Source organism: Salminus brasiliensis, chromosome 22 (assembly GCF_030463535.1).
Source record: "Salminus brasiliensis chromosome 22, fSalBra1.hap2, whole genome shotgun sequence".
Taxonomy (NCBI): domain Eukaryota; kingdom Metazoa; phylum Chordata; class Actinopteri; order Characiformes; family Bryconidae; genus Salminus; species Salminus brasiliensis.
In genome coordinates, this window is record NC_132899.1 from 17373967 (window position 1) to 17498144 (window position 124178).

The window sequence follows — 124178 nt, forward strand, 5'->3', positions numbered from 1 at the left end:
CATGCATACCAAGCCTTAATTAATTAGTGAATTAGCTGCTTGAAAGGAAAAGATGTCTCAAAATGTCTGCATAATTCAGTTGCTAAGATGGAAACCGAGCCATTCGGGGCAGTTTGTTGAGAAATGATATAATGAGCTGAGGTTTAGAGTGCTGGTAATAGTCCTACCCACCCAGAGAGAGCGAGGCTAATTATGCTCTCTTGGACCCCCGACCACAGATGGCTATGGCATCTCTGGGGATTGAATTTGAGTTAAATTATTTAGCTTGCTGTTCCTCACTCAGTGGACACAGAGAGAAGGGGGGTGCATTTGATCACCAGCAATGACAATATTTGCACTAGTAGAAGAATTATTATTATATTATGTTTTATAGAAAATAATAAATAGTAAACTATTTACAATATATTGATATAGTACAACATTCAGAAGTTGGATGCTATGATGGTAACAGGCACAGCAGCTGGGCTCAGCAGAGTTGGAGCAGAATAGATACAGTGTTAACAGCCAGGCCCTGCAGGGTTGGCGCTGGTTAGCCGTGATGTTAACAGGCACAGCAGCCGGGATCAGCAGGGTTGGAGCAGGTTAGTTGCGATGCTAACAGCTGGGCTCAGCAGTTGGAGCAGGCTAGTCGTGATGTTAACAGCCAGGCTCTGCAGAGTTGATGCTAACAGGCACAGGAGCAGGGTTTAGCAGGGTTGGAGTAAGATGAAGGGAAGGGCGTGGCTGAATATGAAGCATTTGTTTTGGTCTAAGATGCTGATGCTTTAGTAAGACATCTAGTGGCAGAAAGTATCATATAGTGCCTTGGTAAGTCTTCAGGAGATGTGAGGTTTTGTTAACAGTGACGATTATTTATAATCTGTGTTCTTTGTTCCCTGGCTTACTGTCCTGTCTTGGACTCTTATTATACAGACATAATAGAGATACACCCAGTGTCATATTAGATTGTATAGCTTGAATTGAAGAATAGACAAGAATCTGAAACTCCTTTATGCTGGGTTCCCTTTAGTGTTTCCGGTTCCTCGGTCATATTTCAATGAATGCACAGCACACTTGGTACAAGCTGGGCCTCAGCCAGCACTCAATAATGCTCAGTTCGATTTCTATGCTAATCCAGTGTTTTAGTTCATGGTTTCTGCTCTCAAAAAAAAAAGAAAAAAAAAATCACATGGAAACATGACAAAATGATTATGTGTATTTATGTTTCTATGTTCCAACAAATATTCCCTTGGAAACTGCATCCCGAAAGCCTAATTAAAATGCCATGTCTGTGCCCCTTTTGGAGGCCATATGTTTTCTCCAAAAGGAAGCTGGAGAGATGAGATTTTCATGCTATGAATTATGCATTTAGTGCCACAGAGACACCAAGTATATTCTAAATATATTGGGTCAATCGTGCTGCTTTTAGTAAAATCACGTCCTTCAAAATCGTTTCCATGCTCCATGAATGCATACCATTCTCCACATGTCAAAAAGTCTGATTTATTAAGAACTCAAAACACTAATAATAATGCTGTATCTATGCAGGTTTCTGCTTTGCCAGTTTTTCAATCATATTTAAGATTTGCAATAAAGTTATATAATTTCTGGAATTCTCTTCTTTGAATCTGTGAGCCAAAAGCTTGACAGAAATTAACAGGATATTCCAGCTATAATTGCACAGAATCTCAAGATCAGTCAGACTTCAAAGTGACACCACCCATTCAGACTAAAATGGTCTGCAAACTCTAGCCAGAATCTACAGCTGTGATAAGGGGGGGATTCCATAGTCTGCAGTAAAACCCTCCTCTTCCTTTTTCTTGAGTGTTACAGAGAGTGAAAGTGCATTCTGTCTCTTCTTGTGTTTCCCTGTTTTATTCTGTACATGGTTTCCTCAGTTTTACATAGGAACTGAAAATGCTGATGAACTGGAACTTTCAGTCTCTCCTTCTCTCTCGCTCCCTTGTTCTCCCTTGTTGGCTCCATCGGTTTGTGGGTCAAACGTTTAAGCAAATTGCATTCTGGATGGATAGACCAGTAGAAATGCTACTTGGAATAAACTCATAAACTTATTTTACATTGGTTTCTGTTTAAAAGTAAGAACAGACGTTTTGCTGTTTCCTTTAAAATTGCCATGTTTTTCATTGGGCAGCAATGAAATACTGTTTTTCGACAGTCTGTCTCAATGGTGCAAAAGACAGTTCACTGAGTACAGGTCTATGTTGTTTGAACCAAAGGTGCTTTTCAACCTAAACATGTAGAAATCTGCATAAATGAATGGAAAGCTGATGTTTTTTAAAAAATCAGTCAATATAAATTTTACTGCTTTAACACCATGTTAACACAAACCCCACCAAGTGGATGCTGTACATTAACCTGTATAACTCTTACTGTGAAGCATTTTTACTACATTTTACAATTCACATGTGGTTCAATGTGCCCAGATTCTCAATTCTCAGGTTTTGATAAAAGGGTATTTTTACAAATTTCAGTTTTAGCCTGCAAAAATAACTATTAATACACTGCACTTTATTTCAAGACTGTTCGGTATAAAAGAGCTTTCAGCATGTAGTCATCTTTAGCTGATTTAGCTATTTGTCGACATGAGGATCACAGTTGTGACAAATGCAAGCCTGTCTAAACTGCAGGTTGACCATAATCAACTGTATGGTGAGCTTAGTAACCATAAGTTACTTATAGATCAATGAAGACCTCCTCAGCTGATTACAGAAGAGTTTTCACCGTGATTAATAAAAATCCCCCTGTGGCTAAGCTTATGACATGGGGCAAATGTATCAGTAATATATTTTAAAATGACAGTGTGGGCTTTAGTAAACACACTTGTTAGACTAATTCTAAAGAGGAACTTGGCAAATGGCTTCTTTACGAACACTTAAGTTCCTGGTAAAGCATGAATAGACTGATTAATCTGTGTGATGGTCAGTTCTTTATCTCAGTAGTGCACATGTTTAAAAGAGTTTTTTTTGGTTGTGAGGGACTCCTGTGTGTTTTTCTACATTTAGGAGGCTTGGACCTCAAAATACATGAGTGTATAGCTTTAAGTGCATTTACCAAAATGTATTCCACGGTGGCTGAGTCAATACTGCTTGACAGATAATGGAAGCAGCCATCAGGTGACCTGAGGAATGTAACGTTGAGAATGTCAGCTGATGAGAAAATCTGGTATTAAATATTGTTACAGAGGTTTTAGCAACTAAAGATGTATTAGTAACAGTGAGTCCCATATGCCCTTCCACGACATAATATTCGATACTGCTTTTTATGTCAGCATTCTGCTAAGCTATAGAACCTGCTGTATTGTATCAAATCAAATTTGTGAGTTGGTTTACACCCAGAGTTCATGTGTAAAAGTTGCAAAATAACCAGAAAGTGATGATGTTCAATATCTAGTTTGCACCTGTTCCTTAGATTTAGTAAACCCATACTAAATCTGTCTTTCAGGCCTGTATGCGATCAGCACTATGCCAGAAAACAGGTGGAACAGAGCAATGAAAAAACACGAAAAGGAAATCCTTTTTACAACAGTATTAAATAACCTAACATTTAATGTTTAATACATGACTTGTAATATACGACTAGAGAAGAGGGGTGAAAGGCAGTTGTCACCACTGGAAAAAAAAAAACAAGCATGCTTTTGTGTTGGATAAAAGCTTGGCCGGAAGTCAGTCCCTTTAGGATGGGAACAGTGGCAGCACAATAGCAGCTAGTGTGAGACTGTGTGGATTATGAATTGAAGCTGGAGGGTACCTACATGTGTGTTGAACACACTCTCTGTCTCATGCTGTCTATTTCACTCTCTCTTTCTCTCTCTGTTGTTTTTCCAGTACACCCACACACATCATCCTAAGCTTGTTTTTGTTTTGTTTGTTAGTTTTATACAATTTGAAAATGGCAGTTTTGTTTATCTGACAATGAATATGACCAACTAAAATGTTCCTGCGGATTAAATCAAGGATGTTTATCCTGCTCTTATAGGCCTATAGTCCGAAATACAAGCTTTGGGAACAACCACAACTGTATGCATTAGAAATACAGAAACATGAGCAATGAGACAGAGGGATAGTGAGTAAGGATGTGTGTGTGTGTGTGTTTGTGTGTGTGTGTGTGAGAGAGAGAGAGAGAGAGAGAGAGAGAGAGAGAGAGAGACAGCGAGACAGAGAGAGAGAGAGAGAGAGAGAAGGGGAAGGGGAAGGGGAAAAAGCTGGCGGCCGCCCACTCTTAAGCCCCTCTCACCCCCACCACTGCTTTATAAAGGACTTCAAGAATGGGAAAGACCTGCTGGCTGGGAAATACAAGCCAACCAGCAAGAACACCAAACAGAGGGAGACCCAGAAAGAGAGCCTGAAAGAGTGACAGAGAGGTGGCGAGAACAAGAAAGGATTAACAAAGGCTGCACAAATGGATGATCAGCCAGGTAGGTCATGCTTTTTTTCTTGTGTATGTGCATGCCGACAATTTACCAGAAGACAAGCTATGAGCTTCTGAATGGCGGGAAAGGAGGCTGCATACAAAGCAGGAGGCTGAGATTGTGCGGAGTCGAGTTACTCAGGTCCAGATGGTTTACAGATGATTTGCACAGGAACAACTGATGTGGAGAGTAGAGCGGTTATATACAGCCAGTCATTTCATAACTCCATTTGTCTAATTTATGTTTGAGTGTGCGGTTTTCTTGATTTCTGCCTTGACTTCCTGCTTTGACTGAATGATTTACTTGTTTGACAGTGTGATAAATATATGGAATTCAGGAACATGTGTTTTTGCTGCACTTGTAAATTGCATGAGTGAACCCAGCCCTTAAATATTTGCACAATTTGCACAATCCCTTAAAAGAGCCTAAACCAAAATGATTAGTAAAATGAGTGGAAATGGGTGGAAGTTCTTTTTAAAGTATGCTCTGCCGAGCCAAAAAATCAGGGCTGGCTGTCAAACAAGCCTTAATCACCATGCCATTTTTCAGGGAGACCTGACATGGTTTAATAATGACTATCTTAGTCACGTTCTGTGGAAAAGTGGCTGGGATGACTTGCACCTGGCTTCAGGATGTTTAGGAAGATGAAAAGAGAGCTAAAAGCCACTTCACAGCATGTCTGATGTAATATTGAATTTCCATTATGGTCAGAAGCTCAACTAATGGAGGTTACTGGATCCTCTGTGAAGAAAGACATGATGTGCTGACTGGCACACTTATATGTCCATACTTGGATCTTGGTGCCTGTCCAAGTGATCGCTGCTGATGTGGGTCGTCTGTGGGGCAGGGGAGGGGGGGTTTGCCGTTGTGTTTGGAGTGTGAAGGCACATTTTGAAGGAGAATGCAAGGAAAGACCATTACATAACCCTGAGGATTGCTCTAAGAGTGGCCATCTGGAAACAAAGAAAGCCAACATTCCCAAACAATGTAGCCATAAAAGTGCAGACAGTTTTTAAAGACAGTTTTACAACTAACTCTAGATGCCCAGCTAAGTAAAAGTCATTCTAAAACAAAGAGGGTCTTGGGTTTGGGAGGGTTTTTTCAGCAGACGATTCCGAAGGCTCTTATTCTTATGCGGCAGGACGGATCTAGTCACTCACTAAGTGCCATCCACCACCCCACTCCCCATGAACAAGCCCCCTTTTTTTACCGCGCTGGGGGAAACCAAACTTCCTGTCACTGACACAACAAGGTCGGTGTGGACGTTCCTTATTATTCCAGTCATGTGTCATTTGAGGAAGTCCCTTCGAAAGACTGAAATGGGGCCTTGGTGATTCCCTTTTTTAAAGGGCTACTTGCCACAAGCAAGGCCCCTCTGCAAGGAAGGAAACACAAACAGATGTGCAAGTTTAAGACTGAACAAAATGATTACATAACTATTCACCGTCTGCAGCAATATCTGCATTAGTAGTTCATCATAACATCTGGTCTTGGATAAAAGAATGATTAGGGACTGTCAAATAAAGAGCCTGTGTCATAACATCCTTGAATTCTGCCTAAAAACCTTAAAAGCACAGCTGAATAAACAATGTCTCTAACTGACAGAGTCAGTAAGTAGTGGAGGTGTAATGTGAGTGAAAACTGCTCTAATGTGAAACAGCAAAGCACTTGCCAACTGTAGATTTGTGGGTAGGAGAAATTACATTGTGATACATTGTGAGTCTTATTCTGATTAGACTTGCTGAACAGCTATACGGCTGTATAGGACTTTTAAATGGTTACAAACACCTTTTTTGGATTGTAGATAGTTAACCGACACTGGAAGTTCTCAGGTTCAACCCCCTAAACTTGCAGGAAGTGGGGGCAGGGGAGTGACGGTATAGCACTCATTATTCACAACTGAGGTTTCCTTAAGCACTTAAACCCCAATTGCACCCCCAGGGCGCTGGGGTGGCTGTCTACTGCTCTGGGTGTGTGTTGTAAGTGCCCTATTCACCAGTGTGTGTATGTCTTCACATTCACAAATTTGTAACTTACATTCAACTGCATAGGCTATTTATTTAATTTACTATAATTATAACCTAAGCCCTAAACTTCACACAAACTCTGACCCTAACCTTAACCTTCAAAACCTAAACCCATCCCCTACCTTGGTCCTGTATCGAGACTGGGTCCTAATCCTCCTTTGTAAGAAGCAACCACATAAAATCACCCATGCATCAAAAACAGTGTCACATGCACCCTGACTGCAGTCAACGCAGAAATGACAAGTTTGGTTAAAGTGTTGCTAAAACAACATCTCAGTCATTTCCTGCAAAAGCTGACAGTGTGACAATAACACTGTATGCTCACAAAACTCCAGCTCTGCCTTATTAAACAATGACCAAAGCCTAATCATTCTACCAGATGACCCTGTACCAGTAGAGCATCTGGCAGTAATAGATAGGCTTTTGTCTGCTTGAAAGACTAACAGCAGTTAATCATAACCCACTTCTGATTTGAATTACAAACAGAGCACCATGGGGTTCGGTTTGAAACCATATCAACATGAAAAATCTCATGATCAGATATTGCACATTCAGGAATAGCTTTGTATTTACACTGTTAACCATCCTGAGCTGGTCACTTTACATCAGTAGTCCTGGAGTACACCCTGCCCTGCACATTTTACTGTTTTCCCCTCCTACCATTATACTAGAGCCAGCTATTTGGCTAATTAACCCACACGAGCCCATGGTGGCATATGTGCCGCAGCACTTTGTCTTTCACTTTAACTCATGAAGTCCCTAAGTAACGTATACTGAACATCCTGAATGCATCACAGGACAGTTTGTAAACATGTGTACATGTGACCTCATTTACATAATGCCGGTGTGCTTGGGTAGTGCTTTAGACAAAACCAGCTAATTTTATTATTTTTTGCTGTTCCAACACATTTGGCTATTCTAATGCTTTAATAAAATGTGATATATTACATACAACCAATTTCTAGACCAAAAAGATTAAATACAGGTTAAGAAATTATTGTTGTGACGTATGTGTTACATCTGAATTTTAAAATATTTGCAGAAGTCATGTGACCTCTATCTCAATAAGAACAAATGCTAATGAAATTCTTCTCAATTCATTTCCCTGATTGAATTGTTTAGAACTATAGTCAAAACTAGGCCTGGTCTCTTATGGGTTAAGCCGCTCTTCCTGAGTTAAAAAAAAAAAAACACTACAATGAGCAGGTCAGGGGGTCCTCTAAAACCAGAGTACCTGTTTTTCTCATGTTGTACATTAAGGTGTGTGGGCTCTGTAGATTCTGCTGTTTGTTAAAGTGCATACAGTAGCATGTGGATGGGTCAACGCATGAAGTCAGCCAAACGAAACAGGAAATACTGCAAGATACTATTCTTTCAGGACTAAAATTTCAGGAAACCAAAGATGATTGCAATCACAACCATCCTTCCTATTATCATTATCGTCATTCTTCCTATTTCCAAAATACAAATATTTTCAGTGAAAATATGAAATATTTAAAATAAAAGCTGAATATTAAAGCAATGGCTGGTTATGACAAACATGATTCACATGGACTCCCCAGAGGACATTTTTAGGGACGTGAGCAATGTCTGAAGTCTGTTGGTTTTGCAAACAGCCTTTGATTATTGAATGTTTTGGGCATTATTACATGGAGGAGTCACTGATTCCTGATCTTGCTCATTCTGCGCAACCAGAATATTAGAACTGACTTTAAAAACCCCTAGTAAAAAAGCTTCTGCATAATGGGTCACTAAAATAATTAAAACCCAAATGTATCTTTAATGCTAATTAAGCTGTAAAACAGTCCATTTTGAATTTGTTACGGTTTAAGTCAAAACCGTAAACTGCTTTATGTATGACTGCCCATTCAGCCTAAATCAGTTTAGCCACTCTCCTTAAAACGAAGGTGCTACCAAGGGTTCTTTAAGTAATGCCATCAATCAAGTGAACCTTTAGATCAAGTGAAGGTTCTTTAAACCCTTAAAAGGTCCTGCACACTGATACATCTCTTTGTAAAAACATGGAACTTTAGGGAACCAAAAGTAGTACTTCTATGGCATCGCTCAAAGGATCCTTTGTTGTGTCTTTATGGTTAAAATTGTACTCACTGATGTTCACAGGGAGTTCCACTTACCAACAGACTGTCTGTCTTGCTATTGCAAAACAGTTGCAATAGATTACAGTCCAAATACAGACATTCCATTGTGTTTAGTATTTCAACCTATACTGCTCTTCGAATGAAGAACATTAAAATATATTCAGATTTTTTATTTAATCAGGCTATTTAAGTGCATGCGTTTCCCACAGTGCAGACCCACATTTTATTTGACTGCAACGAAAATAACTTCTATTGCAATAAAAAAGTGGACTGAATCATTAGCTATAGAAGCTCTGATCCCTTGAGTAAAGTGACTTGTTCGAAGTGAATGTAACATGTGTTACTTGCTGTTTAGACAAAGCCATTTCATGACATCATGGAAAAGGAAGAAAGGTGTTGCATGTCTAGCTCTGTCTGCATTAGTCATTTCACAAGTTAACACTACAAAAGCACAGACATGCTGACTTCCTCTGACCTCAAAGGTCCCCTTAGCAGCATTCTAACCCACCAAAAATAGGGCCATGTTCTCTCTCTCCCTCTGCTGTCTATTTCACAAACACTGTTCCACTAGCTGAGATGAGATTCAGCTAAAGGTAAGATTTAGCAGTTTAATTAGAGAACACTGATTAGAATATCAGAGGCCGTTAGGGTCAGCTGTCAGCTGTCTTTCAATTTACTTTACCTCTATAAACAAATATCATTACCAATCCCCAGAAAGCGAACACTTCCTGTAATTATAGACGAAATAATTACATTGTTCTCATTTTAATTGTGTTCAGATGTAGATCTTACAGAGATCAGGCCCTTTGTTTGAAAGTTAACGGAAAAAGCTTATGTCATAAGTGTGACCATATGCATGGCCAAATGTTCCTTGCTTGCTGGGAAACCTATCAGAAATGCGGGTCTGTACCGACTTGTCTGCATTCACCGGGAAAACCAAAAGAACATGCACTTAAAAACCAGAATGATCACAGCATTTTGCCCCTAGATCTGTTATACATTTGAACAGCAAGCACATCTCTTGCCTGTGTCGGCCAGTAACATTCCTTTCACTGTATGTAATTCAAAGCCATTAGAAAAACCACCCTTAATCTTGTAAGGCTTTCCTTTATATTCCTACACAAGTTCAGTCTGGCATTGTCCTGTCAGTGATCTCAGTTTCTGTAAGCTGATACTGCCTGTTTGTGGGGCTTTTTTGACACTAAATCTGCTTCTATTCTTCTCCTGCTGAATACAGTGAATACAATATTGTGCATTTTCCATCCTTTTTAAAAGGAACCCTAGAATGTATTTCCCTTGTGTCTTCATTGAAAAAAATACCCCATGGTCAAAACCTCAAAGTTGTTTGTGTGGGTCACTGGTCTAATGTGCTACCACTAGGGCTTAGGGGTCTTGAGCAACTTGCCATCAGCAATCAGAGTCAGGGAGAGCACAATAGGCCAAGCCCTCTTCGGGTCAATAGATGGCGTTCTCTACCCTTATCAATCTTAAGTGATGTTGGTCAGCACAGGCGTCTGTGAGCTGGTGTGCCAGAGCTGAGGACCCGACATTTACCTCAGATCATCCCGGCTGCCTGGCATCAGTAGCAGTTTGAAAAGAGGTAGTGGCTGGCTTTGCATGTATCGGCACAGGAGGACCTAGGGGGAGTTATGAACGGGTGGGATTTTATTTATGCCCCTGAAATCTACATACACCCAGCCTATTAGAAGAGGTTTTTCTGTGCTAAAGCTGCGATGCGGTCAAACACAACACCTATTTGGGGAAAATATGATGTTGTTGATATTTGTAACACTTGAGAGCAGCTCCAATCACTACCATACTGTGGTAGAAAATGGTGTTTCTATGCAAACCAGGTCTCATTACCAGCTTTGCTTGTGCAAGTGTCCATAAAAGGGGAGCTCAAAAGCAGTGTGCAATGACATGAAAGCCAGGGAAATTCCAGGCTAAATTCCTAGTCGACTGACTTTTATCATCTCTTTATCCAGACCCTTGAAAACAAACTAGAGTACCTCAGAGCAGAGCTGACTACACACCAGATGGAAAAGTGCAGCACTGTGTGAAAAAGCCAAACCCAGGGAATCGAGTGGGGGCTGAGCGGGTGCTAGGCTAAAACACTTGACGCACATTTGACACAGCACTCAGGCACAACTCTCTTGTGATGATACATGGCTTTGTCAGCCTGACATCTGGATTACTGTAATGAGCTCACTGTAGGCTGCACACAAAGCTGAATGTACATAACCCATCATTTAGGCTGTCATCAAGATAATTCCTACCCTACAATCATTAAAAAATGGTTCTGAGACTCTGATACTTTGAAATGTACAGTGTTGTCTCACATAGCCACAAGCTGTGCATCTCCTCCAGGGCATGATGGGATTCTTTAGCTAGAAGCTCTATGTTCTACACAGCATGTCACTGTTCAAGTCCTGTTCATGTCAGTCAACTATTTTCTGTTTCTGCTCTCTGAAGTCGCACTCTAAATCTGAGGAGATTTGCAAGTTCGGCTGTTCCAACAAACTATTGAATCATGTCAAGTGAAGTTATTTGTAATTTAAAAAAACATAAGCGTCCAATGTGTTAATCTTTTCAGAATCATAAAGTTACTGTTATTACTCATTACTCATCCTAATGCATATGCACAGTGTAAAAACTGCTTATATTTAATATGTTACTTTTTTATATATGCTATTTATTCACATTTGATCCATGTAAAAATACACATTCTATTTTAAAGGTGCTGGTCTGGGGGGATGCACTAGCATCAGTAGGCAACAGCCTACATACAGCAATCTATACAGAGAATTAGGTAAACAAGAATGACCATGTTTTTATGAAATATAATGTTTTATATGTCAATAATAAAACACAAATTAAAGCAATATTATTCTTAGGAGTAATTAATGTATGATCTGTATGTATGTATGTATTATCTAAAACAGTCCTTACTGGTTATGTATAAAATTTTATATGTTTTTAAGGCCATTTTTTAATAGTTTTGCCAAATGCCAAAAATGTATTTATTTATTTATTCAATTTATAGATGCCTGTCAGTGTACGTATTTTTCTACATAGTATGTTAACTGCTAGTCATTTCTATCAATTCTGTTTTATTCAGAGAAGCAGGCCAGTGTAGCACTACTGTAAGCCTGGTGAACAGATTTAGCTTGCCTCTGTTTACACACACTGCTGGGAGAACGAGAGTTAGAGATGTTTATCATCTACCAAAAGTGAACAGTAAAACTCAAACATCGGTGTTAGAGAAGGGCTTTAAATTGTCTATGAGTGTGTGTAGAGATTCAGTGTGTATCTGTTCAATGTAGCAGGCAGCAGCAGAAGCCCTTTAGTTTGATGGGAGAATGAAACTGTAGCAGTTCAGTTTCCCTGAACTTTACCCTGCCCTCAGACTGTGTGGATTCTCCTGCTTCTTTCTCTATTGGACAGAAGGAACATGCCCTCATGCTTCCCCTGACAGCCTTTCACTGTTTGAAACTGTCCAAACACAAATAACACACGTAATACTGGAACAATGTTGGTGAATTTGGTAAAGCTACCCCTCTCTCACCATCATCCCAAAGATGGTGCCAATGGTGGCTGCCTAATTAATATCACTCCCTAAATAAAACAGAACTAACTGAAATGACTAAAAATTGTTTGCACGATATAAATGAACAAACAGAAAAAAACATTAAATATTAATTTTTAATGACTATGATGTAAGGAACTACAGAAGCAGAGTCGCATCTGACAGGTGCTAGCCAGACCTAGTCATCTATGAATCCGTAACTCTGGAAATAATTTTCCATACACTTTGGATGCAACCCTGGATCCCTTTGAGGTTTATTAATGTTGTCTGTGTGTTTTTGTATACCAAAAAATGGTCATTATCAAATTTCACAGGACCGTTTCCAACTTTTGTTTGATTGTGGCCATATGTTGTTAGGGGTTAGTCTGCTGTGACAGGTGGATATCTTAAAACCAGTGAATTCAAAATGGGCTGTTATTGCAGATTAGTGTCCAGATAAGCACTGTATGAACTGGTGAGTGAAGTTAGAAACTGTATCAATATTTACATACTTTTGGTTTACCTTACAGACACCAGTGTCTGCGGTCCTCCAGAACTATGCAAGGTTATACTGTATCTACTGCTATTTGCTTTTAGGCTGTTTACAAAAAGGCTTGGGTAAAACCAAAATCCCTTGGATTGCGCTACCTCAGGCAAATGAAGCAGGATCAGCACAGACAAGCCTACAGACGATGAATAATTTTTGCAGTGCCTGATTAAGTCCACAAAAAGCCACAGCGTCAGTCTAGTCTTTTCATTCTTTGAGAAGCAACGTGGTACAGCTTCTGAGCAACTGCCTTTAAGTGCCTTAAAGCTACACTTTGGCAGGACATTGCTTATTAGGGGAGAATGGATAAGTTAAGGAGAACTTCACAGGAAACATTGGGGGCATTACAGAACTGAAGCTTTATCTACCAGAGAGGGTGAGTGTATCCTGTCTTTTGTTACAGAGTCTGGTTTAAAACAAACATCAGTGTGTATTAGAGACACGTTTTGGGGGTTCCCTAAAACAGATTGCCTGGCTATTTACAGCAAAGCAGCCAGTCAGTTAATGTAGTGCAAGTTTATTTGTTTCCACTGTTGCTGTAGTAACGACTTCCATTTCCTGAATAGGCTTCAAGCAGGGGACTAACAATTAGGCAAGGCAAGAGATGATGTGTTTGATCTGGCAATGGGGTCTGCTCGAAAGCTGTGGGGACACAGAGTTCCTGAGCAAATGACTTTTCCTATAAAACACATTAAGTAATGTGATGGGTCAAGGAGAAGATTGCAGAGCTCAAGTACTCGGCTCTGAGAGGAGGAAGAGGAGAGGAGTTCTTGTTTAGGGCATTTACAAAGAAATGCTCAGCCTTGAGAGGAGAATGAGGAGAGCAGTTTTTGTTCAGGTCATTTACCAAGAATGTGACTTAACCACACTTCCTATTCTTGCTCAAAACAATCGTATACTCAGATGACATTGCAGTTTCTAGTTAATGGTAGATTGTTTTACTCTTCTTAGGAAAAGCAGTAAGCACTTTGTCATTGTTTGTCGGTCACAGATTACTGGCTTGTTTGATGCAGTTTTGTAAACATGGGAAGAGAAAGTAAGTCCTCATCATCATCATCTCAGGTCTGGGTAAAAACTTAGGGAATACCATCAGCCTCACCTTATTAATGTTAAACCATATTTACTGCTAAAATAAGGATGCAGCGAGAATCAGCAGGCGTTTTGAAATGGACCTCTGACGACCACACACAACTGAACACTTATTTTATCCGTGTTATTATATTGTGTAAAATAGTGGCAACATGCCAACCCAACCCTGGAACAAAAGGATATCATTTGGTTGGGGGGGAAAAAGCAGAGCAGAAGTCCTATTGAATTGTGAGCAGGGCAGTTTTGAGAGGGAAGTGAGGGAGGCAGTGATAAGTGTGTGCTGATACATGTTATTGTTAAATGCTTTACAGCATATCACAGTTTACACAATGTGAGTGGCTTTGCTACTTGTGTCTCTGATGCACTATAACACAAACATAACCTTTCTGGGAACCTAACGGAAAGGCCTAAAAAAAAGCACAAAAGAAGTGGTGCATTAGTCACCGCAGCACACAATATGTAGATGGAAGTATTTCATGATCTTGAACCAGTTTAGTACTTCACCATGGTCCAGGGCACCATAGGGGTTGGTGGGTGGGATGGGTTGTTGGTGTTGGACGATTCTGTATTTTTTTTTTTCTTCAATATTAAATTAACCTATCCTCATTAAGTCAATTCAGACAGCCATTGTATCCTTTGTGTGTGCATAAAACGGCTTAGCCTTTCATTCAAACCAGGCAGGAAAACAGAGGAAAGACAAAAGCAACAGTATGTTACCCAACATTTCACAAATGAAAGGTTGGTGTAGTCCACGAGGGGTGGAGTCCAAATTGAAACAGGCTACTTTTGGTCACCTACTTTGGTCACTTAATATCTCAATATCTTCACAAAACAGCTCTTCTTTTGGCCGACAGTTAATCAATACAGGCTAACATTTTAGCAAGCTATTCATACTCAGGCATTTGTCCCTGCCTCTGCCTGGAGCCAGGCCTGCAGATTCAGCTTTAGACTCAGCAGACCAATAAACCATCCCTGCTCCCAACTGAAGAAGGAGGTAAGCAGTACTGTGTTGAATGACTTATCAGTTAGCATATTTGCTGGGGAATCTTTGTACATTTCTTTTTTCTTTTTATTTTTTAATCCCAAAATTAAATTTCTATGGAAACTGTAAAAAAGGTCATTAGCACATTTTCTTCTAGATGGCATATGTCTTATATCAAATAACAAACTGCAGCGTAGGAACAGTGGCATGCATGTTTGCACAGTGGGGATGTCCCGATCAGGGTATTGTGTGTTTTATACAGTTACAGATATTATTACATTCCTACTGTACAGTGTTGTCATGGTCTGTGGTGGTGTGTAATCTTTTCATGGGGACCCAAAATCCCTGGTGGTGCCTCTGATAATATTAAAGTGCTGGTAAATATAAACTATTTTGCCGTACAACGCCATACATGTACCTCTCCGACATTATTGCAATACACTAATGCTGCCGCTGCTTTGCGTGAGCTCACATGCATTGGCCACCCACAAATACAACGCTTGCTGCAGAGCGGAACAGCTGGCTTTAGGTTATATCCAAAACCACACTGTTTGTAAGTTGCAGATCTTCTTAAGAAACTGTTTGTAGAACAACATGGCTAACCAGTATTGCATTAATAACAACCATGAATTGCACATTTTTTAACACTTTCACTTGCAAACATGGGCACCGAAATGAAAAGGAAGACGCAGTAGGCCTATGAGATGCCTGATGCAGGCATCCTTAAAGCTTCTCTACTGAAAACAAGGCCTCCTGCAACTGGCATAAATAAGAAAATCAGTTTGACAAATGGTCTCCAAGAAGTGTAAAAGAATGGTTCACTGAAAAAAAAAATTCCCCATAAAATAGTTAATTAGGGTGATCATACGTCCTCTTTTTCCCCAGATGTCCTCTTTTTGGGATGTGAAAAATGCGTCCGGAATTTCTAAATTGTGTAAAATATCCAGAATTTTGCATTCCACACATACTAGTCGCGTCCCAAAGCATAGTCTCCTGACAAGGTTGGCTGCATTTCTCGGCCTCCTATCATAGAAGGCTGTTCCACAGTGAATGACCCTTCTTATACAGCCCAGAAATGTAGCCTACAGTCGGAGCGATCTGGAGGTCGCAACTGATGCATCTTTCCCGGCTCTTATTTACTCACAGTTCTCTGTGCACATACAATGCGGGGGAACCTTTTTATTTTATTCATGTAATACATATTTCTTAATTGTCAGGAAAATGTACATGTTTTTTTTTTCTTTTTCATTCTTTAAGCTGAAATAAAAGGTTATTTTCAAGATTCAAGATTCAAGAGTTTTATTGTCATATGCACAGCCGAAACAGACAGTTACGCTGTACAATGAAATTCTTACTTTGCTGTCCCTCCATTCACCAATAGATAAAGATAACAAAAAAGAAATTAATAATAAAAAATATATACAAAATAAATAAAGTATAATAATATAAGTTGAAGTAAATAAAATTAAACTTTTTCCTTTTTTACAATTAAAAAAAATTTAAATAAAATAAAATAAAATAAAAGTTACATGTTTTTTTGCCAAATAGACGATTACAGCTATTTATCAGTTTGGATAAACGAGTAAATATTTATATATTAATGGTTGTTAACATGGTTGTATGGTTTTAGAGATATTTAACCCTCTCACATGCCATGGTCCTACAACTCCTTTGACCCCCAGCCTCCACATCCTAACCACTACGGATGCCCGTGTGTCCCCAGTCTCCTCTTAAGTTAATTGACGTTGAAGTTTTTTGGGTGATATCTAGGTTATGTCCAAAATCGACTACACTACCATAGTAAATAGTATGCCAGCAACAGTAGAAGTGCATGCATTAGTATGGAGTAAAAACATATGCTTTAGCTATTAGCCACATTAGCTTGAGTGTAACTAAAGAGGCACGCTCTGGGCACCAAACCCGTCTGTGACTGATTAACTGCATTTGAGGTCACAGAAATTGTGCAAATGTGATTTTTTTGGCGAACCGTTGGTGTAGATTAAATAGCTATTTAACAACAGTGCAGACATCGGTGTGTGTCCAGTCCGCGGTCAGCTGGGTTTCCGTGGCGACAGACCTGCAGAGTTTTACCCTCAGGGTGGAAGTGACCGCAGCGCTCCTACTTCCTCTGATGGACTCGCCTTCTTCATGCGCTCCTTCCGCCGGGAATGGCCAGCCTTTAGGTAAAAGCGCGATGTTACACACACCGCCTAGCTTCTCTCTGCGTCTTAGTCTCAGGGAGTGTGTGTGTGCGTGCGCGCGCGCGCGTGCGTGTGTCTGAACTTCAAAAGTCGTGTGTGCAGACGAAGGGATGTGCTGTAAGAAGCGCAGACTCAGGAATGCAGCTGTCCAGCCAGTGTAGTCTCAGTTAGTGGACTCCTTTAGGCCATTCTGTTCTTTTAGGCCCTTTATCTCTTTCCTCACTTCAGCTGTGGGAGCTGCTCTGTCTGCTCTGGCCACATGGTGACCCCGCCGCGTGCACACAACCACATCCTTTATATTATTATAGTATTCATTTTAATAGTGTGCTTCAGTGGTCTAGTCCAGTAGTCGAATACTTTCAGAAGCAGAGCAACAGCAGTATGGGCAGCAGACCAGCATTCATTTATTTACCCTGTTGCCTCACTGCCAGTGGGTTATGGAGTGGCTTGTTTAATGGCGTACTTGCATGAATTTATGCTGCTGTCGTCCTGGTGCCAGACACCACAGGACACCTTGTGAGGGGTTAGAGCTATTTTAGCACAAGGGGGCCTGCACTCTGTTTGGCAGGTGGTTTTAATGTTATGGCAAAGCCAACTCTGCCAGATCTGTTGACTTTCTTAGCAACAAAAAAGGTAACTTATTACTTATTATTATTAACTAACTAACTTATTATTAGTTAACTTAGAAGGTAATAAAACAATACATTTGAGATGATGAGAGATTCTGTTTGGGGTGAGCAGAATATCATATAAAAAGTAGTAAAATATCAGTTGATAATGACTGCTTCTTACACACGTCTTCATGCCACACTTGCACTCATACCTGATTAAAGGATAAAGGATAAGGATAAAGGTGCACGTATTCGTCACTGTACAGTGTGGACTGTACAGCGAAATGTGTCCTCCGCATTTAACCCATCTGGTAGTGAACACACACTCACACACACACATGTGTTAGGGGCAGTGAGTACACACACACCCAGAGCGGTGGGCAGCCAACTCCAGCGCCCGGGGAGCAGAGAGGGTAAAGGGCCTTGCTCAAGGGCCCAACAGTGGCAGCTTGCCGAGCCCGGGAATCGAACCCACAACCCTGTTATCGATATCCCGGCGCTCTAACCGCTGAGCCACCACTGCCCCAATACACCCCAATACACACATACATACACCTGCCAGCAAGGGCATCCCCAGGTATGTGAAAGGGTTCTGTGCATTTTACTGTAGATTTTACCCAGGATGTACTTTAGGGTTTGTAGCTTCTGATATTTTTTGGGCACTAGCTACCCACGGTCTTGTGCACGCACACACTAACACATACAGCCTTCCTGTGTTAAATCTGCATCTGACAGCTTTAACATCTCTTCAGTTATAGGCCGTGCTCACCATCCAACCCACACTTTTACCTTGTGTGAGAAGTGTGAGAAGTATCACTGTCAACATGCTATTTTCCGATGCCATACACTGTATCACAATATATGCTTCTCATCCATTGTTGTGCTGTGAGTTTTTTGGTCCTGACATATTAAATGTGATTGGATTGACCCACTGATTTCTGCATCCTGCACTCTAACAACGTATTTTGGGATTTGTGTTTAATGAGGAGCAGTGGAAATGACTATACTTTGGTCTTCAGCTTCATGTTATACTTTGTATGGTATGTATGGGCTTTATATTGCTCGTTTGTCCCTTATGGACCTTCAACCCAGTGGACATTTATATGGCATGTGGACCTGTATCTGACAGTATTGGGACACCTGCTCATTCATTGTTTCTTCTGAAGTCAAGGATATTCAAAAAGTATTGATCCTGCTTCTGTTGGACAAAAAGTATACTGTCCAGGGAAGGCTTTCTACTAGATTGTGAAGCATTGCTGTAGGGATTTAATTTCATTCAGTGTTAGTAAGTTCAGAATGTTGGAAGATCACCACCCCACCTCACATGCCCTGCTTTTATCTTCTGGCAGAGACCAAATCTAGGCTTATGGCAGATCAAACGCAGAGCATCCCCTTGTATAAACAGTGGAAAGCAGCTGTACCTGATAGAGAGGAGATTGGTAAACAGTGTGACTGCTCTTACCTTATTTGATTTTCCACAAAGCTCACAGTCGAGTGTTTCCTGTCTTTGTCTTTTCTCACGCTTTTTGTTTAAACTGTGAAATTCTGCAACATGACAAGTTTTTATCAATAATATTATTCATTATGGTGCCTGTCTGTTTAAATTCTGTGATAATCCGTCTGGCTGGTCTGGTGAGGTTTATGGTCTTTAAAAATAACTGTTAAACAACAAGCTCATCACTACAGAATGTCAGCATCTAAAACTGTTTAGTACATTTGTGCATTAACAGCTGAACTAAGTCTCTTTCTTCTTCTCACTGTTTATCTTAGAAATGAAAGCCAAGAATCCGTGGCACCGGCCGTGGATCATCTGCATCGCTGTCTTGTTTGCCCTTGGAGTCATCGCAATGGTGGTCGTTGGAGTAGTGCAGAACAAACCTCTTCACCAGAAGTACAAGGTATACGCTTCAGAAAATAGGTTCTTCAAGGCTTCTTGAATAAAATCATATTGCATAAAGAACCACAAAGAACCACATGACTGCTTAATTAGTTCCTTGGCATTAAAAATATATACATTTTAGGCTACAGTTGCCTTCACAAGGTTATTACAGACAACATGTTTTCTGTTGAATCAATTATTTATTCATTTTTTCTAAACAGCTTGAAAAAGCTATTGTTAAATACATTATTTTTACGTACTGTACTGTTTTACATATTGTATGTAGAACCCTTTTATGCTAAATGTGTTTGGGTATAATCAAAAAGGGCTAAAATGCCAATGCTTAGAGCAGCTAAATGAAGAAGCCCTTTAAATATCTTAAATATATATAACCCAAAATGCTGATACAAACATTATAAATTACTCATTTTTAAATATGTTTATGCTCATTAGCAGTAAGGTACAACCATCCACAACTGAAAACAGCATTAACTAATATTTAGTTAAAATAATTTTAAGGGCTACAGTTTTTTTTACAGCTTTTTTTAAAGTGCATATCCTCACTGTCTGACAAAACCTTGTATCTCCAAAATGGCAACTTCACATGATGTTAAAATGTCCAAAACAGCAAAAATGGAGATAGAAGGTTTTTGTCTGACAGTTACGATATGCTCTTCAAAACAACATAAACCACTCTTAAGCCAGTCAGAGCACACAGGGTAGCTGCTAATCATAATCATAATAAGTGCTTGTGATAAATGTGCAATTCCATATGAGCACGCCACCATGTATTGGATTTTTTATGACGTTCCATTGCTGACATAGCTTTGTAATCATATTCACTCATTGTCCCTTTTGTGGTTAAATGTCTTAACTTAATTAGCAGTAATTACTATGACAAGTTTAGACAGGTCTGGTGCATCATCCAGGTTTTGTCCTGCTCCGTACTGTCTTAGATGCTCTTTTTCAATGTCCCATGCCTGTTCTTTGCCCTGCAGTACGGGATAGTTCTGGATGCAGGCTCCTCCCATACATCTGTCTATATCTACCAGTGGCCAGCAGAGAAAGAGAACAACACTGGCAAGGTTCAACAGATTCATGACTGCAATGTTAAAGGTAACGTTAAAGGATTAAAATACCTTCAGATGCAGATTGTGATAGCATGCCTCATACAAGCTGAGATCAGAAAGCTGAAACAGTGTTGGACTACAACATGAACTCATTAGACTGTTTCATCTGTCTGTTACCCAGTGAAAGCATTCCTCTGATTTCGAGTTTTTCTAAACAACTCTGCTTTACCCCGACACTGTTTTAAAAGGTAAAGGCATCTCCAGTTACTCAGATGATCCAAAAAAGGCTGGTGATTCCCTGAAGGACTGCATGGATGAGGCCAAGAGGAAAATACCCACACACAGGCACCACGAGACACCTCTATACCTTGGTGCCACAGCAGGAATGAGACTACTTGAGTAAATAATGCTTAGTATCAATTGACTATTTTGAGAGAAGTGCAGAATGGTATTTTATTTATATTATATATGCTCCATGTAATTTTATGGACTGCTCCCACATCAGATTCCGGTACCTTTTATCTTCTGTAAAACGGGCAGTAAAATAACCTCAGGTCACATTAATCCCATGTAAATCAACATGTGAGTAAATTTTCCATCATAACCTGTGGAAAATGACTTTTTGCTGCTTTTCTCTTGTATGGGTGCGCTTGAGGAGGCATTTACTTTCATTGTGCATGGCACAGATACCTTGGGTCGTTCAAATTTGTGGCAAACCAGTCAAATTCTGAAGACAATCCAAAGGACTCCTTAGTTTTGTACTTGAAACACTGTGACAAATAACTGTAGATTACAGAGTTTTAACAAAGTTTTTTTTTTGTTTAGGATGAAAAATGAAGCTGCCTCAGAAAAGGTGCTGATATCTGTGGAAGATTTCCTGCGGACTTACCCGTTTTCCTATCAGGGAGCTCGAATTATCACTGGCCAGGAAGAGGGAGCCTTTGGCTGGATCACTGTCAACTACCTAAAGGAAAACTTAAGAAAGGTATTTATACTATATAATATATATAATATATACTAAGTGATCTTAGGTATAATTCCTTTTCATAAGGGTCCTTATATCATTCCTTATGCTATTTAAGAACGAATTTCTTTTATTCATTTGAACAAAGTAAGCAACTCATGTAGCTTTTGTACCCTTTTGGCCATTTCACTGGTGGAACTTTTTAAATAATTGAATCCAATACAATATTTTAGTTGTAACTGTTATCAGATTATTTAAGGTACTGTTGGTTCTCTGTGCATGAAATGTGATTCTGCGTTGAGCTGAAGGGGCAAAGGGGGAGGGGTGAGGATCTCTTGCGAGAAGGATTCTGCATTGGCCTTCTTCATGTCAGAACATCCTCTAGATCCTCTAGAAACACATATGGAGGATATATTTTCAAATCTTTGTGTTAAATATTGTCATTTGGTTTTTATGACTTATTATTTAAATGTAGTTACACATATAAAACATGTGTGTGTGTGTGTTTATGTGCAGGCCTCAGACACTCTAGGAGCTCTCGACCTGGGTGGAGCCTCCACTCAGATCACCTTTGTCTCTGGGCAGATGCTGGAGTCTCCAGGCAATTCTATTGATTTTAGGCTTTATGGCCATGATTACCATCTATACACTCACAGTTTCCTTTGCTACGGAAAGGACCAGGTCCTAAAGCTTTCCTTGGCAAATCAAATGCAAACAACACTTGAAATGGTGAGATATTTAAGAAGAATGTCCTTTGAGCTCATGCCCAGCCAATATATCTGATATTTCAATCTGTTTATCTTTTCTGTTCCAAGACAGAGAACATTATTGTGGAGGACCCTTGTTTCCATCCAGGCTACAATGTCAGAAAAGACTTTCAGAGTGTCTTTAACAGCCCCTGTGTAAAAGGTTTGAGTGTGCCTGAGAAAGAATTCAATCATGTGGGCCTTGGGAATGGAACAGCATGCCATGCAGCAGTCAGAGAAGTCTTCAATGCTAGTCGCTGTACTTATTCAACATGCTCCTTCAATGGTGTCTTCCAGCCCCCAGTGGAAGGGCAGTTTGGGGTAGGACATCACAATTTTGGGAAGAATAAAGCATACTTGCACTTTTGTATGGTATACACTGATCAGCTACAACATTAGTACCTTCTGGCTAATATTGAGTAGTCCCGTCTTGTGCCTCTAAAGGCACCCAGTGGTATCTGGCACCAAGCAGCAGATCCTTAAGTTGTTGCCAGTAAGTTTTAAGGTTGATTGCATCAATACGCCTTAGGTTCCCATGACGCTATTGCTGGTTTACTGGTTGTCCTTTAATGAAGCACTTTTGGTATGGTCATGACCACTGCATACCAGGAAAAAAAACCCCACAAGAGCTGCCTAATGTTTTGGAGTTGTTCTGACCCAGTTGTGTAGACATCACAATTTGGCCCTTGTCAGAGTGGCTCAGATTCAGATGCTTGCCCATTTGTCCTGCTTTTAACACATCACCTATCCCACCCTCTGACAGATGCCCCTGTAGATGATGATAATGGCTGAACATTGTATATGGAATGCATGAAGAAATGCCTTCACCATTGAAATACATGGCTGACATATGAATTATTTATCTCTAGGCATTTTCTGCTTTCTTCTTTGTGATGGACTTCTTGAACTTGACTACTTTAACCTTAGATGAGGCTAAGGAAGAGCTGGGAAATTACTGTGCCACTCCATGGGATACTGTAAGGATTTACGTCTTCTTTTTTCTATAACATAACCTAGAATTAATAAAGTAATTCATTTTGACCTGAAACCGAATTTCGAACTTGCAGATAAAGCAGAACCACCGCAATGTCAAGGAGAAGTATCTTTCAGAATACTGCTTCTCAGGAACCTACATTTTGACCTTGTTGGAAGATGGATATAACTTCACTTCTTCCAACTGGCAAGACATCAATTTCATCAAAAAGGTGTGCACAGCTACAAAAGACTTACAATTAAGATATTGAAGATACTTCATAACAGTTAGTTCCAATAACACAATCTGATTTGTTAAAAGAAAAGTATTCTACATGTTGTTATATATGATACCAGCATGCTGGTTTTATTAACCTTATCTGTATCTCTCCACTGATTTGAACTTTTCACTAGTTGCTTTTGTGCTAGAAGTTGATGTTCTATTGCTTTTGCAAATTCTGACAGTTAGCGTGTGACTTACAGTGTAACTCCCTGTGTCATTGCAGATTGGAAACAGTGATGCTGGCTGGACGCTGGGCTACATGCTCAACCTGACGAACATGATCCCTGCAGAAGCTCCAGACACACCACCCTTGCCTTACAGCGGTTATGTTACACTCATGGTCTTCTTCGCCTTCATGATTCTTGTTCTTGGTTTACTAGCCTGCAAAGTCTTCCGCCGACCAACTGGCTCAACCCAGAAAGAAATCATTTGAGATTTGAGCGGTGCTATTTCACTGCTTTCTAAACAGTGGAACTTTTGTTTCTGAAGAACGAAACCTACTGGACCGACAACCACTTTCAAACTGTGTTTTAATGAAAAAAAAAACAGTTTGGAGAAAGAGTTTTGCATTTCTGTAAACAGAGACTATATTACCTCATCTGAAGGAAACACAGGCTCAATATATTTGGAATATATCTGAGAACCTGCTTAATTGGAGGGACACTGGAGCACATAAAATATCCTCATGCAACTGGATTATAATGTATATTCATTTACTCTGGTTTTTGTTAGGATAGGATTTGAGGGCTGCCTCCAGAAATCTCAGGAGTAAAGATTGCAACTTAAACGGAGAGAAGATTGTAGATTTCTCCTAAAAGGGAAAGTGCACTAACATACTGTATACTGTGTGCCTTTGATCCTTTTGAAGAACCTGCGTTTATTATTTTGCATAGCAAAATATTTCCCAGCAATAGGACTGTCTGCCAGGTCAAAGCCAGTTAATGTAGCCCTACAACTGTGTTAAAACTGTATTTAAACTACCCAGTTTAAAGTAGTTATCTGTATTAAGTCATTACGTACATTTCGGCAGCACCCATTCACTTGTTTTGTGAATTATGAAGAGGCACAATGTTACATTTCTGACAGTGTTTTTCTTTCCAATAAAATGGACTGGTGTTTTGTAATACTGCACCACACTATGTTTAAACAGGCTGTTGCAGTTGTCTTGTGCGGTATTTCCATTTAAAATCCTGGTGTAACTGTCTGTGTTAATGAAGTAAGGCACATGTGAAACTATATCTCCATTTCTGTTTTGTATTTTTTGCTTCCATTGGAGGTTAAGGTTTTTTTCCATCTCCTGTAAACTTGCTACACTATATGTCCAAATGTTTGTGGGCACCCGTTTTTATATATATATAAATTTGTTTCCTTTGTGTGTGAAGTGCCAGTTAACCCACCCCTCTGTAACTCCTAACTGCTCCTGACACTAGGAGGGTAAGGACTTAACACGTCTCATGCTGGAGGAGGAAAGTGCCGGGTTCCCAGCTCCACCTTGAGAGAGCACAGTCAACAGTGCTCCTCGTACTCTGGCATGATGGCAAAGCGATGGCCTGAGCTGTGGAGCAGTGGAACTGTGTTCTCTGGAATGATGGTGCTCCATACAAGAGTTTCAGAATGAGTTGGGGATGAAGTGGGGTGGGGTGATCATCCAACATCCTGACCTTACTAACACTGTTGTCGCAGAATGCAATCAGATCTTCAACAAAGGCAGGATAAATCTCTTTAACACTCCTGATTTCTCTTGAAACAATGAATGAACCGGTGTCACAATACTTTGGTCCATGTATTTTGGAGATACAGGGTCTTATGTATAACCATGTATCTCCAAAACTCAGTAAATGGAGTCACTATTACGCAAAAAAACATTTTTCCCTTTTTGACATAATTTGATTAGGATGAATGGACCAATAGAAATTCTCCAAAAAACAGAAGAAGGTTTTTTCCTTCTCCTGTAAAGTTGCCATTGTGGAGAGGTTTTTTTTTACAGACAGTATATATATATATATATATATATATATATATATATATATATATATATACAGATATAGAAACAGCACGTGTTTGTAAGTTCTTTATTTTAGATATTTTCCCATGTCGAAGTAAAAAAAAAAGTCATTCCTTACAAAGGTTTACAATAAGCCACAATTCCACAGGAATATAGTAGGAATATATTGCCACTGTTATTAAGTATATCATCTCGAGTATTGATTTAATGAGTTCATGAGGGGAATGTTTTTTACAGGATTACAGCCCATAAAAATGACGCTATAGTGATTATATAGAATATTACAAGAGCAGGGTTGTGTAGGCTGTGGCAAAGTACGGAAATCTGAGATTAATATTCTGCAAATCGATGTAAGTATTCAGTACACAAAGTAGCATATATTCACCTGCATGAGGCATAATAACCCAATATAGAATAGAAATGCAGCAAGTGCAAAAGTAACTCACCTATGACTCCCACTTTCAAATATGAAAGATGCTTCATTATACAGCCTGGTACTTTGCAGACACATCGTCCAGGAATCTGCGCTCAAATTGAATTAGTTCAACATTCACCTCATTCTTCATGTTTTGGCTGAAATACTTGCTTAAAATTAGGATTGCATGATCCTTTCCTTCTTGGAATGCAGACTGCTACTGCATCTTCTACTCAGCAGGAGGAGAATACGTATGACTTTTTTTGTCCTTGTGGATACTGCTCTCATAATCCCATTGCTTAACAGAAAGCCACCTCTACTCAGAGGCAGATAAAGAATGGGTTGGGATGCAGTGTTTATCTTGTGAGATGAATGGAAGAGCAGCTTAGTGCGAGAGAGCTTGTTTGGAGTTGCAGTTCTTGGCCTCGCTGGCTCGGATGTGCAGCGTTTCTGTGTTTGTGTCTTTTGTGCCCTCTTGTGGCTTGCCTCTGTCGTTCAGCATGGCGTGAAACTGCAGCACACACTGGTCCCAGTCCTCTGGCAGCAGCAGCAGCAGAAAGCCCAGGCAGATGATGGACACTGCGATGACACGCACACTGTTGAACTGGATCTCGCACATGTAGCGGTCTATTACTGCAAAGAGGAGGGCACTTTTATTTGTTAGTCTGAGTGTATAAATTTCACTCAATAGCCCTTTTATCTGTCCACCTACTACACTGGTGCATTTTGTAGATTTATGGTTAATTACTGTAGTTAGTCTGTTGCTACACTGCTAGGGCACTGAAGGTCCGCCATCTACAAATGTCCAACAAACTGTTGACTAAATCTGACCAGTGAGTGAGTTGGTTACTAGAGAATGATTAACACACACTGTGAATGGAAAAGATGAGCCACAGTTACAAGATACAAGTTACAAGATGTATCAACAAATTAGGTGTGTGTAAATAATTAACTGGCCAATGAGTTTTCTTTAATAAACTGGTAACTCAGTGTAAACTAGTAGGCAGGTGTAAGAGCAACTCACCTGCATTCAAAGGTACACTCAGGACAACGCCCAAAGAAATCAGTGTGGGTAGTGTTATTAACATGCCAACGTTTAACAGGAAGCTGAACACTAGCAGGAAAAATGAAAGAAAATGAAGACAGTTATAATACAATTCAAAGATTTATGCATAAATAATGATAAAATAAGCAATAATTATACTGGCAGTCGAAGAGAACTGCTGTGAGAACAGATGTGAAAACATGTAAAGACAAGCCAACTTAAAATGATATTGTAACAGAGTCCACAGCATTTTTCAGTTAATTCAACTTGGCTTTAGTCAAAAGTCAATTTTGGTTTCTGAGGCTTTGTATCTCAGTTTAATCAACAATACAGCTCTGGAAAAAAATTAATGATCAGTTTCTCTGGTTTTACTATTTATAGACAATGTGTTCAGGGAAATTAACATGTTCATTGTATTTCATAAACCATGGACAACATTTCCCCTAAATTCCAAATAAAATATTGCTATTTAGAACATTTATTTGCTGAAAAAGCTCAAAAACAACTACTCAAAAAATGCAAAAAAATGATTCTAACAATTATAATGCAAATTCAAACAACACAGTACTAATATTTGAACTTCAAAAATCATTATGGTAACATAACCTTGACTGCCAATCACAGCTTTTTTTGTCTGGGCAGGTTCTCCACTAGTCTTTCACATTGCTGTTGGGTGACGTTATGCCATTCATAGTCTGCAAACTCAGTTTTGTTTGATGAAATGGCTGCCATACACATAGAGACGAAAATTTAATTTAATAAATTAAGTGTCTTAATTTTTTCCAGAGCTGTACATATTGAGTTGAACTGACTGAAAAACAATACATATTTTATTCGATTTTCAGTCTGTATTTCTTCCTCAATTTAACAGCGCTGAGCCCTTGCTGGAATTTAAACTAATGATCTCCTCACTCTTGATGAGCAGTTTATAATTTTGAATCTCATCAACATCAGAGCCCCCCATGGTCAGGAGTCTGAGAATAAACAGGCCTTCCCCATGTAATAGGAAGTCATAGCCTGCAGATGGAAATAAACAGTAAACATACTGGAGGGAGGAGAACACAGACTACAAGTCTTACAAAATATTTCAGCATTTCAAAATATTTACTAATGTTTCAGAGTCAGCTCCTCTCAGTACGGATTGTTGACCAAACTGAGATGCAGGACTGACCCATGTAAGATAGTATGTGCTTTTTTTCTTATCCACACATTTCCCAACTAGTTCTCAAATGTGTTTAAACCTGGATATTGTGTTGGTCATGAATTCACCTGAACTTCTGAACTTTACTCTTCCTTCCAACATATTGTCTTGTTGGCAGAGCAAGACATTTCTGTTGGAACTCACCCCAATATAAGCAGGAACAGATTGCATCAATCTCATTCAAAACAGTTGCAAAACATCAGTGTATGACAAATTTTTGCATCTGAGTCATTCATTTTGGCCGCCGGTGTAATTACACGGACAGATGTTTTGGATATCTTTTTTTTTTTTAAATTCAGGTTTCATCTATAAAAAAGGGTCACCGTACCCAGCAGAAGTGCAGCCACACCACACAGACTGAGCCAGGGGATGTCTCCAGGAGTGCCAAAATCCTCAGCCCCCGTGAGGAGAAGTATAAGTGGGACAACGCTGACAAAGAGCATGTTAGCGCCTCCAAGGACAGTCAGGTATAGGGCTGCCTCACCCAGCTTGGCACTACCCAAAACTAGCTTGAACAGTACCTGTGGGGACAGGGGCATGCTCATAAATCACTCTGTAGTTACAGTCTCAGCAGAAAACAATGCAGCTTTTTAGTGCCCAGGGCAAGTGCTAGATGATCTAATGTGGCATGCAGCTCGGGTCATATCTGCTCACCTTGTACATGGCTGCCGTGGATGCAGATCCAACAATCAGTGAGATGCCAATTACAGAGTGACTGTGGAAACCATCCGCATACGTTATCATTACTATGCCAGCAATTGCTAAAATGGCTGCAACAATCTGCAGAGAAGACACAGCAAGGGATTTTAAGCCACGCTGACTGGTGTAGAAATTCAGCTTTCATCTGTACCAAGTTCCACAAATAATAATTTCCCAGAGCAAAACTGAACACAACACTGAACTCATTGACTTGAAACAAGCTTAAAATAGAAGCCAATAGGAATATGCTTTATAATTGTGTTTATAACCAGACCTCAAGTTCAGCACCCAGCCCATTAACTTTTGTTATATATTTGTTTCAAGTCAGTGTTCTGTTCATTTGCTATGTATAAGGTTGTAAAATGCATCAAAGTCATTGTCCATGGTAACTGACTGTAAAAAAAACACAGTAATACACTATAAAAGACCACTTTGTTTAGTTTGGTGCCTCACCCTGATGCCCATGAAGCGGTCACGCAGTACAATCCAGGAGATGAGGAAAACGAAGGCACGGGTGCAGCAGAAAAGGGCGCAGGCGTCGGTGGGGGGGATTCTGCGCAGGCCCTGTAGGTACAGGTAGCTTGTGAGGATCCACAGCACTCCGAATGGAGCCACTCGTGACAGCAGCGTCCTCACCGACAACCCATCATCTCCCAAGAACTGACAGCACTCCCTGCATTTACACACAAATAAACACTGATAATCACTCAGCACCCAATTAGATAACTGCAGTGTCATCCACTGTGAGCACAGCGTCTAACCTCAACCCCCAATGCAGCAATGAGCATTCTGTTTAGTAACTCACTCTTAACCATATATACATCACAGATTAGATTCATAGTGGCTAATGAATAATAATCTTCAGAATTCCAGCATATCAAGCAAAATTTTAAAAATCCTAATTAACACATTATTTCCCTTATCCCAAATGTAGACCAGTATCCTGGTAATCCTAAAATGAACAAAAGTGCTGTGTGTTAAACGTCAATCGTAGCCATCTCAAAGCTCAAATCTTTGTCTGTACTTTTGTCCATTTGTCCATTTTGACAAAAGTGCCAGAAACCACATAAGCAAATAGTATTCAGTCATTTTTCTCTCAGTTTTACTAATTAAACTTTGAAATATGTGCAAATTGTTTTTTTTGTATGGCCATAAGGCCAAAAAAGCACACTGTGCTGTCAAAAAACTTCACAACAAAAAGCCCTAAACAAAACTGAACGTTGAAGGTATGGAGATAATTATTAAACACGGTGGATGCAGTTGGATTAGAATGAGTGATGTTACAGGTATGTAAACACAGGTATGTAAACACTGTGTTTTTCAAAAACGTATGTGCAATACTAGCTGCAGCTAACTCAGGTAGTGCTTGATAATGGGGACTCATGGGAGCTCATTACAAAGTAATATCGGACAGTGAATACACTTGACAGATACAAAGGAAAAAACAGTTCCAGTGTTCTGTCGTGTATCTGTCGAGTTGTGTAACCTTGTCAAAGCATGCTACCACAGTGTATATTCACAGATAAAGCTGCCTAAATGAACCATATTTAGATAGCATTAATGACTAAATCAGGATCAATATAAGGTTATTGAGGTGATAAGAAATCTTTTTCTTTTTTTTCACAGTTTTTACCCTCAAGCAAATATTATCAGTAATCTCAGATTGTATTAGGCACATGAGAAAAAGATAATTATCATGAAAAAATGCATGGAAGTGTACAAAACTGTGGGTCACTGCATGCGCAGAACTTCTAGACAGGACATATTGATGGGTAAACAACTCCACAGAACACTGCTGCTTCACCCCAAGTGTGTGAAGAAGCAGTATCGCAGGTCCTTCCTTCCTGCTGCCATCAGACTCCACAACCAGCACTGCTCCCAGTGGACCACATACACACACACTTAACAACACACACAACATTGAGTTCCCTTAATGTAAAAATACCCCCCCACACACACACACACATATGCAATTAAGAGTCATTTTCAAAAACCTGTAAATAACCTGTAAATAATATTATTGCTTTTTTACTTCTATTGTTTATTTTGTGTATATAGTGGTAATTTATCTATGTTTTTGTAACTGAGTGTCTTGCTATCCCTCTCTGCTGTGACACTGACAATTTCCCCACTGTGGGACTAATAAAGGATTATCTTATCTTATCTTAACACTGGTCTTGTTAAAGACGCCAACTTTGCATGTCAGGAATGTGTCAACTTTGGGGCAAGAGGGAACTGGAAATATGAATTTTCCCAACCATGCCTTAAATAGTGAAGAAACTGTCTACTTAATAAAAGAAAAAACTCTGCCTGCTTCTGTTAACTTCAAACCTCAGAAACCTTCCGATTTCTGCTGAGTTGACAAAACAACCCAAAGAACTGCAGGCTCATGGGAGCCAGTTAAGGAAATCAGGAAAAGGTCAAGCCACCTGCCTTTACAGCCCAGTTAATCAGAACTGCAGAATTGACTTCATCAGCCTTTCTGAAGGTCAGGTTGATTAAGCTGCTTCTTTAGAAAGGTCTCTCACCTGAACCGCTGCCGAGGGGTCTGCCGGTCCTTGCTGCAGCACAGGTGGCCTAGGTAGTAGAGGGGGAATATGACACAGTTCCAGGAGGTGCAGAACCAGGTGAGTGTGAACGGAATATTGAGCTGTCTAACTGTGAGCTTGGCCAGCTGGGTGGAGCCCGACCAGGAAGCACAGATGCAGAGCACGGTGATGACGCCCCAAAGCGCCCGCCGCAGATGGACTGCAGTCACACGCAGACAGCAGTGCACTCTCTGCCTCCTGCTCATGCCCTCTGACTTCACTCCGCCTTCTCCAACATGGCCGTCCACCTTCTCCCTGCTTGGCTGCTCCACAGCTGCAGTCATGGGCACAACATAGAGTTAAAAGCGTGTAAATAGGTATGCACTGAGTTGCTAGCTTAGTTGGTGGTCAACTACTCACATGACATCTGGTAGTGGTGGTCTAATAGTAGTTCCTTTGCATTGAAATATGGACTAGAGGGTGACTGACAAATATTATGGATGCAACAACAGCCATAAAATAACCATTGATTATCTTGTTATAGGGGCACCGGTAAAGAGGTGGGATACATATATCAGCAACTGAGTTCTTCCAGTTAATGTGTTGGAAGCAGGAAAAAAGGCAAGCCTACGGATTTGAGTGACTCTGACAAGGGCCAAACTGATTGATGTGGTTATGAAGTTTGGTGTGTGTAGGTATGAGATTGGGGTGCATTGCCATCTCCTTTTATAATGAGCTAAGACTGAGGAAGTACCCTTGGGTAATTTAACTTGAAGAGTGCACAGCTTACACTTGAAGTGAGGAGGTATAATATAGCTCCATCTGCACCATCTGCCTTAGCGCTTATTATTAATGCATTAAAGACATTTTTCTGCATTGCACCCAGTCACCTTTAAATGCAGTGCTAGCAGTTGAGGTATGTAAATCATTTAATGTGCTCAAACAAGGACTCAAGAATCTACAAACACTATAATTAAGCTTGATTAATTGAGTTAATGGGAAGATTAATGACTAGGTACTGTCTTCAGTCAATTTGCATAGACTTAAATACCCAACTTAAACAACTTGCCATAAACCATGAGTGTAAATTGAAGCCTACAGACTATGCTGTCTATCATGGTTATTCGTTTCCCACTAGACTTCTAACTCACACCTTTCTAGTAGGGCTGTGAGAGGAGGTTAAGCAGCCATTCCAGTGTGTGCCAGCAAAGGATTGAGCTGTCGGTGCAGAAGTCAGTAAGCTGGGAGGGCTGGGAGGCAGACAGACTGTCCCCAAGCAACAGAGCGAGACACTCATTATTCTATCAGAGTGAAGCCAGGGACCAGGCACTATGATAGCTAATGTGAGTTCCAGCGCTGACTACAACACAGCAGAAACACTAATGAATGATCATGGCGAACCAGGCTTTGGTTACACTATTATGCAATGCATGTTTGATCACACTATTATCCAATACTAAAACTATTTTTTATGCAGCATCAGTTAAACAAGCTTTACAGAATGTTGGCAAACATTTCGGTTCAGTCCAATGCACTCATTTACAAGTTTTCTCAAAATTCATAATTTTAAAGCAACGTTATGCAACAACTGTCTTGATCCTGTTTGGTTAAGTAACATGCAATCTGTGTCACAAAATAAAGGCTTACTACTTAGTGAGGTTTGTTGAAGGACCAGTGAGATCTTTGATGCCTGCCGTCTTCTCTTATGCCAAGAAACATTCTTTATAATGAAGACTAAGTGCCTCGTTTTCAGGCTCACATTAATTCCCCACTCTCATGATTCTTCTGTTTCTGCCCGCAAGGAAAAGCGCAGAGAGTTAAGTATTAATTTGCTATAAATTTTAAGAACTGTCAAGCTACAATATTGCCTTGGATGAATTAAAGGAAAAACCAAGAGCTTTTGACATAGTTCACAAGATATTTCCATTTCTCTGCAGCGCATTGTGCTCCTGTTTCCCAGCACAGTCCTCATGCTGCTAATCTCATGCAGTCTTATGTGTTTGGAAAATGGAAAGTAGTGCACTGTCTGTGCTGTGGCACAAAGCAGCACAAAGACACCAGTTGTTCTGTGCAGTGACCCGGGGGGCATCTTTGACAGGGAACCGTTTTAGCTACTGTTTTATTTGCTGTGTGAGAGACATACTGTAATTTTCCCTGTGACACTGTCTGACCACTAAGTCTCATCTGTCTGACCACTAAGTCACGTCTCGTCATCGATCGCCGATTTAATCTGAACAGGAGCCGTCACACCCCATATTTCACCCCACAGGTCTAACAGCACAGAGTCACTGCCAAAGTCATCTTGGCACAGTTCAATGACCCTCGTTCAGATCACTTCTGTTCCAGGAGTCTGGATGAACTCAAACGCACAGGTCGGAGCTCCGTGATGGGTAAATGTGATGACCACTTTAGTTTTCTGAGACAGTCTTTACCAAGTATGGACATCATCGCCAGACTGCTAGTTGTTGAGATCACATCTTTGCTTGTGCTAGTGTCTGCATAAGACCAGTACAAATTAGCAAGAGTCAGAAAGCTAAAGCTGTAGAAGCTAGAGGTGCTAGGCTAAAAGCTACGCACTGTTAGGTACATTCTCATCTGTAAAGTACTTGCTGACAGCCAAAAAAAAAAAACACTGTTCGGAGGAGCACAGCTGACAGAAGTGAAAAGGGGCTCCTCAGGAAAAGTCCTGCGTCCCAGGAAAAGTATCAGCTAAAATCTGAAGCCTGGCTGATGGGGTCTGTTCATCTCTAATCAAACCAAGAGGACAGCAACAGTATCTGGTAAGAATAGGGAATGATAAAAATAATTATGGTTATATGCTAGGCTAGGCAAGGCTAGGTTAGGCTAAGCCATGCTATGTGGCTGCTGTGGGCCGTCCCGTACACCAGCCAGTAATAGCAGTGTTATTTATTTCAGGAAGATACCATAAATGGAAAATCTGGATGTTTGGCTCGGAGGTAAAATAACAGGGTTGTAAACAGACTTGTAAAACCACATTTGAGCTTTTTTTTTTGCTCCAACCAAAGTCACATCCTTACTATTTATACATTAAAAAACTTGCATTTTATGGTTCCTTTAAGTTAACTGAAAGACATAATTATGCTGTTAAAACATATAGTTCATAAAACATTTATTATTATTATGTGAAAAATATGTACACATTTGCGAATGTTTATGAAAAGTAGATTTTTGCATGTGTGCTAAATACGATCCACACATGGAAACTACACTGCAAAAACTTATAATTCCCTGGTTTTGTGATGCCATAAAAAGTAGTGCAGTTATAATCACTGCAGTTATGAAGAGGGGTTCACCCTGAGCTGAATTTAAACAAGGCACAATGCATGGCAGCCAAGGACAGATGTTCTAAGAGAGATTGAAAAATGGTCATAAAAATGAACGGACATCTTATATAAGCCTTTTGATGTAATGTATTTTATTCATGCACAAAATTATGTACTCATTTGGATCAAGTTCACTTTTTCGGTGTTTGTCTGCAGTGTGTTCACTGGGTGTAAAGGAGAACTGGTGCAGTTAACTTTGCAGCAAGCCATACTGCCCCTGGCTCCACAGCGATACAGCAAAGATTAAAGTTTGCATTCTCTTCTCTGCACTGCACAGGGATAGTGGGGATGATGGAAGGGTACGTGAGAGTGCATACAAATCAGCCTCCATCCACACTATGCCACATCCTGCAAAAGAATGAGACTGAGTCTTCACTCAGCTCTGATGACTCAGCAGATGCAGCCTATGCTACTTTCTCATTTACAGTAGAATCACGCCAGAGGTACTGTAACAACATATTCAACTGCAGAATCCATCTTACTGTTGTTATTATTATTATTATTATCATCTTATCTAGCGTTATTAATGGCTTGTAATTCAAGGCAACATGTGACAGTGTGCACTAATACTAATATTATGCACACAGTACACTTTAGCATGCGTTGTCTGTAAGAAACCTTCATCCCTTACACGGTCTGCTTCAGTTACACAATTGATTGTGTTGTTTCTGCTGCTCTGGCTGCTTCATCAACATTCCCAAATACAGGCCTAAGCAGACAGCTGCTGAATTACAACTGCAGAGCTGCAGAGTGGCTTAAACTGATGCGGAGGTGTATTAGTAGTGGCAGTCTAAGATCAATGTGTTTACAGTCACCTGAAAGTGGTCAGTTCACCTGAAACATCCATCATTCACCACAATCTCAGTCTACCCACCAAGGGTCAGTAGGGCCTGTAAGAACAATTTCAAAACCTTCAGCTTGTTTAGATGTGCTTTATACTGAAATCTGTCATCAGGATACAGAGTTTTCTTTCAAGAACTTTTTTTTTTTATTTCTGCAGGGATCACTGCACTGACAGCTATCATTTCTAAATTATAATACAAAGGGATGAAGCATCTAACTAAAAACTGAACTGAATGTCCTGTAGCCTTCTGCCTGGTGAGCATCAAATACTTTAATTTTGGAATGCTCTTTTTCTTTTTTCCCTCTGGAAAAACAAATGTAATACAATAAATTAAAATCAAATTCTGAAACAAATGTTTCACCTTTAACTTTGTGCCTTTTAGAGATCATCTTCTCATCTACTCACTTTTGACCAAATGGGGCCAAGACTTCTGCATGCCACTGTATGCGAGTTACCCCTCTTTAACATAACAGATTAGCTTTTGGACCTTTTGCTTATTACGTTCTGAATGGTCTTTGGCAATCATTGGGATGATGATGTCCATTTTTCCTGAAAACAAGCTGAAATGTGGACTCATCTGTCCACAGAACAAGTTTCCACTGTCTGCCGGCCCGTCTAAGATTAGCTTGTGCCCAGAGAACTCAGCGGTGTCTGTGCATATTACTGATGAATGGTTTTCTCTTTGCATGATAGAGTTTCAGGTGGTATTTCTTGATGCAGCATTGATGCAGTATTCCCAAGCATATGTGGCTGTATTTATCGCAGTAGCATGAGGGTTTTATGTGCAATGTCATCTAAAAGCTCAAAGATCATTGATTATTTGGTATGACTTGAGTTTTCTACAAACTTTTCAGTTCCTACTTCACTGAGTGTGTTTCAGGCATCAAATTTAACAATTTAACATCATTTAACAACATCCAACAACCCGAAACATTGCATGCAAATTATTGTTTTTATAGCATTTTACTTTTCTACAAATATTATACATATTAGTTTCATTATATTTACCAAATAATTAGTAATTACTAAAAAATAAAATGAGTTATTCTTAATAAGTTAACTTATTATAACTTGTTATTCTATAATTAAAGTGTCTAATGCAAACACATTGACTTAGGTATAGAAATGTGTAATAAATGTTTGGACCTTACCGGTGGGTACTTTTGTATTATGCCTTTAAATTATGAATAAACTATGCCTTTAGCTAGATAGTTAATAGCTTTGTGTGCAACTCTCTTAAAAGGTGCCAGAAGGTATCCTTTTATTAAATACCATAGATTTTTTCAGTACATTTTCAGTACCCAAAAAACTTTCCACGGTTGTTTATTTTCCAAATATAAGGAACCATGTACTAAAAGGTTCTTTATGGTCTTTTTATGACTTTTTTCAAAATAATCTTTTACGTCCCATTTGGCTGCACCGTTTTTAAAGGGTTTAACTCATGATCAATAGTTACTCTACATGGACAAATGTATTGGGACACCTGCTCATTCTTTTAAAATCAACGGTATTAAAAAGAGTGTATCCTGCTTTTGTTGGAGTAACTGTCTCTAATGTCCAGAGAAAGCTTTCTACTAGATTTTTGGGGCATTGCTGTTTGCTGAGGATTTGATTGGATTCAGCGACAAGAGTGTTAGTGAGGATGTTGGGTGATCACCATCTAACGTCATCACAAAAGTATTGGATGGCGCACCAACATTCCAGAGAACACAGTTTTACAGCTCCACAGCTTAATGCTGGGGGGGTGGGGGTTTCTTTATACTCCTCTAGCCTATGCCTACCATTAGGCATGGTGCCAACAGACTCATGCTTATCTGCTCCAGAGAGTCATATTCTGTTGCCATTACTCCTCTACTGAGACTAGACAAGCTGTGTGCCTGCATTGGCACATCTGTGTCAGCAACGGGTGCGACTTGAAGTAACTGAATGCATTCATTAGAAGGGGTGTCCACAATATAGTGTATGTTCATGTATGAGTTATTTGATAGCAGATAACCATCTACAAAACCAGCTTTTCTATCATAGAGATGAACCAGCAAAAGATGTAGAATTAAATAAATAAATTTGACACATATTAAGATTTATGCTGAGCTGAGTTATGTTACGGTATGAGGAGGTAAATTAAAGTATGACAAGTTATGACAAGAGCCACCTGTGTCCCGTAGTCTTCAGGTGCTGCCTTACCTCTGTTAGCTGTGCTCCACGGCTGGTACCCATAGTAGCCGGTGATCCTGAGGATGCGCTCCTCGATGGACGCATTATTGATGTCCTCCACAGACCGGGAACACTTGACTTCTTCCTTAATTTCTTCGTCGACAACAAGAGACTTGAGCTGTCGGAGTTGGGGGCTGATATCTGACAGGCGGCGTGGACTCATGTGGGGAGATTTCTGCATTCCTCTGAAAGGAAAAGCAAAAAGGAGAGTGGGCAAAGCACAGGAAAACACACACCAGAGCTCTGCACTGAGCTGGAGAAGTCCCCCTCCCTCCCTTACTCCTGCACAACTCTAGCACACGACTCTCTCTCCTGCTGCTCTCCTACATTTGGCCACAGAAATGCACTCATCCGTCAAAGCGGGATGCGGAGCAAGAAATGAACAGGCCAGACTCACTCTGAGACCAATAAGGTACCTTTCATCTCACACATCAGTGAGCCACTTTAAGGAGGTGGTGAGTGAGGTGATTTATTTTGTGTGTGTGTGTGTGTGGATGTCAGTCTATGACTGATGTTATGACTAAAGTTTGACTGACCAGCTGTATCTTGCATCATGCCATGGAGGTAAATCTAACTGTACACAAACAGTGAATGACTGCAATTGACATTTGCATTTAAGGCAGTTGGTAGATGTTCTTATCCAGAGTTACTGCACACGAGGAGCATGAGGAGGAAACACTGGGGAGAATCAGAAAAACCCATCTTCATCTGGGCACCAAAAATGACAGGAGTTTACAGTAGCATTCACTCATGGTGCTGTGTCTGTGGCTGGCTTGTGGGCTAGGGTGGGCAATAGATTACAGAAATGCCTACAGCTCCTCTAAACCACAAATGCAGGCTTGTACACATTCCCACACCTGATCTGCCCTGCAGTAGCTCCTAACCAGGCAGAGACCACTTGTGAACTGTAGCTAGAAATCATTGGTCACACACAGCTAAATCCCCACTACTGAATTAACACCTACTCGGGTGAAGTGTTTGTTTCCAGTGGGATTAATACTGTATAAACACTGTAGGTGATAATTCTACGCTGGAGCTTTTGCTTTGTACTAAAGCGTCTGAGATAGCATGCTGTTATAGTTAGAATTCATACAGCATGAGCATGAATATCATTTCCTCACAGGAGATGATCTAAGCAATTTCAGATAATTTTGTGGATTAAAAGCGTGATGCCAGATGTTACACAAAAAAAGAAAGGCCAAATATCCAGGCAATATGCTCAAAATGAAACTCCGCTTTAGCTGCCCCACAGACAGCTAACCATTGAAAGATTATGCATGTAAATATCATCCTATCAAAGCCTTATTATATATATTATTATTATTTTATATATATTATATATATATATATTATATATATAATTTAATTTCTTATATACTCCACAAGACATAGTGGGACTGTGGGATCAGACCAGACAGGCTAGTCTTCACTCCCCACCCGCATCAATGAGCCTTGAGTGCCTATGACCCTGACCATGACCGACTGTCCTTTCTTGTACCATGTTTGGTAGGTACTGACCACTGCATACTGGGAAAATCCAAGACCTGTTGTTTTGATGCTCTGACCCAGTTTTGTAGCCATCACAATTTGGCACTTGTCTTGGATTGGATTTCCCCATTTTTCTGCTTTTAACAAATCCACTTTAAGGACTGACTGTTCTCTTGCTGCCTAGTATGTGGGATACCCCTTAAAAGGTGCCACTGTAACAAGAACCAATGGTTTTGACTTGCACATTTACATTTGCATCTCATCCACAGCAACTTGCAAGGTGTGCTTGCCCAGCCAGGTCTTATAACCCACTACCATACAACAACTGCTTCACTTCACGTTACTGGTGTTAATGTTATGGCTGATCAGTGTGTATCACAGTAAAGAAGGACAGGGATCATATGACTGCTTTAAAGTGCAAGTGCGTTTTCTTTGGCTAGTCTGGAATAGGACTTATACTGGGGAAAAAAGGCTTGTTAGTGCTAAAAGCAACTTAAAGAGAGCTAGAGCTGTGTCTTTGTGTTTCTCCAGTAGTACTGTATCAGGGCTTTGTGCTGGACAGGTAAACTGCAGTGTGTGCAGCAGCCAAGCATAGCCCATCTCTCTGGCTCAGTAGAGCTGCCTGGGAACAAAATAGGATTGGCCATGGGGAGACGAGGGAGGGGGGGATCGATAAGACAAGGTAGGGTTCTCTTCATCTAACCGCCCAATCTCATTTTGCCTCAGTTTGTCCTGTCTGAGCTCTGAGAATCTGAAAATAGATAGATAGTTTAGGATGGTTCAGGGGTGGTCTACAAAGTTGCAGAATCGGCACATTAGCAATGGTATGTCCTCCTATAGTTAAAGCGTGTTTTTAACCCTACACTTCTGGTCAGAACTGCATGTGATATTGACTACAGGAGTTACAGGAGTAATTAACCAATTAGGTGCCAAGGTGCTATTTTGGACAGCATGTAGGTAAGGGTAGGTACACTGAACAACAAGACACATCTGTTCAAAACTAATTAAATGTCATCAATGACCATCTATCTTATCATAAACCTATACGTGCTTACATGCAAAAGTAAGACTTGAGTGCTTATCCTGCTTAAATGCAGTAGTAAGCGCTTTTAACATGAAACATGGCTAATTTATGGAACCCAGTTTTAATCACAAGTAGTTGTAGGCGAAACCAGTTTGCTTTTGCATTGTTATTATTAAGCCAAATAAATTCCCATCAGATCTAGGAATCGTACAGACAGTCATCTTCAAAGCTGTCAGAAAACTTTTAAAGAGAGTAAAATCTTGGGTAAAAACAGTCCCTCAGTTAACCGGTATGTACTGGTAATGAACATTGGCATTAGAATTGAAAACCCTTTACCTGTCTGTGTGCGGCCGCAGCTGGACAGGAGATGCTGTAGTTTGATCCCCCCTCTGCATTGCGCCGGCTCATCATGCGTGGGGATCTTGTCCCTGCAGTGTGGCAGCATTGCTGTCCACAGCCAGGTTTTGAAAGATGGCCGGTGGTGGGGGTTGGGGGGGGGGGGGGGGTGTGGGATGGTGTGTGTGTGTATGTGTGTGTCTGTCTGGTATGAGGGATGGGGGGGTTGGACATAGAGGGTTGGCATCCATCGATCAGGAAGAACCTTCTCCACCTACTGCAAGCCTCACTAAAGAGACCTGTGCTTAGTCAGGCAAAACTCCTGCCAGGGCTCATCAATAAACAGCTGGACACTTTCAGATAGTGAATGCCATTGGGATAGACGATCAGCTGGGGTGAGCACCCATATGGCAAATAAGCATGGGTTTTAGCATTCAGCAAGGACAAACCAAAGTAAACAGAGTGGCAGGAGGGGGGTTTCTTACTCTCTTTTCACAGGTTCTTAATCCAGGTCAATTCCAGACCACAGGCGATGTCTCCCGCTATTGCTTTAGACAAATTTGCAACTTCCTTCTGATTGAGTAAAAGTTGATGTGAAAAATGAAATGCTTTGGTCTCCACTGTTCATGCTGTATAACCCCAGCTCACTTTCAACACAGCTATTGCAGAATCGCATCATATCCACTTCCTCCCAGCAGTGTAAACATCTCTGTTAACAGCACTCAGCAGGTACACTGACAGGCTGCCAACACTCTGCACAGCTGCACAGTGACAAGGCCTCAGTGACCCAGCCATCCACCCAGACACCAGCCCCACACAGCCTAGCAGTGAACTCACTCAGTAGCATGGAATGGCCACACCAGGGCAGCACAGGGCTGTGTTTGTGCAAGCCTGTCCTGAGTATGGGTAATTCAGTAATGAGTATGTACTGTTCTTATACACTTATGCACAGCAGTGTTGCAAATGTTAATTGGCAATTCAAATGAATGTTTAGCATGTTCAACCTCCTGAGCTTCAGGCTCATTATTCATCAGACTTACCACTTAGTAAGTACTATAAATAATTCAAATAAGTAAGTATTAAATACTTTATTATTATTTACCAACTACTGCAAACAATTCAGTAAGAACTACAGATTATTTGCTTACTACTACAAATTATTCAGCTATTATAAATTACTATACAATATATAAACTACTATATAGTATTTACTATAAATGATTCAGTAACTACTAATTATTTGTCTATTATAAATCATTTAGTAATGACAATACAATATTAAGTAACTAATACAAATTATTTATCAATTACTGTACATTATTCAGTAATGGCTAAATAATATTAAGTAACTACTACAAATTATTTGTCAACTATATAACTTGTTTAGTAACGACTACAATATTAATTACTTACTAATAATTAAATCAACTATTAACTTTTTTTAGTAACTAATAAATTATTCATTCAACTATTATACCTTTTTCAGTAACTATAATACACTATTAATCAACTATGATAAAGCATTCAGTAATTATTATACTACATTAAGTAACTACTACAAATTACTCAAGTATTATAACTTTTATCAGTAACTAATATAAATTATGTAGTAATTACTATACAGGCTTCAGTAAATGCTACAGATTATTCAGTAACTACTACTTTATTCAAAGGCTACTATATTTTTTTTATAGTACATAAATAATTCAGTAACTACTGAGGGGAACCAAAAGTGGATCTTCTATGGCATTGTACTCAATACTTTGCAGTAGCTACTGAATACTTTTGGTATACCTCAGTAGTTACTGAATTATTTATCTTTTTTATAAAAGAAATCTGTGTGAAGAACAGTCAAATTAGTAAAAAAAAAAACCTTACATTAAAGATCAGTTTAAATCAGTAAAGCTCTCTTACAAACAAGCTTCTGGAAAGTCGTTCCTCTACGACATTGCTCAAAAACGTTTAATGTTGGTTGAGTGTTATTATAATTTAAATGACTATTTATTTAACTATAAAAACATTATTAATAATTATTATCTACAAATACTACTGTACTATTGACTAATATGGAAGTTAATAATGAGAGTGATGAACTTAAGCATGGGGACACATGATAAGTTTAAGGGATTCATTCATGTTTACAGACACATAATCAAACAAGAAACCATCTAATTATTATATATTTATTATCAAGACAGTTTCTCAAAGCATATCACTTCAGTGACTGCAGGATGCATGTTAGTAGCTCCTGTAAATGAGCAGGAAATTGGAATAAATCCAATGTTTAAAATGTTGCATTGCTGTTTGTAATACAAGATAAACACTTTTGCCTTTGTAATAATCACAGGAGCTTTGGTGACAAATTTCACAATTTCACTCATGGCCTTCCTATGGAAATATCAGTGTTTCTATTATTTAGTGCAAAACAGCGCCCTACTGTGGACCACTATATTAACTGCAGCACAATGTCAAATCATTAATATACATCAGCCTAGATAAGGCAATCAAATAATAACTAATTCATTTAATAAATGCAGTCTCTGCAAGGCTGCATGATGTCATCTCTACTCCCTCAGAAAAATCACTATATACACATTAATTTAACTTAAAGACAAAAGTATATATATATATTTAAAGCTCCATTACATACATGTAAACATGGAATAGAGAGTTTGCAATATTTACAGAAATACAGGAAGAAGTAACTTTGACATTGCAGTCTCACATTCTTGGAATGATCAGTGACAGTCAATGACTTCTGATCAGTGACGATCAACAACACACTTTTTTATCCCTTTTAAGTCCATTTCACAATAAAATCCTGAAGATACTTTACAACCCCAGAACCATTACAGTGTCCCCAAAACATCTTTCGCCATTTTAACTGGTAGAGAGAGTGTACATTATGATGCTCGTGCAACCATTCAAGAATCATCTTTGTGCCAAGATGTTTTGGGACAATCAGCCCTGTCCCTATACTTTAATAATATGCAACAAAAAAAATAGAACTGTTCTGGAAAAAAAATCCAGCCCACCGAATAAATTAATTACAACTATGACACTTCTATCTAAACTAAAGCTACTACTATCACTCTTTTATATGTTTGGCATTATGTCCAGCCTCTGCTTGAAGCACAACTATCTAATTTATCAGTTTAGATGTTGCCATGATTGTTCAGACATTAAATTTAGGATACTGATTTAAATGGACATGTATGTCTACACCTATACTGATTGGAAGCACCTGGTTTCTTAAAGTCAAAATCTAAATCTACTTGTTGTTAAGGGATCTCATCTTATGACAGAGCCATCACTGGCTGCTATGGGGGAGCTATCATTGATTAAATCTGTCCTATAATCTCTGACTGATGCTGTCTGATCAGAGACAGAAGCGAAAGAGAACTGATCGTGATCCACAATATTAAGTTGGTCTTCAGTTCTCTCCTTCTTCAGGTAGAACATCTTCCTCAACTTCTTCAACTGCTGAAGCTCACAGAATGTCTCCAGAACCACCAGCATGGCAATCAGACCCAGTAGCAGGTAGACTGGAAGGAGAAAAAAGATACACAATGCTGAGTAACTTGCTTACTGATTTTCAACAAATCTTCCAAGAAGAAATCCTTAAGATTGGTTTGTAAGCATAGGGGTATAATAACTGTATAAGAACTGCAGAGGGAAAATAAATAAATAAATAAAAATGCCACCCAACTCAGAAAGGGTATAACAAATTACAAACTCAAACGTTTATTGCCAAAGATCTGTGTCTGCATTACTTTGTTAAGAACCAGTGCCTTTGTGCTGTGTTGAACACTTTGGAGCTCCGATGTATGGACATCCACTGTCACAAGATCTTGTCACATCTTATAAAACTGCACATTTTATCAGTCTCATGTGCTCCAAACAAGAGAAGTGAATGAAAGCCACACAGGTGCAAATATGGCTTAAATATGCTTTAGTTCTAGTTGCTGATAACTCCTGAGAACATTTCTACATGTGAAACGCTATGCCCACACACTAAATCTGGCCTCTCAGTGAGTGATTAAGTTTCCACTGTGTCAAAGCATTTTTCCACTGCAACTCATTACGGATCATTACAAATAATTAGCGTTAAAAGTACCAATTAGGCACACAGTAAGTACTTTTAGGGTAAATGGGACTGGTAACTGTGTCAGCCAATACTCACAGTTTTAGTATTGGCATTGGAAAAGAAAATATGTTCATGTGGAATCTCTTCTGAAAAGTGGCTTATCCAAGGGTTGGTCAGGACTACTGCCATTTTTAAAACTTGTACAAAAAAATGTACAATTTGACGACACTCTGAATTCTTTTCTAAAATATCAACAAATCAAATTGCTGCACATTCAGAGAGTTAAGATTACACTGGGTTTACACTCACCAGTAATCCCCACTTTATAGAGCTGCCTGAACCTCTGGTTGTAGCCCTCTCCTGGTACGTAGTCACCCAGGCCAATGGTACTAAGCGAGATGAAACAAAAGTAGAAGGACTCTAGGAAGTTCCAGTTCTCCTCCAGCACAGAGAACACTATGGCAGGGATGAGGAAGAAGCAGGAGACCATGATGACTGCCATCAAACCTGCGTGTACACCAGCCACCAGAGACTTGGACAGAGCCCAGCGGCGCTGCACGTACTCCACAGGCCGACGAGTACTAAACACCATGATTCTTTGCACCACTGCCATCAGGAACAGGAGGGTGAATGGGATTCCCACCACCGAGTACAAGATACAGAAGGCCTTGCCCTCATCTGACAGAGGCACTGTGTGGCCATAACCTAAAAACAGAGACAAGATCATTTTTTTTATGTACACAATTATATGCATGTTTCATTATCAAAATATACGTATGATGTTCAATATTTAAAAACAGAAATAAATGTGTGAATACATAAACACCAAAAGAGCAAAAAAAAATAATACACCAATTAGCTGCAACATTAAAAACAAATAAAACATTGAATATCTTCATCTACAGTGACATCTTCCAAAGGGGTGGATATATTAGGCAGCAAGTGAAAAATCAGTTCTTGACAGTGATGTGTTAAAGCAGCTGAGCCACACTGACAAAGGTTAGACTGTGATGGCTAGACGACTAGGTCAAAACATATCCAAAACAACAGGCATGTCTAGTGGGGATTTGCTGGTATGCAGAGGTCAATACCTACTAAAAGTAGACCAAGGAGAGAAAACCAGGGTCTTGGGCACCCACTTGATGAGATCCACGGAGGCCCCACCTTACAACTGACAGAGCTTTCTGCATTATTGGATCTGACTAGTGCTAGATACCACATGCCGCTTTCAGAGTTCTTGTGGAGTCCATGCCTTGAATGGTTAGATCTGTTGTGGCGGCACTATGGGGGCCCTACTTAGTATTAGGCAGGTAGCAATAATGTAATGGTTGATTGGCTAAACAACTGTAATTCGTTAATACAACATTTTGATTTAAAATACATAATTTAATTTTAAATGAATCCATGCTAATAAGGTGTTTTGACAGTACTGTAATTCCAACGAGTTATTGGCCAATGGTGGAATGTACTTCTCTCTGGTTAAGCATTAGCTGAGTCACTTTTGCTCCTTACTTCAGAAGCTATACTGTATCACATTACAGAAGTCACTAAACATGGAACTACAACAGTGCAATGCCAAGGGATAAACCATCAGCTAGGCTAAGCATTAGCAGTGCCCCAACTTAGTACAATTACACCAATAATGTTTATTAACCGTACACTAACACACAAATGTAATTATGTCTTGGAATATATATTTTTTAATTAATTATTGGAATATATCCTTTTGCTCAATTGGTTGGTGTTACAATCGGATTGTACTGCTCATCTCTATGGATAAAGTTAACAAAAAAAATGCATATACCTTTTTTGCACAACGACAATATAAATATTGTCTCATAGGTTACTGCCTATGATGCTTAAAATGTAAGCATCCCCAACTCCTGGGCCTAGGTTTAATTCAGAATATTAGGTTTAATTCATCTCTGTAGATCTGTGGTCCTCCAGGACCAATTTTCCAACCCTCCATATCTCTGGTATCCCCTCTCTCATTTTTCCTTAACCAAGAGGACTAGAAAGGGACTACAAGGACTACAAGGACAGGGTGGAGGACAAACCTTAATCTGTGTTGAGAAACCAGACTAATCTGGGTTGAGAAATCTGGGTAGGTATCTAGGTTGCTGCCAGGGCAGTGTGTTTATGGAGATCCTGCTCTGATCTCTCTGCTGGATTAAGTTACTTAAGCCCAGGATACGCTACGCCAGCCACATGCCTGTCCTACACTCAACCTTCAACACAACTACAGGGCTGTTCAATGCTAGCATTTAGCTGGCACTGGCTGCTAATGATTCTGTGCTAAAGTAAGAGACAATTCTTCTGCACATGTCCTCGCAGCGTATTGATTAGGGTGCCATGTGAGGGTTGACCTTGAATCGGGCAGAGCGGCCTGATTCACACATCATGCATGCTCCTACGTCACCTAGCTAAATGCAGAAAGATGGTGAGACATTAATATTTACTAGATCTTCACAGGCTAATGACAAGCTTTAACATGCCACTTAAAAACAGCACTGTCTGGACAAATGTGAACAGATCACTGAGGTCATGTGATGGGTGTGTTAAATAACTCATAACACATTCTGAAATCTAACTATGGTAAATCTGATGGTCAGACAGCATACTAAACATATCAGCACTGCGGACATAGTGACAACATTAAAAAAAATTAACAGGAATTCCACCCAAATTTCTGTTAAGCAAGGTAAGATGTAAAGCAACAGAAAACCCTACAGAACACCTTTGAGATTTATTATTTGACCATCATTAATGATACATATAACCCTCAAAAGACACATGTAGGATGAGAGGTCTTTTTTTCGAGAGAGACCATAAAAAATAGCCGTACCTGCGCTGTATGCATTGTGACCCCTGAAATCTGAGTCAGTTTCTCTGAATGTTTCTAGGCGATACAAACCAGTATCATATCAAACCGGTCTGAGTGACTTTGTTTACATCCTACAATTTCACTGGTGGATCCTGGTTCGCTGGTTTCAAGAAACACGAGGGTTAAGTATTTTTTTTTTTTCTTAAGGATTCATGTCCTTTCTTTCTACCTGACTTCAACCTTTAACGGAATAAAGCAGACCCATATCCCCATTACATTTGGTGTCCTGTTCACTTCTCTCTGTAGGCCAAGACAAATAGGTGAGGAGGGGGTCTAGGCCTGAGTGGCGGTGTCCTGTGTCCTGTACAGTGATGTAGGTAGGTTAGGTTCTACACCTTCGTGATTGTAAACACAGCTCTTAAAGAGTCCATAAAGTTGAGCAAATGTGTGATGGGAAAGCTTTGGGTTGACAACGGAGATGAGGAGGGGTTTGCTCACCTGTCGTGGAGAGGACTGTACTGGCGAAGAACAAGGCAGAGGTGAAATCCCAGTTATAGTTGGTCGAGGTGTTGTTTAACACCGACACTCCGTAGTTGCTCGCCTCCAGAGCTTTAGCCAGAAACTCCTCCAGCCTCCCCTCAGACAAACACTCATGGTCCTGGAGGAACTTTAGTTTCACAGCACCGAGATCCTGTCGCAGTAGGTCCTCATACGGCGATTCCACCAAGGAGAACACCACAGCCCCGAACACCAGGTACAAAACATAGACCAGCAGCAAGAGGACAAAATACCACGTCGACCTGTTCCCTTCTATCACTCGCATACACCAGGCTCCGGAAAGACACTGAAGCATTTTTCGGTGACCTGTCAGCGATAACAACGAGTGACAAACGAGTGGAGAAAAGAAGGCAGCCTCTCTGAGCGCTCTCTTACCGCCTCAGCGTCTTTCACACGTCGGGTCTTCGCTCGGAGAGCTGTTCACACACTTTCTGGCCGCTTTTACAAACTCGCGAGCTTTTCCTCTGCCTTTGCTTTCACCAGCGCTGAGGTGATGTGGAGTGACGTCACGCGCCTCACCTCTCCCAGGTTCAAGTATGTGTCAGTGCGGAGAGGACAGGACAGGACAGGGCAGGGCGTGCCCGCGCTCTGCTACAGCAGCTCCATTGTTTACTGTAAAGCTATAGTAGCATTAGCGCCAACACTTTTAGACAGACGAAAGTTGCCATGCCACCTCCATAACCGCCTCTGGCGATGGTCTAGATGGTATCAAAGCGCTACACGAATAGCTACAAGGGTGGCTCGACTGGTTTGGGGAGGTGCAATTCCACAGCTCTAGAAAAGTTTTAGCAATGGGAAGAACAGGCAAGGTTCGAGGGCAGCGGCTCCACTCCTCTTTAGCTACCTCTTCTGAAAGAGCTTCAGCATTCCTGCTTCCTGGTTTCACCTCATGGACGCCAACCGTCTCTTTCTCACTTCATAAATGCAGTTAGACCTTTTTTTGAGCTTTTTGAGTGCCTCCCCAGGGTATTTTCAAATGGTAGTTCATCTTTAAAAAAAAAAAAAAAAAAAAAAAAAAAAAAAAATATATATATATATATATATACATATATATATAATTTGTATATATAAAATATATGTATATTTTATATATAATATAAATCATTAAGTTTATTATTAGTTTGCAATAATAAATAATTCAGCTCAACATAACTAATATAACAAGCACTTTCTCCAAATTCAACACAAAATGCTACTTTAAATGACTGCTGCAGTCTCAGCCTCAACCCCTTCATGACAAGCATCTTTAAAGGTATCTTAGTGCATTCAGCATGGGCAGTGGCTTCCAGGTCTCCAATACTCCTCCAGTGGCCTCCAGTTCACCAAATAGTTTAACATGCTGCAACCACCTTCTTCAAATGCCACCAAAGACATTTTCATGGGGTTCAAGTCAGGTAAATGTGACGACCACTCCAGAATCTTCCAGGACTTCTTCTGAAACCAAACCTTGGTAGACTTGGAGGTATGCTTGAGCTTGTTGTCCTGTTGGGAGGTCCAATGTCCAACGCTTTCTCTCAGGATTTCCTGATACTTGATTGAATCCATCTTGCCCTCCACACGCTGCAGGTTTTCAGTGCCAGGGGAAGCAAAGCAGCTCCAGAGCATCACCGAGCCACCACCATGCTTTACTATAGGCTATTTGTTCTTTTTAGCGTATGCTTCATTCATCCTCCAGTGCTTGTGGGTATCTGGAGTACCTACCAACATGCAAACTGTGAAGTAAGATGACCCAGTGAGATTTTGTGGGCTGCCTATTTTTTTTAAAAACATGGAATTTAAGATTTGACTTGACCTTTCCTACCTCAGAGGGGACACATTGGAGTTCTACTGCCCCCTCTCTGAGTACTTGAAATGCACCTCAGCAGTAAAAGGAGCATGCAGTGGCTCATTACCACATACTTGAACACGTAGTTAAACTGGACATTCTGAACAGGGCTGTTTAGCCTGTTCAGAATATAGACATTTTATATACCCCCCCCCCCACACACACACACACATGCACACATATTTGGACCCCAAGGCCATCACCATAGTCCTTATATCAACAATACTTTTACATATCAAACATGTACTGTTAACAATTACACTTTGTTCAAAATGATATATTTTAATGCAATCGAACATGAAGAAGAAACAGAGACATGTATTTTATTATATCATCAATTCTAAAGAATGAATGAATAAATAAACTGAGTTGTTTGTTTGTTCTTTCTTTAAAATAATGGTAAACTAAACCATTATTGTTTCATCTACTTTAAGACCATACCTAAACTTGTCTGGTCTCTAATGATCTTGACTACAGGGTATTGACAACTATTGACTTGAATAGTTTACAAGTTCGAATTATAAATAGACTCTCAAAGTGTTCACATAAATTCATGTTTTAGAGGTAAAACACACACAATTTACAGTTGTTCGTGTCTGGGATCTGAGATCAGGATATGCTTATGTTTGGTTTGGCTCTGATCACAACTTTCTGTATCCTTAAAGCACTGCCCATCCTTAATTTATTCCCAAACACTAAAGAGTTTGGAATAAAGGGCCTTTCCTTGTGTGTGTGTGTGTGTGTGTGTGTGTGATTATCATGGTACACCAAGTGTTTTGCTTGTTTCACAATCAGCCATCGCTTGTAACTCATCAACGTTAACTTCCTTTCTGCAGTGACGCCACCCTTTTGGAGATCAGATATGAAAGATCTCAGAAAGCAGAAGGGCGTCTTACTTCAACAAACAAGAAAACACAGTTTTAAAGCATTGCCTGATTCATGATGGACAAAATTCATGATAATTCCTCTTAGTTGACAAAATGTAAGTTTGCTGAGTTAGCCATAAAATATATCAGTTCAGCTGGTAGGATTGTTGTGCCCTGTTCAACAAATACCTTACGTCAGCAACCTGAAGCCTGTATTGCTGTATCGGAGTGTCTCTGTTTTGTATGGTTGGAGATATCCTCCATAGGTGTTTCTTATCTTATTAAACTGACGCCCTTATTTACAGAGGCATGTGAAATGTGCAAGCAGTGAATGACACATCTACACATTGTGTACATTACCTCAAGACAACAGCTGTATCTTAATACAGTAAGAGCAGTAAGGGGTTCAAACGTCTGACGTTCAGTTTGCATCAACAGGCTGCATAAATACATCAGTCAAAGAAGAGAAATATTAGCTCATCCCAGGGGTATCAGAAGGGCCTCCATCAGTCCAGAGAACACAGTTTCACATCTCTACAACCCAATGCTGAAGGGCTTTATACCCTTCTAGCTGATTCTTGTTTTTATGAAATGTTACCTTAAGCTCTTCTGCAGCTGCTCCAGAGTTTCCCTTTCTCCTGGTAATGCTTTTCTATAGAGGTCATACCTCTGTATCTTTAGTGAAAGCACCTTAAAGTCTTTGAGGCCCTGTCCCACTACTCACACTCTGCCTGCTAGATGCCTGCTAGATGTGCAAGATAGAAGGGTGTCCCATTCCTTTAAATTTCCTCAACGAATGTACTAATGAGCACTCCTCTTGTAAGTGTGCATCAGATTACACTTTCATGAAGGAAATTACCCATGTTCCACTGCAATCCAGTGATGTTCCTCACATAAACCAACTGAAAAAGTGAGAAAAAGAAATTTATCTAGTTTGATTAACATTTTTATTATTCTTAAAATTGTTCTCATTTTAGCAGCAGCAACTGGTAAATCTAGTGTTGTGGCAACTGCGGAATTTGACATTTGAGCAGCAGTGTTGTATACGGGTGAAGGGCCATGAGGCGAAGTGTGTCCTATTCCTGCTCTAAACTCTCTAAACGCATTGAACGCTAACACCCCTTTTACCTGCCCTTCAAAAACTTAAAAAAGTGCACTTTCAGGAGAGACTTACGGCTTATGGTTACAATTAGGACAGAGCCTGAGTTGACTATTTAGAAGGGGTGTCTGGAAAGTCCATGTTAGCCTCTGTCCCCCCCTGCAGGCTGTAGTTTCTGTAGGAGTGCCAGGCCATGTTCAATGACTCACACATTTTTGAGCTTGTTTTTACTCTCTAAGGAGTGTAAGGATGCATCATTGCACTGAATGTTTGTACCAATTACTGTATTTATTTTAGAATATAAAACTGATTACAAAAATATATATTTATTATCAATCATTAGCGCAATCCAAAACATTCAAGCTTATTTTAGGATTCAGGATGTTTCCAAACAACAAAATCTGTCTATATTACACTACTGAAGTTAATTGATTCTTAAGTTAAATTTGTAAATCATATTTATCTTTTGTAAAATAATTCTGAAACAAAATAATAAACAAATCAGATCAAATCATGGTGAAATAGGGAATTTGATGATACACTGAATAGTTTCCTAAAGCAAGGTTCTAAAACAGTTACAACTAGTAATTAAGACTGATTTGTTTAGAGAAAAAGCAGTTTCACTATTTCCACAGCATTGGCAGTCATGTGGTCAGGCTCGTCCATTAGTCTGCCGGTCTGTCTGGTGCAGTGGTACAGCTTCCTGCCTGCACTGCAGTTTACACTGCACCACCTCATGAATACTGTCCCTTCATTTTGGCTCCTGGACAGCAGCCAGTTCAGGAGAGGTTACCTATAATAGATTATTCTGCTCCTTTCGGCTATTTCTAGACGGGAAGGGACACATGAGAGCTCTGGCCTTGCTGGAGTGAGACGAAGCCAAGCACCAAAGGTTAGGAAACTTTCTGCTGAATTCAGGTTACCAAATCCTAGACCTGTTAACATTTTGCAGAGGATAATCGTCACCAGTTTCGCTTGCTTAGTTATATGTGCTGTAGTAAAATTGTAATGAATTTATACCTTTTTTGTATTTGTTTTGTGAAAAAGACTTTTGCTCAATAAATTAAAAATGCTCAAGTGAAAACATTTTTCAGTTTTTTAAACACAAATGAATCTTTTCTAGAAAACATAAAAAAGCAGAAAGCTCAGTATTATGATACTAAGCTTAAGTAAAAGTTACAGTTAGATTTAGGTGTAGGTTACTGAAATTAGGTAGAGGGTAATGTTTAGTTGTAGATTACTGAAATTAGGGTTAAGTGTGAAGTTAATTTAAGAACAGGTTTAGGTGTAGTTTTGTGAGGTTAAGTTTAGGGTTAGGTTTAGGTTTAGGTGTGTGAGGTTAAGTTCAGGGTTAGGTTTAGGTTTAGGTGTGTGAGGTTAAGTTCAGGGTTAGGTTTAGGTGTAGGTTTGTGAGGATAAGTTTAGGGTTAGGTTTAGGTTTAGGTGTGTGAGGTTAAGTTCAGGGTTAGGTTTAGGTTTAGGTGTGTGAGGTTAAGTTCAGGGTTAGGTTTAGGTGTAGGTTTGTGAGGATAATTTAAGGATAGGTTCAGGTTTAGGTTTGTAAGGGTAATTTAAGGATAGGTTTAGGTTTAGGTTTGTAAGGGTAATTTAAGGATAGGTTTAGGTGTAGGTTTGTGAGGGTAATTTAAGAACAGGTTTAGGTGTAGGTTTGTGAGGGTAATTAAAGGATAGGTTTAAGTGTAGGTTTGTGAGGTTAAGTTCAGGGTTAGGTTTAGGTGTAGGTGTGTGAGGGTAATTTAAGGATAGGTTTAGGTGTAGGTTTGTGAGGTTAAGTTCAGGGTTAGGTTTAGGTGTAGGTTTGTAAGGGTAATTTAAGAATAGGTTTAAGTGTAGGTTTGTGAGATTAAGTTCAGGGTTAGGTTTAGGTGTAGGTTTGTGAGGGTAATTTAAGGATAGGTTTAGGTGTAGGTTTGTGAGATTAAGTTCAGGGTTAGGTTTAGTTGTAGGTTTGTGAGGGTAATTTAAGGATAGGTTTAGGTGTGGGTTTGTAAGGGTAATTTAAGGATAGGTTTAGGTGTAGGTTTGTGAGATTAAGTTCAGGGTTAGGTTTAGGTGTAGGTTTGTGAGGGTAATTTAAGGATAGGTTTAGGTGTAGGTTTGTGAGATTCATTTAAGGATAGGTTTAGGTGTAGGTTTGTAAGGGTAATTTAAGGATAGGTTTAGGTGTAGGTTTGTGAGATTAAGTTCAGGGTTAGGTTTAGGTGTAGGTTTGTGAGGGTAATTTAAGGATAGGTTTAGGTGTAGGTTTGTGAGATTAAGTTCAGGGTTAGGTTTAGTTGTAGGTTTGTGAGGGTAATTTAAGGATAGGTTTAGGTGTAGGTTTGTAAGGGTAATTTAAGGATAGGTTTAGGTGTAGGTTTGTGAGATTAAGTTCAGGGTTAGGTTTAGGTGTAGGTTTGTGAGGGTAATTTAAGGATAGGTTTAGGTGTAGGTTTGTGAGATTCATTTAAGGATAGGTTTAGGTGTAGGTTTGTAAGGGTAATTTAAGGATAGGTTTAGGTGTAGGTTTGTGAGATTAAGTTCAGGGTTAGGTTTAGGTGTAGGTTTGTGAGGGTAATTTAAGGATAGGTTTAGGTGTAGGTTTGTGAGATTAAGTTCAGGGTTAGGTTTTGGTGTAGGTTTGTGAGGGTAATTTAAGGATAGGTTTAGGTGTAGGTTTGTGAGATTAAGTTCAGGGTTAGGTTTAGGTGTAGGTTTGTGAGGGTAATTTAAGGATAGGTTTAGGTGTAGGTTTGTGAGATTCATTTAAGGATAGGTTTAGGTGTAGGTTTGTAAGGGTAATTTAAGGATAGGTTTAGGTGTAGGTTTGTGAGATTAAGTTCAGGGTTAGGTTTAGGTGTAGGTTTGTGAGGGTAATTTAAGGATAGGTTTAGGTGTAGGTTTGTGAGATTAAGTTCAGGGTTAGGTTTTGGTGTAGGTTTGTGAGGGTAATTTAAGGATAGGTTTAGGTGTAGGTTTGTAAGGGTAATTTAAGGATAGGTTTAGGTGTAGGTTTGTGAGATTAAGTTCAGGGTTAGGTTTAGGTGTAGGTTTGTAAGGGTAATTTAAGGATAGGTTTAGGTGTAGGTTTGTGAGGGTAATTTAGGAACATGTTTAGGTGTATGTTTGTAAGGTCACGTTTAGGGTTAGGTTTAGGTGTAAGTTCTAAGGGAAATTTAAGGATAGGCTTAGGTGTAGGTTTGTGAGATTAAGTTTAGGGTTAGGTTTAGGTGTGTGAGGTTAAGTTCAGGGTTAGGTTTAGGTGTAAGTGTGTGAGGGTAATTTAAGGATAGGTTTAGGTGTAGGTTTGTGAGGGTAATTTAAGGACAGGTTTGGGTTTGTAAGGTCATGTTTAGGGTTAGGCTTAGGTTTAGGTGTGTGAATGTTAAGTTCAGGATTAGCTTTAGGTGTGTGAGGTTAAGTTCAGGGTTAGGTTTAGGTGTAGGTTTGTGAGATTAAGTTCAGGGTTAGGTTTAGGTGTAGGTTTGTGAGATTCATTTAAGAATAGGTTTAGGTGTAGGTTTGTAAGGGTAATTTAAGGATAGGTTTAGGTGTAGGTTTGTGAGGGTAATTTAAGAACAGGTTTAGGTGTAGGTTTGTGAGGGTAATTTAAGAACAGGTTTAGGTTTAGGTTTGTAAGGGTAATTTAGGAACAGGTTTAGGTGTATGTTTGTAAGGTCACATTTAGGGTTAGGTTTAGGTGTAAGTTTTAAGGGTAATTTAAGGATAGGCTCAGGTGTAGGTTTGTGAGGTTAAGTGTAGGGTTAGGGTTAGGTGTAGGTTTGTGAGGTTAAGTGTAGGGTTAGGGTTAGGTGTAGGTTTGTGTGGTTAAGTTTAGGGTTAGGTTTAAGTGTAGGTTTGTGAGATTAAGTTCAGGGTTAGGTTTTGGTGTAGGTTACTGAGGTTAATTTAGGGATAATTTTAGGTGTAGGTTACTGAGGTTAATTTAGGGATAATTTTAGGTGTAGGTTACTGAGGTTAATTTAAGAATATGTTTAGGTGTGGGTTTGTAAGGTTCAGTTCAGGGTTAGGTGTAGGTTTGGAAGGTTAAGTTTAGGTGTAGGATACTATGGTTATGTTTAATTTTAGTTTTAGTTTATAGTTAAAATTTGGGATAGTAGAATTAAGGTTAGGGTTGGGTTTCATTAAAAACTGCAACATAAGTGAATGTAAAAAAATCGCAGGTAATTTGGAACATGTCTATGGGTCTATTCACATCTTAAAATGGTCAAAAAATGTTTTTTTTTTTGGATAATAGGCACAGTACTGCGATTAGGGAAACTCCAGACCTAGGACTGTAAAACACTTCATTAAAACACTTAATATAATTGCCACAAGGGGGGGCTATGAGTCCAAATTAGAAAGTGCTAGGGCTAGGACGGTGTATGATGTGTTGATGGAGCAGAAAAAAACATGAATTGTTGAGGTCAAAAATTGAGATTGTAAAATGATTTATCTCAACCAGATGCTTACATTACGTGCTCCAGATATGGAATGGTATGAAACACTAAAAAAATGTTTTTTTTTTTTTCCATAACTCATAAAACAATCCATGCTTTGACATGCTGCTATCTGTGGAGTTATGGCCTTGCATAGTGCGTCAAGATAACTTTACACATATTATCTTTACCTGGATGGAGCCTTTACCTTTTTTATCCTTTATCTCAATATGTGAAAGCAGAAAGTAGTCATTGCTCAGACAAAATGGGGGTGGGGGGTGTCCGTTTATCCATCCACCTTTTAATCCACTTCTTCCTGGACAGGGTCGTGGCGGGTCTGAAGCCTACCTGCAATCACTGGGTGCAAGGCAGGAATATGATCTAGACAAGGTGCCAATCCATTACAGGGTGCCACACACTTCCTTTTACTTTACATGTTCAAACCTAGGGGCAATTTATCATAGCCAAATTACATAACATATATTTTTGAGCGGTGAGAGGAAATCGGAATGCCTGGAGGAAACCCACATGAGCACAGGGAAAACACCAACACCAAACTCCTCATAGACAGACCCAGGGTGAAGATCAAACCCACAACCCCAGGCCCATGGCAGTGGCATGATGGCCCAAATGTGTGTGTTTTTTTTTTTTTAAAAGGCCAAAGAACTTATGCTAGCTTATCACTGCATAAAACTAGTACTAGTGCTATCTACTACCTCCCTGTAATGAGTTTACTGTCATGCCTATTCTGCTGCATGTAAAAGCTTCTTCAAGTAACATCCACCTGGCCCTGCCTTTGTTTCTTTATGATTGATTTTGATGATGGTTTAATTCTGCACTGATTTGACTTGACAAACCAATATATGTAACACCAGGGATCTCCCGAATGTCTTCTTTTCAGGGAACACTCGCTTTTCTTTCAGTTTCATTCAGCTCAGATCAGAGCATGCTTCCAGTCGTCCTGTCAGACTCTAGATTGGCCGGCCTCTTTGCATTGGCTGTAGTCATGGCACAGTTTGTCAGACAGGAAGCTAACAACGGTCAGCTCTTTTTGCCTTGTGCCAGAATCAACATTCAGGGGCCAGTCCAGTTGCTTTTGCTGTCAGCTGGCTGCTTTTGTTGGACATGCCGAGCGCTCGTGCAGTTCTCATACTGAACCGCACTGCTCGGCTAAGCCTTGTGACAGGGATCCCTCTTCCAGTCTGGCCTGATTTGTTTTCATGAATTGCATATGAAGATGTTACAATGGCACATGCTCCTCACACAGCTCCATCATTTGTCAGGGTGCAAGTTGTGCAAGAGGTGGCCTATAGTGTTTGTGTGTGTGTGTGTGTGTGTGTGTGTGTGTGTGTGTGTGTGTGTGTGTGTGTGTGTGTATGTGTGTGTGTGCGCACGCTTCCAGGGTGTTTTTTTTAATGCATGTCATGGATTTGGACCACATGCAGCACATACATGCAACCACATGTGTTTCAGGTTGAGATGAAGTGCAGTTTCTTGGCCTTACACAGCTTTCAAACACAACCATGCCAGTTCTTCTCACACTGTAGTCATGACCAGAGGGCGAGTTAGAGTTAGAGAGAGAGGGAGAGAAAGAGAGAGAGAAAATGAGCATGAGTGAAAATGAAACAGAGAGAAATAAGGAGAGTCAGGGAAAGACAGAGAGAGAGAGAGTGAGTAAAGTACAGAGAGACCGGGAAAGAGAGAAGAAGTGGAAGAGAAAAGGAGAAAGTGGGGGAGAGGAACAGAGAGAGAAAGAAAGTGGAAAAGAAAAGGATGAGAGTGCAAGAAAAGAGTGAGAGTGTGAAGTGAGAGTGAGAGAACAGTACAGAGAGACCAAGTAAAAGAGAAGCAGAGGGAGAGAAAGATGGGGAGGCAGAGAGGGAGGAAGGGAAATATAGAAAGAGAGAGAGAGAGAGAGAGAGAGAGAGAGAGAGAGAGAGAGAGAGAGAGAATGAGATAGAATAAGATAGAGAGTGTGAGAGAGAGTGGGGAGGAGAGAGGTGAGAAAATGAGAGAAAGAGAGAGAGAAAGAGAGGAAAGAGAGAAAGAGGGAAAGTAAAAAGACAAAAGGAATGATGGAAAGGGAGGGAAAGGGAGTGGGGAGGGAAAAAGCACGGATAGAGGAAGAAAGGTAAGGAGAGAGAGAGGAAGAGAGAAGGAAGGAATGAGGTGAAGTGAAGGACAGATAGAAGAAGAAGGGAAAGAGCAAGGAGAAAGAAGAAGAGTAAAGGAGAAAGAGACAGATAGAAGAAGAGAGGGAGAGAGGGAGACAGAAAGAGAAGCAGAGAGGGAGAGAAAATGAGAGAGATAGAAAGAGGTGAGGAAGAGTAAAGGAGAGAAAAATGAGAGAATTAGAGTAAAGGAGAGACAGAAAGCGAAGGAAATAGGCAGAGTGAAAGAGAGAGACGAAGAGTAAAAAAGGAGAGTAAAGAAGAAATTAAGACAGTATAAAAATGAGAGATGAAGAGTAAAGAAGAAAGACAGAAAGAGAATGAGAGAGGGAGAGTAAATGATACAATAGGAAAGAAAAAGAGATAGAGAGAAGGAATGTGAGACAGTGAAAGAGAGAGAAAGAAGAAAAGTGAAAGAAAGAGAAAGTAAAATAGGGAGAGAGAGATAAAGAATGATGAGAAAAGTAAGAAAGAGTGAAGTACAGACAGAAGGAGAGAAACAAAGGGTGAGAAGAAAAATAAGGGAGGCTGAGAAGGAATGAAGAAAAGTGAAGGTGAGAGAGGAGAACAGGAAAGTAGAGAGATAGAGAGAGAAGAGAGTAAGAGAGAGAGAAAGTGAGAGAGAGAGATCCCAGATGGCTTTGGCTTCACTGCTGTCTCTGTTAGATGGGAGCGTCTGGAAAAGTCATTCCTGCCGACAGGTCCACCTCACGGGGCACTTAAGCTGGGTCCAGGCTTTGCAGAGCCAGCAGGAGGACACTGCATGCTGTAAACCCCTCTGAGGAATAACCCACGCCTTACTTCAGCTGATTTATCTCCTCTTCCGCTCTGCCCTTTCCTCAGGACTGCTACATCACTGCCCGAGAAACACTTAACATACATGCATGCTCACACAGCAAAATCCCCAGCGCTGAAGTAACTCTCACTGTGTCCATCTGTGTCCAGCTGCACTTCAATGAGCATTGCAGTCCAACTCTGGGGATTTTGCTGTATTGACGAGATGCAATTTACACAGGGTGTAACTCTGAAAAGATGACAAAAGAAAAGAAGGAGCCCTGGGGCATCTCTTTGGGACATGCTCTTATACTTTAGTCAAAAAGAGCTGGGTTAGATCAGATGCACATATCTCATATTCTGATGTTCGGTTTTTCATAAAAAAAGATGTAGCAACATCTGGTTAAAAAGTACCTTTATTGCACCAGTAAAAAGTATTTGTTCAAACCCAAGAAGGAGGGGAACAGCCTTGAACACTATTAGTGGGTCAGTGGATTACATCCCTTGGGAAGAGCTTGTGTTCCCATTAAATTAATATGGTGGCACATATTTACCTCAGATTTGAACAAAGGTCCTTGGCTGCACAAAGTTTGAGAATGGCTGCTTCAAATACATTTGTGATGACGAAAACATTTCAGTATAACACTACTGATTTAGCTCACCCCAGTGTGCTTTACATTCAGTAGCAGACATGAATATTAAGCAATGTGGTGCTTTATCAAGAACAAAAGACAACAAATAAATACTGTAGAATATTTCCGTAAACTGAGTTCCATAACTACATTGAAAAGATAAATGTTTCGGGACACCTGCTCGTTCATTGTTTCTTCTGGGGGAAAAAAATGGAACATTGCTGTGAAGATTTCTTTGCATTTCGCGACAAGAGCATTAGAAAGGTCAGGATGTTGGATAATCACCACCCCACCTCAACCCCAACTCATCCCAAAAGTAGTGGATGGAGCTCAAGCATTCCAGAAAACACAGTTACACTGCTCCCCAGCCCAATTCTGGTGGGGTTTATAGTCAATGCCTGGCATTAGGCATGGTGCCATTTGTTATTGTCAGTTCCTAATGTTATCCAGCTCTAACAGAGCCAAGCAGGCCTAGCTACAACAGTGTAGCTAAAACAAGAAAGCCAGAGGGTAGCACAGACATGAGGGCTCTTAGAGATGGCAGTGCCCCTCTACTCCACCGTCAACAAATCTGAGTAAGCATGTGAAAGTAACAGGGTGCCATCTACAAGTGACGAGATTGTGGTCCAGAAGAACCCATCTGGAAGTGCGGAGAAGAAAAACTCAACTACTGTTAATGGTCTGTGGACTTCTGTGAAGGCTGTACAAAGCGCAGGTCATTTAAAGAAACTTGACAATCCAGTGTGATGTGGTCATCAAGGCCAGAGGAGGGCTTACAACATACTAATGACCAGTCTTAGTTGTCTGTTTACATTCATTTTTGGGTTATTTATAATGATTAAAAAAACAATGTTTGAGAAATTTCTTTGACTGCTAGTCAGCCTTTTCATACAGATCCCCAGATATAAAACACATTTCTGATCCTTAGAGATGCCTAATAAGAGTTTAAAGCATTCCGATTTCCCCATCCTCAAAGGGCTGATGCATTACGATAGTTCCATGAAGTTACAGGCATATGGAGCCAGATCATATACTGGCTCCTTAATTCTGTCTGCCGTTGCCCTTCAGCACTTTTCCTTGTGTTTTCAGAAGAGGATCAATCATCCATCACACTGTCAGTATAGGGACAGATGACTGGCATTGCTGCATAAACGTAATGGTGTGTATGAAATGTGCTAAACATTGGGCAAGTTTATTGAAAAGGTAATGTCATCCTGATGCATCCTCAAACATACATCATCAGCTTGTCAATTGTTTATTTCTAAATCGCTACTGAAAACCAATGTCCCAACTAATATGTAGCAAAGTTAATGCTTGGCCACTGTTCTAACTTAGAGCTTAGAGACCAGCACGTACAAGAGAACTGCACCAGACTTGTTGGCTGGTTTATGCAGAGGTCAGGTTTATGTCTTTGAATAAGTGGTTTGTGCTGACACCAAGCACATACAGCAGGAGCATGTCACCTTTTCAGATGATTTACACCTTTATTTGTAAATGGCTCAAATAAGCATGGTTTTTCCATGTGTTAAGCCAAGGTCCTAATTAGGTTTTTGGGACCAGAGTGCAGAACGCAGCTGCTTTAAATCACCAACAAACTACCTTATTTCCGAAAAAGTGAACTTTGCATACATATGCTACTTTTTTATGTGTTTTATGAGTTGTTTGGTCTGCTTAGCATTATGGTATGTGCAAAAAGGAGTCAAAACACTGTAAACAATTACAGTCAGAATAAATTAGGTAATTACACAGCACTTTTAAGTTAGCTCAACTTAGCTTAGTCAAAAGTTCTTCTGCATCTCATTTAGGTCAACAATTTTGCCTTATTTTCATTCACAATTCCCATATGAAGTGTACCGTTCTCCCCTTATCACAAGATCTCCACAGACTGTGGAACTCCTGGCCATAAAATCCTGAGGCACTGCTGGAATTTGAACAAATAATCTCCTGTCTGTTGATAATGTGCAGTTAGACAGTTCTTGGACACTAGAATGTACATGGTTTCACAGCTCCAGAGGGGCAAACTACCTGATCATCACACGATCATAAATTTGAACCCCGACAGGGCTGCAGTCCACCATGGTCAGAAGTCAGAGAGTAGGAGTCAGCCATTGGAACGATAGGGAGAATTCTATCCTACAGACAGAAACTAGCAATAAATAAGTTGAGACAGCAAGGGAACCTAAGTAGAAAACCAACAACATACTTGATTTACCAGCAGCACTTTTTTGTTCTCAAATATGCTAAACTTAACTTGTTGACCTTAGTGAGACGCATAAACTTTAAGATCAACATTGTTGTTGTTTTTTTAAGACTAAATTGAAGACTCTAGTTGGACAAAATTAGAATTTCCACAATTAAACAAAAACAAAAAAAGTATTTAGAGTTAAGTATATATATATATATATATATATATATATATATATATATATATATATATATATATATATATATATTGTATTCGAAAGTTTACAAAATAAACAATATGACTTATATAACAAAGATGACAATTTGGTGTTACCAAATTGAGCTCAATCAATCTAGCTGATTGTGCAAGGTAGTCCTCCTCTCTAAAGTAGCATAACTTTTTAGTCGCATTTCACAGTTTAGTTAACTTTACTAGCTGACTAAATTCTCCACACTGTAGTTTATTACTTTAATAAGCATGTTCTTCATATTTAACACATAACACCATATTTGTGTACAACATTGAGTCATTAAAACAGTAGTTACAATCGAATAATCTGCTAATGCTAACCATACACTAGAAGACTCACAGTGTTTAGTAACAGAACATGACTTTGCAAAGACTGCAACTAGATTCCTCTTGATATTATTTTCCATCATGCTTCTGGTTGAATTTACAAGAAAAGAAACTGTTAAACAATGAAGCAGAAACAGAGGCAGCTTTGGCTCTTGTGTGTACACTTGCTTGTTCAGAAAGAAATGCCCCCCAAAAAAGGAAGAAAAAAAAGACAGAGATGTTTCTGTTGCTGCTTAGCTTCTTCCTGTTTGATGGAGAGAGCTTACCTATAGGTTATTCTGTCATGTTGGATATATCATATTTACAAGCTGATTGCACATGAACGCTACCACAAACTCTTTCCAAGTTATAGCTGGTTATGTGTTACTTATTTAGCAGCAACAATGCAATATTTAGCACTGCAGTCTGGTTTTTAATGGTTTACTCTCATCCACATATTTGTTTGCAGTAATTGTAAATATACTTGCCTTCTGCTGGCAACAGAAAACCAAAAAAAAGGCAGAGGCCCCACCCCTCAAATTCATGCATGTGCATGTGCGGGCACCTGCCTCGCCCAACATCGCTACCGTGGCATTTGTGTGCCAGTCGCCAGCCTTCTTCAACAATGCAACATGCTTGTCGCCGACCTTATCCAACATTGCTACCACAGCCTTTACATGCCAGTTGCTGGCCTCTTACAACATCGCTACCGCGTCTTTAGCACGCCAGCCCATTGTGCTAGCAAAAATCTTTTTTAGGTCTTTGTGGCCAAATGTTGGCCATTTGTTGTACGATAAAATACCATAGTATAATGTTAGAGAGTGCATGGCAAAGAATTTTGCCTCAGCTAGGTGAGCATTAGCATTAGCATTAGCATTAACTGTTGCCACAATTGCTGGTGCTAAGCAAAGTTTGTAATTATCTATTACAATTATTCAAAAATGGGACAAACCGATACTGACCTTTTTCTGAAACAGCAAAAATGAGTTAATGTTGCCCACCTATTGACCAGGAATAGAGCAGCATCACTAATCTCTTTTCATTCCTCTCAGCTCTCTGAGGTCTCTCCACAGTCCACCTCGCGTACCCTTGCCTGATTTAATAACTTTCTGTTCAGCTTTTTTGCATCAGATCTTTTCCATTTTGGCTGTTTCTCAGCCATCTCACCTTGACAATGTGTGTAGTTCAGTACATAGCTAGTTAGCAATCGGCTGGGGTACTGTTTTGTGGCTCGACCAGAGCCACTGTGTTTGTTTCCTATTTACAAAGCCAGGGCTGAGTAGGAACACCAGACCTTTTTCCAGCATACAAACAGACCGGAAAGCTGGCGAACCATGAGGTAAACATTCACTGAATTTGACAAAAAGTGCATTTCATTGAAATATACAGCATCTTTAATTACCAGAGTTTGTACCAGCACTGCTCATTGTAATGTCTTCCTCTTCACTGAACCTCTTTGCATCCAAAATTAAACTACAGACAATGAGGCTCTGCATATTCTTCATGATTAGAGCATCAATAAACAAGGATTAGAACCAAAAACAAAAGCCAGAAATAAACAATAAATAAAGAAAGATCTTTGTGGGAAAGTAGGAAGAAGACAACATCCAGCTGTTACAAACAGATGGTTAGGATGGGTTCAAACTGTTGGTCAGCTGGTTTATCGTGCAGAATGGAGTGAGTACTAGTTGCTTCTCATTTCATGTGGTAGATGTTTGCAAAAAGGCACTGCACTATTGTTGGGTCTCCAATGAAAGGTAATGAACGCGATTCTACTCACTCATTCCAGAGACCTGATTCTCTCCTTTTTTCTCTCTCCACATCCTCAAATGCTCCCAGAGCTTAGTCCTGCTGTCTGTAGAAGTGTGATTAATGGTTGTAATTAAGTATGATTGCTCCTTATTTTTCTGCTTTTCGTAAATAGTTCAGAGCGCATGCATTTATATCTGCAGCTCAGCAAAAGTGTTTGACATTTCTGGGTCAGCAACTTGTCCAGCTGGCAGAGTGGTATGAGTACATTTGCGCAACCTGAACTGTGAAAATGCAGGAATGTCTCTTTAGGAGCACTTCACCATATCGTAAACATGCTGATGAGGGAGTAAATTCGAGAGTTTGATTAATCACTTAATGACTGGGGAGTGCCATCAGTTCCTCTTTCTCTACGGGTGCGTTCGAAGCAAGCTGTTCGTTTTGGCTGTGGCACGGCCATGGGTGCCATGATTACTGAGTCTCTTTTATCCAATATGAAGGGCCCGTTCTGTGGTCATGTGGTCACATAGCAGCATAAACATCTTTGCAGGAAAACAGAAGGCCTACGCAGGAAAACGTGCTGTTTGGAGGCCAATGACTGCCAAGCCTAACATGACCAATTAGCAAATGTTCATGGTTAGATCATCGTTGGCATACAGTCACTGGGCTGTGGGATCCCATTAAAGAAACATCTTGACTCCTCGCTGTGGGATATTTTTCGGCCACATAAAACCAGGACAAAAAATGCACGCATTGTGTGAGCTGCAGCCAGGTGATGAGGTCACTACATTGCAAAGGGACATCGAAATGTCACATGCAATTCGGTTGCTTACTTATGTAATAAAGGAGGAGGTTCTGCTGTGTTTAGGGTCTTAGCAGAGGAGCTGGTAGCACATAAACCTCAACCTTAGTTTTAATTTCAGGAAAAATCTTTTTTTATGACCACATGTCCCCATTGTGCCATAGCAGAGACGTTGAGCTGGTGTTACTGCAGAGCTCCGAGGAGACTCGTTGAAATGGAAAACATTTTCTTTTCCACTCAGCTCGGCCTCCGAAGGCTTGTCCCAACGCGGTCCAACAAATTGATTGAAAGAAATATATTAGTAGGTGACCTTTACTCACAGAAGGGGTTTACTGTTCGCTTTTTATTGGTCTTTGAAGAGATCAAACCATGGAGATTATCCTAGTCGTTAAGTTCTGAAGAAGCACTCGAAGTTTTTCTGACTCAGTCTCTTCAGCATGGGTCATTACTCTCATGATCTCTCCCCTCATTGGAACACAAATGGAATTTCAGCACAAAATATAAAAACACATGATGGGAGAATGGATAGCTCATTGCTCTTTGGATGCACCACTGATTTAGTTTAACATCAGAGTTTGAGACAACAGTAAATGGTGGTTCTGGATTGCACAAATCTGGGGCTGATTTCTGAGAGAAATGTCTCCGAAATGTCAACTGAAATGTCAACCTGAAATCCTAATGGATAAAGTTTTGTCCCAACCACAATTATATATAACCCCTTATCTCACTATGAATTACATCAGAAATTTTCAGTGTATGTAGCCTGTGTCATTGCTGGTTAGGCGAGACACCGAGGGATGAACACTCACAGAGATGGATCCAATGCAAGTACTTTAATAACACAAGGGGGAAGAAATACACAGTACAAACGAAAGCAAGCAAAGCCGCAATTAAAGGCCTCTAAACTTACAATTCTCATCTACGAGCTCTGTAGCCCAGCTCCTTAAGTACCCCCAGCCTCAGGTGAACCACATTAAGGGAAACAAAGCTTGATAAACTAGGAAAACTTGGAACACGTGTGAACACAAACAAACTGGACCAAACACGTGCGTATGAACAAAACACTGAACCGATACAGGGAATCAAACTTGAACGGAAACACAACAACAAAAGTCCTTGAGGGAGCCTGTGGGCCGCTCAAGCTGACACTTAGAGGAAATGAGCCCATGTGCAGCATGCTAAAGACGTTGTGCTAGCAGACATTGCCATGCATTAACTGAACTGATTGCATTTCTAATATAATATTTACATAGTTGGTGGTTGTCAGTGCAGTCCATCCCATAGGATAGTTTAATGGCTTTTAAAGATGAGCACTTTCATTAGAAGCTCAGCTCAGTTTGTATTTTACACAGACCTAAAGTTTCACATTTAGCTTCGCTAACTGTTCTGATTTAAAAGCATAAATTAAAAAGCTATTCTGTTCAGATCTGTTCCTGAAATAATCTGTTGAATGTAATGTATTGAATGCAAGAAATAAACAGTTTTTTATTTATTTCTTTTTTTAAAATCCTGTTAGGTTCCATTTTAAAATGTTGGTTGTAACCAATTGAAGTTTGAAAACCATGTTTTTAATTATGTGTAAAGTCTAAGTGTGAGAAACCACATTTTACTGTTGCAGCCCCATTCCCTTCTGTTGACACAGAAATGGACAGACTCAATGTAGTGCAAGTGTTTTTGGCTTCTGCCATGGTACACGGATGTGTTTGTAGAGAACGTTGCGTTCCGCAAGCTCACAGGCCTTCAGTTTGGTCATCTTGGGGCACAAATCAAGTGAAACTGACGAAACTTAAGCTCTGTTTTTGAAGATGTCCATTCCAGAAAAAAGGGATTAAATGTAATGGCTTGTTCTGTGCTTTCTCTTCCTCGTCCTCCTTTTCTTTCTGTGTCCCAGTTGCAGTGCTGCGATCCGCACGTTTGCTCTGAAGCAGAGCCCAGACTTGGAAGCAGGAACGTCTGAAATATCTGCCCTTCCTCTGGAGAGGCCCTGTTCAATTTCCTCCTAATGAAAACTGAGGTGGCTGAATTGTTTTCTATCTGCGTTAGGAGATGCCGCTCTGTGTCATTTATACACTGCACAGTCCATTTGCCTGAGGTTTCCCTCTGTGTAACACACTGTTTTGGCCAGGGACAGAAGTACTGTGTTGCAATTAAACTATACAAATGTTTTTTACTCATGCACACAGATACCATTTGTGTTCAATAATATACCCCAGTAGAATATGTCTGCCTTTGAACCTCCGTTTTAAAGATACAGTACTGACCACGGTCTTAAAATGAAGTTTAACATAAGGTTACAGATGACAGTTTTTTTTATCCTGATTATGTAATGCCATTACATGTACTCCATTACTATCCACCCCTGTGTACTACACATATTCTAAATATTAGTACTTATTTGTATTAATTTGAACATTTTAATGTAACTGACTTTATCAATCAGCTTTGAGGCATATTCATGTGGTGCCTGCTGGTGGGAACCTGCTGATAAAGCCAATGCAACTTGAAAGCAGCAATAGAGCAATGTTTAAGAAACTGAGATTGTAAATAGCTGGCCTCATGTTCTTGAACTACTTAACCTTGACTAACAAATCAGTGAAGGCATGATCACTTGACTAAGGCATAAAAGTTAATTAAGGTTAATTATATTCTGAGATATTACACTTGGAAGGTTCAAACAGGCCAGGAGTGCTTTTAAGAAGTACAAAAGCTTTATATGATCCAAAATTATTTATTTTTTAAAAGATTAAATAAAAAATGTTTTTACTTTATTTTAAAGAGTACAATGAAGTATTATGATTATTAATACAGTGCAGAAAGTATGTGATGAATCAATTGATCTGAGTAAACCACCACTGCAATGAAAGTACCCGTACCTTTTAAGAAAAGCTGATAGAAGATATGTAAATCCCAAAACACACTCCTAACAAAAGTTCCTAAAGGGTTATTAGCCATACAGTTATCTTATCGTATAATATAGAACCAATAGATGTAGGCTCTTTTTAAAGGTTTTTTACGCTTATTTGCCAAAAAACACACTGGTTCTTCATTTCCACCTAAACCCTTTTGACAGCCTTTTAGCACTTTCAAAAGTTCATAAAAATGTAAATGTTTGCATGTGTTAGAGGAGAATGAATGTGTATGGTGTGCATGTGTATTAAAACCTTTGTTTTTGTGTTGCCATGTGGCAGGGCTGTTAGATCTAACAAAGCACTTCCTCTTAATTAGCCCTTATTATACTGTTGTGCTAGCTGCATACACATACACACACACACACACATACATGCACACTCTGCTACCACATCAGCCTCTGAATTCCTCAAAGATCACATTGCCACATCTGAAAGCTGTGAAATTTGGGCATTCTTTCAGAGCAGGGAGATTTTTGGGGGGTTTCATAATCCCACCAAGTACTGTTTCCCCTTAAAGCTCCACACAGTGTCCAAGGCATCACTTAGTGACTGAAAAATGCTTCCAGAATCGGACACTCTCATCAGTCTTCACTCTTAACTTAACTGTTTTCATTTACTCAATTGCTGTGAATGAACACTTGCCACAGTTGGGCCTGGAACCATTCATTTACAGATGAGCAACACCATGAGGTCAAACATTCCCAGAGGGATTTCATTATAGCCATTTAGCCATATAGCCAAGTTTGATTTCTTCACCTCAGACAAAGGTCAATAAATGACTTTCTGGTATGTAATAGCTGTCATTAGCATATAAATTATAATCAGACACTCCAAAAGCAAGCTTTCCAGCCAGCCCCATCACACACTCTAGTGCTGTTAATACAGGTCTAGAAATGTGATAGCTTATCCTGTCAGAAACAAACCTTTTAATAAGCTCACCTTCCATGGTTGAGGTGACTGTAACTTCATGCCCTTGCATATGGCAGAGCGGTGGCACAGTGCAGTGAATGTCTCCATCAATGTGTGGAAAATGGGTCGCAAAGCAGACCCAAACATTTACTCATTATCCACAGTGATTGCGTTTGATTGCCAAAGGCCATAGTATGAAAGTAGTAGCTGGATTTGCAGCTGTATTGAATCATGGTCATACATGTCTACCAGCAGTGGCAGAAATCCTAGTCTACAAGAAATTCTCTTCATTCTTGAGCAGAAGTAAGCAAAGGCCTGTTGCGTGCCACTCTGGTCCATTTGTTCATGGTATGCAGTTTCCTGTGGAGTGTTCTTTCAGAAATGGATTGTAAAGGACCTGCATTGACTTCTAGAAGCAATTCTTACCTGGAAGTGATTTAATTCCTATCCATCAGTTTTGTCTTTTGGCCACAGTTCTGACAAGAGTTAGTAAATCGGGATTTCTGTCACTGCTGGTAGACTCTTATGACTGTGCGCTTCGAAACACCTGCAAATTAGGCTACTTCCTTCACACTATGGCCCAATTGCAATCACTCCTTTTTGCCAATCATTAACATCAGCTTTGCTTTACATTCACTGTACTGTACCATCTCTTTTAAATCTATTAATTCTATTACACCCTGTAGGGCTTTATAGCAGGCCTTTATAGAAGGCCTTTATAGCCCAAGCATCCTTGTGCAACACCATCTGAAGTTACTACCACCTTAAACACGCAAGGTGACTAAATGTGGCACATTTTTAAAGGGGACAAGAGAGAAAAAATACATTCTGTAAGAGATAATTAGTAAATATATTTTTTTATTAAAAAAAAAAGGTTTATCATGTATTTATTTCCAACATGTCTGAGGGAGCAAAAAGCAGAAAAACACCTCAATCAAAACTGAAAAATGATGTTAGTCTATGAAAACTTGATGTTAATATGCTACATAAAATGAGACAACAATTAGCAGCAAGCTATACAATGCAGATGAACCGACATGTCATGTATATGAAATAGCAGGTTTTGATTAAAGAAAAGACGCACTGACAATTTACCAGCTAAGATGTTCGTTCATTGATTAAGTGCAATGGTATATTAAACATCCCTTTATCTCTTTTTTTAATAGTAACTGACCCCAAAAAAACAGATGAGAACTGAAACGGATGAAATGAGATGAAATGGGCGCTGTAGCCATAGCTAATGTTCTGCAGTTAATTTGTGTTGGTTAGGCTCTAGAAAATATGTGCAACATTGATCAGGCTTCTTATGTCTTACAGTCATTGTCCATTATGGCCAGTATGAGTGATGATGTGATGTGAGATGAAAAGATGTGGGGTATGCTACATGTCACAAATTACAAACTGCATAGAATGTTCTTCTTAAGTAAGCTACATCGAATACTGCTAAGTGGGAACACTGGCGTGAAACGATGGACATTAATTTGTGCAGAAGCATCTTTCCAATTTCACAACTGGAGCAGTAAATTCACCCCCCCCCCCCTTTACCAAACGCCCAATGTGACATACCTTATGTATGTGTTCTCATTAACCTCCATTACAAACACATGACAGTCCTGCTCTTGCCTGACACTATGCTGTTCATTAGATCATCAAGATCTTCTTGACTAGAATTACTGAAATTCTCACCAGAATTAGTTTCACATCAAGTTGAATTTTATCTCTGCTCAAGAAAAAAAACAAATATGCAAGAGAATTTACTGGGACATTTTAAAGGACACCTAAAACTTTGGTATGGGTTGGACCATAACTCAATAAATCATTTTAATTTCTAGTAATTAATGCATTTTGAATGAAGATGTAAAACATCTTTTCTACACTTCAATTGTGAACGTTTGTCAGTGTACACAAATAAATAAGTATTTACAATCATTGGCAAAAGCAAAACAAACTGTTAATTCATAATCTTGCACAACAGACAAATAAGTTACAGTAGAAATAGTATTATTCTGAATATCATACATCTTCTCCACTCAACACTTGTAACCACTGTAAAACTACACTTAAAAATGACTAATATGACACATATAAAAAAGACTACATGACTACATAAAAAAGATAATATTTAAACCCTTGGGTTTATATTCAAGAAGGCAGGACTCAGTTTGGTTTGATTGTACTGAAGTGTATTTGTGAACCAAAGCTAAGAGGGTCATGTGAAGGAATGTGATGTTCTATAGCAACTTTATCTTCTTACTATGGCCATCCAAATTAGAGTCAGTTCTACTGTCAAAGGACATGAAGCCCATGAGTCTGTGCGTTCCACTAAAGTGAAAAAAGCTGGACAAGACCTTTCTGTACGTGCTTTAGTCTGCATTACATTTGTAAAGCATCGTACTGATCTAAAACTGTTGACATGAAGATGATGGTCGGAGATGCTTCAAAGTCAGATGTCTGCCGGAGAAAAAAACGCATGTTAATATTCAGTGCACTAGATATGGGTTCAGAATTGTGCAACGCGTATCAGTCATCTTATATTCTCACCTCTGCATTCATATTTGAGGTCTGAGAAGAAGACAAGCTCCTGAGAGAAAACGAATAACCCTAGTCTACCACCGGCAAATGTTTTGTCATAGATAGGCCCAGAGTCTGCCATGATCTGCTTCCCTTCATACACCACAACTCTGCAAGAAAATAAGACAGAACATATCAATAAGAAAAGAAAGGACATAAGGATGCAAATGTTACATTATAAAAATAACAAACACATAGTTTGGATTACAATAACCCAGGAACATTGGTGTTCCTTAAATTAGCATATTACTACTTTTATCACAAGTTTCTCTTTACATTGTGAATGTGTGAGCATTTCATGTAATATTTACAGCATTACATTCACTATAAGGACAAAAGTATTGGATTCAGGTGTTAAAATTCAGGTGTTGCCACAGGTGCAAAATCAAGCACCTAGCCATGCGGTTTTCCTTTACTCACTGAATTCCAGCATAGTATTAAATGTCTATGGATTTACAATGGGATGTCATAAAAGCTCTTGTAGATAGCTGTAGCTATCTATAACATGTTACAATGTTAATTAATGTTTCCAATGTATGTTTTGATGATACGTCCCTTCCCTGTTAAGGGATGGCAGCTGTTGAGTTGAGTGAGCTCTTACCTGATGAAGCCAGTCTTAGGCCTGTGAATCAGATGCCAGCGGTAAGCAGTGTAGTCTTTCCAGCCAATGTTCTTTGGATCGTGCCAAAGTGTTCGGACCTGAGTAATACACAAACAAAAGAAGCAAAACCTTTAATCACATCTGTTTTAAACCTTGTGGTTTCCCTTGACAGAGACATGGCAAGAACAACTCCCAGTCTACCACAGATCTGATCCTTATTGAATCACTGATGTAACTGCAGTGAGTTGCACTGGTTTGAAAAGTGATCAAAGTCCAGCTGTGGATACCATATTCCAATTATACGAGACCGATTACTCACACCCAGCAGCACATACACAGTCCTGAAACTCCTACACAGTGCTCAGTCTGCACTAATGAATGTTTTTCCTGCTATAACTCCACTGATTCGGTTTACTAGTTAATTATAAAGTCCTTTATCATGGTTAAATTGTGTGTGTTAGAGCAGGGACTAAACCTTGAGGACTGTTGAGTTCCATACTCGTGATGTAGGAGGTAAAGGCCCACCTGGTCTTTGGTGTTGCCTGTGTGCCAGAGGGCATTGCGCAGGTTCTCTCCTGTGCCCGTGCTGGAGTTAACTACTTTCAGCGATACTCCAGAGATGCCGAAGGCCTTCGATGGCTTGTCCTCCCAGTAAGTCTGTGTAATCTGTTTCCACATCACTACGTAGAAGCGCCGGCTAGACTGATAGCCAAACACAAAGCCTGCGTAGTCATCATCCCTGTCTGTATTCACGTAGAACGTTCCACTGAAATCCACTGAACTGAACTCATCAAAGCCTGTAATCGTAAACAGACCAAATGAAACCCAAATCAAAACAACTCTCTTTTCCTGTTTTGCTGATTGGGACAACGTGACCATGTGAGGACTGTGTCATGCATTTTTCTTACCAACTGCAATGCCAGGGTCAGAGTTGGCAGTCTGTACCAGCTCTTTGCCTTGATTTCGGACCACCCAGTTGGGGTCGATCTGAATGGTTCCCTTAGGATCCAGATGCACCATCTGAAACTTCCTAAAGTCTGTGACACTGATGGCATTGTTCTCTGGGCAGGCATCAAACAGGTCGGGAATGCTGTCATTGTCAAAGTCGTCCTTACAGGCATCACCACGACCATCGCCTGGAAGGAAATGAGAAGTAGTAATTCCCACTGACAGCCTGCTCTTCTTTCATCTTTTGACAGATTTCGTACAGAACTGGCAATGAACTAGCAACAATAGTGTATATATAACACATCAGCAATTTGTTGATTTTCCATAAAAGATGGAAAAAATGGAAAGAAAATTTGAAAACCATTGCTACTCTGTAGTTAATAGGTGATACTAACATCTGATCCTAATGTGACTGGACATGGTATATCAGCGTAGCCAACCAAGAAGCCCTTTTCTCTCAGTGTGATGGTAAAATTTATTTCCAAAGCCTTAAACTCAGCTCACACAGCCAACAGAATCTTTTTGGGCTGTGACACAAGCAACAAAAAGTGTGATGACAGCTGAAATGAGCACACACTTTTATGCCAAGGCTAATTTCATCCCACATTATAAATAAAGATACTTTATGTAAGAAAGCTAAATCCATTGTCACTTTACACCACTTTATACTAGCCTGTGGTTATTCCACTGTTGGACTATTATAATCCAGTGACATTTATTGAATCCCACATAGAACCCTTATATACGTATTTAAAATACCCCATAAAACAGGGCAACTCAATGCCAGACACCAAACACAAGCTCAAAGTGAACCTCTCCAGCATTCTTGGTGCCAGTAAAAATTTATGCCTCTCGTATCACCCCTCTTATCATACCTTCTCTCTTTGATTTTCATTTTTTATGAGATAGGTCCTTGGATAACCTTCATAGGAAAATATGAAGAAGGACCAAAATAATTCCGACTTGCTCCCTGCTCAACCGAAAGGCAGGAGTATGCACTGAGATAAGCAGGTGTGGGGAGCCCAGAGGAGCATTCCAGAAGAAATGTGTCTGATGTCTCCATAGCTGCCTGATGATCTGCAGAGCACACGCACATGAGCTTCGGCTCCTCAGCTCCACATATCACAAATCAGACGTGTTGCCCCGGGCGACCCCTACCTGTATCATAACCTCACAATAGCTCTCATTCTCTGACAGGCCATGCACTGGGCTCATTCCTGTCTGCTACAGTGAAAAGCAAAAGAGCTCACCCAGATGCCACTGATGCCATGGGTAAGCATACATGAACCTCACACTAAACTGTGGAATTACTCTAGTTAATCTTGAGCATTAGCATACTAGCACTGTTTCATTTCTAATCCCACCTTGTGGAATGGGAATTTGCCCAAGAGGGGTTTGAACCCAAGATCTGCTTTGTTGACTCCTCACTTTGCTGTGTTGTCTTTACCAAGTGGCCTAAAGCTAGCATTGCCTCATGAAGAGAGCACAGCCTCTACATGGGCAGATTGTAAGCAGTGTAGTAAAGGTAGGCCTAAAGTCGTGTTTTATCCTGTCCTCACCATCTAAGTCCAATTGATCTACGTTAGGCACCAGCCTGCAGTTGTCCCGGTCGTCAGGAATTCCATCGTTGTCATCATCATGGTCACAAGCATCGCCTTTGCCATCATTGTCATGATCTGCTTGGTTGGCATTGGCAATGTATGGACAGTTATCCATGTTATTCTGATGGCCATCCTCATCTATGTCCTGGTTGTTATCACACTGATCTCCAATCAGGTCATTATCCACATCAGTCTATAAAAAAAACACACAGCTTTCTTAGACATAATACATTGCAGTACTGGTCTTTTTTAGTGGATATAGTGGAACCCTGATAACTAATAAACATAACCCCCCATATCGCCTCATCCTGACCTGCTGTGGGTTGTGGACCAGGGGACAGTTATCACACTGGTCCCCAACACCATCCAAATCTGTGTCCTTCTGGTCAGTGTTGTAAATAAGGGGGCAGTTGTCTTTCTCATTCAGAATCTCTAAAAATTATAACAGTAAAAAGAAGTTAGTCATCATTCACACACAGTTACATCAGAAGCAAAATGGTAAGACATGTCAAGGGGCATATTTCACACCGTCTCCATCCATGTCAATAGAACAGGCATCTCCCTCCCCATTGTTGTCTGTGTCAGTCTGAGCAGGATTGTGCTCATACGGGCAGTTATCACATCGATCACCCACTGCATCCTTATCATAGTCGTACTGCCGAGGGTTGTACATTAAGGGACAGTTGTCCTGGAATGCAAGATAAAGCAAAGGTTTCTTAGTTTATATGGGCAGCACAATGATCAATGTTACAAATGCTCTTCCTCTAACCACTTTAACAAGTTCTAATCAGTGGTAAAGTAGAAAGCCACTTACCCTTTCGTCAACAATTTCATCATTATCATCATCTTTATCACATGCATCTCCTTGTCCATCGTTGTCAAAATCTTCTTGTCCAGAGTTGGGGAGGGTTGGGCAATTATCCTAAAAGGGCCAGGCATTTTGATTACTTTCCAAATAAGAACACTGTACCTTGATTTAATGATTTAAACTGCCTAAATACACATGAAATTGTTTCTGTTTAAAGTTGGTGGGATATTTCTGCTCTTGTTTTTACCACTGCTTCTCTTCTTTACTTCTTGTTTCTCAGGCACTCAAATCTGCTATGCCTTAACCTGCCTTATACATGACATCTTGCAGATTGTGGCCATGGTTTCTCTCTAGGGTGTGTCATTGCGTAATAAGACCATTACCATCAAAGCTAAGAATGATGTAATCACGACTTTTGTGAGTTCTCTCTATGTGCTCGCATTTGTCCTTGTTTAAAACTCCAGAGTGATGACATACAAGAGGCGTACTGCACATAAAATATACTATTTAAAACTGCACGTTAGTTTTTGCTTTTTAGTTGACTTGAAGTGGACTGTATATTGTCTCGGCTCTTGCTGCGTCCATATGGCTTCACAAAACTGGAAGTACATTCCAGTTCCCAGTACTTTTCTCACTTCACATGAAAGCAATATCAGAACTGTGATTAGATTGGTCAGGGCTACACTGTGAATAGGTCCTATGAACTTGTGGGCTACATTCACTTGATAAATATGTGTAATGTAGTACCTTTTTGCAGTGGTAAGTGGCATTGGCTCCACACACCAGATCCTGATTGGGCCACCCGTCCAGATCAAAGTCTTCTCCGCAGATGATGCCATCCCCAGCGTAACCAATACGGCACTCGCACTTGTACATGGGCTCAGTGACGTGGCTGAGGAAGATACACTCAGCGTTTTTGTGACAGCTGTGGGTGTTGTCCTTACATGGATTGTAGGGCTCACATACCTGCTCCACAAAAGGGGTTCAGAGAGATGTAAAGAATCATTAGCTTGAAATAAAGATTCAGAACACACTGCATAGTGTGCATGGTCGTACCTTCCTTTAAGCAGTTGCTTGGAGGCCTTGTGAGTGTGCAGGCTTTTATTGCTTGTGTCCAACACCTCATGAACTCTACTACGCTCTCAGCTCTGCTTCCAAAAAACTCAACAAAGCTGCATATGTATATATTTCTTTCTTTAGTTAATTTATATAAACAGTTATAATAATAATATATTCCAAACAAGTACATGTTTAGAATATATTATTATTATTATTTTCTGGTTAAAATTGATAAAGTATTCATTCCTTTTCATTGTTACATACAACACCTTAAGATTGGTGCAGGTGGAGCCCATCAAGTAGGCTGTCACTTGGGGCCCTCAAATGTTCAGAAATGGCCCTGCCAGGGTAGCTCTCCTGAGTGAATGAACATTTCAGGCATTTGAGCAGGGGGGCTCTGGGACTGACCTGTTTGTTGGTTTTAGCTGACTCCACTCCCATGCCGTAGGGCTGCGTGCCTTTGTAGCGTGGGGGGCAGGGCAGACAGTGGAATCCCGGATCTGTATTCACACATTGCTGCAGCCCACCCAGCCTATGACACACATCTGACACCATATCACACTGCACAGGACCCCACATTATAAGGAGATAAAGAGAAAGACAGAGTGAGAGGTGCCACAGAAATTAAAAGAGGTCTTGATTGTAACATATTGTACACATACAACGCAGGACCAGATCAGTCGGCTATTAAATTACCTCGTTCACGTCTTCACAGAAGGTTCCATTGCCACGGTAGCCTGATGGACAGGGCCCGCACTCCCAGGAGCCATCAGAGACAGTGCTACACTCCACTCCAGCAAAGCATGGGTTGGAGAGACAGCCATCTGGCAGAAGTGGAGCAATACAAGTTGACTGCTATTCTATTCAAAACCTACAATCTGCTCTGAAATGCCTTTAGAAAATATTCCAAATATTTCCAAATATTATTAAAACAACATTGAAATAGTAAACCAGTAAAAGAAAATGGATGGGTGATACAACAAAACTATAACATAATGATACTCAATTTATACAATAAATAAATAAATAAACTACAATGCTCTACAATGTAATTGCAATTGTTTTAAATAAAGGATTGGTGTCTAATCAACAATGCTATACTCCATAATGCTTCCACAACACACTATGTATTGTATACTAATGTATTTATCTAACTACAATATATATAAAAATACATAATACACTTTATAATATAGTATTTTATAATAGTAAAGTATAATATAATATTTCTGCAGAAGTAGCATTTATATTATTCTATCTATAGTACTATAATACTTTGTAGTACATCACAGTTTTATCTAAAATATTGTTTGTCTGAATTATGTTGATAGTAGAACCAAAATACCAAAAATACAAAAAAAGTATTATTTTCTGAAACTTTATGTTTACAATTCACAATTAATTATTTTACAGTTTATTATGCAGTAACTATTATGAATGAATAATAACTACACCAGTATATATGGTATATTATTATGAGAGTGAGGAACTTAAATAGGGATTTGCTAATAATGGTGGGCAAAATAGCAAAAATAGAATAATATATACCATTAAACCACAAAGACAATATTCATGATATGTGATATGTATGATAATATTTTGATCCACTAGAAAAAATACAATCAAAATAGCCAGCGTTCTTTAAGTACTTAAAATATCCAAGTAACATTCAGAAAAGCATGTTATTTATCACAATGTCAAAACGAAATGTATCACAATAACCATAAAATACCACCATATTGCCCACCTCTACCTCCCAGTGGTTAAAAGTGATCAAGATCATGTGCCAGAATTCTTCCAGACACTTACTGACAGGGCACTCTTGTTTGTTGCAGACTTCGTTGTCAACAGAATCTCCCATACACTTCCTTCCGCCGTGCTGTGGAGCAGGGCTATTACACTCTCTCTCACGACTCTTCAGACCACCACCACACGTTGCTGAACAGGCCGCCCAAGGTGACCACGGGCCCCAACCACCATCAACTGTATGAATACAAAGACAGTCCATGCATGAGTTCAATGCATGAGTTTCAAAAACGTGAGCCTCACAGTCCACAGCAGCAAATGGCACCAGGCCTCGTCTCGAGTTCGGGTTCAGGGAGTCTGTATTGGGACCTGCTGAAAGCTATGTTTGTGTGATGGAATAATATTGATTTGCTTCAGGCCTCTGGAGCGCATATTTCCTTTTCTGGACCATCTGTTTGTTATTTGGTTACATCTTGTTTTTGCCCTGTTTGCTATTTAGTTTTATGTTCTCTTTGTTCTATTTGGGTAATTGGAATGATTGGAGAAAAAAGTGCAAAATAAAGCCTATTAAACAAAAGAGACAGCAAAGTAATATTTCAGTGAGGCTTCAAAGAACTGAAGACAATCCTAGAAATTAAAATTGACGTCAAATTTCATCACTTTTCAGACATTTGAAATCTATCATTCAAGCTGGCTCTTCGTTTTCTGGACTGTATACTGCATTACATAAGTACTCTAATATGGTAATGCATCCTGAGTGCCTACACATGCTCCACTACTGTGGAAATAACATATAAATGGCCAAAGTCAGCAGACGAGTGTGTGCACAGCTCTGCCTCTTTCTGGCCTTCTTTCTAGCCGAAACTAAATCTCCATCAAGAGGTTAGCCAAATCTTAAGCCCACAGTGCCCCTGGCTGGAGAAACCCTGCTGTGTTTCCAACTGAGCACAGTTGCTTCTTGTGCCCCTCAGGACAATCTCATTTATTGGGCGTGTCATGAGAGTCTTACCCATAATCCCCTGTGGTGAAAGTTGCCAACCCTATAGTTGTGTATCCTCCCAGCTCTAATGATAATTTGAGCCCTGGAAAGAATGACATCACTCTTTCTCTCTCCTTCTTGGCTCAACTTTGGACAGCAGGGAGTGGATGAGATGGGTTTTAAAAGAGCATGTGTGGTTGAGTTTGTTAAAGTATGTCAACTTTGGGCCGCCATACTCACTCGGGCACGGCTTAGCCTGGCAACTCTGCGTCTCTCTTCCTTCCCCCTCGCAGTCTTTGCCTCCTCGCTGTGGAAGGGGGGAGTTGCAGTGGCGTATGCGAGTGATCACCCCATCTCCGCATGTCACAGAGCACGAGGACCATGGAGACCATAAACTCCAGCCACCATCCTGGCGCACTAAACACACACACACACACAGACTCAACATTCTCTCCTTGCACTTGCCATAAACAGATTTTACAGATTTTAAAAAACAAAGCTTTAAACAGGTTTAAATGTGGGTGTAAAAATCCTGTTGCATTGATGGTTTTTTACAACCCTAGAAAAAAACTGTTACATTGATTTAAGAATGTTAGAATAGATTAGATTAGATTAGATTTTATTAATATTTAATAAAGCATGCTCTCATTGTCTGGTCAAAATCAAATGGTTCTTTTTATAGTCTGTAGACCAGTACTGAGCAAATTTATCCTCATCCACAATCCATCATTGCGTACTTAGATCCTTTGTGCATTCACTGTTTTAAATCACATCATGGTGAAATTTAAGATGATACATTTATGATGTTTTGACTTGTTTCCTAGAATCCTAGTCATATTATTATGGGGTCAGAGATTTATAGAATTTTTGACAACCAGAAACAATGCATGTTGTATACCTCTCCGGTCGCATTTTCCCAGGCTGCACCTGCGAGTCTGGATGGAAGGGCCAGAGCATGTGTTGCTGGTGTCGTCACAGGATCGGCCTCTCTGCTGAGTTCCGCTGCCACAGGTGACTGTACACTGAGTCCAATCGGACCATGGAGACCAGCCATCGTCACTGTCCATAGCTGACCACAGAAATAAACAGTTAAAAACAATGCAAGGGCCCATAACAGAGACTCGTTTTCACACATTACTTAATATAGATCATATTGAATGTGCAAAAGAGATGTGATAAATACTTTTCACAACAGTATTTACAACCCTGTTATTTTGCCTCAAACACACTGATTTTCCTTTTACGGAGGGCTCGTGAAAAAAAGATAAACATTGCTTGCCTGGTTTATGGCACCAGCAACCAGAACCTGCATTTCATAGCATTTTAACACGTTCCTCTCATTATGCCCTTTCAATGTGATGAGCTATTAGCAAGCTAATAACTAGCTTCCCATGTTTGGCCTTCTTAAGGTCTTCCTGGTAAAAAATAAAACCAGTACTTTCCCTTGTGTGTGTGTTTAACTCCAATTTGATTAAAAGAACAGACGTTGGTAAGCACTAGAATTAGCTTTTAGCCTAACACAGATTCTCGTTTGCTCTCCCTGGCTTTCACTTCATCACGTGCCGAATTCGAGCTCCCTATCTGCGAACACTAGCAATGGAAAAGCCATGATCACCTGGTCTGGTTCGAGAAACCCATATTCTAATAACTAGCTGTCTTTACCAGATGAGTTTGCATAATATCATTAATTAGGGCTTTGATCGATCAATTCATACTGTAAAATGTACAGGTGTCAGTTTCCTGAATTTCACAGTAGATTAAACATTATGGGGCAGACATCAGTAGAACAACACAGGGCATGGCTATGTCCCATATTTGTTCTATTATGTTATAGTGAGGTCAGTCAAACAGAACTACTATTACTGAGGAAGCAGTCTGATCAGACAGAGGGTAATTTACTGTGGATTTATTTCTGTGAAATAACAGATTTCCCATATTCCCACTTGTAATCGCTTATAATTATAGTATCTTTGCTATAAGGTAATAGTGATGATGGGCTTTAACTTTCCAGAAACATGTTAAATGCTGAAGTTTGAGGGTCACTCACGAAGACAAACTGGGCAGCACTCCCCATCGATGAAGGATGGATTTGCACAAGCCACCGGAGGGCAGGTGATCTGCTGACACACCACTTTCCCCTCCTGGCATGTGCACTTGGTACAGCTGTCCACAATCCAGTCCTCCTTATTCTCAAACATCCGGCCGTCCTGCCAGCACATGCTCTGTTCTATGGGGTCCTGCATCTTATTGAGGGCTTCCCGCATCGCAGTGTTCTCCTCCGTCTGAAACCCAGCACCAAGCAGTCTGGATGAGCCAGCGGGACCCATGTTTCTCAACAAGACTTGCCCACCCCACACCCAAAAATATCCAGCCTACACTCACAGGAGGGTGCCGCCTTCAAATAGTCATAAATTTCCACACAACCGAGAAAGTGCATAAAACGCTGTGATTTACAGTGCAAACATTCCTTCCACAGGTATGCGGGTAGACACCAATTATGGTCCAATTACCCAGTTTAAGCAAACGGAAACAGTGAAAAATTGCCTCTGTGGGGTTCCCAACTTGTTCTGCTTCTAACTGAGGCTGTTCGCACACAACCAGTTTGACATGTCTGTTTGGACTCACATGCAAAACTATAAAAACAGAGTGCAGCAGACTCACCACTTTCTGCAAACCATCAATGAGGTTGCTAACAACGACACGCAGGCCCTTGAGTTCCTCAAAGAGATTGGCCAGCTCCTCACAGGACCGCTCGCACATCAGCTCGGAGGAACTGGTGGCTGGGGGTTCAGGGTTTTGCCCGATCAGGTTTGTGGCAATGGAGGAAGGAACGTCCACTTGCTCAGCACTCTCACTCACAGTATTCACATCCTCTGCCCACAGAGAACAGGACAAATGTGGAAATCGTTAAAGGAGTGAAGGTTAAAATGGTGCGTCAGTAAAAAACAAATGAACAAAATGTTTCACTTGCTCAAAATGTAGGCATGTTTAGTGGCCGATGTTTCTTTACTTATGTACTGGAGGCTAATGTAGCTTTGAAGTAATGTGGAATTCAGGCTTCAAGATGACTGATATTTCTTTTTTTTAGCTACTTTTGTCATGGTTGTACATCTGATATGTGTCAAAAACCACATAAGCAAATCTATATCAGATTCCTTGAATGTTTCTGAAGTTGGATGAGCGTCCCAGTGGAAGCCTCAGGGTTTTCATGGCCTTCTACAGGAGGTTGTCCAATCAGATTTATTTTTTTTCTCAGCGTTATCTAGGTAGATAGAACCGTCCCACTGGTTAGGCCTTTAGAAGTAGGCTTTGGTTATATGTTAGAAATGGAAAACAGATGCAGCAGCTCTGTGCCAGAGCTCTTTACTGAAAGAGTCTCTGTTAACCTGCTACTTACACAGTTATACATGTAAAAGTCCTACTATCTGAAAATAATGCAGGGATTGTCTTTAAAAGCTTCTGTCTTTAATGTAAAATGGCCAAAGAATTGCTCAAGCATGCCACCATTAGATTATTAAATTAACACACTACTATAAGTCTCATAAAGGGCTATCAAATATTAGCATTTTTGTAGCATTATCTCTCTGCATATTATTTCTTCTTTTTTTTTACATTCTTTTCTTGCATTCTTTTTCTTGCACTTCCTAACCATTATTTCACAATGCTCCCGGCCAAGGATCAAACCAGCAAAGACACGGCCAATGCTTAGACAGCTTCCAATTTTATTCCAATCTATTACTTATGAGCTACATTAGCCTCATATCTTCAGAGATGTCTTGGGATATTAATCATATTTAGAGTAGGAGGATACTTTTTTGATGAGCTATCGTTTTAATGTGTGAAATTACACTATAACTGACTTAAGTGTCTGGCTAACACGTCAGCAAAGTTTCAGAACTTGTGATAAAGTACAGACTGACCCGAAGTAAGAATTTGGTTACTCAAGCTAGCCACCTGGGACAGTGGAAGGGATAGAACTCAAGTGAATGGATATAAAAGTACATCTAGCACTATGTTCTACAGCCTGTATCATGTGTCTATGGTCGTTCAGTCGATTGGCTATCTGAATAGCATGGGGGGCTCCAGGCATAACATAATACATCAAATGTACACTTTAACACATGGCAATGGCAAAGAGGTTCTGGAAATGTAATGCACAAGTGTAGAGAACAGAACATTGGGGCCATGGGGGGCCATGAGAAGCCATGCTCAGTTCCTGTGCTGATGGCCCTAGGGATGGTATGGTAGTCAACCACAGGAAGAACATTTTCATGGCTGCTGACGAACAGGGAAACAGAATGGCAGAATGGAAAAACTTTTTGGGGAATAGAGGGGGTCCACAGCATGATGTCTATGCCTGCCTGTAATAAACCTTCATTATGCACAAGGCTTGAACACTTGAAGATTGTTCCAAGGAGTACAAAGCAATCCTGAGCCCTAGTTTCCACGGCCCCAGTGATGTCACGCACGTGAAACCACCAAGTTTCTGTGACAGCACATGGACTCTCCCTGAGTCTACCACTCACTCTCCTTTGAAAGGGACATTTAAAGTTATTTTAAGGGGCTATAAAAGCACAGGCACAGCAGTTTTTTAAGAAGCCCACCTACTGTACACCACTAAAAATATGTTCTCCAAATTACAACAAAGTATACAGTAAGAACAGGTCATTCGCATTCTTTGAGCTATTTATGATACTGCATAATTACAGGCATACAGCTGAAGATGACATGCTTTAAAGACCAGTAGACAGCTGTCCTTGCTATTCACTATAGTTGATCTTAGTGTCGCTGTCATGTTAAAGGGCCAATGTTATGAGGAACTGAATTTTGCTCAGTTTTTCAAATGCAAATGTACACTACATGTCCAAATGTTTGTGGACACCCCTTCTAATGAGTGCATTCAGCTACTTTAAGTGGCACCCATTGCTGACACACTGACACAAACAGAGGGGTATAAAGCTCCCAGGCATTGGGCTGTGGAGCAGTGGAACTGTGTTCTCTGGAATGATGGTGCTCCATCCAATATTTTTGGAATAATTTGGGGATTGGGTGGGATGGTGATCATCCAACATTATGACCTTACTGATGCTCTTGTCGCTGAAAAATCCTCACAGCAAAGGCTCCAAAATCTAGTTAAAAGCCTTCCCTGGACAGTAGAGACAGTTACTTCAACAAAAGCAAGGTAAACAATTTTTTTAATGAATGAGTAGGTGTCTCAAAACATTTGTCCATATAGTATAGTGATAGGTACAACACTGTTAAGGTTTCCCAATGTACCATTCACTCGCCAGTGCATTCAGTCTACAAAAACAGCTCATTTAAATTCATTACTTTTGTGTATAAGGTCTGAGTGATTTCTGAATGAGACACAATACAAAGGCAGTCAAGTTAAAAAGAAGTTGAAAAATGGCCATGCAGAATTGTTACACAAGTGGACAAGAGCATTTGGAAACCTTTGAATGGTGTTACACAGAATGTCGCAACATCTGCAACCGCACACTAATTTCAGCCTCAAGATCTGATTCTGCCCTGTCTGTGTCCTTCAGTTAGCAGGACACATTACATCCCATAGAATAGAGGTTTACAATATACATATGCACATTGGCTATATACAGACTACGGCACTAGTCTGTAGCCTTGAGCTCACACAAATACGCACTGGTCATACACTAGACACGCCAAAGGTCCCTAAATCAAGAGAGCATGTTGGCCTGGAGTGCCGTTTGTTGAGCCAGCATTTTTTTCCCTCTTCAATTCTGGGTCTGTTAAATGCATTTAAATCCCTAACGACTGTGTGCTAGGCAGCATGTGAGTGTGCATGTGTGCCTGTGTGTATTTAAGTTTGACCTCTTTTTTCAGCCATTGCTGCTTTCTATTACATGACCTCACAAGTGGCCTTTTGGCCTAAAACAGACATTGCCACTAAGCTAAGCCTTACTTCTACACTATGTCTGTCTGAGACACACAGAACTTCACACAATGGTTCCAGAAGCATACCAGCCTTGACCCTGAATCACTTTTGCCCTTAGGATAAAGAATGGCACGCACTGACAAACTCATACAAATCCCCCACCCCCCAACACACACACAGACACAAAGTATTCTGCTCCAAGCTAGCTTTCACTAATCATTTCTTGAGTCTGGCTGGCATATCTGTGTCTGGATGAGTGCATGTAGGCTTCCAAGAGTATGAGCTCCACTCAGGCTATTTATTTTTCGAAGCTAACTGCCAAGTGTTAAAACCATCCCATGATCATGAGGGACAGCCTGCTGAACACTTAGGAAATTTCATTTTTTCCGACATTTTTTCCATTTTAGTTCTTCCGTTCTAATCCTGGGGCTCCACAGTTTTATAGTTCGGTGCTTTCTCTACTGTTACACATCAGATTCAATCAGTTCAATCAAATCTATGATAAGAATCTGATGAGCTGAACATGATGCGTCAAACCAAAGAAACCACTTAAACCTTTAGAACTGGAGACTGGAACTATTCATTCCATTGAAGTGACATGTAGCTTAGGGACTGCCAGAGGGTGAAATGAATATACAGTGTCATGCAAACTTTTGGGTGGAATGGGCATGTTAAAAGATGACCTGATTTCCAAAAGGTATGAAGTCATAGATAATATATTTCTTTAATATTTGAGGCTAGATAATGTTTAACATATTAATGGCAGAAGGTCCCAACACAAAGGTTTGAGCACCCTACATGGCAAGTGCTTAATAACACCCCTTTGGCAAATATCACAGCTTGTAAATGTTTTTTTAGAGCCAGCCTTCAGGTCTTGTTTGGGGGATTTTTGCCTGTATTTTGCTAAAAGCTTCAAGTTCTGTAAGATTCCTGGGCTATCTTGCATGCACAGGTTTTTGAGGCCTACACAGACAACACACAGGTTAAGGGGGCTGTGTGGGCCACGGCAAAACCTTCAGCGTGTGCCTCTTGAGGTTGCCAATTGTGGCTGTATTGGGATGTATTTAGGATAATTAAGCTGTAGAATCCACTTTTTTCTGTACCAGTGAATTTTTTTCTGTGTCACTGGCTGCATAACAAGCCCAAAGCATCATCGATCCACACCTGTGCTTAACAGTTGGAGAGGTGTTATTCTGATGAAATTCTCCCCCCTTCTCTAAACATACCTTTGCTCACGACAATTCTCGTGTTATGGTGAGGACGTGGAAAGGTTTTCCTCTGAATACTCTTCCATACAGGTCATATTTGTGCAGGTGTCGCTGCACAGTGCATCACCAGTCCAGTCTGTTAAATATTCCATCACCAGTCCAGTCTGTTTTTGTGAAGCATTTACAAGCCTTTGACCTCACCTGGGTTTGCCAGCTCACAGCCCCGACTCTCCAACACGTCCTCAAGAGGGGTGTCGAAAATAAACTGCACATTCTGTAGCAAGCCCTGAGGGGAGCACAAAGATTTCAGAAACTTTAAGCTGGGCCTCACAATGCAAACATCAATATGGGAAGCTGGGGCGGATGATAATATCCAATATTTCTTACATACATATGCCAATGCCAAAATTGATTACATCAGTCAAGTGTGGACATTTGTCGAATGACAATTTTTTTTATCTGACATGATTCCAATTGTGCATCCCTTCATATTAGTATCAGAATTATATGGATTTTATAACTTATCGCATAAGCTTTGGTAAATCAATAAAGTGACATGGATCGTGATTATCCTGCATTATTGTGATCTAATTAATTCATTGTTTACTGAAGTGCATTAATACTGTGATTTATTAAGCTGTTTCTAGCCTACAGCCTAACCTAAAACTCAGGTTAATTATCCTGTTTTGCCTGAGTTGGCATTTCTATTTCACCAGTAGTAAAATGAGTACAATAAAAGCTCTTGCACGCTACCAGTGCGTCACCAGTGCACTTAGGTTAAGTAAAGACAGTCGTGAATCAGTCCACTCATTTTGCAAAAATGTAATCCAATTGTGTGCTCAAAGACTACCAGATGTTTCACGTTTCCCTCTATTCCTCCTCCCAGCACAGCCTAATCAGGTAGTCAGTTAATGATTGCTTGGTTCAGGTGTGCTGGGAGTTGAGCAAAATAAAACCATGGACCACCTGAGGACCTGCATGAACTGCATAAATGATGCAATATTCTCACCCTGAAGTGCACCTCGCGGCTGGATCCCTTGGCCACGAACATTCGTCCACCAGAGGCGCTTAGGTGCTCATAGAAAGGCTCGTCCAGAATGAAGCTGTCGATCAGTCCACAGTTCACGTACAGGGTGATCGTCTCGCCATGCACATGCAGCGTAACATTCTTCCACTGCGAGTCTGACAGGTCCACATCCTCAAAGGAGATCACATTGCGTGAGCCGTCCGCCCACCAGTACACCAGGTCCAGCGTGTTGGTGCGACCATCGGACACAACCTCCATCTGCCTGCGCCCGCCGGGGCCTTCCAGGGCCATGATGGTGCCACGGGATGTGCGGTCCTGGCGCAGTGATGCCGTCAGAATGAAACCCTCATTGTTCTGGATCTGCAGCAGAAGCTGCTCCAGGGCCTGTGGGTTCACGGAGGGAAGCAGGTCAAAGCGGATGAAGCGGTACGCCATGGTATCAGGCTGGACACCTCGGAAAAGTTTGACCCCAGGCGTCTTCCTTGTGATCCCACTGCGTTCGATTAGGTCGAACATGGTTTCATCCTCCACCTGTACATCTGCGGAAACACAAATAAAAAGCTAAAATTCTACTCAGAGGCAATAGCTGTAGAAGGGGTGGGTGATATAGTTTCTAATATATATAATATCATAATACTTTTCATGATATGTCACAATATGTATTTATTTGTATGTTGAAGTGGACAATAAATGCTGTAAAAAGTTTTATTCAACATTTTGCACACTGCATTGCATCACATCTAATTAACCAGAACTGATTAAGTTTTTATGCTCTTGCTATAATAAAACTTAAAGCTGGTCAGTGTTTTAGAAGTGCTAATGACATCCACAATATGCGTGTGGTACACACTCCCTCTCATGTTTAACATAAAAAAGCATAGCTTCACAACTAAGTCTGAGGTGATTACTGAACCTATTAAACTCACCTTAGAGCCATAGAACTGTCGAATGTGTTGACAGTTCAGTAAGCTCAGTCACAGACAGTATAAATTGGAGACCAGCGACTGGGTGAAATATGGATGGGAGTTCTCGTAACGCTCAACATGGCGCCTTTCAACAAAAAGAGCCAATCAGCTTTCTGGTTACGCTGCGAGCGGTGGACTGTCGACCTGCTAGTGGGATAACGCTAGGTTTTGGTCAGATTTTTTTAAATCAACGATTTAAAGTATGTTTTTTGAAACAGTAATTTAACCTTCAGTTTCGAGTCATTTAGTCTCTCCTCATTCATAGAGATGGGAGCATGGTCTAGTATGACTGGAAATAACATGGTGGCATTGCAAAGATGGCCACTTTGTGAACAGACTTTACTTTTGTGAAGTCCAAGCCATGCAGTTCACAAATATCAGCATGGTCAGAACGCATCTCAACCAATCAGATTGTGAGGTTGTAAATAATTAATAATGGAAAAACATAATGTTATTTATTGTAATAATGATAAATATCATCAGCCTGCATTGACTAGTGCAATGCATTAAGTGATGAGGGAAGAAAGAGGGCAATTCTTATGATGGATCAAACTTATGATTTCCCAACGATAGGGCCGACACCTAGACAGCTTTGCCAGTCTATATATTTATATGCATAATTATTTTTTTTCAGAACACAAAAATCTGATCTTTACAATCAGATTAGAATCACTTCGGTTCTATTAGATATATATATCAGACACACAGTCATTATGAGAACAGCCCAATATGAACTCATGGAAGGCTTTCTAAATCATTGTTAGGTTTCCATTAAGTCTGAGCTCGCACACAGGCTCAGATGGAGGTAGCTGAGGTCCAGCTCTACATATTTATCTGACAGATATTTAGTACGTAGAGTCAGACCAGTGGTCTGCTGCTTGTTACTGTTTCAGTTTTCAAACTGTTGTATATTCGCTCCCTGCCCACTTTATTAGAAACACATTGTCAATTCACATATCGCCTTTGACACCCTGCAGGCCAGTGGTGGGGAAATCCTGCCCTCCAGGGCTGCAGTCCTTCACAGTTTGGTAATCGTCCTGCTTAAATACATCTGATTCCGAAAATTCAGTTGGCAGGAAAATCATCTAACTGTACAGTTTCTTACATCTCATTTTACTGCGCATGCATATTTCAATCATCGCCATCATCAATATTACCCAACATAGGCAGCATACCAACAACAGCAAACCTCATGAAATGGATCCATGCAGGTCCTTTCCCTGCAGTCCGTTCACACTCACAACAGATTATGGGTCACTTACAAACACAAATGAACAGGATCAGATCTAAGTAACCAGGCCTGGCATGTGAACCTGAATCAGGAGTGAACGGAGGCTTACCTGGCTCCACGGCAGAGGCACACATGACCAAAAGGGCCAGAGCAAAGTGGCATCCTCGGAGAAGCATCATTCCTAACAACACATAAAACCTGTTCAAAACGGCTGCTTTTGACAGCTTACACTTTCTTAAATATCAACGCAAAACAGTCTTTAAAAGCACTCTGCATGACAGCCTTCGAGAAATATTTGACATTTTTGAGAAATACTGTTGAATTAGGAAACCACTTGGAGAGCTTGTGCAACTCGGTGCAACTTCTAGACTAGTTCAATAAACATGCCTTGTGGAAAACAGGCCTCCACCTTCTGTGAAAATAAGACCACCAAAGCCTTACCTCAACTGAAGACGCACTCCTTGGATTAAGGAAAAGAAAAGACAAATGCCAGATTCCTCACAGACGTTGGAAATGGGTGAATGCTCTTCACATGAATCACCTTCGTAGGGATAAAGTCCCCAAGGAAAGGCAGAAAGACCGTGCGTAAAAAGCGGGTCCAAATGATTCCAGGCGCAGTGGCGCATGCAGTGATAACAAGAGGAAAACGGAGAGATACCAAGAAAGGTAACAGGAGGATTAGGAGGGATAACGTCAATCACTTATTCCTGTTAAGCGATGTCGTCGTGTGCTGAGCTGCAGTAGCTGCTCAGTGTGAAACGCGGCGCACACAGAGCGGAGCCCAGCCGCTGCGCTCCTCCCTAAAGCTAGACACTCGGGTTCAGGTTTTATCGCCAAGTGCGCCTCCGTGCTCTCGAGGAGGAGTCATGAGGAGAGAGGAGGGAGCTATGCAGGTCGCTGAGGGGAATGAGTCTGTCATTTTTGACACTTACTGCTCGCTAATGCACTGGACTGGGCTTTGAGGCTAAAGTTGAGCTCACACAGGCTCAGATGGAGGTAGGCCCCTAGGTAGGCTAGCTAGGGTTAGTTTTAGATTTAGGACTGGAGTTATCTCTCCAGAGCTATGTGCTACATACTGATCTGACTGATATACAGTATGCCAAATAAAATTACCTTCTTGTTAGAAAACATATACATTGTACCATATAGGAGCACTTTGTAGTTCTGTAATTACAGACTGTAGTCCATTTGTTTCTCTGCATACTTTGTTAACCTCCTTTCACCCAGTTCCTCAATGGTCAGGACCTCACAGGACCACCACAGAGCAGCTATTATTTGGGTGGTGGGTCATTTTAGCACTGCAGTGACACCGACATGGTGGTGTCATGTTAGTGTGTGTTGTGCTGGTACCAGTAAGAGTGAATCTGACACAGCAGTGCTGCTGGAGTTTTTAAACACTGTCTCCACTCACTGTGCACTCTCATAGATACTCCTACCTAGCTGGTCCACCTTGAGACTGACTTTGCTGACTGACTAACTGATCCACATCCTCTAGTCCTTCATCAGTGGTCACAGGATGCTGCCCACAGGATGCTGTTGGCTGGGTTTTTCTGGTTGTCAGCCCAACAGTGACACTGAGGTGTTAAATAGCTCCAGCAGCACTGCTGTGTCTGATCCACTTGTACAAGAGGAACACCAGAAGGAAGCTCACCAAGCTGTGCAGGATTTGTTGGATACTAATCCTGCATAGCTTGGTGAACTTTCTTCTCAAACCCACCTGATTCAGTTCATCCATTTATTTTCAGATTTAATTGGCGTGTTAGAGAAGGGAAATCAGCAAACTGGGCAGGACCCTGCCCTCAGATCGCCACTACTGCTCCAGTCCTTCTTCAGTGGTAGGACTTGGACTATAGGACCATTCTTTGGGTACCAAGATCATTATAAACTAAGCAGTGGCACTGGAATGTTGAAAAAGAGGGTACATATAAGGAAGTAATGTTGTTTGTGCTGTTTTGAGTGAATGGGTCTCTCTCTAACCCTACCTAGTGTATCCAAGTAACAACTCCAAAGTCCAGAGCTAAGCCGTAACAGGGGATAGGAACGGCATAATCATTTGATCAAAAACACCTCGTGTCTGCATCATTGACATTGACAAATTGTTTTACGCCTTTCCTTGTTTTGTCCACCAGGTATGAATTATGCTTATCAAAGCAATTCCAGTGCTGCAGGAGATGTCAAACAGTTCATATCAATAGTTCATAGGTTGATATAGAAGACAGATGGTGTACATTTGAGCTTCACAAAGAATGTGAAATAAAGCATAAATTATTATCCGTAACCGATCTGGACTGATTTAGGATCTTGGATAGTGATCAGTAACTGGACAAATAAACAGAATGTTGCGGCATGTTTTTGCAGTGAATTACCATGACTTCCAGGTGCCGGGATGGAAAGACAAAAAGAATCTCCTCCATACCACTAGACGGATATAAAAAAGTATTCCTGAAATCCTGGTGGTACCACTGTCTTTTTTAGAACCCAAGAACATACACACACACACACACAATCAGCAAACACAAACGCAGATACACAGTAATATCAGAATATCATGACCAGCCCTGGTTTGGAATGAACTCAGACGGACTGCAGTGTGGAATTATAGAACTACAAAGTTCTCCTGTATGGTAATAGGCCAGGTTCAATACAAACCAGGGGTGGTCATAATATTCTGATACGACTGTGTTATGGTATCCAGAACCAGGAAGATAACTGCAGTACATGCAATTTAATGAGTGTTTCAGTGTGTGTGTGTCTTAAGAAGGAAATTCTTCTTAGAAGAATAGGTCTTCTTAAAGATAGGCCTTTAAAAGAAAACTTTATCTTATTAAGAATTTTCGGATTTTTCTTCTTAACTTTTCACTTAGATCTATATCCACTGCACGTGATTAGCTGAATATTGAAAAATGGCTTTTCGCATTGTTTATGATGAGCTGTGAAATGCTGCATTAAAGTCTATGATATAAGTGGCATAAATAAGACAAGAATGAGGAGCGCTTTAAGAAGATCTTAAGAAAATAGTTAAGACTTTCTTTAAAAAAGATTGCGAATATCTTAAGTTTGGAGAATTGCATTTAAGAACTTTCTTTTTTTTCTTTTGAGATCCTTCGTAAGTTTTTTCTTAGGAAAGCTTTTGAAAATCCGTCCCCTGGGGTTTTGGGTTTAATCCTCTGTCTGTGGGGAGTTTGTGGAGTATGTGGTGTGTTCCCTTTGTGTCTGTGTGGGTTTCTCCAGGTGCTCACAAACACACATGGTATATGAGTTGGCTGTGCTAAATTGCCCCTAGGTATGAGTATGTGAATGCGTATGCGGAATCCTGGACTGATGTCCTGTCCAGAAGCTATTCCTGCTTCGTGCCCAACAATTCTGGGTAGGCTTCAGACCCACCACAACCCTGACTAGGAAGACGCAGATGAGAACATAGCTGGACATGTTAGCATTATTATTTGATACCATTATATATATTATGAAGATTATTTTTTCAATCAATATCCTGCATCCTCACTGTATCACTTGTGCTTATGCTGAAAATGGGCTTATTCTCTTTTGTTGGTGGTGCTGGTGACCTGAAAGGCTTCCACTACAGTGTGGCAAAGGACTGGTTCATTTGGAAATGGCTTCAGAAATGTTCTACTTACTTGTTGACAAATATTCAGTTGTCAGCTATTGAAATGTTTTGCTTGATAGTTACATAATATTCAATGCTCAAGAATGTCTGCCCGTTCACATCATACAACCCTGCTTCTCCATGTGATGTGGAGCCCTGAAATTCCATTACTATGATTTTTAAAGAAAAAAAAAGTACTGAAATGTTTGACAGATGTGGACCAAAGTAGATTTCAAAACTTCGATCTTTCATTATGCTTTCAAAATTACAGTCCTCTGTTAATGATCACAGATGTCCGAGCGTGATAGTTTTTTCTGTTAGAACTTGAAAAGCAGATTGAGGAAACAGTTCTTTCTGTTCAGTTCATTCAGATCTGTTTGAGAAGAGTCTGAGTTTCTTCACTCAGTTCCAGAAGCAGCCCATGAAGAAGTATAATCTTGTGGTATAATGTCTGTTTTTTTATCTCTGCACTCATCACCAAGACAAACAACAGAAACATCCACATGAAGAATGTCTAAACAGATAGTGTCATGATAGACGGGAAAAATCACATAGTTTGTGTAATCTGTGCCTTGTTCACTGCCAAATAGGAGTTCCTAGATGTCATTTCTGAAGATCTGCTGCACTGTCTGAAAAAGAAGTTCCATGAGGCCTACCTCTATCTTAGCCTGGGTAACCCCCCCACACCAACCCCGTCCATGAATTCCAAATGGACTGTTTTAAAGTACACTAAATTTAGGGGGGGGGGGGGGGGGGTAAGTCAATACAATGTAAAAATATAGATCTGCAATAGAATTCAATATGATTATTTTTCTCAAATAAAAATAATGAAAGTCTTCATAAAACCCACCTATGCTGTTTTCAAAATGATTCTGACATTCATTCATGTTTTTTTTTTATTTGGGATGTATTAAATGTACAAGTGTAAGTGTACAAGTGGGATCATTCATTAAAAGAGCAGAGCTGTGAACAATTCTTTTGTGCGAACTTTTTTCAAGAACAAATTTCTTGAAAATTCTTAGGAAGAGGCTAAGATATTAAAAATGCAGCCCATTGTTTATTGAGTCATAAGATTTCAAGCATGTACAGGACTAGGTAGGTTTGTCTAAGAGAAAGTGTAGCCTGTTTGTGTGTTGACATATGTTCTTAGCATTGATCAAAATCCAATGGTACTTCTCTAGAGGAACATTTAGGCCTTGACATGGTAACATGGAAAAATGAAATCAACCAACAACTGGTTTCAGTGAGTCAATATAAAAGATCAAAGTACATTTTCCAGAGCAATGTGGATGAATGGCTCCAGTTCCTATCTTTCTTTTTTGTTGTTGTTCTTGGACTCGTTCTTCTATGGATAATAAATGACTGTGATTTTTAGCAAATGTCATACTTCTGGGAAATTGTTTTGGTGTGTGTGTGTGTGTGTGTGTGTGTGTGTGTGTGTGTGTGCTGGGATTGTGGTCCAAGCCAGTGGAAATAAGCAAAGCATGTAATACTGATGCGCATAGCAGACATTAGAGTCTTATCAGGGGATGCAGTCTCAAGCCAAGCCAGTATACACCACTCATCTTCTACACTTTGGCTTAATGGCGACTCAACTCAGTATGCGATCTTGCACACATGACATTTTCCATTTTCCATTAAAAGGATTGTTCTGGCTAGCACAACAAAATCTTGGGCCAATATTTCATTCTTCCCTCCCAAATTACTCAATGTAAAGCCTCAGCTATGATCTTTCAAAGAGAACTATGGTTGACCCAGGACTAGATTCTCATGGGAAGCATAACTTATTTATCTTGATTTATACATGTTACTGGAATATAAGCAGTCCCTGTTTTAGACTGCAGTTTGTTTGTTTGTTTGTTTGTTTGTTTTTTGGGGGGTATAATGGGGGGGGGGGGTATAAAATGTAACCGGTTTGGTAAATGCACCAATTTAATTCCTGTGTGGACATGTTGGCCTTTAAATGCTAAAACAGAATAATTGTGCTTGTATTCACTTTGTGGTAAATGTGCCATTTAACACTCAGTAGCCAACACTAAAAGGCAACATTTAATTTAGACTACAAAGTCTTAATGACATGCAGGACAGGTGAATGACATGTAAAGTAAAATATATGAGGTAATACAGGGATAATACTGGGTCAGCTGTCATTTAGACTTCCAGACAAATTAGTTTAATAAAGCTGCTTTTTAAATAGATGTTTCGTAAATAACTAAAGTCAACATTATCTAATGAAGTATTCAAATTTCTACTAAGAAAGCTAGGTAAAAGGGTTTGTTTGATCGTTTTATCATTGTATCGTATGTCTATAGAACAGTGGCACATAATGAGTGTTTCAACCTGTACTGCTTTCTGAAGTAGGTATGTTGCAGGACAGCCAATCGGATCATTTAAGGTTATTCAATCCAATCAAGGTCATGTACTTATACCAGTCTTAAAGGCATGAAAAAGAGTTTTTTTAAAAAGTTTTGGTATATAAAACCAGTCATAAGCTAAAGGCAAGTCTATAATCATATGCTCAAAAGGTAATGGCTTCTCATGGACTTCCTTTTTAGGAACTATGCAAAATAAGAGGGCCTGTGTACTTTACTAGTTCAAATGCATTAAGTTACATAACATATTGATGACTTCTCTGGCTTTTTTCCCAAGTTGACCTTCAAAGTATTCACATGTCAGTCATTAAAAAGGAACTTGTAGCTAATTGCTTCCAGACTGGCACACAGCCCTTCAGAGTTAACTGAAAAAGAGCGATATCATTCACACAGTTCCCATTAGCCCGACCATTTACAGCGCTGTGCCATTGTCAGACTTGATGAGACATCTTTTTATTGAGATAATATATTTCTGATTCTCTCACTTTGTTACCAACTGACTTTTTTATAGGCCTTCCCCCCTCATACTGTTTACACAATTTCCACTCTTGTAAAAGTCACTAAAGGGAATGCATTTATGATTCAATTTCTTGCCTATTGTAAAGTGAAAGAGGCACAGCAAGTTCATACATCACAGGGTGAATGTAATGGGTTATATGAGTCAGTAACAGCTCACAAATTCTGATTGAAAACTTCACTATGGCCTAAGCTCTCGTCTTGCTTAAGCTGAATTTGTACAATAGCTTTTTTTCCATTCTTTGTCTAGACAAAAATGCGAACTGGTTCATATACAGTTTAAACTCTCATCATTTAAAGCCCAATTGTCATAAATGTCTAACTGTAATGCTCTATTCTTTATGAGAAAGCTTTCATTTAAACTGCACACCACAGCACCACATGGAAACTTGCGCCACATTGACTGGTAGACTTTCCTCATTTTTCTGACACCTCCTGCTAAATGTCAGAACTTCTAACCCAATACCGATCTGATCTTTGTGTTTGTATAAACAAAACAGACACACGGTTTAGATAAGATGTGCTGCTAATAAACACTGTGAAAAGTGAAATCACTTTATTTTCTAGTAACAGTTTCTATATTGAAACATTCTGGACTGATTTATTTAGGTTAGTAGAGACTTTTCTTAAAAGGACTGTTTTATAGTGTGTTTAATATCTTATAATCCAGTCTGACTCACCTCCTCACCATTCAGCTCCCAGCTCCTTTACAACACTGCATTTAAAGTACTTCATGTATGTGTATGTGTAGTGGTACACACTCTGGACTGATATCTGTCCTTGTTTGTCATGTACTGACATGAAATAACTCTTTCATAGTGAGGTAAATGTGCTATGAATTGGGTTTATATGCGGTGTGTTAGCGGTAGCGTTATCCGCCACTCTGTACTGAATGCGCTCTTCAGTGCTGGTTAAAAATAAAGAAAGGCGCACAGTTCTCTACAATAGTATTATACAATTACAGATATTATTTCATTTTAGTTCCACATTGCGGACTCTAACCCCATTATTTATTTCTTAAGAACGTATTTACTGCTGCCAGCTGGGTAATAGTGCCTGCTAATGCCACCTTGATGCAGCGTGGTTAAAACAAAAACTTAAAACTGGTTGATAGTTGATTCCGGATCTATTAAAATATGCCTGAATCGCCCCCAATCCCAGTCCTTTTCAATGGACATCCCTTATCTTTTTACATTGACCTCCATCGAAAGTTGCTGTTTTGGAGATACAAGGTTTTTGTGTGACAGCAATGGTATACTAATGTGTATAACATTTTGAGAAAAAATTCTATCTATCATTACAAATAGGTTATGTGTAAATAGATAGCTCACTTGAACTTGACACCCAAATCTACATTATTTTTGATGTAATACTACATATTTTATATTTTATATATTTTTTTGTTCTCTGTTTGCCACCATGCCAACCTTTATAAGAAAATTAGCTTACAAATTTGTGAACGGATGTCTGGTTATGTCCAAAACAGTAGCATTCCCTGATTTACAAGCAGACGCAAATAACTTGGAGACAGACCATGATGGAATTAGAAGCACAAGATCTTCAGATAAGAGATCAAAGTAGACTGAAAGATGGAGGAAACAGATGAATTAGGTGACAGCCATTGCATTCTTCCCAGCATGTGGAAAGAACCGACAGCAGCAGCTGAAACTAGGGGATCTGCAGACAATTCTCTGTGGTGCTGTTTCTTATATAACTCCAACTAGGTATGTGTGTGCATTCCTGGCTTTGCCTTCAGGTTCCTACATCTTCTTGAAATAGTTTACTTGTTCAAGGTGCAGCAAGCCCTATAACTTACCCTAAGGACACTAAAGACTACAAAGGGCTTTATGTCACATGACAATATCTCTAACTTTCATGGAATGGAGGCCGTCATTGTTCACTGCAGTTGTCTCCATCCATTTTTGTTTCAGAAGGCCTGGATCAGGGTTGTTTCACTGTCAGTCTGTAGTGCATCAACAGAATGTCTAATATCACTGACATATGTCTGTAAAAAAACACATCAGCAGAAAAATCTCCATGGAAACTGGTTAACATGTCAAAACTGGGAAACCTCCCACTGGACTTTTCAATAAGCTGGCCGTGGGTTAATACTACACATCTGACAGGTGAAGACGCCACAGCTTGAGAGGCTGCTCATATCCTGTGTGGAGCATCTGTGCTGAGCTCATAGCATTTGCACCGCAGGCAAGAACTTGCATAAAACTCCAGAGCTTTCTCCTTTAGATTCTGCTTTCACACTGCCTTATTCTGCTGTTGAACATTGGAAACCTTAGTTGTGCCTTAGATGTTCTATTGTAACCCTGATTATGTAATGAAATATGAAGGGAAAGTAAGAGCGATTGGTGATGCCCCTAAAAACTTTAGGGCAACCAGACATGATAAGATCAAATTTGGGTGGCAAACAGGAGTCACTACGGGTCACCATCTCAGGGATTCATTTCTTGTTTACTCTTACTTTTGGAGGAATGTTGAACTGATGACCTTAAACATGACCTCTGGTCTCTGCTGACCCATCACCTCATGTCATGATGACAGATAACTTTGGCATGTTTGGAAAGAGAAAGGAAAAGAAGCACAAATTAGGTCTCATGACTATATTAATACATATTTACTCCGGTTACTCAGTTATAAAACTGCCCCTTGCAGGGCTGATCTAGGCAAACCTTCACCTCCTCCAGCGTGTGTCATGAGGAGCCGGTGCACAACAAAAAGATCAGTTGCGAAGAGTATTTCCCTTGGACTTTTTCCCTCTCTCCTCATCTCCTCTGTTGAGACTGCTTGAATTGGGTTAATTGGGACTAACCAAACCCAGACGTGACTCTCAGTATTGGTATTGGAGCTCGGGCCTCCAGCACAGCCAGGTCCTCTCACGCTCTCACTCCCCATCCACATCCACATATAGGCTCTCTGTGGAGAATTTGGATGGCCAGGAGGATATCAGATCAGTTGCAGCCTGCAGAGGAGCTCACATGCAAAACTCGAAAGATTTCTTCCTCTCACAAACACACTGACGGCTCCGTTTAGGCTCTATCTGCTTTCTATTTGCTCGGTACGGTCACAGGGATGAGTTATCTGGTTTTATTTGTCCTCCTGGCTTCTGCCTACAAAAACACCAAAGAAGAATCACTTGAAGGTTTCCATGTGGTTGCTGTGCGGGTTTGCAAGCAAGAGTGAAAATAATGCCCGAATAATAAGGGCTGTAACACTTAAGTGTCCTTCAATTCAATATGAATAGACACTTTATGTGAAAGCAGCTGTATCCTGGGGTCCAAGGAGCCAAGGGAAAGGGAACGGGGCGAACAGTCCGTAAAGTTAGCCGCTAAATTAGAGCTGCTACATCAGAGCTGAAACGTCTTGCAGGGAATGGTCGCAATGCTGCGATGGGGAGACTGGATCCATCACCTCGTCCAGATGTGGATTCTGATTTACAGGGAGGCAAAGGAACATTCCTGTGGAGAAAGGCTGGAGATGGTGAGTCATAGCTTTCATACCCTGACTCACCCACAGTGCAAAGTTGTGCTATAGGCACATTTGAGAGAGTGAAAAATGACTATGGCAAAAGGAGTGATTTTCAAATGCTATGCACACCGCAAATCACACAAACTAGCTTACGTAAACTGACTGGTAGTGCAAAAGGGCTGTACACATATACACAAATGCTGACTTCGGTGTATCTGGGAGAAAGAAGCAAGCACCTAATTCCTAGCTCAGAACAGGGCCCTTATTTGAAATAAAAACTCCCTGTATCTACACAAGCCAACCATTAGATCAGCCTCCATATCCCCTAATCAACAGCTGCTTCCTGCGGCAGTGCCCAGCTCTCCACACACCAACTTACTTTGACTGACAGCTCTGCCTCCAGGGTTTTATGCTCCGCTGCAATTAAAGGAGAGAGGCCCCACTCCAGTGTGTCCCAGTAAACTCTCAAACACACTTACCAGCCTAGCTGGAGTCTGAGGTTGCCCTGGTTGCTGTGGATGTGGACATGTGCACATCATGGCATGATTCTTTGGATCACTTCATCACCTCCACAAATCTAATATTACCACTATTATTTCCTAAAAAACTCAATCTCACCCAGGGTAGGAGCTCAAAGCTGGAAAAGAGCTGAAATAGGAACAGATAGGTTGAATCTGACCCTCTAATTGCTCTGTCCATGCTTTATCCACAAATATGTACTTTCACACAGAATGCACAGCTCAGTTTTACTCGGAATACACAAGACTGACTTGTTTGGGTTTGAAAAGCCACACTGTTAGGATGAGTCAGGTGTAGTTTTATTTGATTATGCTGTCAAGCTAACATTAGCATGCTGGTACATTTGTTTGATTAGCTATAAAATCATAGTCCAGCTCAGTAGAACAAAATTGTAAACTGGAAGCTCAGCGCTAAGCAGTGAATCTTCAGCCCTAACGTCATTAGATGGAACAAGAGTTTTGCCAACATTCTGTAAAGTTTGTCCAACCTCGCAACAGTAGCTACAAAAGCGTGCATTTGTGGGCAAGGCATGGCTAGGGCAATTTGCTCCATTCCAGAGAGGATCAGTGGGGCAACAATAGAGCTCAAGGGACATTTCTATGAGAAAGAGACAGAATGAGGAATGGGGACTGTGGGATTTATGCAGCTGTGTTCTTTGGCTCAGGCTCGACTCTCCAAGCAGAGAAGAAGAGCAAACACACATACTGGGTTCTCAATTCACCCACATGCGGCGTCTAGACTCTGTTCTTCGTGCCTCTAATTCAAACCACTGCTTCTTCTAACCTGCTGCACTGCCTTGTATGTGTTGAGTGTGAGGAACTTCCATAAAACTATCAGCATGTTTGAAAACCTGTGGACCAGGCTGACCATCCACAGTGTGGATGCCTTCTGCACTCAGCAGACTTTTTTTTTTTTCAAAAGCATGGAGAGTCTAGCATCTACATCTTTCTTCAAACTGTAGCTCTCCTGCTAGAGAGCTACATCTGGAATATGTGACTGTGATCCAAACACAAATCCTCTTCCTTGACACAAACCTGGGCTCAGTATGGAAGTATGATACTCTGATTCATTCGACCCATGGACTTCTCAAGGTGTCCTGTGGTATCTGGCACTAAGACGTTAGCAGCAGATCCTTTAAAGCCCCTGTCTGCTGGTTTTAAATATTTAAAAAATGTTTTAGCACTAAAGATATACAACAGATTGAGAATGTTGTATTTCATATATATATATTAATTATCATATATATATTATATATTATATTAATGCAAATTAATTGTAGGTCAATGGTCTCGCAGTTCTGAGCAGACTGCAGACCACCCCCACCCCATCTCCTATGACTTCGGCTATAAAATGTTTTTAAAATGTAAATCTGTAGAAACAAACAACACAAAAAGTTTGCTGTGCACTTATCTCACAGCATGAAGCAGAAATTTCATCTTAAAATAACACCGCAGTTACATTCAGCCTCCAGTAAGTTCTTCACCATTTAAGGTCAAGTAAGAAGCTGGAGAATAACTCCCGTCTGGTAGGTGCTGCAGTGCTTGTTAAGCGTCATATCACTATGCTCTGAATGTAAAGGCAGAAAAACTGATATATGAACAAGGAGGGAAAGACATCACAGGTGTGTATGTTAAGCATGTAGCTAGCACCATGACTTTTAACGAGCAGAAGGAGTTTAAATAACCAAGCTTTATGACTGGATAACCTAAGCTGATTGTGACAGCAAAGAGGCTGAATGCACAGGAAGGCACTCTCTTTATCAAGGAATAAGATGTAAACATGTTGCTAACTCTGATTATTCTTTGACTGATCTGACGTCAGATGAAGATCAAACCCGCTGTATCAGTGAAATCTGATCAAGCTTGATGGCTTTAATATCTGGAGAATGTGGAGACCACAGAAGCCGCTGCTCTAATGTCCACACTTCTTCTCGCAACAGGTCCCCATTTACAAGTTCCAGATGTGCACACATTTCTGTAGGTTGTAGCATCTCACAGCTTCAAAGATCTTCACTCTGTAGCTACAGAGAAGTAAGAACAGCAACATTATGTAATTGCAAAGAGTTATGAATAAAGTCGTGGTCCACCCCCCCCTCCTCCCCCCAGAACAATAAATTGCAATTTTACATGACTTTGTACCACCATTATACAACATTTAAGATCTCCCATGGGTTAAGATACTCTGGCATTACCACTGATTTGTGGTATTTTGTTTGTACAACACTAATAACTGCCAACTTTCATGGTTCATATAAACTCCTTGGATGATGTGCTCATGTGCTTTTAGTAGCTTTGTTGTTACTACTACTACTACTGCTACTACTACAATATAATATAATATAATATAATATAATATAATATAATATAATATATATTATATATTTTAAATATAAAGTATTTTGCTGTGTAAGTGACACCTTAAGCAAGGACTTTGCTTGAAAGACCTGTCTTAAACAGTCCTATGGAATAGAACATAAACCCGTGGTAGTGGGAATCCTCTTTTATGAGTGGAAGACAGCAGGCTTGTAAAAACAAAGGGGAAGCCACCGCACTACTGTGCTTTACAACACATGCTGTTCAGGTCAGGTTCACCTTGAACATCCCCTGTCAAAAGCATAACTTATTCATGCTTCCTTTTGTATTTGGGTCCAACCTGCTTGCTGTATACAGTGCCCTCCATAATTATTGGTTAAGATGTGTTCTTCAGCTTCTAATAAATTGAGTTTTTTTCTAAATAATATAGGACCACGATGGAAAAAAGAGTAAAATCCAACCTTTAACTCAAGTGAATTTTAAGGGGGGAAAAAATCCCTGACTAAGAAATAATTATTCTTCATAAAATCACCTGTTTCATAATTATTGGCACCCCTAACATTTCTTAGGAAATAAATGTAATTAAAGTTTCTGTCAATTCTACAGTCGTTTACGAAGTTGATCAGAGTATGTAGGAACATTTAATTAGTAATTCACAACTTCCTGTTTCCCTGGGGTATAAACATGACATGACACAGAGGTCATTTCTCTTCAACATGGGAAAGACAAAGGAACATACCATTCAAGTAAGGCAGATGTGTGTTGACCTCCACAAGTCAGGCAATGGCTACAAGAAAATAGCCACTCACCTACACCTGTCCATATCTCCTGTCAGAGGAATTATTAAGAAATTTAAAACAACTGGAACAGTGGTGAACAAGCCTGGACGAGGACGCAAGTTTATTTTGCCACCACGCACAGTGAGGAGGATGATAAGAGAAATAAAAAGGTCTCCAAAGCTCACTGTTACAGAATTGCAACAAATGGTAGCTTCTTGGGGTCACAAAGTCTCCAAAACAACCATCAGGCGCTATCTGCATGCCAACAAGCTGTTTGGGAGGCATGCATGGAAAAAACCTTTTCTCACTCACAATTATAAACACAAATGTTTGGAGTTTGCTAAGCAGTACTGAAACTTCAACTGGGACCGTGTGCTTTGGTCAGATGAAACTAAGATAGAGCTTTTTGCCAACAAATGCTCTAAGTGGGTCTGGCGTAACACAAGAGCTCAGTATGCAGAAAAGCACCTCATGCCCACTGTGAAATATGGGGGAGGATCAGTGATGCTGTGGGCCTGTTTCTCTTCCAAAGGCCCTGGGAACCTTGTTTGGGTGCATGGCATCATGAATGCTTTGAAATACCAGGACATTTTAAAACAAAATTTGGTGGCTTCTGCCCAAAAGCTGAAGATGGGTCGTCACTGGGTCTTTCAGCAAGATAATGACCCAAAACATATGGCCAAATCTACACAGAAATGGTTCACCACACACAGAATCAAGCTCCTCCCATGGCCATCTCAGTCCCCAGACCTCAACCCCATTGAAAACCTGTGGGGTGAGCTAAAGAGGAGAGTGCAGAGGAGAGGACCCAGGTCGCTGGATGATTTAGAGAGATTGTGCAAAGAGGAATTGTCAAAGATCCCTCTATCTGTATTCTCCCATCTTGTGAAATATTATAAGAAAAGATTAGGTGCTGTTTTGTTGGCAAAAGGGGGTTGTACAAAGTATTAACATCAGGGGTGCCAATAATTGTGGCACACATGATTGGATGTTAAACAATTATTTCTTAATGTGGGATTTCTTTCCTACTGAATAAATTCACTTGAGTTAAAGGTTGGATTTTACTTTTTTTTCCATCGTGGTCCTATATTATTTAGAAAAAAACTTAATTTATTAGAAGCTAAAGAAAACATCTTAACCAGGGGTGCCAATAATTATGGAGGGCACTGTATGTCTGCATTAGCATATCATTGCTGTCCTACAAAACAAAACAAAACAATAATGTATGATGAATGGACCAAAAGAAATGCCACAATCAAAGTCCACTGTAACGTTACCGTTTCGCACTGTTTTGAGTTACTATTTTTGGACAGCAACATGTGCTCAGTTTAATGAAAGGTATACAGTTATCTTTGTATAACTGGTGTGTAACCAGCGAGCTGCAGGAGAAAACTTTTCATATAAATAGGTTGGGAAAGCGTGCAGTGATCAGAACTGACCATTTAAACATCGCATATTTGCAATTACTTAGATTCATATGTCTCTGTACAGTCTGGTCTGCATCAGTGTTTTTGACAACATCTGGAAAGAGCAGTCACTAGCAATCAAACATCAGTCTAATGACTGCAAGAAATATTTCTCAGAATTCCTTTGATCAGGCATGATGATAACAATGTATTTTTTAACTTTCAAAAGACTAATATAATATTGTACACTTTGTATGCATGTGTAATTGTATTCTGATTGTTGAAGCTTCATCAAGACTAATATAAATATTAGGAATAAAACAAATGTATCACTTTTTAAATAATTAAAACTGAAAAAGCAAACCAAGCAAAGGTTGTCTTCCCCTAGTTTAGACCATGACCTTTGTCTTATGATGATTCGGGAGAAGACTGTAAGAGAGTGGGGAGAACTCAGAGGACTTTGAACTGGAGTTCGGGTGAATTTTGCTAGTAGTAGGAAGCCTTCTGATAAATGGAGCCAAGAATGATAGATGACAGGGTTAAAAGGGAGGTGACGGGGTGGTGGAGGGTTGTGAAGACTAGATACGTGAACAGAGTAAAAAATAAATATATACGATGTTAGAATTTAGCTATTTAGTATAATTTTAGGATAAACCCAACTTTCAGGAAATAGACACATTTATATTATACTTTCAGTAAATGGACCTACATCTTAATATGTACATATTAATATGGTAAGTAGCATAGTCATTTAAAGGCAAGAATGAGGTAATTAAAATAAATTCCACTGCTGTAAGAGCATTACTTCATGAAGTGCTTTTACCTCTGACCCACCCAATTATGACACAAATTCCATATCCTTCAACAAGTCGCTCTCAAGTATGCTTTCAAAGTATCGTATACTATTTTTGTAACCTACTGGCACAGATGAGTGGAACATGCATGACAGCTAGTAAAGCAAATCTCAGGTCTGTGGTAGGAAACAGACTCTTTTTACTCTTCAGACTCTTTGGTTCTTCTTACAGTGGTGGTTCTCTATGCAAACAGCATAATATAGAGTTCTCTTCCCCCTGCAAACAATGATCCTCAGAAGTTCCACCATCCAGAAGAAAAACTAAAGAGCCTCAACTGGTGGTCTGTTTGGGTCCAAAGGAGTTTATGTTGGACAACAGTCTATTTGGCTTGCATTGTGTTCAGATTGTTTAGCTTTTACATTGAACATTGAGGGAGAAAAAAACAGTGTGCATCAGGCCCATAATGGCTTTTCAAGGAGCCCTACCTCACTTTACTCTAAAACCAGGGGACTCTTTACTTTCATACTGGCCCTGCAAAAGGAGCATTCTTTTTATACCCAACTGTACAGCACTGTACACTTTCAATAGATACAGGCCTAGCAGCATATTGGGTTTTTTTTTGTGCTCCCCTGTTACCTGTCTGAACTGTCTGTTAAAACTGCAATCACAGCATTGGGCATCTTTGTAGATACATGACACTAATTATGACTCAGCAAACAAAGGGTCAATGAATCAGCATGGCAGTCACTTTACGGCCAATGATTGTATGCTATATTATAATTATTCAAAATGAAAAGATGACAAGCTAAAATTGCGAACTGTCATAGAACTTCCATTAATACCTTAAAAGGCATATAGCCTGCCAGCAAATATCTATAACTTCTATAACTTTACAAACTTCTATTACCACAGAATAGCCCCACTAGTTTATACAGAAGTCCCTGTAGTTACTGAATAATGTTCCTTTCTATGGTAAAGGGTTACGGCTTGTTAGGCCTATGGCTTGTTCACAATTAGCATTAGGAAGGTCCAGTTCTAACAAATCCTTTGAATCCTCAACCCTTGCCCCAACAATTAGTGGCTGTGGGCTCTGCTAAGCAGCTGTCTAGCATTCTGAAAATGTAAAAGAAAAGATGCCTATAAAGCAGTGGAAGGCTTTAAGAAGATAGCAAAACCCTTTTTAGACAGTAATTTTCTCAGTTAGTGATGTAATTAAGTAGTGGCAGTTAACAGTAATGGTGGAGGTCAAACTGAGGTCTAGAAGACCATAAAAACTTTCCAAGAGAAGTGCTGCAAAAGACGACAGATTTAGCAGCCTCTGGTGTGGTGCTGTAAATGATGGGATGTGCCCCAAGGGGTGCCCAAAACGTTTGCATGCCACTGTAGTTGGTGCTAGAACAATGGTGTGTTTGGTTGTTTGCAATTAGATGACGTACATTTTGCATTTATTTCTGAGAAATTGAGTTCTAAGAGATTCGGGGAGCAGGGTTTTGGCAGCCCAAACGCTGTGGGTTCAAAATCAGTATTTTTAAAAAGATCAGCTTTATGCCCTATGATGATGACTGTGCTATTTCAGTAAATGCAGCATTTTAGTCAGAAAGATGTGGTCAGTGACATTGTTCAGTTGCCAGACATGAATACTGGAGATGCATATGGAGGTCTGCTTTTCTACCCAGAATCCTGTGACTAAGGAGTAGCCTTCAGAGAGAGAAAGAATCCCCCCTCCACCCTGAAGCCCACCTCCTCTCTCCCAGGCCGAAGCTAGGTCTAGAATATGATTGCTTTAACATGCTGCATGTCCCAGCTCCCAGCTGAGCAGCACTCCTTTTAGAACATGAACCAAGAAGACACACTCTGGCAGCCAAGAGTGGGCCACAGTTACTCAGGACACAACTAATCAAACTCGCTTTCTTCTTTGCTAGTATTCATTCATACAGCCTAGGTATTATAATGGCCAGACAGTCTTAAATTTCAAGTTATGTATCCCACTTCATTTTAAAGTTATGTATGTACATATCATGATAAGCTGCAGTCTTTGATGCTTGTGTTTTATGTTTCTTGGCTGCCCTTTCAAATTTTCTCATTTCAGTGCTAATAAATCTGCTTCTTTGTTACATAACCTGTTCTTAAATATCGTAAATATCTTGAACTTTCTGGTAATCTGCACACATGTGTTCATGCTTATTCAAGTAACCAGCAGTTTTTACCATCATCTGTAAATTCTAGGTTTACATAATTGGAAGTTTTCTTTAATGATGTAGTAATTCACAATGCCATTAAAGCTAGTCATGAAGACGATTTATTTGAAGTGGATGATACATTTTAGCCTTGCGTAAGAACTAACTAAACTGCATGTCACTTATCAACCTTTACTGAGTGGAAAGAATTGGTGTGTGCTGTATACTGGATCAGCGCTGCTCTAAGACATTTTTCTCCTCTGTCAGTGATCTATTTTTTAAAGCTCAGAATTTGGTGACTAACTGTTTCCACATTTTTTAGGCAAATACTTTTCTGCAACAATATCAATTAATCTTGCATGCAGATAAGTAGCCAAAACAGTTCTATTTGAGAAATAAAGTTGGATCTATTTTGTCTGAATAAGAAGCTGGAGATGGTAGGAAAATCTTTTTTTTATTGGTGTTATTTTTGGGCTTTGGAGTCGATTATCTCTTCAGCTGAAGAATGACGTTTGATGAAAGAGTCATAGAGCTCTGTTCTTTTCCAGGAGCTTTGGTCAAGATCATCGTAACTCTGTTTACTTGTTGTGCTGGGTAAGGATTTATGAAGTAATCATGAAGGCTCTTTTTCATGCCAGAGAATTTCCACACAGCTGGAGTCAGCCAGACTTTGATGGGACAGATCATTAAAAGAGAGCTCTCCTGAGGAAGCTGAGAGACTACCAAGAACAGACTGCAGAGCAGGCCAAGATTTCCTCTGAAACTTGGCGTCCAGCATTTTCCTCTCACACGTTTGCATCGCAAGTTAGCACAGTGGAGTGCTAGGTTACCTGATGAACACAGCACTGTTGGGTTATGGGGGTCAATTTGCCTTTTTTTTTTACTTGTAAGAACAGAAGCTATGGTACCCAAACAGCCAGTCAGATGCAATGGGAGGGTGGAGGGGAAGGAGAGGAGGGATAGGGTCTTTTGAAGTAGCAGATTTGTGGTTTCATATCCTCATTCCCACAAGAGAAGAGTAAGTGGAAGTTGCCAAGTGATTTAATGTGCATTAGCATGCAAACGATTTAGCAAACATGTCACAACCCAGGCAGCTAAAAGGTTTAGTACATTATGCAACTACTTCAGTGAAGTTATGACGCCCCTTTGTTTCGTGTTTTCCTGCCTCTGTGGAAGTGAGAGATGAACTTGGTGTTAGTTTTCCAGGTGCAAAAACATTAAATTACATTTTGTCCATCTAATTACTTGTCTTTACATCTTTTGTACAATTATTAATACAATAGTCTTGGACATTACTGTATTCACAATGAACAAACTCACTATTCCTCAACCTATTGGGTTTTAGGATTGAGTATGATGCCTTACTTGCTTTGAAAAGAAGAGTAAAAACACATCATAAGCTGCAATACAGTCTTATTAGACAATCTCATACTTGCATTACTTTTCACACTTATTAAAATGCAAGATTTAATTCTCCAATGTTTGTGTGTCTAAAAAAGGAAGCTACAGAGTTGAATTTTACCTGACCACTTCACCTCAACATCAACCCTCATGGCTGTTTGAGATACACTCAACTGCATGGAACTCTGTAGGGGGCTCTATCAAAGGTTAAAGAAAAGTTTAAATACATATCCGAGGGTAAATGATGTGTAAGAGAAGTTTCGTCTTCTTCCTTTCACAGTTTGTGGCTTGACACACTAATGGCACTGAACAAAGATGGTCTGTCCATATTCTAAACCAAGAAAGGGACACTGGCCTTGAGGTAGTTTTCATTGGATGAAAAAATAAGTAAATAATTGTTGAGATATTGCAGCCATATGTTAAACACACTACAGGACTGCTTGTGTGTAAGCGGTCTGGTATGCCAAACTGAGTTGTGGGTAAGGGTATTACTTAAAGAGGGATCAGATCTATCATGGGAGATGAATGAAATCACCATTTGCTGGCGTCAGCGCCTTTGAGCCCCAATTCCACTGAGTCGCTGAAGCCATCCAAAGCCATTAATGTTGTTGCTGCCATAAAGTTTTCACTGAGTTTTTTCCCTGGTTCCTCCTGAGCCACTGTCTCCCCACATGCACACAGCTAGATTTATGGCTGTTTGTTTTGTCCAACATTTTAAGATGAAAACAGCTACATCTCTATCAATCACCACTGCTGCTGTGGAGGAATCTAGACAGGTTTTTTTTTTTTTTTGAGGAGGTCCTCATCGAGAGCGGGAAAGGAATGTTCCGTATGATATTCGAATAAAGAGGAAAAAAAAGCAGGAGCAGGAGGTAGGGGGAGACAAGCTAGAGAGTGCTAGAGAGATGGACAGGGCATTAAGAATGATCTTCCATCTGTGCCGGGTTCAGATGAAACCAGATGTTGAGACTTTTCTAGCAGACAGAGAATGGGCTGAGATTGCTGCAGGTGTTTTCCATTTTGGCTCGTCTGAACACGGCATCACCCTGGATCTGAGGCTGGGATAACATATCACAAACATTACTGCACTGCTCATCTGTCTTCACCAAGCGTTAGAAGTCGCTACAGTTCAAGAAGGCCAGTAGGTGGTGAACATCACTAATGAGGCTAAGACCGGATGCTGAAAGCACTGTTGAGAAGAAATTACAAATTGCAGTGGAGTATGTAGTGAGATGTATGATCTCATTAGCTGGGACCTGTTTGTGCTGCTGATCTAATCCTTCTCTGTCACCCCAGCACCGCACACTCGCTTCAGCTTCAGGACACACTGCCCTATTCCACCAAGGTTTTTTTTTTTGTTCTTAGAGCCTTCAACAGCAGTTCACCCGTGAACCCTCGCTGACTTCCCCCAGAACATCGATCCAGTAGCAGCAAACATCTGCAGTTGCACACCACTAATCAACACAACAGCCGCTTATAAAGCATATGATATGGAAACAGCAGAGCAGTCCTTTGCTTCCAGTGCTATTGTCTTGTGAAATATTAGGACAAGGGAAATTGTTCTGGTTTAAAAAGGGCTCCCTTGGTAGCCTCAAATTAGGCTGTCAGCAACTTCTGGAACTGTCTAGTCTCAATGGAAATTTTGGCGATGATGCTACTTGGCTTGGCAGCGCACGCAATTAATAATAAGAGCTACCCTTATATTATTTCAAAGCCATTGAAAACGTCTCTGTTTTTTTACTTTCCTTTTTTCAGTATTGGGACAATAAAGAAGTTCTCAAGAAAGGGGGGGTTCTAAGAACCATATAGGATGACGGCAGTCAGGGATGTAAGGAATCAGCAGTTTCCATAGACTGTTTGTTTCCACTGAAAAAGATAGTAAACCATTTACAGTTCCATCCTCTTTGGACTGCAAGCTTTACGAACCATGAACACGCATTTTGGGTTTGTTTTGGTATGGATTCAGGTTGGCCATGAAAAGTTACACACACATGCATATGTAAGCCAGCTCTAATATCCTGGGTCTGAATTTGTAATTACTGCTGTACCATGCCTGGCAATTCTGCATTGTTGGCACTACAGTGGAAGAGTGAAAGACTGGCTGGAGACTTTCATACTCAAGTGTTATTAATGAATAAAACAGAGACCTCAGTGCAGGCCGTTTACCACCTTGGATTATGAGTCTTAATAATTAAGCATACATGCAATGATATTTCATTTCAAATAAAATATAAAATGTACAATTCAGCAGAATTGTATGGCATACAGGATTGAATGCAGCATTTCCTATTATAGGAACCCACCTTTCCAGTAAGTCGCTTTGTGAAATGTCTGCCCTGACATCTAGGAACAAAAACAGGTCAGCCACAAAGCACTGCATAGTAGGCCACACAAGCTCACAGAACATGCCTGTTAAGTGCTGAAGAACGTAAAACATAAATATAATCTGTTCTTGGTTGCAGCACTTACTGCCGAGTTCCAAAGTACTTCTGGAAGCAACGTAAGCAGAAGTAATATTTATAGGGAGCTTCGTGGACTGGGTTTCCATGGCTGAGCAGCCACACACAAGCACACAAAAGGAGTCTAGGGTGTTGGAAACATATTCTCTAGAGTGATGAATTCACTATATGGCAGTCAGATAGATGAATCTGGGTTTGGTGGAGCCGAGGAGAATGCTACCCCAATGCATGGTGCCAACTGTAAAGTTTGGCAGAGAAGAAATAATAATAGTCTAGAGCTGTTTTTCATGGTTTGGTCCCTGAAGGGATTGTACAGCTTACAAAGACATTCTAGAGACTTTCAACTTTAAACGGCAAGAGCTTGGAGAGAAAGTATATAAAGAAACGTTTGCCGCATTTGGTGTGGAAGAACTTGACTGCTCTGGACAGAGTCCTGACCTCAACCCCCTCTAACAGCCAGGCCTTATCTCCCAACATCAGTGTCTGACTGACTAATGCTCCTGTGGCTGAATCAAAGCAAATCCCAGTACATGTGTTCCAAAAACTAGTGGAAAGAGTGGAGGCAGTTACTGCAGGAAAGAAAGAACTGATTCCAAATTAGTGTCCATTATTCTGAAATGTTCAGCCTGCACACATAGATGTGATGCTTGTGTGTCCACATACATTTTGGCCATGAAGTGTATTTGGCATTTCTCAAACAGTAAATTCATGGCCATTTACTGTCACTTGGTGGCATATATTTTCCCCAGACTTTACCATAGTTTGAGTGTTGTTTAAAGGAAGAATTGTAATCCCACAAACTGACAAATGGATTGTATGTTGATGACATGGCACTCATTGTGTTTGATAAACTGTTGATAAGTTCCATAGGCTGGCACATTACTGTAACCTTAAACAGCTGGTGAGATGTCTTACTATCTACAATCTGAATAAAAACAGAAAGCTTTCTTTAGCTCAACATGCAAGTTCGCACCTCAAGGCCTAGATGTTTACAGGGCATATGGGTCCTTTTAAGAGCTCTTGAGAACCACAAGCTTCAGTCATCTATTTCTGCATGTCCAATTCAACTAGGAGTTTTCATCTCTAAATGCTTCCTCTTTTGGACTATATACAGAGGTCTGGTCTGCTCAAAAACACATTGGCTATCTGGAAATAATCAGACAGAGGAGGACAATGCGCTCATAAAGCACATCAAACTATCCTTGTATGGCTCTTGGCAAATAACAGAAACAGGAAACAACATTTAGAGCCTTGATTTGAAATTTCTCTGGTAAGATTTCCTGTTTGAGTAATGCAACGTGGGTAGTCCTTGACTTGGGCATGGCTGTGTTTCTGAACGATGGTAATTTATTGTGGGTAACCTTCTGAGAAGCAGCTGGGGCTATGAAAACAGCTAGAAAAAGTGAAGAGAGCTTAAAGGCCAGCATTTTCTTCTCTTTTAACCATTAGAAAATTATCTATATGATAAACATATATAGCGACAACTATGTGACTCTGGCAGGAGGACTGGTAGCATCTTAGAGCTTTTGTGAATCTGATGTCATTTATTAATTTTAATCATTCATTTGCCAAGCATACTCTATATTTCAGAGTTGAACGTGCTTTTGTGTTTAAATTATATTTTCACTACTGTTTAATGAAAACATGAGAGAGCTGCCGAGTTGGCATCTGTGGCGAAAGTGGCACTTCTTGTAGTGTCTAGAAGTTCCAGCAATGTGGAAGCTAATGGCAGGGTGAGGCTGGGGCACAGACCACATCGCCGCACCAGAGGTACTAATCATAACCAAGAGTGAAAGGAAAAGGCAGAGTAGATTTTATTAACTGTAATAAAATATTTTTAACCAGCCTGCCAAGAGCTGCCTTCATGCTAGAGGTATATCATTTTGTTTCCATCGTCACATTAAGAGCAGTTTCCCCTTGCAAAACAGTGTTTCAATGAGCATCATTTTCACCAAGAAGATGAAGACAGAGTGATCATGGTTGGCTTTAGGCATAGCATGATGTGTAACACTTTTACACTAATGCAGGAGATTGGGGTTTAATTTCCCAGACCTCTAATTCTACTCTGACCTCAGTACACTGTTCCTCTTCAACATGATTAAAAGTTCAAAAGTCACTCTGAATAAGAGCAACTGCGATAAAATGTCAATGGGTGTGTCCCAATTACGTACTACTTACTAATACTAACTAGTTTTTGAGTATGAGATATTTATTATAGAAGTAAGTGTCTATGAAAGTTGAGTGTACTAAAATATTCAAGATACATACTGAGAACCGGCCTGTTTTTGAGTGTCGCTTTGATAGACACCAGATTACACCACTATAATCGCAATGCAATGCAAAACAGAAATGGATAAGATACTCTAAAATAAAACTAAACCAATGGCGGGGTGCCAAGTAGTCCAGCGGACTACTATGACCCAAGAATTGCTGGTTCAAATCCTGGGTCATGCTGCCTGCCATCAGCAGTCGGAGCCTGAGAGAGTGCAATTGGCCTTGCTCTCTTTAGGTGGGTGGATGGCTCACTTCAGTGTCATGCTGTCACAGGCGTTTGTTAACTGATGCATCAGAGCTGGGAACCCAATGCTTTCCTCAGATGGTGTTGGTTGCCTGGTGACGTTGTGACAGCAGGAGCTCAAAAAGAAGCTGGTTGTGCATGTGTCGAAGGAGGCATGTGTCAGTCCTCGTTCTCTAAGGGTGCATTACATGTGACAGGGGGATAGGGGCTTAACCCTAAGGGGATAGGGGGGAGTGGGTTGGATAATTGGGGAGGAAAATTGGGTAGATTAAAAAAAAATTGTCTGTGACATATGTTGGCAGAGCCAGTTTCATCACTTTCTTTTAGTACAAAATGGGTAAGTATTTTAACATTTGTGTACTAACCTGCCATTCATTTAGATTTGTTTATAGTATTTAACTCATAGTATCAGTGTGTAGTATGCAATTGGGACGCAGCCAATGATATTAACTTATTTTAGTTGAACATTCAAAATGCTACAGAGAAAGCAGAAGCATGCAGTGCTACAAAGACGATGTAACCTTTTTAAACATTTAACATGATAGCATTCAGAACATTATGACAACAGTAAATGCCTTGTCTGCCAGGGTACCTGTTGAACATAAATGTTCCTAAATGACCCTTGACTTAAGTGGTGAAACTTGGTATGAAACCTTTACATTACACTGTGATTCTTTACATCTTACTTTTAAATTGTCCTTTAAATAAGCATACAGTGAATGCTCTTTAAGGAACCACAAATGTTTCTATGGCGGCATTACTAAAGAGTGCTCTTTGGTATGTTTATTTTTTCTTCTATTATTGTAGAGCAGTCGATAAATGATACAGACTGTAAAGGAATACAGTGTAATTTGAGGTATAAGGGGCCTTAAACAGCATTTAAACTACATTTGACCCTATGCAGAGAGGCCTGGTAGCACCCACAGTTCATCTAGGGACACTATGCCAGTTTAATGGATATAACTCAATCACAGGGCACATCAGAGGAAGGCGGCTGTCCAAGGTTTCTGTGACTGTACCAAAGAAACAGGGATGGGTGGTGTTGTAAAAATATGGCCTGTTAGAAAGAATGTGCTGACACTGTGGTCTAAACCTACATTCGTTTTTCCAGTACCATCTGTTAACACAGGCCTCCTTCTTTCTCGCTCTTCATCTCTCCCGCTTCTCCCAGGTTGAGGAACATTAGTGCCGGAATAGTGAAAAGTTATGGGCTCAGGTCTTTGAACTGTATTCATTAGTTGATTTCTGCCATGTGTCCACCATTCTGTTACTATGGTTCTTCTCTCCACTGTATTCAAAACACTTGAAGAAATATTAGCTCACAACAATGCTCAAGTTCATCAATCATTTTGAGATGGTTAATCACACGGGAACTGGAAATTAGGATTTTTTTTTTTTGCCTCGCACAATAAAAATATGGATGACAGCAAAATCTTCTTCCACTTTGGAAAATATAGGAAATAAATGGACTTTGCAGATGTGAAACTGAAGTCCTCCTAAGATAAGCAGGTCTTTAACCTTCTGTGTTTGAGAAAAGTTCATAATTGTAACAAATTTGTTCCATTTACACGTATCCTTAGCATCCCACAGTGTATTACAGCTGTACACACTGAAAGTAAAAACCTTTACCTTTACCACAAATTATAATAAAGAGAAGGCCTATAAACTGCTTCACATGTTCAACTATTACAGACCTTAAGGCACACAACTCAAGGAACACAACTCCAGTGACACAACTCCAGCCTCTGGAGAAGTGAATTTATACTAATTTTTCAAATGAATACTTTTTCTGGAGTCTGAGTAGACGTCAGTTTGATTATTAGTTAAATAGCTTCGATTTTATTCCCCTAAGGCAGCAAATGCCAGGGTGTAATGCTAGTTAGTTAGGGAACAAGAACACTGTCAACAATGTGAAATGGACTGACAAAGAAGAAATGGATGTTTTATTATTCAGTTTGCTCTCTTGTTAACGTTGTTTTAAATTTTATACACAGAGGATGCTTGAAGTTATAATCTTTGGGCTTGATGTTCTGGTGTTCTTAAATGTGTTTAAAGTGAAAAGCCTTGAGCTTAAACCAGCTGCAATCTATCACAGTCTTTATCTTTCTCAGAGTGCCCACATGCTAATGAGCTCGCGCTGGCGATTTGCGTAACAGTGTGGAACCCTGAACATATTGCTGAAGTGTGGAAAGTCTTACCACTTTCTGATATCTATTTTCCATGGCCTTCACTGCCAAGACTAATGCCTTGTATTACCTCATGAGAGAATACACTTCACCAAACAAAGCTATAAACGGACTCCAGGGAGACAAGCAGGATTGTTGGAAGGAGTTCCTGATTTGGAGCTTTTAGTAAGCCAAGGGAAATAATTCTGCAATTAAGTATCTTTTCAGGATTTTGGGGGAAATGAGCTTGGCAGTCTGAAAGTAGGTAGTCACTGGGTTTACTTTGGGATTGAACGATGTGAACTGACTTAGTTGACATACCACATTATTTCACTTTTCGCTCTCAATTTACGTGAAGCAATGCTTCACCAGTTATACAAACGCTAAAGAAGATTAGGTTTAGAAGAAGGTTGATCCGAGAAGAACGTGTCCTTATGGAATTCTTCTCTGTTTCTCAGCGCCTTTCTCTACTATATGCTACCCTGCAGAGTAGAGAAAGGTGCTGCGAGCTTTGCGGCTTTGCGAGCTTGTCCATCATGACTGGGCAATTTGGGCACTTGAACCAAGTTGCATTTGTAATGGAGCTTAAATAAAAACGGGCAGCCTTCAAATTAGCCCTAAATGTCATGTCATGGAACCAAGATGCAAAAGCGCAATATGTTGAAGTTTTATGTGTGGGCATGATTAACGGCCATTATAAAAGCCCGCTTCCAACTGAACCACGGCCAGTAAAAACTCATAAGAAAGGTTCACACTGCTGGGAATCCCAGAAGCCCGTCAGCAGTCGCTCTTATGCGCCCTGCTCTCCTTTTCTCACTTAGGTCACCCTGCCCTGGCACTCTGAGCCATACTGCTGGCTCCTCCAGGCTCCACTGTTGCCATAATACCAGTGCTGAGAGAACGGTAGGAGATGTTCATTTCTGTTGTAAGGTCTGTATGTGGGCCCACACTTCAGCTCCTTAACTACTTATAGCGTTCATAGTACTTTATAATCCACTCACAAACAAAGGTGTTTGTATATAAATGGTTCTTTGAGTAATGCCATAGAAGAACCATGTTTGTGATCGAGAACCTTTCAAAGGTTTAAAGAAGCTTTACGTGATGGAACTATTTCGTTTTTACCAATTTAGAGGTTCTTCACACACACACACACACACACACACCTTTATTACATGGTTCTTTAAGGAACCAATAGTGGCTCTTCTATGGTATCACTCAAAGAACCATTCAAGCACCTTTATTTTTAAGACTGCAATAACTGAACAATACACCTTACAATGTCTCCTGGCTAATAGCCAGCTTATAAATAGAAAGCTGATTGGACACACGGTTAGCAAGGTATCCTTTTAGAACCTTTCTGACTATTCTAAAGAAAATAAGAAAACAGTTCCAGATGTCTTAAAAGTTTTACCACAGCGCAGAAGTAGTGATGCAGTGCAGCTTTAAGGTTGAAAGCAGGCTGAAAGAGAGAGAGTGTGTGTGCTCATTTTTCCATCTACAGGTCTACTTCTGACAGTTTGCGCTGCGGCTGAGAAGATTCAGGAATTTCCTTATTTTCCATGTGGAAAGGGCAACTCATGAAAGACAATACTCCAGTGGAATACAACTCATTAAGCTGTTCTTTTTTTAAAAGAGCCATGAGGTACTCATTAAAAGGACGAAGTGCATTTTTGACTGTATGTGCAAAGTGACCACCATACTATCCTATCATACTACCCCTCACTGAGCTAACAAAACACTCAACAGTTTTTTTTTTTTCATAAGGAGTAAACATAGAGAAACACAGCAATATGCATTAAAGAGCGGATTTACTGAGGTCCTTAGTAAATCGAAAGATCACAATTAGAAACAGAATCAACCTAGGATAAAACTGTTGGATTTTCCATATTTACTGAAACCCATTCCTTGCTGGGTTGTAAGAAAAGCTAAAAGAACAGCATTCAGTCTACAAAATGATGTACAGGCAGGTTGTCTTAACTATATGCATTCTTCTACTGCCTCCACATGGAATATGATGTGCATTGCAATCATCAGTGAATGCCTCAAAACACTGTCTTAAGTAGTAGAGTGTCCTGCTTTAAGAAGCTTTCTGCTGATCGAAGCTTACGAAATGTACTCTGCCCTGCCGGCAGCCTGATTAAGGGCAAATGGTCATTTTTCCGAAGGGAGGGCACAAAGCCTTGGTTGGGAATTCCCGTAACCTCTCATGAAAGTCACTGCCCAGAAAACAACACAGTCTTTCCACAACCACAAACTAAACTAAGCTAAACTACATATCAAATGTCAGTCTGCTATCCCTGAAATCCTTGTGGACTAACTTCCACTGCCATTCCTTTTACAAATGCGCCTCAGGACTTCTGCTTAAAGCATTATGAAGATAACAGCTATCCTGGAACCACTCAGAGAATAACCATGGTTTATGTCATTAAAGTCCCTTTCATTACTGACCAATAATAGACACAGGGGTAAAGTGCTTTCAGAAAGCTGGAGGAAAAGCTAAACATTGCGGTCACATATTCAATCAGTCAATCAATTGTAGAACATTTACTTCCAGAAGAAGCTTGCAAAAAAATATTTTGCTAACAGAACACTGTTGGAGGAAACACTGTGCACTGAAGTGGTGTCTACATTCCATGCTAAGACTTTACTGACATGCCAGTAATCCAGTTATTCATTTATCCCTCACAGCTCTATTTTCCCCACTGTGTCTAAACTCTAGTAGCAAAACAAAAATGAATAACAAGCGCCATAACTCTTGTGTAACAAGAAAATGCTGAAACAGAACTCATCTCTTTTTGCAACAGTAGGGCTGCTTCCACAGAACAAAACAGGCCTTGCTCTCTCTGGGTGGGAACCCAGCCAGACATTTTAGTTAGTTGAACGTTAAGTGAATGTTAAAATGTTTCATCTGTCAGATTTTCTGGAGGTTCCTAGCATGTTTTTATTCAACTTTTTTTTTTTACATTACATTTGTTTATTCTCACAATTCCATATGGGCTTTTCACATTTGCTAGGCATATTTCAAAAACTGATGCAAATTCGTCATTTATTTATTTATTTTCTTATCAGTTTAAATTGAGAAAATATTAATATATAGCTTTTGTGTAAGTAAGGTTCTAATAACATTGTGATGCAACTCATTTTACATAATCTTTACGCCCCCATCACTCAGTATGATGCTAGCCAGGGTGATCTTCTGTTAGCTAATGTAACAGAACTGGCTGTTATTGTTCTCCTCTAAGCATGTTGAGCTGTTCAATGAAGTTGCATTAGCAGTAGTTTAGGTGTCTGGCTGTGAAGCAGGTGAGGTGTCTGGCTTTATGTATGACTTTGAGGAAGCACATGCTAGCTTTCAGACTACCAGTGCTGGTAGCATTGAGTGATGGGGAGTCCTTGCTAGTGGGTGGGAATTGTAAATAACTAAATAATATATATAAATAATATGCCATATATATATATATATATATATATATATATATATATACAGTGAGTCCAAGAAGTATTTGATCCCTTGCTGATTTTCTTTGTTTGCCCACTAATAAAGACACTATCCTTCTGCACTTTTAATGGTAGATATATTCTAACATGGAGAGACAGAATATCAAGACAAAAATCCAGAATATAATTTTAAAGAATATATTTTAATTAATTTGTATTTCAATGAGGAAAATAAGTATTTGATCCCTCTTGCCAAACACACTCAATACTTAGTGGCAAAGCCTTTGTTTGCAAGCACAGCGGTGAGACGTTTGTTGTAGTTAACCACAAGTTTAGCACACACACCAGGGGGAATTTTGGCCCACTCTTCTTTGCAGATCCTCTCTAAATCATGAAGGTTGGTGGGCTGTCGCTTGGCAACTCTGACCTTCAGCTCCCTCCATAGATTTTCGATCGGATTGAGGTCTGGCGACTGGCTGGGCCACTCCATGACCTTAATGTGATTTTTCTTGAGCCAATCCTTTGTTGCCTTTGCTGTATGTTTAGGGTCGTTATCATGTTGGAAGACCCAACCACGGCCCATTTTCAGATCCCTGGCAGAGGGGAGGAGGTTGTCCCTCAGGATTGTGCGGTACATGGCTCCATCCATCTTCCCAGTGATGCGGTGAAGTAGCCCTGTACCCTTGGCAGAGAAACACCCCCAAAACATTATGCTTCCACCTCCATGCTTGACGGTGGGCACAGTGTTCTTGGGGTCATAGGCAGCATTTTTCTTCCTCCACACATGGCGGGTGGAGTTGAGGCCAAAAAGTTCAATTTTGGTCTCGTCTGACCACAAAACCTTCTCCCAATAACTTGGTTCATATTTCAAATGATCATTGGCATACTTGAGGCGCGCCTCCACATGTGCTCTCTTCAGCAGGGGTACCTTTCGGGCACTGCAGGATGTGAATCCATTGTTGCGCAAAGTGTTGCCAATTGTTTCCTTGCAAACTGTGGTCCCAGCTGCCTTCAGGTCATTTGCTAACTCCTGCCGAGTGGTTGCAGGACGATTTCTGACTGTTCTCAGCATCATTGCCACCCCACGAGGCGAAATCTTCTTTGGAGCACCGGGCCGAGGTCTGTTGATTGTCATGTTATACTCTTTAAACTTTCTGATAATTGCACCAATAGTTGTTACTTTCACATCCAACACCTTACTAATCTTTTTGTAGCCCATTCCAGCTTTGTGAAGGTCAACAATTCTGACTCTGAGGTCCTGTGACAGCTCTTTGGTTTTACCCATGTTGGAGACTTGAAATCTGTGTGATCTGTCTGATTCTGTGGACAGGTGTTTTTCACACAAGTGATTAGTGAGAACAGGTGGCTTCAGGTCAGGTAACAAGTTGATTGGGAGTGTCTAACTGGTCTGTAAAAGCCAGAACTGCTAATGAATACTAAGGGATCAAATACTTATTTCACTCCATGAAATACAAATCAATTAATATATATTCCTTAGATTTATTTTCTGGATTTTCTTTTTAATATTCTGTCTCTCCATGTAAGAATACATCTACCATTAAAAGTATAGAATGATCATGTCTTTATTAGTGGGCCAACGAAGAAAATCAGCAAGGGATCAAATACTTCTTGGACTCACTGTATATATATATATATATATATATATATATATAGATATGCATGTGTGTGTGTTCCAAAAATCAAGACATAGGAAAGGAGACTTCCTTTAAAATATAAAATAATAATTATGTGCATAATATATTGATATAGGATGATGTCTTGATAGGTTTATTTTATGTTTATGTAGTTTGATTTAACTATATATTTGACCTTTTTCAAAGTACAAAGTAACAGCAGAATATGTGGGGGCCTTTCCCAAAATGCCTGGAAACAGAGATTCAACTCTTCTTGGAATTGACTTACAGCATAAACAGGATTTTCGCATCCATCAAATGAATAAATCTACACACCAACTGCACATTGATCTGCTCAGTGAAAACCCCTGCTTTCTTTAGTAAGATTATGCATTTTGTATTTCCAGTCTTATGTAATATGGTAGAATATTTATGTAAACAAAAAACTCTATTCCATCTGTCATCACAGCACCTCACTCACATCGAGCAAATTATGGCCTGTTGTGGTGTATCCAGCCACTATGGACCCCTCAGGTATATCACTAAACACATCTTCCTCTGTGTACCTGTGAAGAATGTTTGTGTGAGCTTGATACGACTTAATCTAAACTTCTATCAGCATGCTGAGAAATGGAGAGTATGGTGGGAAAAAGTTGTAGAACATCAGTGAATTCATAGTGAAGCAGAGCAGCCTGGTGGTGGAAATGCAAGTTGTCCTTCAGGCCATTCCTCTGCTCAGCAGAGATGAGAACATAACATATGAGCAGTTTTGTAGGGACCAAGAGTAGCATGAGGATGAAGACACCCACCAACTTTCACAATAGCCTTGTGGCCAAATAAGGTTTGACTCCCAATTTTTAGATTTTAGAGCTTTGATATGAAATGGTTTACTGTACAGAAATTTACTAACTTGGATTTTTGTTGGTGGTTATTGGAACTAGGGGTCGCAAGGTCACAAAACAATTCAAAATGACCAGTAAATCAGTCTTCTGACTTCTGAATTATTTTGCAGTGCCCTGCATAACCTGCGTTACCCTCTGTTGTTGTTTTGGGCTTCTCAAAGCTATTAGAAAACAATGTCTTAGGCAGGGGTGCTGCCAGGGATTTTGGGCCCCATAAAAAGATATTACACTGGTGGGTCCCACAACTCCAACAATCCTGCCAAAATAATCAATTAGTACATTTTTTAGTGCCCCTGTCACAGTCACATGCCCTTAGAATTGCCCCCCCCCCCAAAAAAAAAACCAAACAAAAACAAAACACACACACACCCAGGCACCCTTGGTTTTAAGCATCAGACAGTGTGTTCATGGCAATTTTGTACTACATCACTACTTTCAGTGATATAGCATTTTAAGACATTAAACTCTGGATGTTTGGTACCTATTACCACCATTGTGAACAATTTGGACTCTGAAGGGTTTTTTTAGAACAGAGCATTTCACACAAACCACTCTGGGTGCCCTTGTATAGACCTAACCTATATATTATAGTGAAAAATGAAAATGTTTGTGGAGCTAAAAATACACACATTAAACATTATAGGACCTGTTTCCATCTCCAATTAAAGTGAATGGTCTGCATGACATTGAAACATAAATAGTTATTGTCATGAGGGTGATAATGTTACTCAACATTTACTGTCTCTTTCTGATGTATCTACTTTCTGCTGCCATCGTAAGCATTGCTGTAAGAGTAAATACATATTGTGGAAAGAGATTAGTATCTGTATACTGAAGCTAATTTCTCAGTAACTTTCCCAGCACTGCTTATTTGAACTCTGTTCCAGGTGGAGATGTTCCAGGAGTTTTCCATTTTGTCCTGAAGAGGGCAATCATGTCTCAGTTGTTACCAAAAGCTGAAGGAGAAGGAGAGCGTGGCCTCATCCTGCTGGGTCAGTGGGGATTTACTAAAAATGTCCTCTAATGTGATTTATGATGACAGAGTGTGTCTCCCGGTCAAGGAGCTGTTTCCTGCCTGTCTGCAGAGATTGAGGGCACACCATGTAGACTGGCACAAACATAACAGCTGATAAGACATAGTAATACAAATAGGACCATGATGAAATAATACTAGTGTTGAAGAACAGAAAAATTCCATGAGCAGCAAAACAGTAGGGATGCATATTAAACCAACACCTGGAAACGGAATGGTTTTATTTCACAAAATCATTTGGATGAGATTTAAAAACATATAACTTATTTAACTGTTTGTAACTAACTGGCCACTTACGTAGTCCGTGGTCTGACTGTTTCGACTGAAGTGGCCTGTCTTTGAGAGGCTGGATAGAGGCTGGTTAATCCAGGATCTCATTAACAATACCTATGATCCAAGAGGATAAATCTACTTTCCTAGAACTAACTGACCCTCCGGGCAAAGAGGTTGGTTTGGTTGGCTGAGAACAGGTCAGCGCATGTGATTGGCTGGCCAGAACAATGTGACATTTCTGGTTGGCTGCAAGAGATGCAGGATGTGAGCCTGATTAGATTAGACTGGACATCTGGCCTAGCTCCAGGTAAAAGGTGTGTGCCTATGTTTGTTTATGTGGTTCCCAGTACAAACCTGTGTTTGTAGTTTAATGAGTCTGAGGTGATGGAGCTTGGCACAGAAAAGTGGGTTTTGGTGTCACCCGCTGGTTGCAAACTACTTCAAATACTATATTGCTTTCTTGTGCCTGACCAGTGGTCAGTCTGCTTAATTTGAATGAAAAGCTGCAGTCACTCTTGTCCTGACTATATTAGTGACAGGAACAATATTGCACTGGGTCACTGCATAAAGAAACACCAAAGAGGATTGAAGTGATCTCATTAGCACCATTGGCACTGATAAACCATTTAAACAGAGTAAATACTTATTATATGCAAAGACAATTCTGTCAGTTACAGGTAAATTACATTAGTTTGGACAGTACCAGCAACTGATCTCAGTAAACTAGCCTATGCCTACAGACAAGACGTGGTTCTTGATTTATGTTGTATT

General features: G+C 40.1%; 4 protein-coding genes across 5 annotated transcripts; 1 reads left to right on the plus strand and 3 right to left on the minus strand.

Annotated features, from left to right (window-relative positions):
• Positions 1 to 4162: 4162 nt before the first annotated feature.
• Positions 4163 to 24590, plus strand: entpd1 (ectonucleoside triphosphate diphosphohydrolase 1). 2 transcript variants are annotated; one of them, XM_072667869.1, is made up of 10 exons: positions 4163 to 4414; positions 19300 to 19427; positions 20407 to 20524; positions 20727 to 20877; positions 21304 to 21463; positions 21959 to 22171; positions 22258 to 22509; positions 23058 to 23165; positions 23256 to 23393; positions 23667 to 24590. In XM_072667869.1, exons 1-10 carry the CDS (start codon positions 4399 to 4401, stop codon positions 23874 to 23876), a joined length of 1494 nt encoding a protein of 497 aa, XP_072523970.1. In that variant the 5' UTR covers positions 4163 to 4398; the 3' UTR covers positions 23877 to 24590. The 2 variants fall into 2 exon arrangements, with proteins under 2 accessions (XP_072523970.1, XP_072523971.1); XM_072667870.1 differs by lacking the exon at positions 4163 to 4414 and adding an exon at positions 14595 to 14729.
• Positions 24591 to 26248: 1658 nt separating this feature from the next.
• Positions 26249 to 40645, minus strand: slc35f3a (solute carrier family 35 member F3a). The gene is made up of 8 exons (XM_072667941.1): positions 40587 to 40645; positions 37709 to 37923; positions 31337 to 31670; positions 29262 to 29481; positions 28764 to 28889; positions 28438 to 28630; positions 26888 to 26977; positions 26249 to 26496 (listed from the first exon to the last, which is right to left on the minus strand). The coding sequence occupies exons 1-8, from the start codon at positions 40643 to 40645 to the stop codon at positions 26249 to 26251; spliced, it is 1485 nt and encodes a 494-aa protein (XP_072524042.1).
• A 2110-nt stretch (positions 40646 to 42755) lies between these two features.
• On the minus strand, positions 42756 to 48875 carry kcnk1a (potassium channel, subfamily K, member 1a). The gene is made up of 3 exons (XM_072667277.1): positions 47996 to 48875; positions 44983 to 45378; positions 42756 to 44131 (listed from the first exon to the last, which is right to left on the minus strand). Exons 1-3 carry the CDS (start codon positions 48348 to 48350, stop codon positions 43878 to 43880), a joined length of 1005 nt encoding a protein of 334 aa, XP_072523378.1. The 5' UTR covers positions 48351 to 48875; the 3' UTR covers positions 42756 to 43877.
• A 20943-nt stretch (positions 48876 to 69818) lies between these two features.
• thbs2b (thrombospondin 2b) lies at positions 69819 to 90395 on the minus strand. The gene is made up of 21 exons (XM_072666599.1): positions 90067 to 90395; positions 89735 to 89806; positions 87412 to 87968; positions 86604 to 86688; positions 81945 to 82156; positions 81331 to 81565; positions 80182 to 80352; positions 79524 to 79700; positions 78368 to 78541; positions 77255 to 77382; positions 76967 to 77119; positions 76247 to 76465; positions 75506 to 75613; positions 75220 to 75379; positions 75005 to 75123; positions 74650 to 74884; positions 73051 to 73278; positions 72668 to 72939; positions 72143 to 72240; positions 71512 to 71651; positions 69819 to 71421 (listed from the first exon to the last, which is right to left on the minus strand). The coding sequence occupies exons 2-21, from the start codon at positions 89802 to 89804 to the stop codon at positions 71414 to 71416; spliced, it is 3549 nt and encodes a 1182-aa protein (XP_072522700.1). The 5' UTR covers positions 89805 to 89806; positions 90067 to 90395; the 3' UTR covers positions 69819 to 71413.
• Positions 90396 to 124178: the final 33783 nt, after the last annotated feature.

What these genes read in the sequence shown, in the direction of transcription:
- thbs2b (XM_072666599.1), bottom strand. Translation starts at nt 89,804, where the DNA reads ATGATGCTTCTCCGAGGATGCCACTTTGCTCTGGCCCTTTTGGTCATG. An exon ending in TTGATGGTTTGCAGAAAGTG is followed by an intron (nt 81,566 to 81,944) that starts GTGAGTCTGCTG and finishes GCTGGGTTTCAG; the next exon opens with ACGGAGGAGAACACTGCGAT. An exon ending in TGGTCCACAACCCACAGCAG is followed by an intron (nt 74,885 to 75,004) that starts GTCAGGATGAGG and finishes TTTTTTTTATAG; the next exon opens with ACTGATGTGGATAATGACCT.
- slc35f3a (XM_072667941.1), bottom strand. Translation starts at nt 40,645, where the DNA reads ATGCAGAGGGGGGATCAAACTACAGCATCTCCTGTCCAGCTGCGGCCG. An exon ending in ACCGCTTCATGGGCATCAGG is followed by an intron (nt 28,890 to 29,261) that starts GTGAGGCACCAA and finishes TCTTCTCTGCAG; the next exon opens with ATTGTTGCAGCCATTTTAGC. An exon ending in CCACGGCAGCCATGTACAAG is followed by an intron (nt 28,631 to 28,763) that starts GTGAGCAGATAT and finishes CTGTCCCCACAG; the next exon opens with GTACTGTTCAAGCTAGTTTT.
- entpd1 (XM_072667869.1), top strand. An exon ending in GTGCCACTCCATGGGATACT is followed by an intron (nt 23,166 to 23,255) that starts GTAAGGATTTAC and finishes TCGAACTTGCAG; the next exon opens with ATAAAGCAGAACCACCGCAA. An exon ending in ACATCAATTTCATCAAAAAG is followed by an intron (nt 23,394 to 23,666) that starts GTGTGCACAGCT and finishes GTGTCATTGCAG; the next exon opens with ATTGGAAACAGTGATGCTGG.
- kcnk1a (XM_072667277.1), bottom strand. Translation starts at nt 48,350, where the DNA reads ATGCTTCAGTGTCTTTCCGGAGCCTGGTGTATGCGAGTGATAGAAGGG. An exon ending in TACAGTCCTCTCCACGACAG is followed by an intron (nt 45,379 to 47,995) that starts GTGAGCAAACCC and finishes CTCTGTTTTTAG; the next exon opens with GTTATGGCCACACAGTGCCT. An exon ending in CTATAAAGTGGGGATTACTG is followed by an intron (nt 44,132 to 44,982) that starts GTGAGTGTAAAC and finishes TTCTCCTTCCAG; the next exon opens with TCTACCTGCTACTGGGTCTG.